Source organism: Eptesicus fuscus, chromosome 16, assembly GCF_027574615.1.
Source record: "Eptesicus fuscus isolate TK198812 chromosome 16, DD_ASM_mEF_20220401, whole genome shotgun sequence".
In the NCBI taxonomy this organism is placed as follows: Eukaryota; Metazoa; Chordata; class Mammalia; order Chiroptera; family Vespertilionidae; genus Eptesicus; species Eptesicus fuscus.
The window spans coordinates 55,088,202-55,232,380 of NC_072488.1; the positions used below are offsets into that span (position 1 = coordinate 55,088,202).

Sequence of the window (144,179 nt, forward strand, 5' to 3'; positions counted from 1 at the left end):
CTCTTTCGCCAGAGCGATCCCTGCGGAAAGTGGCTTTCAGCCGAGCTAAAAGGGACGCACCCTGGGGCAGCTCTGCTTCGAACGCTGCTGTCCATATAATAAACAGCCCTTCTCTTCTGACCAGCGCCTTGGCCTTCCAACACCAGGAACAGCAAGCAGTAGGACTGAGTATAAACACTTTGAAGGCAAAGGTAAATAAGGGTGGAGTGATCAAATAAGTCACCTTTCCTCTTAGAGTAAACGGTCCCCTCCCCTGTCATGGGCAGCGGTGGTGACACGTGGTCTGACCATAGAACAGCAGGGCTGGCCGCGTAATTTCCCTGCCCAGTGCAAAATGAAGATACACTTCCCTTGTTTAAAAAGCAGGAAAACAATGTACTGTGAAAGGTACTATATGAAGCTTTTCCTCTCTTTCCTAGTTGCTCTCTTGACCTGCCTTGGTGTTTTTGAATTTGCTGTTTAATGTAACTCCCCTGGGGAGGGGATACTCGCAGGGTAAGTGCAGGTCCTGTCGGGCAGCTGCACCCCCCTCCCTCCAGCTGCTGACCCTGCAGCAGTCTCAGCGCCTGAATACTCGGTACCTGGACTGGGGCGTGGGCGGGTGGGCGAGAGGCGTTTCCCTGGCGAGTTTCCCCGCCTTTACTCCCCCAAACAGTCGTGGTGCCCTGGCAGAAACAACTGCTGTCACCCACACCTTGCGGAAAAGCATTCCCAGGGTGTGGGTGACACACCCCAACCTTCCTGGGCCTCAACCCAGGGCTCCATTCGGGGCAGAGCGTCACAGCAGAACACGGGCCTCAGAACACGGGGCAGAGCCTCACAGCAGAATACAAACTGGTTGTCACCGGGTGGAGAGTGGCAGTGGTCACAGTGGGGAGGGCAGACGTGGAGAGGGTGAGGCCTGGCAAGGCCCCAGGCGCCAGGTGATGGAACGCCGGCTGCCAAAAGGCGGGGAGCTGACAGCAGGCAAACCGCATGGCAGCTGAAGACTCCACGGCACATGCTTCCAATGTTCATCAGACTTCATTTACGAAACAGAGATTTAAAGAAAAATTACTTAGAATTTCAAGGTGGCAACTGCATAGCATTAAACACCAAGTGCAGGGTCTGTCTGAATGTGGGGTCCCATGCCACTGCTCTGTTCGCACGCTTTGAAGCCTGCCATGTGGGGTAAAAATATTGAAATCAGTGAAGGTCCAAAAAGGTCTTTGCTTTTTATCACATTTATGGCATTTTTCATCTGGCCTCATACACAGTTTCATTTCTCTACCTTCTTCCCTGCCTAGATGCCATCTGCAAGGCTTGGCTCCTGCTCTTACCAACTATTCTCTGGCATTTTACAGCCCCTCTCTAAACGTTATCCATGAAATAGAAATAATGCAATGATCTCATAAGATTGTTGTAAGCCCTGGCTGGTGTGGCTCAGTAGAGCATCAGCCTGCGGACTGAAGGGTCCTGGATTCGATTCCAGGCCAGGGCACATGCCAGGGTTGCAGGCTCAATCCCCAGTGGGGGGCATTCAGGAAGCAGCTGATCCATGATTCTCGCTCATCATTGATGTTTCTAGCTTTCTCTCCCTCTCCCTTCTTCTCTGAAATGAATAAAAATATATTTAAAACAAAAAAGATTGTTGGGAGGACTTAATGAAGTAAAGCTTATAGGGCACCAAGTCTAGTGACTGGCATATGTTTTGTACAAATGGACATACACATACATAGTATTTACCCACATACATGATACCCATACCTCTCTGCTAGGACACAGAGGGACAGTACCAGAGTACTTACAGGGTACATAATAAGTAATTTTGGGCAAAAGAATACAGTTAGTAAGAACCTGTTTTTACATGTCAATCTAGCTAATGGATGCTTTCGGCAAAATGCAATGCAAATATAACTTTACAATTTAAAAGAGAAACCAGAAAAGCATTTTTCAAAATTTCAAACCTGTTATGGTAGACTAATTCAGAACATAAACTTGACTGAATTGAAAACATGGAGAAAATGAAAAAATTCTGAAAAAATACGATTTCAGAGTGAAAATAAGGCCTTGTCAAGAAAGAAGAAAAAATTAGTTAGCATGGAGAAGGGTAAGAGAGAACTTTAATAGCAATATTGCCTTCAGTTAAAAGTGTATATTTTGTTACAATAGTAGTACTAGTTTATTATAGAAAACTTAAAAAATACATATTAGCAAAAAAAACCCAAAATATGCACACTCCCATTATTCTCACACAATGAGAAAGTTTGTACCAATTGATATCCTACTGTAAATATAGGTTTGATACCCTTGATAATACTGAGGCATTTTTATTTTTAACATGTATTTGCTAATTTTACAGATGAAATGGCATCTCATTGATATTTTTATTTTTAAAAATTTTATTTATTGATTTTAGAGAGGGGGAAGGACAGAGAGAGAGAGAGAGAGAGAGAGAGAGAGAGAGAGAGATTTGTTGTTCCGCTTATTTATGCATTGATTGGTTGACTCTTGTACATCCCCATAGTGGGGATTGAACCCAAAACTTTGGTGTATCAGGATCACGCTCTAACCAACTGAGCTACCTGGCCAGGGCAAAATATTAGAAATGTTTTAAAGTACATATAAAAAGTACAGAAAATAATAGAGCAGATGCAGCATTTCTATGTGTTTTTCAGAAAGAAGGCCTGCTAGGGTGAGTTAGAGGCTGTAGTAATACAATTTGCCATGTTGCTAGAAAAAGAAGTAAAATGTTTATCTTTTTTCCTTACTGTTGTGCAAGAGTTTTTTGTACAATAAGGATGTTATCCTTCTTCTATGCCACAGAGCTTTTGCTATAATATTTGTGACCAATCCATCAAAGTGACTGATGAGAGCCCTGGCCTAGTGGCAAGGTTGGTTGGAGCGTCATCCAGTACACCAAAAGGTTGCGGGTTCCAACCCCGGTGATGGAACATACCTAAGTTGAGGGTATGATCCCCCATTAGAGCATGTACTGGAGGCAACATATCAATGTTTCTCTCTCACATTTATGTTGCTCTCTCTCTAAAATCAGTAAGAACATATCCTTGGGTGAGGATTAAAAAAACATTTTTCACAAAGTGACTGATAAGATCAGAACAAACATAAATTAGTTTAAATTAAAAAAAATTTAGTTGGACATGAGAAACAATTTCTTGACCATAAAGAGAATAAACTTAGGAAACAATTTGCCATTATAAAGTCTCTGACCCTCCATCTGTCTTCTGTGATTTACATTAAATCTAATTATGTAGGAGACAGGAACTAGATCAAATGGTTGTTCCTGTTTTCTCCTAGTTCTGTTTATTTTCTTAGATTATAAGAAGCACTAATTTCAGAATTAGTAGGGAGAGGCCTGGCTTACTTGGACTATTTGATTTAATTCACATTCCTCTATTCCAAGCAAAACAACTGAACCTTTGCAGGACTTTTGAGTGAGGGCTGCTAAGTCTACTATTGTTTGTTGGTTCTGCAAGTAAATGTGGATTCCATTACATAACAACTAGGACAAGTGTTCTATTTATAAAAAAACAAAACAGCATGCTTACTGCTGAGTCATTGGGACTCATTGGGACTGTACACAAACACAGATATTCAACGCTGGGCAGGCCTGTGGTAAGAATGCACTTCTCTAGCCCCTTGCAAAGAGGTGTGAACATTTAATGACTTTCACTGGCCAATGAAACATGACATGAAGGAACATTTTCACTTCTGGGACCAAGTTTTAAAACAAAAGGTTTATATGTAGTTTATTGTATGTCACTGACACCTCAATAAAGAGGTATAATTTTATACACAAAGTTTATATGCATATACATTTTACTGAAGTTTATATATAGTTTATAATAAACTGCACGTGTTTAAAGTGTACAATTTTATATGAGTATACACCCATGAAATCATCACTACAGTCAAGATAGTGAACATATCCATCACCTCCAAAAGTTTTCACTTGTACTTTTGTAATTCCTCCCTCTCCCACCTCCCTGTCCCCTATTTCCAAGCAACCACCAATCTCCTTTCTATCACTATAGATTAGTTTTGAATTCTCTACAGTTTAGTCATACAGTATGTATTCTTTTTTGGCTGGCTAGTTTCACTTAGCATGATAATTTTAAGATTCATCCATGTTGTTATATGTAGTGATAGTTCATCCAGTTTTTACTGCTGAGTGGTATTTCATTTGATGAATATGCCAGTTTGTTTATCCATTCACCTGTTGATGGGCAGTTGAGCTGTTTCCAGCTTGGGTTCTACTACAAATAAAACTTCTGTAAACATTTGTATACAAGTCTTTGTATGGTCAATAATTATTTTTCTTTTGAGCAAATACTTAGGAGTGGACTGAGGGGATCATACTATGTTCCTTGTATGTTCAACTTAAGTAACTGCCAAATTGTTTTCCAAAGTGGTTGTAATATTGACAATGTCACCAGAAGTCGACAAGGGTTTCAGTTCTTCCCATCCTCATCAATACTTGCTATGGCCTTGGCTGGTATTTCTCAGTGGTTGGAGCGTTGTCCCATACACCAAAAGGTTGCAGGTTCGATTCCTGGTGAGGGCACATACCTAGCCTTCAGGTTTGATCCCTGGCCCCAACACATATGGGAGGCAACTGATCAATGTTTCTCTCACATCAATATTGCTCGCTCTCTCTCCCCCTTCCTCTCTCTCTCTAAAAAATAAAAAATCAATAAATACATATTCTTAGGCGAGGATTACAAAATAAAAAGAAAAAGCAATAAAGGAATCCATATTGGAAAGGAAGAAGTAAAACTGTCTTTATTTGAGATGACATGATAGTCTATGTAGGACATCCAATGGAATCTCCCAATTCTATTGTAGGTTTAGAGTAAGCACGTTTAGCTAGGTTGTAAAATACAACAAGATCAACTGACAAACATCAGTTTTCTTATATACTAGCAACAAACAATTGGAAGTTGAAATAAAAATTATCATTTATAATACCATTAAAAATTGAATAGTTAGTGATAAATCTGACAAAAGATATAATATGTATGTAAGAGAAATTAAAGAAATTAATAAAAGAGAGATATACTATGTTCATGGGTCCAATGACTTAATACTATTAAGATGTCATTTCTCCCAAAATTGATCTATAGGTTTAATGCAATTTTAATCAAAATCACATCAGGAATTATTATGGTAGAAATTGACAAGCTGTTTCTAAAATTCATGGAAATGCAAAGGACCTAAAAAAAGTGAAAACATATTAAAAAAGCAGAACAAAGCTGGAGCACTAACACTAATTCTAAAATTTTTATAAAACTTCAGTAATGAAGACAATGTAGTATTGGCACAAAAATCAGAAAAATATATCAGTGAAATAAAATAGAGAGTCCAGCAATAAACCCATACATATATAGGCAACTGATTTTTTCAAAGTTATAAGGCAATTTAATGGAAAAAGAATAGTCTTGTCATTGCATGATGCTGGAACAACTGGATATACATATGCAAAAATCCACCACTAAACTATATTTCAATCCATACATATGCTATATATAAAATATACTCAAAATAGATCTTAGATCTAAAACGATAAACTTCTTAAAATAGAAGATAGCGATTAATCTTGGTGAATTGAGTTAAAGATTTCTTAAATATGTAACAAAAGTACAATCTGTTAAAAAAACAACACACAAATGAATAAAATAGACTTAATCAAAATTAAGCACATATGTTCTTCCAAGGACAATGTAAAAAGAATGAAAAGTGTAGCCACAGACTGAGAGGAAATATTTTCACATCATATTGTCTGCATCAGAGCGTCAAGCAGTGAAACCTGTAATTCCTGATGGTTCTGCAGTTGTTTGAGCAGAGATGGTCACAGTGTAAAGTGAGACGACCTGTTTTTGAAGTGACATGTCCTTTTGCCCGAGGGACCCACAGTGAAACATTCTTACTTACCTTACTTTGTTGACTTGAGGTATAGAAATCACTGGGAGAAGATGGTCACGGTTTATTAAACTAGGCAGGGCCATTAACTCTTCAAATAATTCTTCTAGCAATCAAAACATTGTGTACTGTTGTCATTTGATTGCATACTAGCAAGTAATTTTTCTTTAGAGAAAAATAGAAAAACATGAGCAAGCAAGATGAGAATATCATACTTATAGCCTCATAATCTCACCTATCTATAAATACCTTAGTGGAAACTTTTCCAGAACTCCTTCTATACATTTTTAAAAGAAACTAAAGTAGGATAATAGCACAATATCCATTTTTTAATAAATTGCTTTCTTCACTTGGCAATGTATTTTGATTTTTAAAAAAAATTTAGTTAAAAAAATTTAGTTGATGCATTTCTGCAACATCATTAATCTTCATATCCTACCTAATAAAACAGTAATATGCAAATTGACCGCACCATCGCCACACCCAACAACCAAGCCACACCCACCATCCAATCAGAGCGAGTATGCAAATAAACCCAACCAAGATGGCGGTTAATTTGCATACATAAGCACCCTGAGCTGACCCCCTGTGTCGGATTGCAGGGAGCTAGGGTCCACTCTGGCACCAGACCAAAAGCCTCCGCCGAAGGCTTTTGGCCTGGAGCTGGAGTGGACACCCAGCTCCCCACTTTAGATGGATGGTGGGCGTGGCGGACACCCATCTCCTCGCTCTGATTGGATGGTGGGCGTGGCAAGCGGACCCCCTTCCATCGAAAGCGGGGAGATAGGTATCCGCTCCGGCTCCAGGCCAAAAGCCTCCGCCGGACACAAGCGGACACCCAGCTCCCCTGCCATCGAAAGCGGGAGCCGGAGCGGACACCCAGCTGCCCTGCCATTGAAAGCGGGGAGCTGGGTATCCGCTCTGGCTCCAGGCCAAAAAAGCCTCCGGAGGCTTTTGGCCTGGTGCACGAACGGACCCCCTGCCATCAATTGCAGGGAGCTGGGTGTCCGCTCCTGCCCAAGAGGCTTTCGGTCTGGGCAGGCCTGGGCAGGGGCTGAGCCGGTGATCAGAGGGAGCTAGAGAGGCCTGCCCAGGCCTAAAGCTTCGGCCAGAGGCATTAGGCCTGGGCAGGGCCCAGCGCTCCATTGGTGTGAACTATAGAGGAAACACCTTTTCTGACTGCACATTGGCTAAGCTTCCTGTATGCCACTGATAATATTCTTAGTAACTTGGGTAATAAGAATCCAAAAAGGTGATCTAGGGTTTTTCCACCACACTTCTGGAGGAAAAAATGAAGGTCCGCTGCTGGAAGGCTAAGAAATGTCATATCCTGCCCTAGCCGGTTTGACTCAGTGGATAGAGCCTCAGCCTGCAGACAGCAGGGTCTGGGTTTGATTCTGATCAAAGGCATGTACCTAGGTTGCAGGGTCCTCCCTGGCCGGGGCCCAGATCAGGGCTCATTCAGGAGGCAACCAATCAAAGTGTTTCTCTCTGTCTTTCCTTTCTCTTCCACATTCTCTAAAAGTCAATGGAAACATACCCTCAGGTGAGGATAAAAAATAAAGAAAGAAATCCATATCCTATGAAAGACACATCTTGAAAATACCTAAAGAAAGTTGTCATTTTTTCTTGGTGAAGGGACTGGAGTCCGTGTTGATGAAAACACCTTGGTGGCTGCAGTGACTGACAGTGGCTGCAGCAGTGGGGTGATGGGGCTGGTGCCTTCCCCTGACCAGCCCAGTTGCCTCCCACAAAGGGAGGCTAGACTGTGGCTTAGGTATGCTCCCTGTGGGGCGTGGGCCTAAGCCATCAGTAGGAGATCCCCTGAGGGCTCCCAGTATGTGAGAGGGGGCAGATTGGGCTGAGGGACCCCCAACCCCCCAGTGCACGAATTTCGTGCACTGGGCCCCTAGTAGATATATAATCATCAATGTAATCAACCCTCTAATTTTGAGATTCCAAACAAGGCTTCGTTGACCATCTTTGATTCTACCACACAACTCTACATATTGTCATCACTGATAATTTCCTTAAGAGAAATTCTTTAAAAGAGAAATTGCCTTGTCAAAGGATGTGAACATGTAAAAGATGTTTTACATATTTTCCAAATTGCTCTTCAAAGAAGTTGTACTGACTCCCCCTGTCAGTGCACATACTGTTACTTTAAGGCAAGCTCCATAAAAGAAGATTGTAATAAACTCATGTATGTCCTTTTTATCTGTGAGTAGTCAAATACAATGCAAATAGAATTGCTTTATACATCTAAACTGGGATTAGGGTAGTCAACTCAGGGTAATCAGGACCAGCAGGTGGATTTCTCCAGAGGTGGGAGCTTGAAATGCATAAAAATAGAAGAAGAAACGAAAAGCCTACTCAAGGAAAGGTGAAGCAATTGGTAGTGTATTTTTGCTGACCTTGTAAAATTGCTTTTATTAATATATGTTTTACAAAAGAACAAAAGGGCTTCAGAGAGGTCCTTCCGAGGCTGGAGGGTAAAAGAACTAGGAAGGGGCTTGCCAGGCTCAGAAGCCATTGGAAGAGAAGACTTCAGGAAGTCCAGACTGAAAATCTAAAGATTAATTGTTAGCACTCATGCTTAACAGCACTTTATACTTTACAAAATACTTTTTTTTAAGAAAGAATCTTTTTTTAAATAAATAAATATATGTATATATATTTTATTGATTTCAGAGAGAAAGGGAGAGGGAGAGAGAGAGATAGAACCATCAATGATGAGAGAGAATCATTGACTGGCTGCCTCCTGCATGCCCCACACTGAGGATCAATCCCGAAACCTGGGCATGTGCCCTGACCAGGAACTGAACCGTGACCTACTGGTTCATAGGTTGACACTCAACCGCTGAGCTATGCTGGCCAGGCCTACAAAATACTTTTAATGAAACGTAGGAAAACAGCAGGATATCTGCTGTAGTAGGACCATGGCAGTGGATGGTGCTGGGGGGCTTCTACACTAGCACTGCACTGGCCACTCCTAACTTCTTGTGACTTGAGGTATAGAAACCACTTACTTTTTTTTCTCAACAGCAGTCGGCTGCTCTAGAGTGAAGGTTTGTGTTTCCCCGAAGCTCATTTGTTGAACCTGATCCCCAATGTGGTGGTATTTTGGGGGTGGGGCCTTTGGGAGGCGATTAGGTCATGAGGATGGAGCCCTCATGAATGGGATTAGTGCCCTTATATGTATAAGAGACCCCAGAGAGCTGCCTTGACCTTTCTGTTGTGACTGCCATCTATGAACCAGGAATCTTCCCAGACACCATATTTGCCTGCACCTTAATCTTCGACTTCTCAGCCTCCAGAACTGTGAGAAATAAATGTTGGGTTTTTTTGTTTGTTTAAGCTACCCAGTCAATGGTATTTTTGTTATAGCAGCCTGGACAGACTGACACTTGCTGTCTTTTACATGGTAAATGCGATCCTAACTCCTAGGTGCGGGGTTGGAGTGGGGGTTGGGGGGGGGGGCTGTTGCAAGATGTTATGTAACTATGACAAAGCAAATTCTGCCAGAAAAAGCATGGAGGCGCCTCTCTCTCTCTCTCTCTCTCTCTCTCTCTCTCTCTCTCTCTCTCTCCCCCCTCTCTCTCTCTCTCCTCCCCTCCCACCCCCCGGCTTTCCCTTAGGTGTTTCTCTTTGTTTCCTTTCTCCCAAGCTCCAAGATCCCTTCTCTTTGCCTCTGTAACTTGTTTTCTGAGCCCTTGGAGCCCAGCTTACTCACTTCTCCCATGGCTTGCTTCTTCTTTGCTTCTTCTGCCTCTGTGACTTTCTGAATAAACGTTTGCTTGTATTTGGAAAAAGAAAAAAAAAAGAAAAAAAAAGAAGCAGCATGGAACGTTAAAGAGTCCGGAGGCATAGGAAATGCTGGGTGGTATGCTGCAGTGGGTAATGTCTACTAGACTCAGGGAGAATGTGCATAGTGAAGAGAAGAGAGCTAAGGAAAGTCCAGAGGAGGCCAACATCTTAGGGTAGGGAAAGGGCCAGGGAAGAAGGGTGAGAGAAGGAGAAAAGGAAGGAATGGCCAGGCACCCAGGAGGAAACCAGCAGTTAAGTCAATGGCTGGAGAAAGGAAGAAACAGGAAGGACACATGCACTGTTAACCTATTAGAAGGATTTCTTGTGGGAAAGAGATTTAAGTTGTTTTCTATAACAAGTATGTGACAAGTATTTATATAACACAAGAGGTAAACCAAACCCAGTGGTGAAGGTGCAGCTAGGAGGATCTGTTTCGATTTAACATGGAGTAACATTAGTGCTCTTGTCTAGTCTGGATGCCTTCGCCTCCCCATCTTTGTCTGTTAATAACCTGGCCCTTGGTTATAAAGTGGGAAGTAATATTATTCTATCCCTCTGGCCACAGTGACTGGTCCAGTGATGGGCATATGATGCCAGGCAAGACCATCAGAATCCTTGTCCAAACATTTTATAATTGGACCGGTCTTCTTTTCTTCCCTTTTGGTGATTGTACTTTTTGGCTATGAGCTCAGAACTGGAGGGCATGCTGCCTGTTGAGCACTGAGACTTTGTCTGCAAGAGCAGAACTTCAGCACACATTTTCCTAACATTAATTAGTTATGAGTTGATTAATTAATAGAGAGCATGATTTGTGTGATGTATCAAGTGCTGTTGTTATATCCTCATCCAGAACTAGCAAGCAGAGCAGGAGAATCATAGGTGGAAGCAACACCAGCCTGCAATGTCTGAGTGACTACATGCTTTGCTTATCGAAGCAGTGGGTTGTAAAGTTGATAAGAATGTGTACAGGTTGTATTAGTGAAAAGGAAGGCAGAGATAGTAAAAGAAGGGTCATTACTCTTGAGTAAGAGCCATATGTAATGTGGAAATAAAAGGCATAGAAAGCCTTAGATTCATGCAAGGTTTATATTATTGATGGGAAGTGCAGGAATAAAAGAATATAGTCACTAAATGTTATGCTTCTTGGTAGGAAAAGAAAGAATCCTATAGAAAACTAACGAGGAGAGGGGGAAATCTGATTTAAATTTGAATCTATTAGATTACTCATGAAATGCCATTTTTAAGTCAAAACTGTTAAAGAACAGCAATTGTACATCGTTTCCCCTAATATATAGGTTGTCTTTTGTTATGGCAAATAAGAACCAAGATACTTTGAGGTATTAAATAACTAAGTACAGTTTAATTATAAAGTTCCTGTTTAATTTCCCAGGAACATAATTTTGAATGGCAACTAGTGGGATTTGGGAATGGTTCAAGGAGAGGTGTTTGCAATGGTGTTGAAGACTGCTTGACTTAGTAGTGGAGATAGAATAGAAAAAATATCCCAGGCCATGGGCAGTAGCATAAGTAAAAGAGTGGATAGGCCAGTGAGTACAGTATGCTACCTTTTGTGTAAGAAAGGAAAACAAAGTATATATTATTTGCTCGTGTAAATGTTTACATTTTCTGAATTCTTACAAGAAATTAATATCAGTGATCAACTTTTCTGAGTTGGGTATGGAATCTGGGTGGATGGGGGACAAGGTGTAGGGAAGACTTACTACTGGGACTAGAGTTTAAAGATCTAAGAGAGAATTTAGTGGACAGCAGGTGTTCCGTCATGAAAACCTTGAATGCTTTATTACAGGGTTTGTGCTTTAGTTTCTGGGTAATGGAGAATCACTACAGAATTTTAAGTAGAAATAACATTTTCATGGAAGGGGTAAGAATTTTCTCTGTAACACCTGAAGTGCAAGAAATGTTACATTCTTCTGTGTCCCAAAATTAAATCAACTTTGCTTCATCCCCCATTTACTACAATTGGCAAAAAGCCCCACCCAAACCAGTTTTTTTGAAATGGTTGTATTGGGAGGAGTTCTCCCCACCCTCCCAACTCCATTAGGATCATATAAGAGTTCTGGGAGCTTATGGGTGTCCTAAAAAAATTATCTCAGCCTATCGCCTCAACTTTGCTGTTTCTTTAGTTACATACTAGTAATTTGCAGGGCCCAGTGCAAAATGAAAATGCAGAGCCATTGTTCAAAAATTAAGAAATCCAAGATGGTGACAGCTGAGCATTAAGCCAAGTATGGGGTCCTTCTCTGTGGGGGGCTCTTTGTGACTGCACAGATCTTAGACTCAAAAGCTGGCCCTGCCTTGAGGGCTGGCAACCTTGCGTGGGACACACTTCTTTGCCAAACATGAGCTCCAGGAGTCTCCACTGTGTTTTCTCCAAAGCTGGGTGCTTGTTGCCTAGGCCCTTGGCTTTCTCCTCATCACCACCAGCTACGATTTTGCCACCTCCAGAGCACGGCTGCCCTGCTTGCTCAGCTCCTCCTCAATTTTCTTACCATCTGAGCCTGGGTTTTCCTGAAAGTAGAACCTGAAACAAGGACTTGGGTGCAGTAGTTATTTGGGAAGTTGACCTAGAAGCAGGAGTGAGAGGTACAGGGAGCCAAAGAGGCCAAGGCAATACACAGATGTATAAGTGAGCTGGCCACTGCTGACCACTCCTACCTACTGCTGGAATGGGAAGTGAGGCCAACCGGCCCTGGCCGGATGGCTCAGTTGGTTGGAGCATTGTACTGTACACCAAAAAGGTTGTGGGTTCGATTTTAGGTCAAGGCACATACACAGGTTTCAGGTTCAATCCCCTGTTAGGGCATGTATAGGAAGCAACTGATCAATGTTTCTCTCTCCATTCCTCTCTCTCGAAAGATCAATAAAAAACATATCTTTGGGTAAAAATTAAAAAAATAATCTCTCTATATAAAAGCCTAAGCGACTGTTCTACCAGTAGCTATGACATGCACTGACCACCAGCGGGCAGATGCTCAATGCACAGGCATGGAAACATGGAACAGACTGATGAATCTCAGAGGGAAGGGGGGTGGGGTGGGCAAGAAGAGATTAACCAAAGATCTTATATGTATACTAGAGGCCCGGTGCATGAATCCTGGCCTGTGGGGATCAGGCCGAAACCAGCAGCCTGACATCCCCCGAGGGGTCCTGGATTGCGAGAGGGCACAGGACAGGTCGAGGGACCCTAGTAGTCAAATAAAAGAAGTGAGACCAATAAGAGTAAAGTGGTACACAAGGGGTGTCCCTTAGAATGCTTCCCAAACTTTATTGTGTTCACAAGTCATTTGGGGATATTGCTAAAATGCCTATTGTGACTCGGTAGATCTGGGGTAGCACTTGAGATTCTGCATTTCTGCACACTCCCAGGTACTGCTGGTGCTGGTGGTCTACAGATCACATTTTGATCCACAAAGCATTGCATCTCAACCTCAACCCTCTGCCTCTCCTTCTGTCTCTCCAAGAGCTCAGACTTGGTGTCCAAGCTGTAAGCACACAAAGCACAAGGGCAGAGAAGGGGGTAGAGATCCTCTTTCCATCTATAAATTGTGTTTATTTCCTCATCAGGTTATCTGAATGATCTATTTTAAAAAGATAATTCAGATGTCAGCATGAGGCATAGAAAAGAATCATGAAGAAATGAGAAGCAGCTATATCAAGCAAGAGTTGACAAGGATCCTTAAATATTAGAGTGGAAGCAGCCACCCAACCGGAGTGACTCAGTTGAGTGTCATCCTGTTCACCAAAAGATTGCCGGTTTGATTCCTGGTCAGGGCACATACCCAGTTAGTTGGTTTAATCCCTGGCTGGGGGCAAACAGAAGGCAACCTGTGGATGCTTCTCTCCCCTCTCCTCCCCTCCCCTCTGCTACTCTCCTCTCTCTCTCTCTCCCTTCCTCCCTCCCTCTCCCTTCCTCTCTCTCTTAGCATGTTCTTAAGTGAGGATTTAAAAAATAAAAAAAGGAAACATTTGAGATCTTGCTCCCCAGCACATGTCGTCAGAGACTGGCTCAAATAAACTCATAACAATTTTCTCTAGAAAAGAAGAAAAAGAATGGAAGCAGCCAGAAGAGAGTTTTCAGAGGTCAACTCAGCTGGCTGAGGAGGCCAACCTGATGTTAGCAGGAGAGTGAGAAGGAAGGAATAAAGGTGACTCCTCAGAGTTTTGCGCCTGGATGTGCCTAGAATGATGAGTGTACCATTAGCTTGTGGGGGAATATGAATTCAGTGTTATTCCTTATATCTAGGAGAAATCCTAAATCAGAACAAAATGGTAAAATAAATACCGTAATGGGTATCAAGTGAGTATGGACGTGAAGTACAAAATGTTTAGAAATAAGAATGTTAGGGCACATGTTCATCGAGTGGAAGAAATCTAAAATAACGGCGGGGGACTGTTTTGGTAGTGTAGGGTAGTGCTACGAAGAAGTTTTAGATAAAATGAAAACCTTTGCTCATAAGCAGGCATGTAACATTTTCTTCTGTAACAAACTTGTAAATCTTTCAGAAAACCTTTGAAGCTTCCAGGAAAGGCAATCCAGTCCCTGCCATATCTGCTCCGATATTAGAATCTGAGTTGCTGGAGTTACTTGTCTGGTATCTTTTATGAGCACTGCTTGTACAGAAAATAGTCTTCTGTGTTCCCTTTTAATGAATGTATTTTGGAAAGTAAATTTCTTTTCTAATTGTTTAAAATTTACTAACAACTTTACAGAAAAAGATACATATAAAACAACTTGGTAGAGCTTTTGGATCTTCAGTTGTTATTAGTGTACTACATACCAGTATATGCTCCTTGTGGTAATGGCTGTGAATCATTGGTGTGTAAATTGTTTAATGACCACTCATCCCTTTGCAATGTGACCTAGATGTTCCCCTCATCAAAATATGAAGTCTGTTGCCTCTCTTCTTGAATCTCAGCTAGCCTTATGACTGGCTTTGTCCAAGGGATTACAGTATCTGCTCTTGCCCTCTTGCAATGTGCCACAAAGATGTGAAGAAACTTGACCTCGCCTGCTTCCTGTGAGAGACCATGTTCAGAGATCAATGCCCACCCTTCAGCCAGCACCAAGCTCCAGACATCTACAGATGAGTCTGCATGAGTGAGCAGGGACCAGATTTTGAAGGACTTTGTGAGACATGCTAAGGAAGCTGGACTCTGTGGCATGGACAGAGGGAAGTCACGGAGGCATTTGAAGCAAGGGAGGGAACTTATCAAACTCACATTTTAGAAAAATAAATCTCACAGTAGGGAGAAGAACAAATGGTTTGAGGAAAAACCTGGAGTTAGAAGATCTGTAGGCGGAAACACTATGGCAATAGCACAGGTGAGAGATGAGCTGGGACTGAACTAATATAGCAGCAACAGAATGGTTGAGATTTGAGGCATGAGGAAGTGGGAGGACTTACCTAAGGGTAACTAGGGTGGTGACAGATGTCCTGACTAAGGTAAGGAATGGGGATGGGGAGCAGGAGGAGATAGCACCACAGCAAAGAGAATGAGTTCATTTGGGGCATGTTGGATTTGAGACACTTAGGGCATGTCCAGATGGAGAGGACTGTTTGTCAATTGGATATGACGATGAAGGGTTCTGGAAGAGGTCCTGCTAGAAATGAGATTTGGGCGTTCATCAGGACAAAGGTGGAGGATCCTAGAAGGTAAATAAGGTTAGTTAGAATAACAACTGAGGTGGAAGGGGTGGGCATTGAGAAGGGAAGCCACAGAAGAAGCCTGAAGAAGAGAGGCCCAAAACAACTGTGAAAAATGTAGGTCTTAGAAGTCAGGCTGAACATTTCAAAAAGAGAGAACCTACAGAGAGGTAGGTGAGGTAAGAGCTGCAAAATAACTCTGGATCTGGAAATTAGATAATTGGCGAGCTTTCCATAGCAGTTTCAAACGAGTGATAGGAGTGGGAGCCAGATCGAAGAGGGTTGAAGAAATAGATGGAGGTAATTAGAGTTCCCTTTCAAAAAATTGAGCTGCAGATAAAAAGAAAGATGATGGTATCAAGGTTAAAGTCAGTTTTTGTTTGTTTGTTTCTTAAAATAACAAATATTTGAGTTTGTTTACAGGCTATGGAGAGCAAGAGATTGAACAAGCATTGGAGTGAAGCAATAATTGATGGAATGGGACCCTGGAGTTGGGAGTAGGAGATGGGCTTATGTGCAGTGATAGAGGGATTGGGTAGGAAGTGAGCCATTTTGTCCTTTGAGATTGGAAGGCTAGAACCCCAATGGAAAATGAAAATCGCCCTAGCCAGTTTGGCTCAGTGAATAGAGCATCGGCCTGCGAACTGAAAGGCCCCAGGTTCAATTCTGGTCAAGGGCACATGCCCAGGTTGTGGGCTCGATCCCCAGTGGGGGACTTGCAGAAGGCAGCCGATCCATGATTCTCTCTCATCATGGATGTTTCTATCTCTCTTTCCCTCTTCCTTCCTCTCTGAAATCAATAAAAAATATATTTTTTTTAAAAAAGAAAGAAAATGAAAGTCATTCATTTTGGAGGACACCACCCTGCTTTCTGGTGTGGTTTGCCCCAGAAGTTTTCAGCAACCTGGTGTAGGCAGAATGTTGGATTTGCTTACTGTTGATCATGGAGACGGTGTCTAGTTTTTCAGTATTTTAAATAATGGCAAAAGCCATTTTTTTATTAGTTCCTTTTATTCTTAAAAATGTATAACATTACTGATACATTTGAATGCCTGACATACTTTCTCTCCCTTTCTCCTTTGAGGTAACCACTGTCCTGAACTGGCAATATGTCATTCCCATACAGCTAACGTCGGATTGCACTAAGCATTTATTCATAATTTATATAAACATTGTTTTGTATGTTGAAAGACTTTTTTTTTCAAATTATAAAAGAAAGTTTATTTAGAAAGGTAGTGAGGTAGTAGAAATGAGCCTGCTGGGCTGCATAGTCTCAGGAAAGAAGTTACAGAGGCAGAAGAAGGGCCCTTGGAGCTTTTGAGAGGGAAGGGAAAGGTAATGCACCCGGGGGGAAGAAGAGGAGAAAGGGAAAGGTGCGGGCGTGCTCCCCAGAGGGAGACCGCCTAAATAATTCTAATAAATTGGTATTTTACTTTTCATTCTGAAATTTGCTGCTGCTTCTTTTTATTTTTTTAATCCTCATCTGAGGATATGTTTTTATTGATTTTCAGAGAGAGAGAGAGAGAGAGAGAGAGAGAGAGAGAGAGAGAGAGAGAAAAGAGAGAGAGAAACATTGATGTGAGAGAGAAATGTTTGTTGTTTGCCTCTCATAGGCACCCTGCCCAGGGATGGAACCTGTAACCTGGGCATGTGCCCTAACTGGAATGGTACTAGAGACATTTTGGTGCATGGGATGATGCTCAACCAACTAACCAACTGAGCCACACCGGTCAGGGCCAGATTGTTGGAGTTTAAATCACAGCTAGTTAACTTAAAGTCTATGTAATCTTGATGAAATTACCTAAACTCTTTTTACTTTCCTCAATTCTCCTTCCTTTTTCTCTTCCTTCCTTCCTTCCTTCCTTCCTTCCTTCCTTCCTTCCTTCCTTCCTTCCTTCCTTCCTTCCTTCTTTCCTTTCCTTTCCTTTCTTTTTGCTTCGGTTTCTTCATCTGTAAAGTGGGGTGATTAGTAGTACCTACCTGTTGGATTTTATGGGAATAATATGTATTAATACATATAGAGTGCTCAGAGCTAGAGTTCCAGTCAAGATGGCGAAGCAGGTAAACAATGCACTACCTCCTCTAGTGACTGTTAAATTAGACAACCAATCAGCCTGAGGGAATCCCTCCCATTTGTGACAACAGCAATCAAGGCTCAACTACAACGGAAGGGCAGACACTATCCACAGGGAAACCCCAGAGCACTCAGCTCAGTTGATCAGGGAGACTAGGCCTCACAGGACACCTACTACATAAGGCCACTCTACCAAGACTGGGAGCTGTAGCAGCTCTACTTAATACATAGAAACAAAGATGGGGAAGCAGCCCAAATGAGAAGACAAAGAAACAAGTCTCAAATGAAAGAACAGAACAAAACTCCAGGAAAAAACCTAAATGAAATGGAGAGACGCAATCTACCAGATTCAGAGTTCAAAACGTGGGTTATAAATATGCTCAATGAACTTAGGGGAAGAGTAGATAAATTCAGTGAAAATTTAAACAAAAAGATAGGAAACATAAAAATGGAATTTGTGTTACAAATTTGAAGGGGTTTGTTCCCCTATTTGCATCAAAGCCCAAACAAATGCAAACCAAAGTAAAAGTTTATTTAAGGAAATTGTGCCATTCCCGGAGGCACAGGTGAACTAGTGGTCTAATTCCTAAAACTTGGTTCCCTTGATCAACAGACTTGAGGCTTAAGTCAGTTTGACACTGACCAGAACCTGATGTTCTAAGGTAGAAGGGAAAAAAAGAAAGAGAGTCATGGTGCCATTAGACTGAATCAAGAAGACAGAAAGGAGAAAGGGTCATGTTAAAGAAATAGAGTTTCTGTGTAGTTAAATTAGAAAACATAAAAACAAGAACCAGCCAGAAATGAAGAATACAATAATTGAAATGAAGAATGCATTAGAGGGAATCAACAGTAGATTAGATGAATTAGAGGATCTAATTAGTGATTTGGAATACAAGTAGCAGAAAACACCTAATCAGAACAGCAAAAAGAATAAAGAATTCAGTCAGGACACATACAAGATGCAACCAATGAATGCATAAATCTCAATCAATCTCTCTCTCTCTCTCTCTCTCTCTCCCCTCCCCCTCAAATCAGTAAAAAAATAAAAATAAGAATAAAGAATTCAAAACAATAAGGATAGTTTAAGGGGCTTCTGGGACAACATCAAGCATAACAACATTCTTATCATAGGGGCACCAGAGGAGAAGAGGGAAAGAAATTGAAAACCTATTTGAAGAAATAATGACTGAAAACTTCCCTAACCTGGTAAAGGAAATAGACATACAAGCCCAGGAAGCTCATAGGGTTCCAAACAAGATGCAAAGTACAGCATAGGGAATATGGTCAATAATATTGCAAGAACTCTGTATGGTACTAGACTTATTGGGGTGATCACTTTGTGAGTTACATAAATATCTAATCACTGTGTTGTACATCTGAAACTAATATAATATTGTATGCCAATTGTAATTGAAAAATTAAAAGAATTTTTAAGTAGAAACCATGAGGAAAGAAATCCATATGGAGCATAGAATACTACAGACATACACATATATGAACACTCATATGTACATACTTACTATAGTAAAATGCTATAAAGATATATCAGCTTTAGGTGACTGTTCATGTTTCAGTGTATTTTTGTACTGTTATTTAGAAATCTAAGTTTGATAAAAGATCATGCAGAAACCCACCATTTAATTCAGCAAAGACACATTCTTCTGCTCCTGCACCCTTCAATCTCAAGAATTTGCAGTACTGTTTACCACCACTTGGTAGCATTGTACAGCATATGTAGGACTAACTCAAACTTCATATTAATCTCCGAAGGTCTAAAATTGCAAAACAAATATCATAAGGTGACAGCTTTGTGATGGACACTCACTCATGAAAAGGTTATATGATAAGTAAAACTAGAGTATTTGGTTAAGAAACACATTAAATACTGACAGTTTTATCTAAGAGAAATCCACAAAAGGGAGAGATCCAGGAGGGCTCTCATGAAGTGTGGAGGATTCGAGGGATAATGAGGTGAGCTGGCCTGTGAGGCATAGGGTTAGACTTCAGGGGATTGAGAGAAGAACATTGGATTCACAGAGGAATGGGACAGAAGCAAGAACAGTATGAGCAGAGAAAATGAGACCGATTGAGATCAGAACTGAAGGTTCATGCTGGGAAGTAGTTCTGAGGCCAAATGGGTGAGTAGTGAGCAGGACAAGGGAGGTTATTGGATTTAATAAGGGGGCAGTACACGGAGATCCCTAGAAGTGCTATTTCAGGAAACTGGTGGTCAATGGACAGAACTACTCATTATTTATAATATACTGTTTGATTTTTGTGTGAAAAATATTCTATATAGTTTTTCATGAAAAATAATGCTAATATCCTAAAGATCCCTATTTATATGCTTTTTTTGGGGGTGGGGGTGGGGTAAATCAGAACAAGATACAGGAGCTTTAGCCCTGATAGATGAAATAGCTTGAATACATGCATTTATTTTTTTATTTTTATTTCAATAATTTAAACCTAAAAACTTAAGTTTGTTTTTAAAATATAATGTTTTAAAGGAGAGGAAAAATATTTTCTGGCTGACTTGTTTGGGAACAAGAACAATAGATTTTAATTATTGTGCCATTAAAACATACACTTTGAAAATACCATGCTGTTAAACAATGATTGGGTTACCAAAGAGATCAAAGAAGAAATAAAAAAACATCATAGCAACAAACGACAATGAAAACACAACAATCCAAAATCTATGGGACACAGTAAAAGCAGTCTTGAGAGGGAAGTTCATAGCTCTACAGGCCTACCTCAAAAAACAAGAAAAAATGGTAATAAATTATCTAACCCTACAACTCAGAGAATTAGAAAGAGAGCAACAAGAAAAGCCCAGCATAAGCAGAAGGAAGGAAATAATAAATATCAGAGAGGAAATAAATGACATAGAGACCAAAAAAACAATACTTAAGATCAACAAAACCAAGAGCTGGTTCTTTGAAAGGATAAACAAGATTGATGAACCTCTAGCCAGGCTCACCAAGAAGCAAAGAGAGAGGACTCAAATAAAATCAGAAATGAAAGAGGTAAAGTAACAACCCAGCCCATAGAAATACAAACAATTATGAAAAATACTATGAACAACTCTATTCCAACAAAACGGACAACCTAGACAAAATGGACATATTCTTAGAAAAATACAAGCTCCCAAAGCTCAATCAGGAAGAATAAAAAAAACCTGAATAGGCCCATAACTACCGATGAAATTGAAGCAGTGATCAAAAATCTTCCAGCAAACAAAAGCCCTGGTCTGGACGGCTTTACAGGGGAGTTCTACCAAGCATTGAAGGAAGAATTAAAACCTATTGTCCTCAGACTATTCCAAAAAATTCAAGAGGAAGCAACACTTTCAAGCTCTTTCTATGAAGCCAGCATTACCCTAATTCTAAAACCAGATAAAGACACCACAAAAAAAAGAGAACTACAGGCCAATATCCTTGATGAACATAGATGCTAAAATCCTCAACAAAATTTTAGCAAATTGGATTCAGCATTACATTAGAAAGATCATACACCATGACCAAGTGGGATTTATTCTGGGGATGCAAGGATGGTACAATATCCGCAAATCAATAAATGTGATACATCACATAAACAAATTGAGAGACAAAAATCACATAATCATATCAATTGATGCAGAAAAAGCATTTGACAAAATCCAACATCCTTTCTTAATAAAAACTCTCAGCAAAGTGGGAATAGAGGGATCATACCTCAACATAATAAAAGCCATATATGATAAACCTACAGCCAACATCATACTCAATGGGCAAAAACTAAACTCATTTCCCCTAAGAACAGGAACAAGACAGGGATGCCCACTTTCACCACTCCTGTTCGATATAGTACTGGAAATGCTAGCCATAGTGATCAGACAAGAAGAAGAAACCCAAGTTGGAAAAGAAGAAGTAAAACTGTCATTATTCACAGATGACCTGATATTTACACATAGAAAACCCCAAAGACTCCATCAAAAAACTATTAGACTTAATAAATGAATTCGGCAATGTAGCAGGATACAAGATTAACACAGAGAAAACTGTGGCTTTTTTATACACCAATAATAAACTCACAGAAAGAGAAACCAAAAAAAACAAAACAAAAAAAAAAGCAACCCCATTTACTATTGCACCAAAAAACTTAAGATACCTAGGAATAAACTTAACTAGGGAGATAAAAGACCTGTACTAGGAGAACTACAGGACATTGAAAAAAGAGATAGAGGAAGACATAAACAAATGGAAGAATATACCGTGTTCATGGATTGGCAGAATCAACATCATTAAAATGCCCTTACCACCCAAAGCAATCTATAGATTTAATGCAACCCCCATTAAGATACCAAGTGCATATTTCATAGACCTATAATGAACTCTCCAAAAATTCATATGGAATAAAATAAGGCCCCAAATAGGCTCCCACCACCGCCGCTATGCTAAGGAGCAGCAAGCCCGGCTTCTAGCTGAGCGGTGCTCCCCCTGTGGGAGCGCACTGACCTCCAGAGGGCAGCCCCTGTGTTGAGCGTCTGCCCCCTGGTAGTCAGTGTGTGTCATAGCAACCAGTTGTTCCGCTGTTCGGTTGATTTGCATATTAGTGTTTTATTATATAGGATTTTTAAATTTTTGGTAAAATATACATAACATGAAATTTACCATTTTAACCTTTTTAAAAAATATATATTTTTATTGACTTCAGAGAGAAAGGAAGAGGGAGAGAGAAAGCTGGAAACACCAATGATGAGAGAATCATTGATTGGCTGCCTCCTGCATGCCCCATACTGGGATCAAGCCACAACCCAGGCATGTGCCCTGATCGGGAATCGAACTGTGACCTCCTGGTTCATAGATTGACGCTCAACCACTGAGCCATGCCAACTGGGCTTTAACCGTTTAATCACTGGGATTAAATACATTAGCAATATTGTGCAACCATTTCCACTATCCATTTCCAGAACTTTTTCATCGTCCCAAACATAAAACCTGTACCTCTTGAACAGTAACTCACCATTTCCCCCTTATCTATAGTATTTCCAAATTTTACCCTTGTATAGTTTTTTTTAGTGGTTGCTCTAGGTATTACATTATGTATACTTGTCGCAATCAACTCATGTCACCATTTTACGAGTTCAAGTTAAGTATAGAAGTCTTACCTTCATTTACATCTTTGTTATCTCTGTTTGTAATACAATATAAAAGAGGCTCTATGGAAAGTAACCTCACAGGGTGATTTGATCATAAATTCCTAACTGGGCAGGTCATGGTGGGTAGTCATGCCCCAGGTATACTAGTGTAACTTCTCTAGTAAAAGGCTTATCTTTGCCCTAAGCAGCCCTGTCCATTGTTTCTGCACATCTAGGTTAACACACCTTTGAAATGCTTCTTTTCAGAGCCCTCTTACTAAAGCCTGACCACCTTCAAGAGAGAACATAATCTTAAACTTTCTGAAATCAGATCCCTGCCTTGATTTCTCCCACTTTCCTGTAATCTTCCTTATACTCCCTCCTTAATTTCAAATGCACAAAAGAAGCTGACAACTGTCATATTCTTGGTAGTACTTATCTCAGTCTGTTGAGATCTTGCTTCCATGTGTATCCTCTGTTAGATTCAAGTAATTTTTAAAAAATATATTTTATTGATTTTTTACAGAGTGGAAGGGAGAGGGATAGAGAGTTAGAAACATCGATGAGAGAGAAACATCGATCAGCTGCCTCCTGCACACCCCCTACTGGGGATGTGCCCGCAACCAAGGTACATGCCCTGACCGGAATCGAACCTGGGACCTTTCAGTCCGAAGGCCAACGCTCTATCCACTTAGCCAAACCGGCTTCGGCCAAATAAAGTTTTATAAAAATTCTCTACAGGTATGGACATGCTTAATGTCAACATACTCTACATACAACATTGTTATAGTTCTTGCTTTCACTGTTAATTTAGAAAATTCAAGAGGAAAAGGAAACTGTATTATATACACTAATATTTTTTTGTTATTATGTTATTTCTTTCTTCTTGATGTTACAAGTTTCCTTCTTTTATTTTTTTTTCTTTCTGTTAGAAAACATTGTCTCTGGTAGGTCTGCTTGTGAGAAATTCTCTTAGTTTTCCTTCATCTGGGGATATCTTGACTTCATTTTCATTATTAAAGGATATTTTCCCTTTTCCTATGGGAGCCACCAGCTTGGGAGAAGTGTGGCCACAGATATCAGTGTGCTCTGAACAGAGGGAATCATCTGGCAAAAAACATCCCTTTCACACCAGCTTGTGCAAAAACAATAGACAGCCCTATGCTGGACGTGAATTGGCAGGTCATCAAACCAGTGTTGAGTCTTGGGGTACTGGCAGAGCTGTGGCTCCAATTCCTAGAGTTTGAGGTGGGGGGAATCATCATTCTGGCCAGGATGCTTTTGGACATATGCGTGTGGGGGCTGCACATTTGCACGACCAAAACCTGGCGCCATTGGCAATGCAGAGTGAACACAACACAGCAGCGATAGGCCATCTGCTCTGCCCTGGCTGCCTCGGCCTTACCGGCGCTGGTCATGTCTAAAGGTCATCATATTGAGGAAGTTCCTGAACTTCTCTTGGTAGTTGAAGATAAAGTTGAAGGCTACGAGAAGACCAAAAGGCTGTTTTGTTTCTTAAGAAACTTAAGGCCTGGAATGGTATCAAAAAGGTCTATGCCTCTCAGCGAATGAGAGCTGGCAAAGCAAAATGAGAAGCCGTCCCGTGCAGAGACCTTGCATTATCTACAACACGGACAATGGTCTCATCAAAACCTGAGAAACATCCCTCGGGGAGCATTTGAGATTTTGCTCCCATGCGTATTTCATCAGTTTGGCTAAAATTAGCTTTTTAATTTTAAAATAAATAACAAAAGTGTTTTCAAATAAACATGAAAATTATCAACAGGTTTTTATGTTTCTTATATTGATGAGGTTTTTATAGAAAATAGGAAGCCGAGAAAGGAGAAAATAATGCTGAGATTTAGTGATGGAATTACTCTGCTTAATGTAAGCAAATAGAACATTTTGAACCTTGCTCCCAGGGGCATGTGAGCCATTTCTGTGTTTGGACTGAAAGGGCTTTTCTGCCAGTTAGGTGATCTGTTTGGCACCTGGTGGAAAGCTGCCTCCCTCAAGAGTAACTACAGCCTTCCCATGCACAAGATGCTCAGTATAGACCTGAGCAGAATCTTGAAAACCCTAGAGATCCAAAGAGAAGAAGATTCACCGCAGAGTCCTGAAGAAGAAACCACTGAAAAACCGGAGTCACGTTGCAGCTGAACCCGTATGCAAAGACCATGAGCCAAACATCATTCTCCATAGGCCAAGAACCACAAGCTCCAGATGGATAAAGCAGCAGTTCTAGATGCCAAATCAGAAGAGAAGGGGGTTCCAGGCAAGAAGCCTGTGGTAGGGAAGAAAGGAAAGAAGGCTGTTGGTGTTACAAAGCAAAAGAAACCTTTGGTGGGAAAAAAAGGCTACAGCTACCAAGAAGTGAACCCACAGAAAAGAAACCCCCCACAGAAGAAAAGAAGCCTGTAACATAAAGTTAAATTTGGTCAAATCACTTCGGATAGTCCTAGCCGGTTTGGCTCAGTGGATAGAACATCGGACTGGGGACGGAAGGGTCCCAGGTTTGATTCCGGACAAGGGCACATGCCTGGATTTCGGGCCCCATCCCCAGTAGGGGGTGTGCAGAAGGCAGCCAATCGATTATTCTGTCTCGTCATTGATGTTTCTATCTTTCTCTCCCTCTCCCTTCCTCTCTGAAATCAATAAAAATATATATTTTAAAAAATCACTTTGGACAACTAATTTTGAATAAAAACCTAATCAAAGACAGTGAAAAAATTATTTTCACTGGACATAGGATACTTGGTTGACAATTCTTTCCTTTTAGTACTTGAAAAATGTTGTGCCACTTCCTTCTGACCCTCGTGGTTCAGATGAGAAATCTGCTGTAATTCATATTGGTGTTCTGCTTTAAGGTATCATTTCTCTTTGGCTGCTTCCAGGTATTTTCTTTATCATTAGTTTTCAGAAGTCTAATTGTTATATGTCTTGGAGTGGATTTCTTTGAGTTTATTTTATTTGAGATTTGCTTAACTTCTTGAATTTGTAGGTTTATTATTATTATTTTTTTTTACCAAGTTAGGGAAGTTTTCAGCTATTTTTCTTTGAATACATTTTCATACTTTTTTTCATTCTGTGACTGAAGTGATATGATTATTATCTTTAAAAAATCCTATCGTCCTTAGGACTCTGTTCCTTTTATTTCAGACTATTTTTTCTCTGTTATTCAGGTTGGATAAATTCTACTGATCTGTTCCACAAGTTCATTGACTTTATCTCTGTTATTTTTACTCTATTATTGAGCTCATACAGCAAGATTGTATCTTACTTGTGTATTTTTCAGTTCTTTAATTTCCATTTAGTTCTTTTTGATAATTTCTATTTCTTTGCTGAATTATTTACCTTCAATTTGTTTCAAGAGAATTTGTAAATGATTGTTGAAGTGTTTTGTTTTTTATGATAATTGTTTTAACATAATTATCAGATAATTCCAACATTTGCTTCATCTCATTGTTGGCATCCATCGAGTGTCTTTCCTCATTCATGCTGTGATTTTCCTGGTTCTTGAATGAGTGATTTTTTTTTTATTATATCCTGGACATTTTGTATAGTATATTATAAGGCTCTGGATACTATTTAATCTTTATTTTCTTTTAGCAGACAGTCCCCTGTTGAGATTTAACACATGGGCTGTTGGGTGTGTATTTTAGATTTTCTCTGGTCCATTCCAAAACCACTTTGGCAAAAGTGGAGCACTGCATCACACTGCCTTGTTGCAAATGGGCGAGGGGGACGTTCAGCTCTCCCCTTGTTCCACTGACACCCTCCCAGGAAAAGTGGAGCATCATCAGCTCCCATTGTCTTGTTGCCTCTGAGTGGGGGTGTGAACTCAGCTCCATGCTCAATCTGCTGATCCCACCTGCTGGGGGAATGGGAGCACCACCTGCTTTTGTCAAGCAGAAGATGGAAGGTCAGTTCCCCATCCCTCCAGCTCTTCCCAAACCATTCTGCAGAAGAACTGGAGTGCCGCCTCTCCCATCCGGGGATTAGAGGGATCCAGTGGAAAAATCACTCCCTTGCAGTTCTGCTGAAATCATGCTAGGGAGAGGATGTAGGTTTTTTTTTTTTCTTCTTCTGTGTTTGGCTGGAGTAAGACAGATATTACTAATAAGGTTTTCTATTATAAGGTCACCCTTGTTCCCCATGGTTTAGCCAGGGAATAGGCTTTTCTTGGGGCTTTTATTTTCTTGGGCTTGAGGCTTTTCCAGTCTGAGCTATGACAGAAAATAAAGAAACCCAGGAACTTACCACTGCGTCATTGCTCAAGTGCCAAGATCCCTATGTAGCCCAACCTCTTTCTAGCTTTGAAAATAGTCCCATGCTTAAGGAGACATATGATGAGACAAGTGTCTATTACTGGTAAGTTAAAAGAAATACAAACAATAGAAGCAGACCCACAAATGACTCAGAGGTTATATTTAGCAGATAAAAAAAATTCCCATGCTATGTCCAGGGTTTTTAGGAATGAGCTGGAGAAATGGAATTACTTCATGTTAGTGGAACTGGAAGTCTCCTCAGAAAGCCATTTTTTAAGCACTTGCTTAATTTAATACCCTGAGTCTCCCCCAGGTTGTCAAAAGTCATGAATTTTGTATTTTAGCAATTTACAACCTAGACTCTGCCCTGAACAGATGCATAGTAAATTATGTAAACAGACAAATCAAATGCATACCTAATAAAAAGAAATAACATGCTAAATTTATATAGGGATTCATGATTTACAGAGCACTTTCTTTTTTTGTAATATATTGTATTGATTTTTTACAGAGAGGAAGGGAGAGGGATAGTGAGTTAGAAACATCGATGAGGATGAGAGAGAAACATCAATAAGCTGCCTCCTGCACCCCCCACTGGGTATGTGCCCACAACCAAGGTACATGCCCTTGACCGGAATCGAACCTGGGACCCTTCAGTCCGCAGGCCGATGCTCTATACACTGAGCCAAACCGGTCAGGGCCAGAGCACTTTCTACATACATTTTCTCTATACATTTACTAACTAAGTGTATGCATTTACTACTCTACCTAATAATAGACAAATATGCAAATTGACCGTACCGCTATGCCCGCGATTGGCCAGGAGGCGCGGGGGGGCGGGACTCGGGGTGGCCGGGTGGCCGATTGGGCCGGCGGGACGCTGAGCTTGTGTCGCCAGCGGCGGCTCGAGCTCAGCATCTGTGCCATGGCTGTGCTGCGGCACAGAAGGGGCCTCTGGGGCAGCGAGCTCACGTCCCACCGCAGACCATCAAAAGCAGGGGAGCTGGGTGCCTGTCTGCTCAGGCACCAGGCCTTTCAGAAGCCTTCGCCGTGCCAGAGGCTTCTGAAAGGCCTGGTGCACCAGCGATCAAAAGCAAAAGCGTGGGAGCTGGGTGCCTGTCCACTCAGGCACCAGGCCTTTCAGAAGCCTCCGCCGCGCTGGAGGCTTCTGAAAGGCCTGGTGCACCAGCGGACAGGCACCCAGCTCCTCCCCTACACGTGCATGATTCAATCATGCACTGGGCCTCTAGTTATATATATTTCTCTCAACAATGTTGCAAGGTAGGTGGAGTAGGTATTGGTTTTTTGTTTGTTTGTTTGTTTGTTTGTTTGTTTGTTTTAAGGGAGCTGTTTGGTTAAGGTTCTTGCCTAAGGTTGAAAAGCTGGTAAGTAGAAGTGTTATGATTTTGTGAATTTTAGCCCTGGGCTCCTGTTACCAAACCACACTACCTAGGGTAAATGATCATTTGTTCTATTAGCAACCCCATGCTTGACAAATAATCATGGAGCATGATTTTGTCTTTTTGAGGTACAGTATCTTATGGGTTTTGACATCAGATAGATTCAAATTCAAGTTCCAACTCCACCATGTCTAAGTTATGTAATCTTGGAAAAATTACTTAACCCTTCTGTGCCTCAATTTCTTCATCTGTAAAATGAGGATAACAATATTTACTTTAAAAGATTCTTTCAGATAATCACACATTTAAAGCAAAGTGCCTGGCTTAATAAATGGTAGCTGTTGTTATTATTATTATTAAATAAAAACAAAGCAAAAAAAAAATCCCCATTGCATTTCCATAATGAGGAAGTAATGATTCAGACTCAAAGCTTTCAGAAACAGGGGGTGTGCATTCCTGTTTGGTTGTGCAGCACCTCACATGTTGCTTATTAAACACTGGCATCTCTGTAATTTTAACTGGAAGGGACTTAAAGGCCCTCTGTTTCAAGCCTCTCATTTTATAGATAAGGAAACTGAGGCTGGGCGAGGTTGAACAAATTACTTTAGGGTTACAGTGCTAGTGGCCTTCCTGCTATACCTGGTAAAGCACACCAAGGAGTAAGCAGAAAACAAAGTATACAGAGACACCCAGACTCCAGAAATAGTTTCAGACCAATAAAACTGGAGGGAACAGGTCCAAAGGTATAAATACCCCCTGCAAGCTGGAAACCATCGATGAGGGCAATGCTTTACTGGTAGGCAGCCAATTGGAAGCGCCTGGCCTTCAGATGTGGTGAAGGCTACACTGGCAGGGCTTTGCTGGTGAGAGGGGCTGTCTTCTACAGACGTTAGTGCAGCTGTAGGAAGGGGGCGGTAGATATAGAAGAAAAGGCATTATTGTCAACACTGCCTATCCAATTCCTATTAGTAGGTCTTAATGGGGGCAAGTGTCATTCAGCTAGTCATCAAACAGTCATTTAAGTGGCCATTTGCCCCAAACCACACAGGAGCTATAAAAGAAGTAGAAAACATTCACTTTAATATTTTTTGGTAGTAGTTGTGTTTTCACCCATTTCTTAAACTGATCTTAGTAGCAATTTCAAGAAACATCTCATGTGGAGATTTTATTTTATTGGCTTGAAAATAAAGAAAGTTTAATTTAAAAGATAAGAAGGAATGATATTTTTTATAATTCAATATTTCATAATAACACATTTTGTCAGTTGATCCTTGCTTTTATATTGGCTGTCAGCTAGAGTAGTTAGTAAATTAGCAAGGTCTTTTCCACATGGTCTTTTCTTTCTTTTTTTTTTTAATCCTCATCCAAGGATATTTTCTCATTGATTTAAAAATATATATATATTTTATTGATTTTTTTTACAGAGAGGAAGGGAGAGGGATAGAGAGTTAGAAACATTGATGAGAGAGAAACATTGGTCAGCTGCCTTCTGCACGCCCCCTACTGGGGATGTGCCCACAACCAAGGTGCATGCCTTTGACCGGAATCGAACCTGGGACTTTCAGTCCGCAGGCCGACACTCTATCCACTGAGCCAAACTGGTTAGGCTCCCATTGATTTTAAAGAGAGTGTAAGTGAGAGGGAAAGACAGAAACATCGATGAGAGAAACACATTGATAGGTTGTCTCCTGCACGCAACCTGACCAGGGCTCAGGTTGGGGAGGAGCCTGCAACTTAGGTACGTGCCCTTCACCAGAATCAAACCTGGGACTCTTCCACTGAGCCAAACAAGCTAGGGCTCCCATGGTCCTTTTTTACAATTGTAATTATAAATATAGTCTTTCTTCCCCTTATCTGAGAGTGTATTTAGCGTAAAAGTACATTTCTAAAGCAATATTTTATAAATTCTCAGATCTAAAAAGATGAAATTTTGACATTTTCTATCTTGCCTCTGTCTAGTTTCAGGGTTCTAAAAATAAATCAAAATGAGCCCTGGCTGGTGTGCTTAGTGGTTAGAGCACCAGGCTGCCCACAGGAGGTTCTTGGGTTTGATTTCCGGTCAAGGGTGTATACTTGGGTTGCAGGTCTGATCCCTGGCCCTAGTTGGGCACATGTGGGAGACAACCAATTGATGTGTCTCTCTCACATCAATATTTCTTTCTCAGTCTCTCTTTTCACCCCTGCCCCTCCTTCCACTCTCTCTAAAAATCAACAGAAAAAAATCCTCACTCCTTGGGTAAGGATGAAAAGATAAGTAACTAAGTAATCCTATATAATAAAAGCCTAATATGCTTAGTGTCTGACCATTTGTTCAACCATTCAACCAGTCACTATGATGCATACTGACCACCAGGGGGCAGACACTCCAACTGGTAGGTTAGCTTGCTGCTGGGGTGTGGCCAATTGGGATTGGGTGAGATGGGCCGGACATGCCCTGGAGCCCTCCCTCGGCCTCTCCCTGGCCCCGATCATGCACCAGTGGGGCCCCTTGGCCTGGCCTGTGCCCTCTAGCAATCCAGGACCCCTCAGGGGATGTCAGAAAGCCAGTTTCAGCCTGATTCCCAGAGGCCAGGCCGAGGGAGCCCCCTGTTGCACGAATCCATGCACCAGGCCTCTAGTAAACAAACAAACAAACAAATAAGTAAGAAAAGAATACATAAGATATATTGAATAAGGGTGTGCTAAGATATAGTTATGTGCAATGGCTATTAAACATTTCAAAAAGATGTCAAAAGCAGTTCTATGATTTTTTTTGTTAATTTTGTTTGGACATCAAAAACAGTTTACAAAATAGTTATATGTAATGAGAGCTATCTTTTATAAAAATGCATATATGCATATATGGATATATATGTGCATACACAGGAAAAACTCGGGAAATTTACCCTAAATGTTAAAACTGGGTTTCTTCCTGGGTTTTGGGATTTCATGGGATTATGATTTTTTAAATATTTTTCATTTTCTAAGTTTTTTTTTTTTTTACTGTGAATATGTATTTTGGCCTCCCTTTTTAAAATGTTTACTTAAATGTTACAGAGGATTGAATCTGGAGTGCAGGGAAGACCAGAGCAAGGTCCAGAATGATTGCAAATGAAAGGTTCTCCAGATTGAACAGAATGTAGGCAGGAGTCCATTTGATACTGGAGTGGTGTTTGTCTGTGTTGTGCGTGCAAATTCTTTTTCGTTGTGTACTGAAAGACGATCATAACAATATAATTTATAGTTGTTCTGAAAACTAAATTTCCCCCTTCTTGTTTCAAGAGACCTTCTCTGACAAATCAAGGTTTAGGCTTGAAGCAATTATGCTCTGGGTGAAAAAGGCCAGTACAAATGAAGGAGGGAGCACAAAGATCCCTGCCCATACGGGTACTATTTTTTCTCCCCTCAGTTAAATTTGAGGCCCCTTCGCTTACTTGTCTATTCTCTTTCCTTTAACACTTTTTCTATGCTAATTAAATCATGGGGGTAAAAAAGAAAAGTCAGCCCTCACCTAGGAGCTAACAATCAAATTGAGCTAAGGCAAATATTTAAAAAGTTAACAAAAAATAGAGGGGCAGTGTTCACCTAGGCATTAAATGACTTAACATAGAGAAGTCCTAGAAGCAGTTCAAGGAGTGGCTGCTAACTTTATTGTGTGGTCATGATTTAGGTCTGCACTGTGTAATAGAACTTTCTATCGTGATGGAAATGTTCCTTCTGTGCTAATTGGCACAGTAGCCACTAGCCACATGTGGTTCCTGAGTACTTGAAATATGGTTAGTATGACTGAGGTATTGAACTTTTGATTTAATTTAAATAGCTATATATAATTAGTAATTACCATACTGAAAAGAGCAGGCCAACCTCTAGGAGGTATAAAAGTTAAGGTAGGACTTTTCCTGTTACTTTAAGAAATGGGAGGATTTGAATAGCTAATAAAGAAAAGCATTCCAGGAGAAGATAAAGCATAAATGAGTTATGCTCAATTCACACTGAAAGTATGAAAGTGTTTGGACACGGGTGTGTGCAAGTGCCCAGTGTTTGGATGAGGAATTGTGATGGGTTGTTACACTTGTACAGATCATACATCTGAGAGCTAGGATGGGAAGTCATTGGTTACTTCTTTTTCTTAAAAAACTGAGGTATAATTGACATATAACATTAGTTTCATATATACAACATAACAATGGTATTTGTATAATTATTTCTTTTTTAAAAAATATATTTCTTTATTGATTTCAGAGAGGAAGGAAGAGGGAGAGAGAGATAGAAACATCGATGATGAGAGAGACTCATTGATCAGCTGCTTCCTGCATGCCCCCGACCGGGGATGGAGCCCGCAACCCAGGCATGTGCCCTTAGCCAGAATCGAACCTGGGATCCTTCAGTCTGCAGGCTGACACTCTATCCACTGAGCCAAACTGGCCAGGGCTGAATAACTATTTCTGATCAGTGGATAATAGATCTCACCATGTGCCAGACATTATTGAGTGGATTACATTTATTATCTCATGTAATTATTATTTTAAATTGATTTTAGAGAGGGAAGATGGCAGAGAGAGAAAGAAAAAGAGGCGGCGGGGGAGAGAGAAAGAGACAGAGAGAGACAGAGAGAGACAGAGAAGAGAGAGGTGAGAAACATCACTCAGTTGCCTCCGGTACATGCCCCAACCCTCTCAACCTAGGTGTGTGCTCTGACTGTAAATCAAACACATGACCTTCCAGTGGTGGGATGAGGCTGCAACCAACTGAGACACACTGGCCAGGACTCTAATTATTATAACAACCTTTTCAGGGAAATGAAGATGCATTTGGTGGCCCTGTAAGGGTAAGAGATCAAAGGCAGATAAGTGAAGCAATTATAATCTTGGAGACATGTCAAAGGTACTATAAAGGTGAGGAGGTAGAAATTAAAGAGCCCCACTTAAGACATTAGGAAGTTACACTCAATAGAACTTGATGACTGACTACAGAGGAAGGGTGAATGAAAAAGGGAGTGAGACAATCGTTATCTCTAGGGATACTCATGAGGACAGAATCCAGGGGAACACCAATGATTCTGGGGGGAATGAAAGCAACTGACTTAGCAAAGAGATATTGAAAAGGATGTAGAAGGGTGGCAATGAAAATAGTTTAGTGGAGTTGAGCAATCTGATAGAGAAAAGGTTTTCAAGAATCCTACAGGTGGCTCAGTGGATAGAGCGTCGGCCTGTGGACTGAAGGGTCCCTGGTTCGATTTCGGTCAAGGGCATGTACCTTGGTTGTGGGCACATCCCCAGTTGGGGGTGTGCAGGAGGCAGCTGATCGATGTTTCTCTCATCGATGTTTCTGACTCTCTATCCCTCTCCCTTCTTCTCTGTAAAAAATCAATAAGATATATATATTTTTAAAAAAAGAGAGAATCCTACAGGTAAGTTAAAGATGAGGATGAAGAAGTGGCAGAGAAACGTGGAAGAGTTAAGGCAATGCTGACAAAAACAGGCGTCAAGTAGAGGAAAGTTGGTTTTGGAGGGGAAATACAAATTCTGCTTTTGGCATGTTGATTGGAGGTAACCAGTTCTCTGGATGATGATGTCTTGCTGGTTGGAGGGAATGTGAAGTTGGAGTTTATGAAGCAGATCAGGGCTGGAGAGGGTCAATTGTAATTTTTTCTCCCAGGACAGTAGGTAAAGGGAAAAGAGAAGGTTGAGGATATAACCTGGGGATAAAACCATCTATCTAAGAAGGCTAAATGGGGACTTACAATCATTAACAACCACCACCACCACAATTTATCCTGTGACTATCATGTGCTTATTATGGGCACCCTATATAATAAAAGCCTAATATGCTAAGTGTCTGGTTGACCAGTTGGCCTTTCAACCAATCAAAGCGTAATATGCTAATGATATGCTGAGGCCGCTCAACTGCTCGCTATGACGTGAACTGACCACCAGGGGTCAGATGCTCTGACTGGTAGTTTAGCTTGCTGCTGGGATCCGGCTGATTGGGACTGAGTGAGATGGCCAGACATGCCCTGGAGCCCTCCAACAGTCCCTCCCTGGACTGGCCAACCTCCCATGTCCCTCCCCAGCCTGATCATGCACTGGTGGGGTCCCTCAGCCTGGCCTGGGCCCTCTTGCAATCCAGGACCCCTCGAGGGATGTTGGAGAACCTGTTTTGGCCCGATCCTGCAGGCCAGGCAAGGGACCCCACTGGTGCATGAATTCCTGCACCAGGCCTCTAGTTTATATATATTATTTCACTTAATTTTCCTAAGAATCTAGTGAAGTATTATTAATTCCAATTATAAAAATGGAAATTGGAGCTCAAAAAGGTTTTGTTGTAATTAAATAAAAAAGATTGCCTATTATGCTGCCAAACTCTGTTCTGGGCACAGAATAAGACAGTTAGGGGCCTGCTTTCATGGAGCTTTGATGGATGAGGCACAGACAGGGAAAAAAAAAAGCAAGCGAATAAATGAATCAGATCACTTCGGATTTAGTAAGTGGTGAGAAAATAAAATTAGTGATATAATTTATGTACAATAATAAAAGCATAATATGCTAATTAGACGGGATGCAGCCGTGGGATGGAGGCAGCTGCTGGGGCAGCTGCTGGGGCTGCGAAGGCCTACTCTTGGGCGAGTTTCATGCATTGGGCCACTAGTATTAAGATAAATATGATACAGCAATGGAGGAGGGTGTGCGAGAGGGTAGAAGCTATATTAGTGTGGTCAGGGGAGGACCCTCTGAGGGGGGTCAAATGAGCTGAGAACTTTAGGAGGGGAAAGGTGGAAGTTTTCCAGGCCAAGGAAAAGGGTAAGAGCGCAGAGGCCCTGAGGCAGTACTAGTTGGCCTATTGAGTCCACGTTAAGATTGGTGCAACTGCATGAAGCTTAGTGAGCAACGGGAGGTTGGAGACGACACCAAATCAGGGGAAGGAGTTACACAAAGGGGGAAGTCGATCCGATTCAATGGACTAAGGCACCTAAGAGGCAGAGGCCAGGCTGTCCGGCTTTTCCACGAGTTTCCATTCCGCGAAGTGCGGGTGCATGGCAAGGGGGTGAGGCAACCCATCAGGAAAGGTTTCAGGACCTGGGCCAAAGGGTAGAGGCCCGAGGGGGGTTGGGGGTGCAGAATGGGACCTAGAGGTGTCGCAGGCGTCAAGGCAGCACCGCCCGCCGCGCCTAGTCTTTCCTGGCAGGGATCCCGCAGGGCCGGCACGTAGCTCCTGCCACGGCGCCCCCAATCACCCCGCCTTTAATTCTTGTAGGCGCCCCCTGCCCGGGCCTGGCTTGGTGGTTCGACCGCGGCGGTGAGTTCGTCTTCCAAAACTTCGGAAATGACCGTACCCCCGAGTGACAGGGAGATGGACTAATGGATGGCTAGGAAGAACTCCCATGGAAAAGAGACCTTTTCATGTCTGTCTTGGTTCATCTCATGGCTTTGCAGAAACCACTTGCTTTCCGGTTTGCTCTCCAAGTCACCCCCTCCAACAGCAAGACTATTGGTTTGGCCTCTAGACCCGGATTGGCTGGAGGTTTACGCCTCGGCTCGGGATTGGAGGACGTTGGTTCCTTCCGTATTCCTCGCTCCCATAGGTTCGTTCGCCCGGTTTCTGGGCGGAGTGGTTGGGAACGGTTTCCACCCTCTTGTTTACGGAGCGCGTAGTTGTAGCGCTGTCAGAGCGCAGGGGCTGTCCCCAAAGTTCCCTATTTAGCTCCTTGGACCAATGGGGTCCTGGCTCCACCCTCGACCTCTCCCGCACACACTTCCCGCGTGGTACGGCCCTCACCTGTAGAGCGGCGGCGCGAGCGGACGCCCGCCTTCCTCCGCCCTCGCTCGCCGGGCTGCTCCCCCTCGCGGGTGCTCTTGGTACGGCCCGCGCCGCCTCCTTCCCTCGCTGGGGTGGCTTCTTCCCTCCACCCCCCCCCCGCATCTCGGGTCGGCGGCTTTTGGTGCCGCCCAGGAGAACCAGGTCATCGGCCGGTTCCCGTGAAAACAAAAACAATCGGCGGGTAGCCGAACGCCGCGAGCGGGGACCGAGACGCGGGGCCGGGTGGGGCAGCAAGCCGGCGCGATTGCGACGCGCCAGAGGCCGTGCGCCATGGGGCCACCGGGCACGGGCTTCGCGGGGCTTCCCCGGCGCCGGGGCTAGCGTGCCCGTCGCCTCAGCCTCCCGCGCCGCCCGCCTGGGGGACAAGGAGGAGGACGCGGCCTCGGCCGGGCCCGGGTCGAACGGCTGTGGACGCCCGGGCGCCGGGGAGCCGAGCGCCGCCGCCGCCGCCGCCTCCGAGATGGATCAGTGCGTGACTGTGGAGCGCGAGCTGGAGAAGGTGCTGCACAAGTTCTCGGGCTACGGGCAGCTGTGCGAGCGCGGCCTGGAGGAGCTCATCGACTACACGGGCGGCCTCAAGCACGAGATCCTGCAGAGCCACGGTAGGGCGGCCCGGGTGGGCGCGCGGGGCCCGGCCCGCCGCCCGCGCCCCCCCAGGCCCCGGCGGGTCGGGAGGGGTGCCCTCGGAGTTGGTTCCCCGCCTCCCCGAGGTGCGAGACCCTCAGTCCCCTGTGACTTTTCCTCCTCATCTCGCCCGCTTTGCCTCGACCCTGCCCGACCTCGTTGTTAATTAAGAGTGAGCGCGAATCCGTGCAGAAGCCTTTCCCGGAGCCTCGTGCTTCAGCCATGTTAAACGCGCGTGGGGTCGGCCGCCGGCGGCACCTGCAAACCGCTGTCCTCCCGGGTGGGTGCCCCTCGCCCCGCCCCGCCCCGAGGGGGCGAATTGCGTTGGACCCTTTTTCTTCCCCTGCTCCACATCCTTGGCTGGGGACTCACTTTCTTCTTCTTTCTTTATTTTTTAAATTAGAAAGTCGAGTGTTAGTCTTAGCTGTGGGTTAAACAGTGGCTCCTGCAACTTCCTAATTTGAGTGTTAAGTGGAAGCAGCCCTTCGCGCTGACAGGATTCCTGTAGAATTAGCTGAATTAAGCTGGTCAGCCCTCCTAGGGTAGCCAGTGCTGAGACTGGGGAAGAGCAGGCAAATAATTCTTCCTGAAGCAAATGGTGGAAGAAGTTTTTAGTTATTGGCCTTCATCGAGTTTTTACTTGTTTTCTTTGATAGCAAACACATTTTCTATAGGAGGTATTTTATCTGGGTTATTTCATTGTTGCCCTACACCCTGGAGGCAGACACTTTGTCAAAGTTAACTTGTGGTAGCTGGTTGAGAAGGTGTGTGTGTGTGTGTGTGTGTGTGTGTGTGTGTGTGTGTTTTAAGTAACATTAAAGATCTGTTTATGCTTACATTAAAATAGTCACAGTGATGATTCCTTCTGATCAAGATGTCTAGGACCTTATTTAATAGGCTTATTCAGGATGCTGGGATGGGGGCCTTTTCAAATCGTAGGCTGGACAGAAGTTTATGTAAAGGAAGGTACGGTAGCCGGGGTGAAAGGCAGGTGCTTGTGGCCGCTGAGATGAGGGCAGTGGCGCTCCTGGAGCTCTGTCCTCCTCTCTTCCTTCGCTCCTTCATTATTCTACACCTTCCTTTCCCAGGTGGCTTTCAGGTGAGAGTAAGTGCTAGTCCCTGGGTAGGGAGTCTTAACAACATCTCATTCTGGACTCCGCATCACTTTTGAGCTCCTGGGAAGAAGCAACCTGCAACCATCGTGGGGGTAGGAGTTGAAATGTTAATACGGAACAGGGAGCAGACCTAGATGGTTGCCTGTGAAGGGGAATGGAGGTGGAGTAGGCTGGGAGTCCTGGGGCGGGTCTGCAGAGTTTGGTTTTGGTCCTGAGAGATAAAGCAAAAGCAAAGAAGGGCTAATGAAGATCGGGTCCAGGGCTTAATGTTTACTGGTGGCTGAAGATGTATATAGATGGTGTTGGTCTGGAAAAGAACTATCATTCTTTAGCTTAATTTGCCACAAGTTCAAGGATTGTACTGAGCCCTGATTCTTTCCCTTAATCATTTTAATTAAGTTTTAGGTTATCTTAACTTCCCCAACTCTGAGGGAAGAGGAGAGCACTGTTGCACTTTAGTTGTACCAGGCTTTTAATGAGAGTTTTCCTGTAAGTAAAGTTTGGTCCATTTTAAGATTCCGTAGGTGCTGTTTGATCTTTCTTACTGTGCTTTTGATCTAATTTGGATAATGCACTGGTGCTTCTCAAACTTCACTCACACATATGCACTCTTATTTTTCAGATGGATTCATGATTTAACACAAGTAGGTTTGTCCTCATTCTAGGTAGTGATGTTTGTGAAGTCATAGGTTTGGTGTGTTTGGTATAATAAAGTACATATTAAAAATAAATTCATAATTATTAAAATATTTTACATACAGGTAAAAGCACCATTCACATCAATGGTATGGGAACCACACTTTGGACAGTCATTGATTGACATAAATAGTATGGATAAATTTTGGTGATTTGATTTGTGATTATATGTTTTTTAGCACTTTTTTTCTATTGGCAAATATATATTTTCATTGTGGTGTAAGGGACAACAGAAAAGAATTCTATAGCTTGTATTGCTGATATTCTAAATTCACTTTTGGTTAAAGAAGAATAGACAAGCAGTTTTATGACATGTTTAAAGTGTATTTGGGAAAATTACAACCTTTGTAAGAGTAAAGTCTGTACAATATTTTAAAAAAATATTTTTATTGATTTCAGAGAGGAAGAGGGGGGAGAGAGAGAGAGAGAGAGAGAGAGACATCAGTGATGAGAGAGAATCATCAATTGGCTGCCTCCTGCACACCCCACACTGGGGATCGAGCCCACAACCTGGGTATGTGCTCTGACTAGGAATTGAACCGAGACCTCCTGGTTCATAGGTTGAGGCTCAACCACTGAGCCATGCCTGCTGGGCTGTACAGTATTTTTTATTATTAGTTTTAGGCTGTTACTAAAGGGAGTTCTAACGTGCTTTCTGAAAGTGATTCTCAAGGATTTTCTAAATTTAAATTTTATTTGTTTAGAGTAAATAGTACATTCAAATGATATGAACTCAAATGACAAAAAAGGATACCCAGTAAAACCTTCCCCCTTCTTATTCATTGACCACTTAATTGGCTACCTCACAAAGATGTTTATTTCCAGAAAAAATTTTAAGAGAATTCAGGTAAATAATAATTTGTCATTATTTTTACTTTGAGGCACTGGACATGTAATTCTCCTTACTGTGATTTGGGCTTAGTATTATTTCAATTTGCACGGTGGTAGAGACAGCTTTATTTGTGGGAACTTTCTAAAATTCCTTTTTGTGTGGTGTGTGGTCTGACTCCTGGTAGTAAAACTCTTTTAAACCATGATCCTCGATCTTTATTTATTTCTTTGGTGAATCAAAGAGCATTTAGTTACTATTTGCAGAAGAACTGTTTCTTTTTTCTTTTTCTTTGTTTAAAGTAATTTGAGGGTGGCAAATGAGTAGGCAATTAAGCATGAAAGAAAAAACAAGTTATGGTGGTCACATTTTTTTATTTCTGTGATTGGTATAAAGGATACTGTTATGAGAATAATGACCAAGTTTTGACTTGAGTAAATAAAATTCGATATCTAGTTTAATATCTAATCTGGAAAGTAGCAAATAAGTAGGCTAGCAGAGTTTGGGTGGATAACAGTAGCCATTGTTCAAATACTCTAAGAGGAGAATAGACTAGTAACCAAACTACTTGAGCTATTTTAGATGGTCAGAATAGGTCATTGTTGGTGTTTCGAGTGGGTTTAGAAGCAGATTTAACTTTGTCAGCCATTCCTTTCCAGGTTCATTTAGGAGGTAATTCTTTGTTATTAGGCACCTTACTCATTCACACTAGTATGTTACCCATGATTCTTTTGGTTGCAGAGGGCAGAATCGTTTAAATTAAAACAGAATTTGTTGCCTCATAACTAGGCTGAGGTTAAGTCAGGCTGGCTTCAGGGGCACAAAGGATGTCGTAAGGACAGGACTTCAGTTCTCTTCCTCGCAGCTGTGCTGTCCGTGGTTGGTTTTTTCTCAAAGGAGCTTTCTCCATATGGAGGTAAAGATGTGCAGTAGAGCTCATGTCGTCCTTACTGCTGGGGTCCCCAAAGACAGGAACATGTCTTTTGTCTGCATTTCCAACAAAATTACCAGGAAATACCCTTCTTGTCTTGTTTGGGTCATATAAGCCTCTCCCTGAATCAGTAACTGGGGCCAGGGCGTGGAGTCCATTGGCCTTCTTGGTCTGTGCTTACTTACCATGTGTCAGTAGATGTATGATCATGTGATCCATTGTTGATTAAGTAGAGGAGAGAGTTCTAGAAAGAACAACTTGCACCCAAAACAAAAGGGATAGAAGGAATAGGTGTCTGTTATAGATATATACAGGGGTGGGCAAAAGTAGGTTTACAGTTACTTGTATGGAAAATAATATAATAATAATAAACTTTCGAGTACTCACACCTGTAAACCTACTTTTGCCCATTCTTGTATTATCATTGTTACATCATATGAGTTACATCAATGGCAGTTACATCAAAACATCTTGGAGATGTTTTCTTGAGTAGCTCAACCTTTATTTCTCAGTTTTTGCCTTGTTTCCTCACTATGTTTGTATAATTCAAATACTGAATTGTTAGTATGACAATCTGTAGACTAGAGAAAACAACTTGATTCATGTTCTTTGGGAACTTATTTGACATCACTGTAATACTTGACATGATAAAATTATTTTTCTAAGGTTATTTTATCTTTTAAGTAGTTTATAATTTCAGATAATAACAGGGAGAAACTTGCCAGCACTGCTGTGATAGTATCACACTACAGCTAATAGACAAATTTCCATTGTTTTCATGTTTTTTCTGTTAGTTATTAGGATGGTGAAAATGGTGTTGTAGCAAACTATTCACTTGGGGTATTAACACTGACTTGTTTTTATTTGGTGTCCTGCTTATTCATCTGTAAAATATTTGAAAATCACCCCAAAAAGGCAGTTTAGGGGAGAGTTGTGGAGGGCCCTGACTCTGAGGTATGTACTTGGAGCCCTGTGGTACTCAATTGACTCCCAGAAGTTGGTAGATTCCAGGAGATGATCTCTAACTGGGCGTTTCTTAGAAAGCTCCAATAATTTGTAGCAGAGTGGTGGAAACTCTGGCCTTCCTCTTAGATTAGGTGCTAGCCTGATGCCTCAAGAATAGGGACTAGAGTCTCCAGCAGGACTTGAAGCTTTTAGAAATATGCTTTCACCTTATTTGGGCTTAGTGATTGCTCAGCTGAGCTCACAACGATTCTTTGGGAACATTGTTTGGAGCCTTTCTTCACTTAAAATTAAGGCCTGAATAGTAATTTCTTTTTATAGTAGAGCACCGTGTATTACTTTGATAAGTTTGCAATATTTGTGGAATTCATATAGATTTACTGTCTTACTGATATATAAAGACATTTGGGTGGAGATAAGGAGAGACTTATTATTATTATTTTTTCTATTTGGGAGAGACTTATTTTTTTAAGGAAAAAAAGGCCTCAGTTCTCCAGGAGCTTGGAGGCCAATTAAGGAGATAAGATGAGCCTGCACTTGGTGGAGTAAAACACACTTTTGTCCTTGAGCTCAGGAGATATGAGTTTGAGTCCTTGCTCTGCCATTTACCGGTTCTGTAATCTTTTTGTTGTTGTTAATCCTCACCCGAGGATATTTTGTCTATCGCTTTTCAGAGAAAGTGGAAGGGAGGGAGAGGGAGAGAGAAACATTGATGTGAGAGAGACACATGGACTGGTTGCCTTCTGAACATACCCCAATGGTGCGGAGAATGAACCCGCAACCCAGGTATATGCCCTTGACTGGGAATCAAACCCGAGACCCTTTGGTGATGGGTGGACACTCTTAACTACTGAGCAACACTGGCCAAGGCTGGTTGTACAATCTTGCCTAGCCTGTTTCCTCAGTAAACTGATAATTTATATCACAGAGTTATGGGAATAAAATAGATAATAGTTGTGAACTGGCTTTGAAATCTGTAAGACAAAGTATATTTGTTATTTTGAAGGTCTGTGCCTTTAATCAGTGTTAAGCACTGTTTTAATTGAGATGCTTTGACTCTTTAGATGTATTTATTACTGGTGTATATTAAATACCATTCTGTGACCAGGGATCTGTCTGCTTAATATTATAAGGGTACTCAAAGTGTATAAGAAACAGAGTCTTCAAGAAACTTTAGTGGCATAACAAGATCAGACTTTTACATTTGAGAGGGGCAAAAACCAAGGCCATGGCTCAATATATAACATGGCTTCTTGTTGGTACAAATATTAGCAGTTCAGAGAAATGGGAAGAAAAGAAACCCTTGGAAAGAACTGCTTGGGGAGGAGGGGTATTTAAGAGAACTTGAGAGCATCTGGTCAAATAGTAGTTAATCACCAATTACATATGGAACTAGGCTGTCTTTTAAGAGTTACAGAGGACAAGCAATCATTCTCAGGCTCTAGTTAGGGATGAGACTGGCATGGTTTTTACAAACACAAACAATCCTTGTAATGCAAGACCATATACAGACAGTTCCCAACTTACAGTGGTTTGACTTATGATTTTCTGACTTTATGATGGTGTAAAAATGATGTGCATTCAATAGAAACCATACTTTAAGTTTTAAATTTTTATCTTCTCTGGGCTGGTGATACATGGTACGATACATGCGTGATACTGGACAACGGCAGCAAGCCCCAGCTCCGCTCAGCCATGCCAGCACTAGGGTAAACACTTGATGTAAGTCTTCAGAGCATGTTTAAGGTAGGCTAGGCTAAAGCTATGATGCTTAGTAGGGTAGATGTATTAAATGCGTTTTCGACTTACAATATTTTCAACTTAATAACCCCAACGTAAGTCAAGGAGCTTCTGTATATAGGCCAAGTGCTGATTGAGTGGTACAGACAAGCAGGGGTAAGATTTGAGACGAGACTCTTCTAACGTGTGGGAAGTTTCAGTAGAGAGGCTGAATGTGGGTAGTAGGAAGATAAGAGGGGGTGCCAGGAAAAGTAGTTGGTAAGAACAAAGGTGCAGAGGAGTGAGAGGACAAGAGGCATTCTGGGAACAGTAGAGGACCAGGGTGAGGAGAAATGAGGTAAAAGAATGAAGATTAAGCCGAAACCGGTTTGGCTCAGTGGATAGAGCGTCGGCCTGCGGACTGAAGGGTCGCAGGTTCGATTCCGGTCAAGGGCATGTACCTTGGTTGCGGGCACATCCCCAGTAGGGGGTGTGCAAGAGGCAGCTGATCGATGTTTCTCTCTCATCGATGTTTCTGGCTCTCCCTCTCTCTTCCTCTCTGTAAAAAATCTTACTTTATAATAGAGTAACATGCAAATTGACCGCACCTCCGCTATGCCCATGATTGGGCCTGCCAGAGGCAGGGGGCGGGACTCCGGGTGCCTATCTGGCCGTTGAGAAAACCAAGATGGCGGCCGCCAAATCCTATTAGTTACCGGGGTCCTGGGGAGCGATGACAACCCTAGAGGGGCGTGGTCGGGAAAAGCCAGAAGCCTCCCGGGCTCCCCAGCGTGGCCGGGCACGGCCAGCAGCCTCCCAGGGGTCCCGGGACCCATCGCGACCCGGGGGGGCGTGGCCGGGAACGGCCAGCAGCCTCCCCGGGGTCCAGGGCTGCATCGCGACCCGGGGGGGCGTGGCCGGGAACGGCCAGCAGCCTCCGGGGGTCCCGGGACCCATCGCGACCCGGGGGGCGTGGCCGGGCACGGCCAGCAGCCTCCCCGGGGTCCAGGGCTGCATCGCGACCCGGGGGGGCGTGGCCGGGCACGGCCAGCAGCCTCCCCGGGGTCCAGGGCTGCATCACGACCCGGGGGGGCGTGGCCGGGCACGGCCAGCAGCCTCCCGGGGCGGGGTCCCCGGCGATCGCCACCCTCGCCTAAATGGCTGGTGCTGAGAGGGATCAATGGGGCCAATGGAAGGAGCAGGTGGTAGTTGACCACGGAGGCCATCTGCAGCAGCCGGATGCAGAGTTGGGGTCCACGTTCTCCAGGTTGGCCTCCATGGGGCCCGTGTCGCACCCATTGTAGCCGAGTGGGCATGCTGGCATAGTAGCCCCAGCATGAGGCCAGCTTCCCAAGCCAGGCTGCGGAGGGAGGGAGGGCCTCTGGGCTGGGAGCACTCCCCGACCCCAGTGGACAGGGCACAGAGCAAGCAGCAGAGAGCTACTAGGGGTGGTGGGTGTGGTGGCCTGGCTTCCAAGAGGCTGGCTTCAGCTGCTGTGGCCTGCGCTGAGGTGGCTGGTGGTGGGGGCAACTGCGTGGGCACATCCGAGGCTGGGGCACTGGGAGACGTGGGACTGCAGCCCAGAAAGCGAGGCTCAGGAGGACCTGGTCACCGACCCCGGGCATTGAAGTCGCCTCCTACAAGATGGATCCTAGCCTAGGTGTGTGGGAAGCAGGTTCAGGAACCTCTCCCTTTGCGGCGCCAGAGCCCAGGCCTGCCAGCGCCCCAGAGGAAACCCCCACCAGGATCGGGGGCTTGACCAGTCTCTAAACCAGGGTGGCCATTAGCCCAGGCCTGCCAGCACCCCAGAGGAGACCCCCAACAGGATTGTGGGCGTGACCGGCCTCCAAACCGCCAGTGACCCTAACCCAGGCCTGCCAGCGCCCCAGAGGAGATCCCCACCAGGATCGGGGGCGTAACCAGCCTCTAAACCGCCCTCAGCCCTAGACCAGGCCTGCCAGCACCCCAGAGGAGACCCCTGCCAGGATTGGGGTCATGGCCAGCCTTCAAACTGTGGCGGCCCCTAGCCCAAGGGGGCCTCCTGGCCGAGGACGCCTGAGTCTGTTCTTGACCTAGGGCCGGGCTCTCCCCGCAAGGGACTCAGAAGCCACCAGAGTCTAACTGCCAGTCTCTGGGAGTGCATCCACTGTCCACCAAAAAGTAGGGCCATCAAAGCATTCAGTCTCAGTGCAGGCACAGGTCCGTGGCTGACGGGGTGGAGGCCAGACCAAAACAAAACAGCAGAAACACCCTGCCCACCTGGGCAGGTACTGCTGTAGTCCACGTGGCCTGGGCAGTGTAGAAAGCGCTACCTTCTCCCAGGTCCTGTGCTGGCACTGCCGCCTCGCTCACCCTCAAGCCCCCCTGAGTCCTGACAGCAAAGTGTGTGGGGCATTCTGCAGGAGTTGTACCGTTCTGAGTGCTTTTGCCCAAAGACACACTTTGGGATGAATTCAGAGCCACATCTCATTTCCCATGAGACTGGAAGAACAATGTAAAAGGATTTTGACAAAAGCTTTCCACATCTCTGTTTATTCTTTTGAATCCATAAAATGACCTTAAAAAAAGCATCCGGGCCACCTAAGAAAGAATGCACTTTCTGGCCAGAGCACGCAGGATTCTTTTGCCCAACAGGTTAAAGGGAGCAGAGCTGGCCCAGTGGGAATGGCCCTGGTGCCCTATGAGGAGACCGGGGGAATGAGGTTGCCGAAATTCCATAAGCCTCTTGCCACCTTCTCCTTTGCAAACCACACCATCCAGATCCACCAGGACTGGAGGCAACTGGGAATCACAGCCGTGATTTGGGACATGGTGAGCAAATCTTGAGGGGCCTCTGAAAACATCTGCAACTGATTATAAGACTGGTCTTTATTTAAAAAGAAGTAAAAGAACAGCTTTGTTGAGATATAACCCATATACTGTACATGTCACCTAAAGTGTACAATGAACTGGTTTTTTAAAGTAAATTCAGAGTGGTACAACCATCACCATGCTCAATTTTTAAATATCTTCATGACCCATCCCCTCCAAAAAAAAACTTCTACCCATTGGAATCACTTTCCTGATCATCTTCCCCAAAATAGATTGCACTTTAAAGGTGGGTAAAGGAAAGTTGAGGGAAGTTAAAACACTGCACAAAGGATATTGTAAGATGATAAAGCCCAAAGTGAAGATGATGTGTTTTCTTTAAAAATATATATATTTTTAAAATTTCAGAAAGGGAGAGGGAGAGAGAGATAGAAACATCAATGATAAGAATCACTGATCAGCCGAAACCGGTTTGGCTCAGTGGATAGAGCGTCGGTCTGCGGACTGGAAGGTCCCAGGTTCGATTCCGGTTAAGGGCATGTACATTGGTTGCTGGCACATATCCCGGTGGGGGTTGTGCAGGAAGCAGCTGGTCGATGTTTCTCTCTCATCGATGTTTCTAGCTCTCTATCCCTCTCCCTTCCTCTCTGTGAAAAATCAATAAAATATATTTAAAAAAAAAAAAGAATCACTGATCAGCTGCCGCCCCAGGCCCCCTACTGGGGATTGAGCCCGAAACCCAGGCATGTGTGCCCCTGATCAGAATCAAACCTGGACTCTTCAGTCCACAGGCCGATGCTCTCTCCATTAAGCCAAACTGACCAGGGCCATGTGTTTTCTTCAAGTTCTGCGTGGTTGTAATGGTCCCCAAATCTATACTAATAAAAGGGTAATATGCTAATTAGAGTGGTTGTCTTCCGGACATCTTTCCAGACAAAGCCGCAGTGGCTACAAAGGCCAAGGCTCAGGCAGCCATAACCAGCTGCAGTGGCAGCAGCATTGGGGTTATGGGGGTGGTGCCTCCAGAGGGAGGCCAGACGGGGGGCCAAGGCACAGGCAGTTTGGGGTGATCAGGCTGATAGGGGAGTGCAAGGTAGGGGCAATCAGGCTGGCAGGAGATCAAGGTAGGGGTGAGCAGGCAGGCAGGCAGTGGGGTTAGGGACAATTAGGCAGGCAGGCAGGTGAGTGGTTAGGAGCCAGTGGTTCCGGATTGTGAGAGGGATGTCCAACTGCTGGAAGTTGGACATCCCCTGAGGGGTCCCAGATTGAAGAGGGTGCAGATTGGGCTGAGGGGCACACCCCCTCACCCCCCCAGTGCACGAATTTCGTGCACCGGGCCTCTAGTAAAATCAATAATAAAGAATGAAGATTAAGTTGGAATAGGTTTTATATTGTCATGGATACCAGGGAAAGTAGTAGACTAGGGGAAAGTATTGAATGACATGGGTTGGGAGGGGCTTTTTGAACAGTTAAAGGCATTACCGGAGACCATTGTCAGCAGCATTGAAGTTGGTTGCAGTGGGGAGTGAGGGTTTGGCAAGACTAGTTAAGATTAAGATCTGATGAAATAGGGACCTGTATATGAGTGGTAGAGATATGAAGGGAGCTCATGCATAGAATTCTTGAAGAAAGAAATTTCCAGGACTTAGTACATGGAATGGATGGAGTCTGGCAGAGTGTGATAGAGGGGCTGGAAAAATCAAAGGTTAATCTGAGGTATGTGTATTTTTTTAATGTGATTTTTTATTGATTTTTAGAGAGAAAGGGAGAGAGTGATAGAAACATCAGTAATAGAGAGAATCATTGATCTGCTACCTCCTGCAGGCCCCATACTGGGAATTGAGTTGAAATCTGTGCATATGCCCTGACCAGGAATCAACCATGACCTCCTGATTCATGGGTTGAAGCTCAACCACTGAGCAACACTGGCCAGGCTAATCTAAGGTTTTGAGCCTGAGTGGCAGGTGGAACCAGGAAGAAAAAAGGAAGTTTAGGAGAGGGGAGGGTAGAAATTTGAGTTTGGTTTTTAAATATGAAAGCCCCATTTAAGTGCTAAAGTAAACCTTATGGGGTTCAGCCATTTATTTCAAAGATAAAAAGAGATGCCTAGAAATAATTCTCTACATTTTGAAATTGAAGGGAATGAGTAGGCGCTTTAAAGTCGGACTATCTAGCATTAAAAAATTTGCACGTACATCCTCTTTTCCGTCTTTCTCTTTCCAGTTCTTGTCTCCTAGTCTTTTTTTCCCCCCAAATATATTTTTATTGATTTCAGAAGGAAGGGAGAGGGAGAGAGAGATAGAAACATCAGTGATGAGAGAGAATCATTGATCAGTTGCCTCCTGCACACCCCCTTCTGGGGATCCAGTCTGTAACCCAGGCATGTGCCCTTGACCGGAATTGAACCCGGGACCCTTACCAGCTAGGGCCTAGTCTCCTTTTTGAAGCCTCCTTTTCTTTTTTTAGTACTCTCATCTTTTATTTTTTTAAAATTTCTTTATTGATTAAGGTATTACATATGTGTCCTTATCCCCCCATTGGCCCCCCACCATTCACCCCCCTGTTGTCTGTGTCCATTAGTTAGGCTTATATGCATGCATACAAGTCCTTTGGTTGATCTCTTCCCCTTACCCCCACCCTCCCCTGCCTTCCTTCTCAGGTTTGATGGTCTGATTGATGCTTCTCTGTCTCTGGATCTGTTTTTGTTCATCAGTTTATGTTGTTCATTACTTTTTTTCTCTTATGCCAGTCATTCTGGTCTAGCTCTCTGCTTCAGGAGCACTATTAGTCTGTACCATGTAATTTAGCTCTTAAATATAAACTCTTTCCCCACCCCCCTCCATGCTTGGTTTTGCAGCACACTAGTCTGTGATTTGGTGCAGTGGATCACAATACCTATTAAAATCCACTGTTCTGTTCTGTCAGGAGTTGACCGACAGATTTGATTCGCTAGCTATTAATATACTGAAAAAAGTTTGTTTTGTTTTCAGTGTGTACTGCCTGTAGAAGAAAAAGGAGCATGTTCTATTTATGCCTTTTCCTTCCCCCTCTAAGTCTCTTTTGAGCAGCTACTGGCTCCTAGGTGCTGAGATAGCTCATGAGAAGCATAAAACTTTAATAGGCCACAGTTTAGTTTGCTACTCACTGTATGAAATGGTCTTGTATTATTTTTTAATACCAACCTTACCTTTTCAAGTTTTTGTATTTTATTACTTTGCAAGCATATCCATGCTCACCTTATCAACAGTTTTTTTAGACTCTCTTAGACTCTTATCTTGGTCTCCTTGTACTCCCATCCTGAATTTCTTCATCTGTCTAGAATCCAGTCTGTACCCTGAACACTGTTGACACATGCATTCACTGCTCAGTAAATGTTCATTCCATCTAAATGTCATGGTTCTCCCTTTCTTTTGACGTTAGTGTTTTTTTTTCTTCCTTTGTTGACTTTGGTTTCATTTTGTTTATTTTAAGGTATAAAAATTTTTTTCATAAGAATGTGATAAGGTAGAAAAATTTTTCCCTTGTTGCCTTCTTAGTGATGCCTAATCCTTTGTCTTTTTCTATTTAAAAATTTTTTTTAAGGAACTAACGTAGAATGTTCTCTGGAGTGTATTCTTTCCTCTGTGAGATCTAAGTTTTCTTTTAGGTACAGTTAGGATTATGTTTACTAAATGGGGTTCTTTGTATTTATCTACATCAAGAGTGTGTACCATTTTGCTTTTCACTTAATTCCAGATGTAAGCTCTCTGTTCCATTTTATGAGAATGGAGTTAACTTTTTTTTTTATTTGGGGGGTTAACTTTTAATAACTCGAAAGAGCTGAAATGTAATATATGTAATATTTATAAACCTGTATATTAAAATTGTTTCCTGCGTCCAGGATATTCTTAACAATGATAAGTCAGGTATTAGTGATTTCTGGGATATCCTGCTAACTATTTATACCAAAATATTCTAGTCCTAGGTAGTAAGGTTTTCAGCCTTTTTGGAAACCTGAATAATTATCATTATAGCAATACCTTTCTGTGTCGTGCCTCACCATTTTTTATAGAGGGCTCTCAATTATAGTTGGTCTCATCTCATGTGCTTGACTTTTAGGCCGCATGTACTTCTTGGTGTAATTGACACTTGTAAATTGCCTTTTATCGACCAAATTAAAATGTATGATTATCTGCCAATGTGCAGACATATCAAGCTACAGCATTGTAGTGCTGCCTATCAACCAGCTGTTTTGTTTTAGCAACACTGTCTTTAACAGTGTGTGTACAGTTATTTGAGGTCCCCCACCCATATCATAAAAACAAGTATCAAACAAATTGAAAATGCAAATAGTAAAGATGAGAAACATAGTTTTCAGTTGTAATGATATATTTTTCCTGATTGTATTAGATGGCCTAAAATGATGAATAAATCTTGTTACATGGTTGGACATATGATTATCTTAAACTATCTGATCAGTAGTGTAGGAAAGTAATTGAACTCCCAGATATATATATATATATATATATGTGTGTGTGTATGTATGTAATACATACAAAATGCTAAACTGTATTGAATATTATTTACAAAACTACCATAACTAAACTAGATCTGAAGGGAAACACGAATCCAGGTTGGCCGCTGTGGTGGTTACTTTTTTATTTTTTATTTTTTTTATCAAATTTTTTTTTTAAACTACAAATTTAACTTTTTTTTTTATTGATTGTTTTACAGAGAGGAAGAGAGAGGGATAGAGAGTCAGAAACATCGATGAGAGAGAGACATTGATCAGCTGCCTCCTGCACAACCCCCACCGGGGATGTGCCCGCAACCAACGTACATGCCCTTGACCGGAATTGAACCTGGGACCTTTCAGTCCGCAGGCCGACGCTCTACCCACTAAGCCAAACCGACCTCGGTTGGTGGACACTTTTTACCCAGATGAAGTCCTGTTTTTTCCAATGTAATAAACCTCCCTGGACTCTGGCCCCTACACAACAATGAAAGAAATAGTTCTGAGACAATGCTCATCACTTCCAGTCACCACAATATTTTATATACAGCAGTTTTAGGTTTACAACAAAATTGAGAGGGAGGTACAGAGATTTCCCATATACTTTGCCCCCACACATGCATAAATATATATAGACATGCACACACATACAAAATGCTAAACTGTATTGAATATTATTTACAATAAATAGGCAGGGCACAGGATTTTTCGAGCCGTGAAAATGCTCTGTATGATATTATAATGAAGGATATACCTATGTTTGTACATTTGTCAAAACCCATAGAATGTGCAACACCAAGAGTGAGCCCTAAGGTAAACTGTCGATGTTGGGTGAGTATGATGTGTCAGTGTAAGTTTGTTCTTTGCAAAAAAGAAAGTGTTGATAATTGGAGAGGCTATGCATGTGTGGGGGCAAAGTATATGGGAAATCTCTGTACCTCCCTCTCAATTTTGTTGTAAACCTAAAACTGCTGTATATAAAATATTGTGGTGACTGGAAGTGAAGAGCACTGTCTCAGAACTATTTCTTTCATTGTTGTGTAGGGGCCAGAGTCCAGGAAAAAACAGGACTTCATCCTGGGTAAAAAGTGACCACCACAGCGGCCAACCTGGATTCCAGTGTCTCCCTTCAGATCTAGTTTAGTTATGGTAAAGACGGCTGTCACAGTAACACCCCCCTCCCCCAGCTTTACTTCCAGGAACTGAATCCAGGTAGATTTCTTTCACAGAAAGGTTCTCCTAGAAGCAGGTTTTATTTTCAGACGGAGAAGTCAGCAGACCATTGGAACGCTCTCTTTAGGACTGAAGTTTGGTCTCACTCAGTTTGGTTACTACACTGATGTTCAAACCACTTTCTACCTTTGGCTGCTTTCCCACTGGAAACGCATCAGTGGACTCTCTCTGAACAAGATTTCCCAGGGTTCTCTGTGTCAGATTATTATACTTTTCTTGTGCTTCCAGATACTTTGTAGAAATTATTTTTTCTTGGGGGCATACCAAGAACTCTCAGTGTTAATTATATTACTAGTATCATTTATAAACTTGAAAACCAAAAACTATAGGGACTTGTAGATGGTAAAGGAAGAAGAGATAATAGTGACATCAAAACCCAGATATGTAAGTTGTTAAGATTTGAAAATATCTATGGATGTCAGGGTTGGGGCATGGAATTACAGTGGGTAAATTCCAAGTAACCCTTCTTTTGTAGTTTGGTCTCTGCTTTTATGTTCTTTAATCTGTTGTTTACTTTGTTGTCTATTGACTGTAGAAACAAACATGTCTGGATGGGTAGGAGTTACGGCTTGCTTTTTAAAGTTTTTTTTTTTTAAATTGAGCTATAGTTCACATATCATAAATTACACCCTTTTAAAGTATACAATTAACTAGCTTTTAGTATATTCAGAGTTGTACAGCCATAACCAGAACATTTTCATTAACAGCCACTCTCCATTCCCCCTCTTCCTTAGCCCCTTGGCAACCACAAATCTACTCTGTCTGTAGATTTGCCTATTCTGGACAAGTCATATATAGAATCACATAATATGTAGCCTTTTGTATGTGGCTTACTTCACTTAATATCATGTTTTCAGGGTTCATCCATGTTGTAGCATGTATCAGTGCTTTGTTTCTTTTTACGGTTGAATAATATTCCATTGTATGGATATGCCACATTTTGTTTATTCATTAATCATTTGGATGGTTTCCACTTTTGGCTGTTTTGAATAATGCTTCATGTACAACTTTGTGTGTGGACATATGTGTTCAGTTATCTTGGGTATATACCTAGGGGTGGAATTCCTGGGTTGTATGGTAACTAGGTTTAACTTTCTGAGGAACTGTGAAAGTGTTTCTATAGCAGCTGCATCGTTTTACAATCTACTAGCAATGTATGAGGTTTCTTAAATTCTCTACTTCCTTGCCAACGCTTCTTGTTGTCGTCCATCTTTTTCAGTGTAGCTATTCCAGTGGGTCTGAAGTAGTTTCTCATAGTTTTTTTTTTTTTTTTTTTTTTTTTAAGGAGCTCATTCTTTTTTATTTTTAAAGGAGCTCATTTTTTAAAAAATATATTTTTATTGATTTCAGAGAGGAGGGGAGAGAGATAGAAACATCAATGATGAGAATCATTGATCGGCTGCCTCCTGCATGCCCCCAACTGGGGATCGAGCCCACAACTCGGGCATGTGCCCTTAACCGGAATTGAACCTGGGACCCTTCAGTCCGCAGTCTGATGCTCTATCCACTGAGCCAAACCGGCCAGGGCTTTCTCATAGTTTAAAAAATACATATTTTTTAATTGATTTCAGAGAGGAAGGGAGAGGGAGAGATAGATAGAAACATCAATGATAGGAGAGAATTATTGATCATCTGCTTTCTGCATGCCCCCCATTGGGGATGGAGCCCCCAATCCAGGCATGTGCCCTAACCAGGTATCAAACCATGATCTCCTGGTTCATAGGATGATGCTCAGTCACTGAGCCACACTTGCAGGGCTCTCATTATAGTTTTGATTTGCTTTTCCCTACGGACTAATGATGTGGAGCATCTTTCCCTGTGCTTATTGGTTATTTGTGTAACTTCTTTGGAAAAAATGTCTATTCAAATTCTTTGCTCATTTTTGAATTTGTCTTGTTATTTTTGAGTTGTAAGAGTTATTTATATATTCCGGATGTTAACTCTTGTCTGATATATGATTTGCAAATATTTTCTCCCATTCTGTGGGTTGTCTTTTCACTTGGTAGTGTTTGAAACTCAGAAGTTTTTAGTTTGATTGAAGTCCAATTTAATTATTTTTTGACTGAATTACCACATCTCCTCTTAGCATAAATTACATTGTTAGAAGTAGGAAGCACCTAATACATCCTTTGTGCAATTGTTCTTAGAGATAAGGGCAATTTCTATTTTGGCTACCCCATATTGGATTGGGCACCTTATCTATATATATAAAACCTAAAATGCAAATAGACCAAACGGCAGAACAACGGCAGCAGGAGGCAAAGCGCAAAAATGGCAGGTGTCGGCCACAGCGGGATGATGGAGCAAATGAGCAGGGGTGCCAGACCAAGGCAGGGCACCGGTCACTGTCATCGGGGCGAGCCTTTGGTGTTTAATGAAAATTCTTTACTCTCGCGGTCCTGCCCAGCGGTCGCACCTGCTGCCAGCGCTGGAGCCACTGCTCATACCTGCTGCTGGCGCCCAGTGCCGGGCCTGATCGCTTGGCGCAGTCAGCAGGTGCGAGAAGCGGCTGCTGGCCTCAATTGCCCCTCAGAGCTTCTCCACCTCCCCCTGCTCCTGAGGGGCGATTGGAGCAGCAGTCGTCACTCACACCCACTGACAGCGCCAGCCCCACTTGCACCCACTGCTGGCGCCAGCCGCAATTGCTCTGCGCCGTCAGCAGGTGTGTGTGGGGCCGGTGCCATCAGCGCGTGGGAGCGGTGGCGGGAGAGGGCTGCCAGCAGACAGGGGTGGGGGCTGTGGCGGGAGGGTCCAGGTGGGGGTGCAGAGGATGGGCCGAGACCCATCCCTGTGCCCACTGTAGCCTCGCGGCCCACAGTTCCTTTCAAGGTGCATGAATTCGTGCACTGGGCCCCTAGTAGGCACTATATTCTTTTTACTTCTTCTGTGGTTGTCATTGAGTCCGATTTTCTATATTCCGACTTCACAGTCCCTGCAGCCTTCTAGGATTTCTTTTCTTGAAATCTAGAAACTCTAGAGAAACTGTTCTTGTTATGTTAACTGATAACATCCACGTTGTAAATCCAGTGATCAGTTCTCAGTCCACCATTTACCTGACATAGCAGTGCGTTTAACACAGTTGGTTACTCCCTCTTCCTTGATATGTTCTCTTCACTTGGCTTTCCCAACACCATGCTTTCTTGATTTTCCTCTTATGTCACAGTTAGTGTTTCAATAGTCTTTGTTGTTGTTCTTTTAAAAAAATATTTTTATTGATTTCAGGGAGGAATGGAGAGGGAGAAAGAGAAACACCAATGATGAGAGAAAATCATCGACCAGGTGCCTCTGTACACCCCTCTCTCCTCCCCGCTGGGGATTGAGCTTGCAACCTGGGCATGTGCCCTGACCAGGAATCAAACCGTGACCTCCTGGTTCATAGGTTGACGCTCACCCACTGAGCCACACCGGCCGGGCTTGTTCTTTTTCAATCCCACTTCATCCTGGTCTCATAAACTTGGAGTTAGTTCCTTGGACTTATTCCTTTTACTACTTCTTTCTGCACTGACTCTTTAGGGAATTTCATTTAGTCACATGCCAGTAACTCACAAATTTGTATATCCAGCCCCCTACCAGGGATAAAGCCCACAACCTGGGCATGTGCCCTGACCAAGAATTGAACTGGCAACTTTTCAGTACACCAGATGATGCCCAACAAACTGAACCACACCAGCGAGGGCTATAAAAGTTTGTTTTCTTTAAGTAATTTTTTTCCAATTACAGTTGACATGCAATGTTATATTATTTTCAGGAGTACAGCATAGTGATTAGACATTTATATAACCTACGAAGTGATCACCTTGATAAATCTAGTACCCATCTGACACAATACATAGTTATTACAAGACTAGAGGCCTGGTGCACGAAATTCGTGCACAGCGCGGGGGCGGGGGTTTGTCCCTCAGCCCAGCCTGCACCCGCTCCAATCTGGGACCCCCTCAAGGGATGTCTGACTGCCCGTTTAGGCCTGATTCCAGTTGGACATCCTTCTCACAATCTGGGACTGCTGGCTCCCAAACGCTCGCCTGCCTGCCTGCCTGATTGCCCCTAACCGCTTCTGCCGCCAACCTGATTACCCCCTAACCACACCCCTACCAGCCTGATTGATGCCTAACTACTCCCCTGTCAGCCCAATTGCCCCCAACTGCCCTCCCCTGCCGGCCTGATTGCCCCCACTACTCTTTCCTGCTGGCCCGGTCGCCCCTAACTGCCCTCCCCTGCTGGCCTGGTCGCCCCTAACTGACCTTCCCTGACAGCCTGGTCACCCCTAACTGTCCTCCCCTGCAGGCCTGGTCCTCCCCGCAACTGCCCTCCCTCCCCTGCAGGCCTGGTCGCCCCCAACTGCCCTCCCCTGCAGGCCTGGTTCCCCCCAACTGCCTTCCCCTGCCGGCCTGGTTGCCCCTAACTTCCCTCCCCTGCAGGCCTGATCCCCCCAACTGCCCTCCCTCCCTTTCAGGCCCGGTTGCCCCCAACTGCCCTTCCCTGCTGGCCTGGTTGCCCCAACTGCACTCCCCTGCAGGCCTGGTCCCCTCCAACTGCTCTCCCCTGCAGGCCTGGTCTCCCACAACTGCCCTCCCCTGCCAGCCATTATGTGGCAGCCATCTTGTGACCACATGGGGCGGCCATCTTGTTCAAGGGCTTGATGGTCAATTTGCATATTACCTCTTTATTATATAGGATTACTAACTATATTCCTTGTGTTATATTTTACATCTCCATGACTATTTTGTAACTACTAATTTGTATTCCTAAATCCCCATAATCTTTTGTCATACTATATAATTGACTTGTGTATTGTTTATCTTGTTCACCAGAAGGTAAGTTTAGGGTGGGGATTTTTGGTGGTTTTGTTTTACTGCCATATCACATAATGAGTGTTCAACAAAAAATAGTTGAATGAATGCACATACTAGGGCTACTGTACTTTTGAGCTTGTTCTTGTTCAAATTTTTGGGCCCCAGACTTGTTGAATTAGAAACTCTGGAAATGAGGTCCAACTACTTTGTTTTAACTAGGTCTCCAGGTGATTCTGATGCAAATAAATTAAAGTTTAAGAACCACTGATTTGTAATATTGAGTAGGATTTCAGAAGCCAGGCCTTTTGCATGCAGGTGGCGATATGTAGATAATTGAGGTAATTGACAAATATAACCTAGTTTGTCTTCCCTCCCTCTAAAGGCTCCCTTCTCCCCTTTTCCTGAGGAGGTAGCACAGGCAAAGAGGATATAAACCATAGTAAATTTCAATTCACTTATCGTGTGAGTCTAAAGTCCCCTTGATGGCATCTTTAGTGTTCATTGACCACTAGGAGGACAAACAGGACTCAACATGTAGTTACACTCATGGCCAAGATTTATTCCAGCAGAAGGGTATAAAGCAAAATCTGCTCAGGGAAGGATGCATGGGGCACAGCCTAGAGCAGTGATGGGCAACCTTTTGAGCTTGGTGTGTCAAACTTCGCCAAAAAACTGAGCATAACTCGGGTAGTGAGTCACTTTGAGGAAAAAACATTATTTCGCAAATGTTTCATCCTCAGGAGCGGCAAATGTTTCATCCTCGGCATGCGGCCGCCGCGTGTCATCAGAAATGGCTACGCGTGTCAGTCCTGACACGCGTGTCATAGGTTCGCCATCACTGGCCTAGAGGAACCCAGGAGCAATCTTGCAATGGGGTCACACAGGACACATTTAATTCCTCCAGCATCAAATTAAGTGTGAAGTGTTTTCTACCAGGGAAGCTCATTAGAGACATTGTACTGAGTGAGGGTGTTTTGTTGGGAACTGGTCATCTGGGCTTCATCTGCTTACCATTTACCAAAATTCCGAACTCTGGAGGAAAGTAGGAGTTTAGAGTAAACCACATTGTACATCAGTTTAGGCACAGTGAACCATTGTTTTCCGTTAGAGTGGTGGGAACCTTCCTGAAGTTCAAGTTCCCAGATGCCAGCCAAGGGTCAACCTTGCAAGCATGCCTTTCTAAGGAGAGCAGACTCAGCCCTGTCACGTTCACTTATTTCTGCACATCATGATATCCAAAGGAGTTTACTTTTTCTTCTATTTCTTTATATAGAATATAAAACATTTAGACTAAATAATCTCTCTTCAGGAAATTTAGTAACAATCAAAATGTTTTGAGAATGAGTCGAATAGTTTAAGCAGATTGAATAAATGAGCTTATTTATTGAGACATTTTCTGAAAAATGCCTTGGAAATATTATTCCCAGTTTATGCTGACTTCAGTAACTACAAAAGCGGTTTATTTCATGGCAAATTTTTCTTATATATTCCATAAAATAAAAAATATTAAGGTAACGTTCTTAGTTTTCACTTGAAAAATATTATCACGGATGTGGCCCTCTGCTTCAAAGCAGACATTGAGTTTTCACTTCTATTTTCAGTCCGAAGGCCTGTTTGAAACCTGCCATCTTTGGGTTTGTTCTCGTAACCAACCTTTTCCCCCTCTTTTTTTTTATAGGCCAAGATGCTGAGTTGTCAGGGACACTTTCACTTGTATTGACACAGTGCTGTAAAAGGATAAAGGATACTGTTCAAAAATTGGCCTCAGACCACAAAGACATCCACAGCAGTGTTTCTCGGGTTGGAAAAGCCATTGATAAGGTATGGTGTTGAAGGGAGTGTTTGGTATTGTTAAGCATCATCCTTCATCTCCTGTCACTGCTTTGATAACATTAATTTTCTCAAATTATTCTATGGTGTTCCTTTCATTCCTGCTTTTAATAACTTTGCAGATAGTTGTTTTTTTTTTTTACTATGTTATTCTTAATTCCCTGTTGCTATTATTTAAAAATAAAAACAAACCAAAAAACACTTCTATTTACAGCCTTGTTATTTATCCATTTGCTTATATGAATACAGCAAATACGTTTTAAGAAATGTTTAACCTACTATGAAGGAGTTTGTTCACAGAAGTAACTTTTCCTACTTCCTGAGTGATTTCCTGGCTATGACTCCATCTGTGTTATGGGATGATTAAGAAAACACCCTGTGGCCTGGCTCAGTGGTTGATCATTGACCCATGAACCAAGAGGTCACCGGTTTGGTTCCGGGTTGGGGCACGTGCCCAGGTTGTGGGCTCCATACCCAGTGGGGGGTGTGCAGGAGGCAGCCAGTTGATGTTTCTAACTCTCTATCCCTTCCTCTCTCTCTCTCTCTCTCTCTCAAATCAATAAAACATTTTAAAAAAGAGAAAACAACCCTTGTATTCATCTCCCCTGTACCATCCTAACTCTTGTTGTCTTTCTGTGTGCATGCTAATTGCTTTTCTTCAGGTTGCTTTTATGTGTGAATGAGTTGTTTTCTAGCCAGCAAGGCCCATCACTTGGGTTGGGTGATTTTTCTTATAGAATCTCTTGAATCTTTGACTTAGTGGCTTACTTCTAAGCAATTATCATTTCTAGCACTGGGCCAGTGCTGAGGTTCATAGGGCCTAAGAGAAGTGGCCCAAGGTGTGATACTTCTGACCACTTCAGCCACTGGGAAGTTTGTGATTGGTTATGGACATTTTTGTTCACACATTGCAAAATTCTGGGACAGTAGGAAGAACTTTTGGGGAGAACTCTTTGTAGCAAAGTCATTTTGTAACCAGTCCTGTGCGTTTCTTAGTCTGTACACAAGAGCAATATCTGTAATGTAGATAGAAACTCATGGAATCCAGAGAATGGTTCTAACTCGTGGATAAACCTGTTTCTAACTCTCTATCCCTTCCTCCCTCCCTCTCCCTCTCTCTCTCTCTCTCTCTCTCTCTCTCTCTCTCTTTCTCTCTCTCTCAAATCAATAAAACATTTTAAAAAAGAGAAAACAACCCTATGGAACAGTAGTATTGAAGGCTAAACTTGAGGCAGCCTAAGTCAGAACTGTATGCTTCTAAGGAGATATCATTAACTGGTAGGTGCAGTATGTCGGGACCATGAGCGGCAGGGCTCTGGGAACTCTTTGGGTAGCTGTGACTTAGAGAAGAGTTAGTGACTTTTCATAGTGCCGAGGGCTTTGACTCAGCAAAAGAAGTCAGAGAAGTGGTGGTGGTGGTGGCAGCAGCCCCATTTCTGCATCAGTGATGGCTGTTGCCAGCAAAGGATGGGAAAGCAGTGCCTGTTCTCTGACACAGCTTTGAGGCTGTAATGCCTGTTTGGTAACTCCGAGGGAGTGAACCCAGCTTGGGAGCAGGCTTTGGCACCAGACCTTCTGGGGCGATGGCACTGGAAGTCTTCATTTGTTACCTGAAGTGATTATTGCTGTGTATTAGACCCAGGACTTACTTGAATGGTGGTGAGGCATCCTAGAGATAACCCTGTTTCTCCGTGAAGTAACCTGGTGGTGTTTATTAGGAAGCCTCGGATTTCAGTGGCTGCCAGTGGCCAAGGCATTCTAGTGACTTTGATGGTTCAACCCCCGTGAGGTGGTCAAGATTTGCTTGACCACATGTTGCCTGCAGTTATGATGGAGGGTGGGACAGAAGGACCAGAAGATGCCATGAGAGTGAGAAGAGCTGAGGCTCCCAAAGCAGCCAGTCAGAAAAAGTATCTGAGAAGAGATCACAGATTGTGGGAATAGGCGGGACAGCCTCAGCCACCACCTCCAGCGTGTGGACTACTGGCTCCAGGCTCAGGAGCATTTGGGCAGAGTCACCAGCCCAGCATTCTGTCACTGGTTTCTCCATTTCCTAGTGTGTGTCTGTTGTCTGGTCATAATTGTCATCTGGACCCTCTTTTACTCTTGTCCCCCCTACTGGCAATTTGCTGAGCATGCCTGCCACCTGATCTAGCAAATCTTTACACATATTCATAAAAATCAGTAAAATTTTTGTCAGATATTTTGGCTAATCTTTGAGACAAAGCATTTAAATGTATTTGGTGCTAGAAATGGCAGTACCTCTTTGAGAATGATACCAAGGGAACACATAGTGCATAATCTAAATTCTGGCTTTTGTGTGGAGATGGGTTTGAGGTGAATGTTCCTAATTATATACTTTAATTTGCTCATTTCTCTTTTGAGGACATTTTTTTTCATGTACTTGGAAGTTGCAAGGACCTTTTCAAGTAATTTTTCATTTTGGTAGTTTTATGTTCTTGTGAAAGTAGTTTAATTTCTAGGTGACCTAGATTCTTCTGATCCATTAGTATATGAAACTATGTTGCTAAGTTGGTACTGATCAGTATTTAGTGAATTATAGTCTTAGAGCGCGCGCGCACACACACACACACAAAACCCTGGATATCTTAGCCCAGGTATCTAACATCTTTTAGTGCATTCTTTCTCAATTTTTTTTTTTTTTGGCATCTACTTGGCCTCAGCTGTGGAGGAAGCTGTTACCCCCTAGAACAGCCTAGACATTGTGCACGAGCTTCTCACATAGACGAGGAATTCTGTGTAGGCTGTTGTCATATAGAACACCATTGACTTGTAAAGTCTTTTTTTTTTTTCTTTAGTTTTGACCTAGTCAATTTGTAAGCTTTCAGGGCCACCTGTTATAAAGACTTGGTAGACTTATGTGGATGGGTGGTGAAAACAGGGTGAAGCTGAAGCCATTGTGACACAAGCCTTTACAAACCACAACAAACAGACTTGAGCAGTAAGCTGGAATGCTGTTCAGCAGCCTGCGAGCACCATGGACACTTGTTCCCACCCTCCCAAGAGGAGGACAAGCAAAGAAACTATGACTCCTTTGTGAGCTGGCTGGTTCTGAGTGAGGAACTTCAGTAAATTTGCTAAATGATGTTTTTTCCTTTAGTGTTTAAATGCTTCTTGTGTTTTAAAATTCTCTAGTTATCACTTCTCTGAAAATGTAAGCAGAAAAGAAGTTTGTGGTATTAACCAAGGTGTTTCATGGCTTTTTATTATTAATAAAACATTGAAGATTTCTTCTTTAATGTGTTGACTATTTTCAGATGTGCACAGTATTACAATCACTGTTTAAAACACATAATATCAGCTATTGGGTTCTGTGGCAAGTTTGTTTTTAATCCTCACCCGAGGATAGTTTCCCATTGATTTTTAGAGGGAGTGGAGAGGAGGGGGGTGGGGGGGAGAGACAGACAGACAGACAGACAGACAGACACATTGATTGGTTATCTCCAGCATGTGCCCAACCCGGGCCAGGGAATCAAGCCTGCAACCCAGGTACATGACCTTGACCAGAAATCGAACCCATGACCCTTCGGTCTGTGGGCTGATTCTCTAACTACAGAGCATACTGGCCAGGGCCCGTGGCAGTTTTTTTTGGTAAAAGCAAATCATCTGTTAGTCTCCTTTTAATTTTCTCCCCCATTTTAAGAAAATGTAGAACTCTCTCCTGTTTAGGGCATTTTATTTTTATTGTTTTAATCCTCAACTGAGGATATTTTTTCCATTGATCTTTTTTTAGAGAGTGGAAACAAGAGAGGGAGAGGAGGGGGAAGAGAGAGAAACATTGATGTGAGAGACACATCAATTGCTTGTTTCCTGCACGCACCTCTTGCCTTCGGTATGTGCCACAACCCAGGTCAGGGATTGAACCTGCAACCAAGGTTAGGAAATTAGGAATTCAGGATTGGTAATGTTTTAAGGGGGAAAATAATGGTTAAAAATATTTTTAAAACCACATTGCCCTAACTCAGTGGTCGGCAAACTCATTAGTCAACAGAGCCAAATATCAACAGTACAACGATTGAAATTTCTTTTGAGAGCCAAATTTTTTAAACTTAAACTTCTTCTAACGCCACTTGTTCAAAATAGACTCGCCCAGGCCGTGGTATTTTGTGGAAGAGCCACACTCAAGGGGCCAAAGAGCCGCATGTGGCTCGCGAGCCGCAGTTTGCCGACCACTGCCCTAACTGATCTTCTGCCACTAGATGGAGCATCTACATTGGTAAGGCAAATGCTGACTCTTTTTTTTTTTTTTTAATTGATTTTAGAGAGGAAGGGAGAGGGATAGAGAGATAGAAACATCAATGATGAGAGAGAATCATTGATCAGCTGCCTCCTGCATACCCCCCACTGGGGATCGAGCCTGCAACCCAGGCATGTGTCCCTGGTCGGAATCGAACCCGGGACCCTTCAGACCGCAGGCAGACGTTCTATCCACTGAGCCAAACCGACTAGGTCCAAATGCTGACTCTTAAAAAGCAAATGGAGTAATGCTATAAAAAGTGAAATATAGAATATTTTAAGGTAGTTCTGGTGAGCAGTTTATATATAGCCTTTTATGTAGGTATGGTTGGGGTATGGGAGGAGAAAAAGGATACCAGTGGGAGATAATGTCTTGAGTTTAGCCTTAAATAGTAGTTTAGGTAGACTATGTGGATGGGGTCAGATGTGTACTAGCTCTAAAGTTCTGTTATTAATGTAATGGATAAATCCTTATGTAGTAGAGAGATGTTACTATTAATAAAGGGAAAAAGGAAATAAAAATGATAGAAAAATCACTCTGCCTAAGAAGAAAAATTGCTGATTTCTGAAATCTAGACAGATACTTTGATATATATTTTGGGTGGAATTTTTAGAATTATTGAAAAGGTATAATTAACAAAGTTATAAAGAGACAACAGTGATAAAAAAGCCAAGAACATAACATGTTTCCAAAAATAAAATAAAACATCAAACTAAATCCGCTCCCCTCAGAATTAGTAGCTAGTAATCCAAGAAAATGTAGTAGACAATGTGTCTAAATTTTTGCAAGGCCACACTTGTTGCTTGACCACATTTATTTGTTGTAGAATGGGTGTCTCAAGGTCTTTCCCTGGTATCTTTCTTAGTAGAGCTCTAAGACAAAGAAGGTCTGGAATGTGTGAGCCTAGGAGTGATCAATAGCCTTTGCGAGAATCTGAGACCCTAGTTATCAGAGCCTTTCTTTAAACCCGGCTTGTTTGGGCTAAAGAGATTTCCTTTTGTAGCAACCAAGAGTCCTGACTCCTACACGCAGCTGGGTTCTCTCTGGGCCTCTCCACTTGTATTGGGCTTCGGTGTCTGAGAAACAATATTGGTCTTGCCTTTTTCAGGAAGCATTCTCAAAAGAGAAGATGAGTTTTGCTTTCTCTGCTGTCTATCACATTACATCATTAGCTCTAAGCTATAGGCCTGTATTGTTCTTATTACTATTGCTCTGAGCAGAATGAAACTATATTATTTAGTTGATAATGGTAATTATTTGTTGAATTATATAGTTCAGTCCTCAGAGGAAAGCCTGGACCTTTGCACTCAGATCTTATGTTAGGATGCAGGATCCGAGAATCCTGCTAGACCTGGAGGTGGTACAGACCCATTTTTGCCTGAGTCTATAAAATGAAATGGCTGGTGTGGTTTAGCATCCAAGTCAGGTTGGGTTGAGAAGGGAAAAGGACCTCCCACCTATTAAGCTGTGTCAACTAATCCAGTCTGTAATTGTATTCAAGCAATTTTAATAAATTAATGAATTTGTTATTAATGCCTTTGTTAACATGCTTTTGTATTTTTGTTTTTATTTATATTTTTTAAAATGAAGGTTCTTTTAAATGTAGAATAGAAGATTTGGTGGCAAGACTTGCCTCTCAGATTCAGCTACTGTATATTGGAGGCTTACAGTGGCATAGGTCCTGGTAGAGTTTCATGTTCCTTATTTAATTTAGTCTTTACCAAGGCTTTGTAAGGTAGGGATTATTGTCTGCAGATATAGATGTGAAAACTAAGACTGATTCAGTAGCCTGCCTGAGATCACAGAACTAAAAGCAAATGGAAGAACTGGGATAAAAACCCAGATTTTAAGATTGTGAGTTTCTCTCAAATTGAATTCCTTGAGGGAATTAATTCCAGGAGAGCTGAATTTCTCTCCTATGCATCTAAATGGTAAGAGGTATGTGCCATATTTGGGAGAATTAGTAAAATAGTCATGCAGATTTCTGTAGTTTGCTCAGATAGAAGCAGCTCACCAGAACGGAAAGGTATCCTATCTAATAAAGAGGGAATATGCAAATTGACAGTCACTCCGCCACAAAGATGGTGGTGCCCAGTCCCCTCAGCCCCGCTGGAGTCTCCCAGTCCTCTTAGCCCTTGCTGTGGCGAGGGGAAAGCAGGCCCCCGCAGAGAGCAGACAGCAGGGCCCCCACAGAGAGCAGACACTAGGGCCTGCGGTGGCATTGAGCAGGCAGATCCGCAGAGAGCAGAGAACCGTGGGGAGCAGGCCTAAGCCGTCAGTAGGACATCCCCTGAGGGCTCACAGATTGGAGAGGGTGCAGGTCGGGCTGAGGGCCGCCCCTCCACCCCCCTCCACGAATTTCATGCACCAGGCCTCTAGTCCTATAAAATAAAAACATAATATGCAAATCAGCCGAATGGTGTAACGACTGGTCACATGCACTGACCACCAGGGGGCAGTCACTCAACACAGGAGCTGCCCCCTGGTGGTCAGTGCACTCCCACAGGGGGAGCACTGCTCAGCCAGAAGCCAGGCTCACGGCTGGTGAGTGCAGTGGCGGTGATGGGAGCCTCTCCAGCCTCCGAGGCCGCGCTAAGGATATTCAACTGTTGTTAGTCAAACATCCCCCAAGTGCTCCTGGATTGCGAGAGGACGCAGGTTGGGCTAAGGGACCTCCCACCCCCAAGTGCACGAATTTCGTGCACTGGGCCCTTAGTGTAAAATAATTGTGAGAAGATAGGATGCAAGTGTGATAGATGGTTACATTATGAAGGATTTTAAAGATCTTAAAGCCCAGCAGAGTAGTTTGTTATATCTGACCATGCCATATTACTCCTCTTTATTTACAAAGTAAAAGCTTAGCAGTTTGGCTTTATCTCCCCTCCCCACCTCCTTTTCTTGATCTGGAAAAACCTGCTTTTAACTTTGAAAACCAAAGTAGAGCTATGAATATAATACAATGGAGAGAATGGAATGTCTGAAAAGGTAGCATCTACATCTAAAATGTATCTATAAATGCTGATTATGATACACTACTAAATATATTTTCTAGTCCATAGTTTGCAAAGCACTGCTGTTTGGTCTATGCCTGCTAGTAAATATGGATTATTTCATCATAAGGCATGTGCCTCATCATCAGCTTTACTGGGCTTGCTAACTTTTCCCCTAAAGGGTTGAATCAATTTGCAGTTTCGCCCTTATGTATGAGTTCCTGTTTCTTAGATTCTCATGTACACTTTGTCAGCTTTTTAAAAATTTTAAATTAATCACATGGATATTAAATGGTATCTAGTTGTATTTGTGTTTCCTTCATCATCTTTTTTTTTCTTTTTCAAAAAAATATACTTTTATTGATTTTAGAGAGAGAGGAAGGGAGAGGGATAAAGAGATAGAAACATTGATGAGAGAGAAACACATCAATCATGCCTCTTTCATGCCCCATACTGGGGATCAAGCCCATAACCCAGTTGTGTGCCCTGACCGGGAATTGAACTGGTAACCTCTTGGTTCATGGGTTGATACTCAACCAATGAGTCAAGCTGCTGAACTCCTTCATCATCTTTGAATTTGAGCATTTTTTTCTATATTTGATTGTTAGAATTTATTCCTTTGGTGAGTTTCTTGCTTATTTTCTGCCCATTTTTTTCATATTAGGTTGTTGGTCTTTATTTCTTATTGGTAGGAATCCTATCTAATATAAGAGTAAGATGCAAATTGACCATCACTCCAACACACAAGATGGCCGCCCCCATTTGGTCAAAGATGGCAGCCCCCATGTGGACACAAGATGGCCGCCATAAGATGGCTGGCAGTGGAGGGCAGTTGTGGGTGATCAGGCCAACAGGAAGGCAGTTAGGGGTGACTGGACCAGCAAAGGAGGGCAGTTGGGGGCAACTGGGGCTGCAGGGGAGGACAGTTGGGATGGACCAGGCCTGCAGAGAAGGGCAGTTGGGGGAGATCAGGCCTGCAGGGGAAGGCAGTTAGGGGTGACTGGACCAGCAAAGGAGGGCAGTTGGGGGCAACTGGGGCTGCAGGGGAGGACAGTTGGGGGGACCAGGCCTGCAGGGGAGGGCAGTGGGGGGCAACCAAGCCAGCAGGGGAGGGCAGTTAGGGGCAAACAGGCCTGCAGGGGAGGGTAGTTGGGGGTGACGAGGCCTGCAGGGGAGAGCAGTTGGGGAGGACCAGGCCATCAGGGGAGGGCAGTCAGGCTGGCAGGGGAGGGCAGTTGGGGGTGACCAGGCCATCAGGGGAGGGCAGTTGGGGGCAACCAAACTGGCTGGGGAGCAGTTAGGCATCAATCAGGCTGGCAGGGGAGTGGTTAGGGGGTGATCAGGCTGGCAGGCAGAAGCAGTTAGGGGCAATCAGGAAAGCAGGCAGGTGAGCAGTTGGGAGCCAGCAGTCCTGGATTGTGAGAGGGATGTCCGACTGCCCGTTTAGGCCCAATCCTACTGGGATTGGGCAGTTGGACATTCCTAGAGGGGTCCCAGATTGGAGAGGGTGCACACTGAGCTGAGGGACACACACCCCCATGCACGAATTTCGTGCACCAGGCCTCTAGTTTATAATAAAAAAACAACTTTTGGAGACTTATCTTTTGTGGGTTATATGTGAAGTAGATGTTATTTCAAACTGAGTAGAACTAGAATACAGATCTTTTTATTCTGTTAATTATTCTGTGCGATATTACCTCTCTCTCCTAAACCAGAATAACTGGATGCCTAGAAGGGAAATTGATTCCTGGTAGGTGCAACAGTAGCCCAACAAGTTTTCTTCAAAAGTAGATGGGGCAGTTTAAAAAATTACAGTATTAAAGAATTGGCACTTATGATTAAAGCAAATACTGGCCTGGCCGTTGGATCTATGAACCAGGAGATCGCGGTTCAATTCCTGGTCAGGACACATGCCCAGGTTGCAGACTCGATCCCCAGTGTAGAGTGTGCGGGAGGCCGATCAATGATTCCCATCATTGATGTTTCTATCTCTTTCCCTTCCTCTCTGAAATTAATAAAAATATATGTATTTTAAAAAACAAACAAAAACCCCCGAAATACTGGATTTTGTCACGTACTGTTATCATTGTGCTCAATGATTATAATTTCATACAGTGTATTTCAGAAATGGATTAGTTTGGGATAGTGAACAAAAAAGCCAGTCATTAAAGTCTAACCAGTTTGTAAACATGCTCATGTTATAGCTAAAGCAACAGGATGGTCTGTTTAGACAGTTTCATAAATTTACCCCTCCTCTGCTTAAGCTTCCAGATTTTAAAACTTTTAATTCATCAAAAATGTGAATGACTTGCCCTTGCTGGATGGCTAGTTGGTTGGAGCATTGTCTTGTGCACCAAAAGGTTGTGGGTTCAATTCCTGATTGGGATACATACCTAGGTTGCAGGTTGGGATGTGTGCAGGAGGCAACTGATGGATATTACTCTCCTATGAATCTCTCTTTCTCTCTCTCTCGCTCTCGCTCTCTCCCGCTCCCTCTCCCTTCCTTTCACCCCCTCCTTCCTTCCTCTCTAAAAAAAAAATCAATAAAAATACATCCTTGGTGAGGATTAAAAAAGAAGTGAGTGATGCTCGAAGTACATGGGATGCCTTATGAACTAGTGTGTCTTGGATTTCTCTTTCCAAGCCATAACATCTCCAGGCAGACACACCCTTGAATGTGTGTTTTGCTTTTGATTCTTCTTTGAATCTTGACTTCAGATTTAAGAACATCTTTCCAAATTTTCTTTTTTTGAAAGGAAAAACTATAGTAAAACGGAAGTGCTAATAATCGATATTTCTCTTCATTAGCCACTTCTTGGCTGGTTTGCAGTGCTGCTGATTTTCTGGGCAGCCTTGCAAACCAGTTTGGTTGCCTAGCAACAGAACCTGGAACTGATCCTAGCTCTGATGCAATAGTAAGAACGTGCAGTTATAACAAAAGCAATTCTGACACTGTATTGCATTTCTTCAACCTTCTTTTTATAATTTTAACTTTAAATTTTACTACAGGTGAACAGAAAATAATCTATAAAAAAATTTACTTATCTACTTAAGTGGTTTTAATATCAGAATGATAGAAGGAAGTTCAGTAATTTTCATCAAATGCATTGCTTATATACATCTTAGTTGTATTTCCCAAGACTAGGAGGTAAGTTATATTATTTTAAGGTAGTGGGGATATCCTGTACGATTTTTCTTACCTGTATAGTAGTGACAATGGTACATAAAGTTACCATTGGAAATAAAGGTACATGAAAAGCATCATTGTGGGGACATCTGTAATACTCTCAACAATAAATATTTTTAAAAAAGATTTAAAACATCATTGTAAAACTGTTTCAATTTGTTGAAATATTAGACTCTTATATTTTAGAGCTTCCTAGATAATCAAAATATCCTTGTGGTATGTAAAGGAAAGATTTGAAGGAATTCTTCTGTTTGATCTGAGCAATTTGATCTGGTGATAGTTATTAAAATTCTAACTTTTAATTCATACTGCCAAATAAAACATTCATCGGTTGCCTCCCATAAGCGCCCTGACCAGAGATTGAACTCAAAACCTTTTGGTGTACAGGATGATGCTCCAGCTAACTGAGCCACCTGGCCAGGGCAAAGTTGTTTTCTTTCTTTCCTGCAGAACAGACACTTAATAAATTGGTTGGGAGTTGATGGGATTGGAGAATAATCATTAAATGAACAAGTATAAATCTCAACGTTGTATTTGTATTGAATGAGGTTGCTAGATCTATAAGGACTCTTGTAATTAGTCTCAATGATTCTTGCTCATAGGGTGCACTTAGACCTTTAGGGAGTTATTGGCAGATTCTTGAGTTCATAATACATTCTGTCATCTTCAGATCCCCATTCAAATGACTTGATCTTCAAAGTCATTCAAATGACTAAACCATTCAAATGACTAAAGGACTTCTGACCTATAGAGCTGTGAGGTAATAAAATTGTGTTGTTGCTTGGCTGGTGTGGCTCAGTGGATTGAGCATCATTATTCTTGGTCAGGGCACATGCCCAGGTTGCGGGCTCAGTCCTCAGTAGGGGGTGTGCAGGAGGCAGCTGATTGATGTGTCTCATTGATGTTTCTATCCCTCTCCCCCTCTCCCTTCCTCTCTATCTAAAATTTAATAAAAACATTAAAAAAAATAAAGTTGTGTGGTTTTAAGTTGCAATAGAAAACTAATATACCTGCAGACTGCCTTGAGCTGGAGGTGAAAGAAAATGGAGGGAGGGGGGAAAAGCATGTGATTCCCCCTATTCTCTGAATGGTAGGAAAGCCCGTTCCTGTTCCTTATGGCAGAACTAAAGGGCTTCTCATTCCAGGTGCCCATTTCTGGGTTTTGGCTGCATTGCATCCAGGCTGAGAGATACTGGGGAGAGAAAAGTAAACTCATCCCACTGTGACCTTCTTCCTCAATCTACTTACTCCTCCTCACTTTTTAGTGTCCCCAAATAGCTGCTCCATTTATTGTGTCCTGATTTTATAACTGCATTCAGTGGTAGAGACAAGGTAGAGTTTACTTGATCTTACCCAGAACTAGGTTAATTTGTTTATTATGAAAAGAATTTTGTTCTTTGTGTGGAACATGGTAGTTTTCATTGGCAATCTACTAATACTTTTGTGCACATGTTTTTAGATATTTTCCCCCTAAATATTTGAAGGTACAGTATTCTTTATTTTATTTTATTTTTGCTAATTCTCACCTGAGGTTATTTTTTCCCATTGATTTTTAGAGAGAGTGGAAAGGAGGGAGGAAGGGGGAAAGAGAGAGAGAGGTGAGAGACACATCCATCATTTGCCTCCTGCACATGCACCGACCAAGGCTTGGGGATCAAACCTGCAACCTGAGATTGGACCTGCAACCCTTCAGTTCATGGGCCGATGCACTAACCACTATGCACACTGGCCAGGGCAGGTATTCTTTTTTTTTTTTTTTTTTAAACCATGGGGTCGCCCAGCTAGTGTGGTTCAATGGCTGAGCATCAACCTATGAACCAAAAGATCACGGTTCAATTCCTGGTCAGGGCACATGCCCAGGTAGTGGGCTCAGTTCTCAGTAGGGGGTGTGCAGGAGGCAGTGATTCTCTCATCGTTGTTGTTTCTTTCCCTTTCCCTTCCTCTCTGAAATCAATTAAAAAAAATTTTTTTAAATGGGGTCATAATTTTGTAGAAGTTTTTAATTTTTTTTGCCTAAGGTATTAGGGACATTTTTCCATGTTAGTAGATACACAGTAATGAGCCTCACCTTTTAATTGTGAATGGTAATACTAGAATATTAGCAACTACCATTTTATTTAACCAGTAAGGGAGTGTTTTAATTTGCTAGGGCTGCTGTACAGACTAGGTGGCATAAATATGTTTATTTTCCCACAATTCTGGAGAGTGGAAGTTCAAGATCAAGGTGGTAGCAGGGTTGCTTTTCTGAGGCCTCTCTCCTTGGCTTATAGATAGCCATCTTCTTGCTGCATCTTCACATGGTTCTTAGTCAGCTTGTGTTCCCATTATACAATACCACAGACTGGGAGGTTTAAACAACAAAAATTTATCTCCTCACAATTCTGGAGACTGGGAAGTCCAAGATCAAGGTCCTAGCCAATTCATGTCCTATTGAGGATGGACAACCTCCTTTCTGACATGCTGATGACTGCCTTCTCCCTGTATCATATGATGGGGAGGGGTGGGGAGAAGGAGGCAGGGAAGGAAGGAGAAAGGGAGGGAGGTGGAGAGAGAGAGAGAGAGAACATAAACACTGTACTCTGGTGTTTCTTATCTTCTAAGAGTAAGTCCCTACCCTTAGGACTTCATTTAACCTCTATCACCACCTCACAGATAAATAGTCATGCAGTTAGGCCTTCGGTGCGGGAATTTGTGGGGGAGGGGCGCAGACATTCAGTCCATTGCACATGGTCTTTCCTCTGTACCTGCCTGTGTCCTAATTTCCTCTTTTTATAAGGATACCAATCTTAATGGATTAGGACCAATCCTAAAACCTCATTTTAACTTATGATCTATACTGGGATTTAGGGTTTCATTAACATAGGAATTTTGAGAGGATGCAATTCAGCCCAAATGGGGAGGTAGTGTTAATTTTTTCTACGTAAGGTAAGGAAGCTGAGGCTCAAAGGCCTTATAATTTGGTCAAGATCACACAGCTAGTAGGAGATAGAACCAGGATTCAAACCCAGGTAGATTGGCCCCAGAGCCTACTCTCTTAACCACCTGGCCATGCTCCCACCTCCATCCCCCACCTTGGCACTGCAGTTGTTGGGATGTGTCATGAATTATTTAACTGATTCTATGTTGAGCATATGGATTTTTGCTTTTTTTTCCTATTCGACAATGTTGTGTTGAAAATGCTTTTACAGGCACAACTCTGAAAATAATTGCTGTTGTGTAGTGTAAAAAAATCAATTTATTCACATAAATCATTAAATTTATGTATTTTTGCAGGATGCTCTCTAAAATATCACCTGTTTAGTCTTCCAACAATAATCAGTGAGAGTGACAAGTTTTAAAAGGAGCAATGGAAAAACTACTTCCTGTCATAGGCTACAGATGAATTTGAATTGGGTGCTTATTAGGGGTATCTCAGAGTGAAATGAAGGCCATTCTTTCTTTTAGATGGGTTGAAAATCATATACAGTAATGCATCCTAATTAATTAATGAATTGTTTATTTATTTATCTCCCTCCCAGAATTTTGACTCTGACATTAGCAGCGTGGGAATCGATGGCTGCTGGCAGGCAGACAGCCAACGGCTTCTCAATGAGGTGATGGTGGAGCACTTCTTTCGACAAGGAATGCTGGATGTAGCTGAGGAGCTCTGCCAGGTAACGGTGTGCCAACTGCGAGAAGATGAAAAAGAACCGCCTTCAAGCTTCGGAGTCTTCTAGCTATACTTAGATTTTTAATATTTTAATTATCAGGGCTGACCTCATTTTACTAGGAAATCTTTTTTCAATTGGTGAAAATGATAACCCTAGAACTTCTTAATTGAAGTATTTCCTTATTCCTGCCCCAAAACATTGGTCCCAGGTCCTCAATGAAGGGGTCAGAAGTGATACTACTTCCTTCATTTCCTCTTTTGATAGGGATGGTGAGTATAGAAAAGGACAGAGATTTATGGTTGCTCTTCTCTTCCGGCCCAGCTGGTAGAATTTTGCTTATCAAATGAATTTCAAACTAAAATTTATTTCAGATGAGTATTATTTGTTTGTTCTTTCTATTAGACATAAGTGTAAGGATTTCAGAACAGTTTACCAAATACCACCTAATCATAATGGTAGCAGCTGCTACGTATGAGTCTTTACTACAAGTCAAGCCCTGCCTTTAATTCTCCTTGCAATCCTGGGAGATGGAAATTATTTCTCCCGGAATCTGAGGTCTCGAACAGTAAATTTCCCAAGGCCATACGGGTTCTTAGAAACGGAACTGGGTAGCATTCAGTACCAGATTTATGTGTATTCAAATTCTACCCTTGGCTACCTTGTGCTATTTTTTGTTTAAGGACTATAAGAAATAAATAATTTAAAGCTAGTCTGTAAACAAAACCATTAAGCTTTTTTTTTTTTTTGCATGGCAATCCAAATTTATTGAACTGATGCTAAGTTATACAAAATTGCACCACTTTTTTTTAATTTCTTTTTTTTTAATTTAATCTTTATTCAGATTATTACAATTGTTTCTCCTTTTCCCCCCCCATATCTCCCCTCCACCCGGTTCCCACCCCCCCTCTTCCCTTACCTCCCCCCCGCTGTCCTTACCTCCCCCCCGCTGTCCTGTATGATTTTTATCCAGTCTCTTCCCATACCCCGCACACAGACACCCCTTTACCCCTGAGAATTATCAATCCACTCCCATTCTATGCCTCTGATTCTATTATGTTCACCAGTTTATTCTGTTCGTTCCTCAGATTTTTAATTCACTTGACATTTAGATTCACTTGTTGATAGATATGTATTTGTTGTTCATAATTTTTATCTTTACTTTTTTCTTCTTTTTCCTCTTCTTAAAGAATACCTTTCAGCATTTCATATAGTACTGGTTTGGTGGTGATGAACTGGCTTTTCTTATCTGTGAAGCTCTTTATCTGCCCTTCAATTCTGAATGATAACTTTGCTGGGTAGAGTAGTCTTGATTGTAGGTTCTTGCTATTCATCACTTTGAATATTTCTTGCCATTCCCGTCTGGCCTGCATAGTTTCTGTTGAGAAATCAGCTTATAATCGTATGGGTGCTCCCTTGTAGGTAACTAACTGTTTTTCTCTTGCTGCTTGTAAGATTCTCTCTTTGTCTTTTGCCCTTGGCATTTTAATTATGTTGTGTCTTGGTGTGGTCCTTTTTGGATTCCTTTTGTTTGGGGTTCTGTGTGCTTCCTGGACTTGAAAATCTATTTCTTTCATCAGGTGGGGGAAGTTTTTATTCATTATTTCTTCAAATAGGTTTTCAGCATCTTGCTCTCTCTCTTCTTCTGGTACCCCCATAATTCTGATGTTAGTTCGCTTGAAGTTGTCCCAGAGGCTTCTTACACTATCTTCAACTTTCTGAATTCTCTTCTCTTCTTGCTTCTCTGGAGGAGTTTCCTTTGCCTCTTTGTATTCCAAATCTTTGAGTTGATTCTTGCATTCCTCTAGTTTGCTGTTGGGTCTCTGTATAATATTTTTTATTTCAGTCAGTGTATGTTTAATTTCTAGTTGGTCCTTTTTCATATCCTCGAGGGTTTCATTAAATTTATCTGCCTTTTCCATGAAATTCTTGAAAAACCGTATAACCGTGGTTTTGAACTCTATGTCCATTCATTTGTTCTCCTCCATTTATTTTGTTTGGAATCTGTTTCCTTGCCTCCTCATTTTCACTGCTTCCCTGAGTTGGTTGGGTAGCTTTGTGTACTAAGTGTCCTATTGGTTCAATGGGTCAGCCTCCCAGTTATCTGAGGTGGACACTCTTGGTGTACCCCTTTGTGGACTGTGTGTACAGCCTTGTTGTAGTTAAGTCTTGATTGTTGTTGGTGTCACTGGGAGGAATTGACCTCCATGCCAATTGGCTGTGAGGACCCGCTGTGTCTATAACGGAAGAATTGCTGTGCTAGAGACACGTTTATGGGGCAGGACTTGTTCCAGTAGGGCTTTGGTGCTCACTGAGTCTGCCTCTTGAATGTGTCCCTTATGAGAGTGGTTGAAATCTGGTGTCGTCTCACACTGACCACAAGATGCCCTCGTTTCTGGGTCTCCAATGGGGTGCAGGTCAGCTACTGTCTGAGGCTCCCCAGCAGGAGCTTCAGCAAGAACTATAGTTTTCTCCTCTTTGCTTGGGCAGTTTTGGAGCAGTCTGACTGGAGCTGTAGTTTATTTGGTTAAGCTGCCACAGAACAGGCCATTTATATGCAAAAGCCACTGTGTGGAGCCTGGGCGGGTTTGTAGAATGTGCGGGGCGGGGTCTCAGGGCGGGGTGGGGTCTCAGGGCATCACTAAGCTAGGGCATGGCAAACGGCGATGGCTGCCGTCAGCCGTCTCTGCCTTTCTGCGTTTCCAAGTCCCTGTGTCCCACGCTCCAGCGCAGTAAACAGTGATTGCTGGGCGCACCTCTGCAAAAAAGTCACTCTCACTTTCCGACCCGATGGCTGAGAGTCCAGCTTCTCCCCGAAGGCGTTTGGATCCCCCACGTGTCCCCAGAAACTGGATTTCAGAGTGATCGGGAGCTTGTCTCCCTTCGGGTTGAAAAAAAGCCGCGCGCCCAGTCGCCTGCCACCAGCCCGATTCGCGCGCCTCCGTACCTCAGCTTTTCAGCGTTTGTGCTCCTTTCTCTTCTTAGTTGTAAATCTTCCACTCAGCCAGCTTTCCCGTGGTTCTGGGTGGTAGACGTTTTGTCTTTTAGTTGTAGTTTTGAAATTGTTGTGTGAGGCGGCAGTTTAGTTGTTTAACTTTGCTGCCATCTTGGTTTCTCTCCCTATCAGCGCAAAATTGCACCACTTTAATTAAAGCTTTTAGTTTACATTTGGCCACCTCTAAGTAGTTGTAACATTAGGTTGGTCAATAAGCCTTTTCTGTTTTAACAGATAAACCATAACTTGGGTCTTTCTCTGTACCTTATGGGAATTGTGTATGTGTCCATATAAAGTTTCTAAATTGTGTTATTTAGTGTTAAGTTCATCTATACTAATAAAAGTGTAATATGCTAATTAGACTGGATGTCCTTCTCGACGACTTTCTAAATGGAGCTGGGGCTGCGAGGGAAGCCTGGGAACCGGGTGCCTGCCAGCAGTCAGAGGGAAGCCTGGGTCCCGGGTGCCAGAGGGAAGCTGGTGCCGGCAGCAGAGGGAAGGAAGGCCTACTCTTGCATGAATTTCGTGCATCGGGCCTCTAGTTTATAAATAACAAAGACCCAAAATACTAATGGTTTAAATAAAAATGAAGTTTCTTTTTTTCCTTTCACAGAAATAGGAGGTAGTAAGCCATCCACAGCATATACAGTGTAGCTGTGCCCATGAGACTCTTAGGGACCTAGGCTCTTTGTAGCTCTCCTGTTTCTAGGGCGTCCCCTGTCCTCATGGTCCAGGACACCAGTGAAAACTCTATAATAACTTTTGGATTCCAGGAAGGGGCAAAGAATTCATGCTTATGTTTCATTGGCCAGAACTTACATCTTGTAGTCATACTCAGCTTTATTCCATATGGTTATATGCCCAGCTTAAACTTACTACTTTGGAAAAGGAGAAAGAATGATGCTAGGGCTCAACCATCAGTCTCTGCCATAGAAATACATGTTAAAAAGAAATATCTGTAAGGTTTGTTCCATATTAAATTTAGAATATGCTTTTACTATATCTCTTTATCCTGATTAGTGTTAATAATAGTTCTTTTTGTTTTCACAGGAATCTGGTCTTTCTGTAGACCCCAGTCAGAAAGAACCATTTGTGGAGTTAAATCGAATATTGGAAGCATTAAAAGTCAGAGTTCTGAGACCTGCTCTGGAGTAAGTTACTGAGTTTTATTTTGAATACTTGGAGAGAACTCTGTAAGAAAATGTAATTAGAAAACACATTAAAGATTTTGAGATATATATCTCACCTGGGATAGACTTCAGAGAAACCAAGGAGGATTATTTCTTTTAGCTAAGTGAATATGGGGAATGTGTAATACGAGAAATAGTTAGAGCTTACTTCACTTATCAGTTGATCTGAACTACCATGAGAGAAGGGTTTCTTGTATCCAGGCTATACCACCACTTTAGACTAGCTTTATAACTGAAGTACTATTGTTCAGGCAGGCAGAGCTTGATATTTGAACTTCTATAATGTGCTGAGTTCTGTGCTAGTATTCTAAAAAACAACATAATTGAAACTAAGTGGTATGTATGATGGAGTTCTAATTACCACTGTAAAATTTAACTATTTACTATGCACTTGTCATTGCTGTGAATTATCTGAATTACTGAGTAAACTGTGATAAATATCATCCCAGAGCAGAGCCAGCAAATATTTTTGTGAAAGTCCAGATAGTAAATATTTTAGACTTCGCAAGCCACATAAGGCCTATCGCACATATTCTTCTTTGTTTTATTTTATAACCTTTTAAAAATGTAAAAAGCCATCTTGGTCATTTGCCATACAAAACGAGCAGCAAGTCATATTTGTCCCTTGCCCATAGTTTGCGGACCCGTGTTCTAGAATTTTTTAAATGTGAGGATTACTGGGTTATTTATTAGGAAGGAAGGAAGGAAGAAGAGATGCAGATAGGAGAGAGAGAAGGAAGAGAGAGAAAAACTCATTAAAAGAAGAGTCTGGATGATAGAAACAGTGATATTGTTATGAGATCATAGCCGTAGGATCCTGGTATTTTAAAGTTGGCAGTATTTGAGATCACTGTTACCAGAAAAATAATTGGAAGATCCTTACTGATTTTATAAAATGCACATTTTTTTCCTTCTACTGACCTACTTAATTCTTATACCATAATTTCCTGTTTCTGATCATTTGTCAGTTCTCAGAAATTTTTATAGAGTTCTAAAACCAGCCCAGATGGATAGGTAGAGATAGATAGGTTTCTGTGTAAATTTATAAATTCTAAATTCCTCTATAAATTAGAAATATGAGGTAGGTATGCACTATATTTTACAAGATAGGTATCACCTAGACAGTACCATTGTGTGTGATGGTTATAGTACCTTTATAATTTTTTTGATTTTTTTTTAAAGCAGATTTTAGATTGTGACACACCTGGAAGATTAAATTCAGTGAAATACCTCTAAAACATCTTTTTTTTTTTAATATATGTTCTTTTTTTATTTTTAGAGAGAGGGGAAGGGAGAGAGATAGAAACATCAATGAGAGAGGACTGCATTCATCAGCTACCTCCGGCATGTCCCTACTGGGGATCGAGCCTGAAATGCTGGCATGTGCCCTGATCAGGAATCGAACCAGTGACCTCCTGGTTCCTGGGCTGATGCTCAACCGTTGCGCCACACTGGCCAGACCCTCTAATACCTCTTAAACAAAGTATAGCTACCACTCTTCTGTTTTCATATTCCATATAGATTAAACATCTGTGAAGGAGAGTGAGGGAACCTAATAAAATAAAATAGATTTCCCAGTTGTTTTATAGTGATTTGGAAATAATATTTGAGTTATTCAAGGGTAGTATTCATTCATCCATTAATTTCTTAGGTTTTTCATCAAACTTTTATTGAATGCTTACTATGTAACAGAGACTGCTGATTATTTGGACTGCCTCAGCACTCAAAGTACTCAAGGCTTTTTCCTTTTGGAATGAAGAATATTTTTAAGGCCCTTTTGACTTTCTTCTTTTTCTGTGAGCTCTTAAATTTCTTACTGATAACTACGTGATACATATCAATTATTTCTGTAAATATTTTCTGTTACTTGTAGCCTCAAGCAGTGCCTTTCAGGCAAAGGGACAATGTGTTCCATCCAATTGGTAGTAACAGTGGAAATTACTACACAGTAAAGGTTTTCTCATTTCACTTTTCTGGGAATGTTGCCATGCTACATATCAGCATAAGGGAATGTAGTGATAATTATAGTATTGAGTACTTATTATGTGCCTAGCATTGTTCTAAGCATTTTACATGTATCAATATGTATTTTAACATACCTTATTTTAACATGCCGTTTACATGTATTAACTTATAATCCTCATAATAATCCTATGAAGTAAGTATTCATTTTACAGAGGAGGAATTGAGGCCTGGAACATACTCTGAAAAACAACAACAACGATATGGAGTTAAAGGTTGTTATATAATAAATGCTTTTCATATTTCCTAAATACTCTCCTGTAAGAGATTTACTTTAGCATATTAGAGGCTCCATCAGCAATCCTAAAGAAACTCACTTAACTTTGTAAAACACAATGTTTCCCATGCATGTTTGACCAAAGAATCCTTGCTCACCTAACACCCATCCATAACACCACAAAATTGGAGTTCTATGGAACATAAGTTTGGAAAATGGTAGTTTAATAGAAATCTATTACAACAACTCAAACTCCAAGTCTCACCTATTACTGGTGAATGTAAGCAGATACTAATCAGCATCATTTATGGGCAAGGTACAGAAAATTCATTCTGCTTGTAGCAAAAGTTGAAAAACGTAGGACATCAGTTTGGGGATCTCTGGTTCAGATACAAGGGGAAAATACCTTTCGGTTGTGTGGCATCTTCTGTTTGTACATTCTGGGAGGAAGCATGTGGAACCACCCATGAGGGGGAAGAGGAAGGTGAGAGGCTACAGTTCACCTCCAGGCAACCTAGGCAGTTGAGACAGGAAAACCCCTTATCCCTTCTCCCCCCCCTAGAAAAATTTAATACGGATAGAGGCCATGGAAGGACTAGATGAGAAGGAAGTCTGGAGAGTGTTAGCTAGTAATTGCAAATAATATGAGACGATGGAAAAAAGGCAGAAAAGAATATGATATGGGGGAGAGAAGTGGCATAACAGCTTATTGCATTGCACTTACAGATCTATTCAGGACCCTGCCTACTTTTTGTTCTTGTCCTTATATTTCTGAGTTGGTACAGATTTTTATCTTTATCCAGATTACTGTATCTTTTTTAAAAAGTTCTCTTGGCGCCTAGCATAGTACTTATTTTCATAGAAGGCATTCAAATAAGTGATGGAATAGTTTGAAAGAGAACTTGGAACAAACAGGACCTCCTCCTTCATATGGTAGAGAAAAGCAAAGCCAAAAGTAACTACACGTGCTCTTCGACTTTCACTGGGGTTACGTCCCAGTAAACCGATCATAAGTTGAAAAGATTGTAAGTTGAGAATGCATTTAATACACCTAATCTAACAAATATCATAGCTTAGCCTAACGTACCTTAAATGTGCTCAGAACACTTATAGTACATTAGCCTATAGTTGGGTGAAATCATCTTGTTGCCACTGCCCAGCATCACGAGAGAGTATCACATGTCGTTAATCTGGAAAAGATCAAAATTCAAAAATCTAAGTACAGTTTCTACTGAATGCATATTGCTTTTATACCATCGTCAAGTTAAAGAAAATCAGTAGTCAGTCCATTATAAGTCAGAGACCATCTGTGGTGTCAATAAGAAGATAACAGTAATTTAATACAAAGAGATGGAGAAATGACAGAAAAACAGAAACTGTCCTTGTAGCTGTGTCAGCATTTTGAGAGAAAGTGCTTGTCTTTAGGGGAAGTCAGTTGGCTGCCTGTCTAAAGGTTTCAGAGTAATATTACATAGGTGGACTTGCCACAGTCTAGGATCTGACTTTCAGCCTTGCAGATTTGGAAACCTGTGTTTTTTTTTCCCCAATATCCATAGCATGCCCAGGGGCCTCCTAGCCCTTTAGAATTTGCAGTTCTTTTTGTAATGCCTCTGTAGAATGACATGAGGGAACAGAAAATAACTGAATGGTTATGAAAGAGGAGGGGGAAGGGTGAGAAGTTCCAGGATTTTCACAGAAGAAGGGAGAAAAGGTATTTTATTAGTTATACCACAGAAAGGTTTTATATTAGGCCATGAACAATATGAGGGAGGCTGTTGAAATATGAGATGACTCCATCTCCAAACCTAAGGATTAGGTGGTGCTAGACATAAAAAATGCAAAGGGATTTGAAGTGAGCTTGCCATTGTAGTTTCTTGGTGTTGTGTGTGAACAGTAGTTCTAAGGACAAGGAAGTGCTCTCTTTAGTGTCTTGTACTGTCTGTTAATAAGATATAGTTTATAAGCAGAGAAAGGTTTTAGAAAATGAAGACGAAGGAGTGAGCCAAAGTGCCTGATCATAGAGCCTTGACTATCTTGGGAAAGAGAGTGACAATGATGAAGCAGTTTCTGGTGTCTTGTTTTCTGTTTTAGTTTTGTTTCCCCTAGGTGGGCAGTCTTGCTGACTCAGGCTTTTTAAATAGCCACACAGAAGAACCATAGAAGACTCTGCATAGATACACCATTGGAGAAAAGGAATGAAGATTTGAATAAGTGGGATTTCCCCCCAGAGTTTGAATTTTTGTTTTTGTTGTTGTTTTTTTGGGGTTCTTAATTCTGAAAAGGCAGAAGAGATGAGTAGAGGGATACATGTTTAACTCACTGTGCCCATACACTAAGTCTGGTGGAGAAAGAGCCGCTCTGTAAAAGAAGCTGGTTGAAATGGAAAGAGATGCCCAATGGCAAGGACACAGAAGAGAACACAATGGAATACAAAGCCAAGAGGGGAAAATATTTGGGATGATAATATCATTTCCTATTGCCTGTTTTATGTTAGTTGCTGGCAAGGTTTACATGAAGTCCCAAGACAGTAGGTAGTCCTCAGGCGGAAGAGTAGACATGGCCATCACTTATCTGAATACATTCTCACCAAGGAACTGAGTGGGCAAGCCATGACTATAGAGAAATTGAGAGTCTTCATAAGAAGAAAGAGAGTCCTGGCCAGTGTGGCTTGGTTTGCTGGGCGTCCTCCCATGCACTGGAAGGTTGCTGTGCACTGAAAGATTGCTCTTCGATTCCCTGTCAGGGCACATACCCAGATTGCGGGCTTGATCCCCAGTAGGGGGCACGCAGGAGGCAGCCGATCGATGTTTCTCTCTCATCAATGTTTCTTTCTCTCCCTCTGCCGTCCCCCGCCCCCTCAAATCACTAAAAACATTTTTTGAAGGAGTTCAACTAGGCCAGGAGGGGGAAACTAAGAGGAAAGATTCTGGAGTTTGTTCTTGTAAAATGCAGATCTATTATTAGGTTTATAAAATCTCTTGGTTTTGTGGTAGGAAACTAGCAATAATAAGGCAGTGTTATATTATGTATTTCATTAAAAACCACCAGTCTGTATAGAACTGTGCTGTTCAGTATGGTGGCCCCTGCCACATTTCACTACTGGGCACACATACTAAATTTCTGAGAAAATTATGCAAAGTTGGAAGTGTGTGTATTGTGTTTTTAAGTTGATTCAAATGTGTAATTCTATAGGCTGTATGGTTTCTTAAATACCATGTTAAGAAGGGCAAAGATTCACACCAGTTCTGAGACGAGTAAAACGTTAGTAGTAGTTCCAACAATGAACTCAACCCATATCTGAGAAATTATCATTTGAAAATGTCTCAGAAATAACATGTTAACTATTCAGTTCAGTCTCTATTGCAAAGTTTATATGGTTCTTAACTTTTGGCTGAACTTTGATTTTTGTCATTTTTGCCACTCTGAATTTTTAAGCACTTGATTCAGTCACCAATAATGTTGGAGCCAAGTCCACACCTACGGAGTAAATAAATGTCAGCCACTTCCCTGAACTTCAGCTTTTACCCCCACATATAGCCCTAAAGGAGACTAGAAAAGGAAGATATTCATAAGCCTTGAAAAACACTATGATGGTTGTAGTGGAGTGTGCTGTGGGAATTGGCAAGAGGCATTTTTATTTTAATATTACCAGAAATAGACATCAGTGCAGATTGGCAAAATTGTGAGAGGAGTGAGATAAACAGACTAATTTTATTGGTTAGTTTCCTGGGGGAGAACGTTAACTATGAAGGTAGAATCTTGTTTTAATTATTTTTGGAATAATATGGAAATTCTAAAAATGGAGCTAACAATGTGCCAAGTCTTTTCAGATGCCTGATAAGTAGGGTAATTAATGCTCAGTGTTTATGTGGGATAATTGTGTAGATGTGGGCTGATAAGTAAGTGTTACTGTTTTGGGGTCTTTTTGTGGAAGAGGCCTGAAAGGTCTGCAGGATGCAGGGCGATGAACAGAGATGATGTGACCTTGCGATGTGACTAGATGTCATCTTTTGTCTGCAGTATTTCTGGAAACAATCTGGTTCCAAAGCTGACAGTGCTCCCCTCGCCTACACTGGAGATTTGAGAGCAGAATGTCTTTTTTAAAATCACAGGAAAGTTGTCATTTAACCGAACGTTTATTAGCTTGCTGGTTGTGGTATAGTAGTGGTTGATTTTTAAAAATTAAAAATCAAAAGTTTCTGCTAGAAATGACATCCAGAGTAAGTACAGCACCCCATGTTCTAATGCCTCTAACTAGGCTTTCTCTTTCTGGTCTTATGTCTTCTAGTGCTTTGTAGACACTGGGCTAAGTTTTTAGTGCTGATTATAGTCTTGTGCTTTTGTAGTTTCATGTGCTTTGTAGGTTTTAGAATTGGTTGCTATCAAGTTAATTAAGGCCACGACTCTCTTCTACCCCTATTCCTGCTCCTTGAATCAAATGCCTAAGTATTCAGTGTGAATTGCTAGCTAAGAAAACGTAAAACATTTTTGAAGGAGATTAATGGATACATGATATTGTCACAAAATTCTACCCAGTTACTTGTATAAAAATCAAAGTGGCACTAGGTGTTACATGGCAATGCTCAAGTAACTCTTTTGAATATAATTTTAAATACAATTTTCTTACTTTGAAGAATGGTAACGTTTCATCCATTCAGTAAACACATACGAAGTAGCTTTTTTATTGAATGCCTATTTGTGTCAGTCTCTGTGCACAGTACTTTAGTCCCCTCCTTAATGCCCACAGCCCTTTGAAATGCCCCATTTTATAATAAGGAAACAGGTTTTTAGAGAATTAAGTAACAGATTGCATAAATTCACACAGCAGAACCAGATTTAAGTCCACACATAGTTGACTCTACCAACCTGTGCTCATTCAAAGTAGGGGTGTGTGTGTGTGTGTGTGTGTGTGTGTGTGTGTGTGCGCCAAAATGAGCAAGACACAGCCCCAGCTTAGAGACCAGAAACTATTCTACCAAATAGATTGTGGAATGAGCCATGTGAGAGGTTCAGATAAAGAACATCTAAGTCAGCGAGTGGAGAAATTACAGTAAATCCTCAATTTTGCGGACCTTGATTTAACAGACTTCAGATTTAATGGACAAAATTATGTCATATGTGAAAATTAACACACTGTTAATTCTAAAATGCTTTTAACTAAGATTTGCTTATAATTAAATTAACAGGTTTTTGTTGTTATTAGTCCACTGTTTTTAAGAAATTTTAGCGAATAGGCCATATGTTGGAAAAAACATTGTAGTAGTTTTACTGACCTAAATAAATATTGCATATCTATAATTATAGTCTACATATTTAAATCCAAGAGTCACCACTTGTAAACAATGTTTGGCGGATGATTAGCACTTGATCACACGCATCTCGCTTGCTAATTGGTTCTGTTGAATTCTGGTGTGACTGCAGCAGTTTGAATGGCTAGCCAGTGTTTCCACGTGCACTAAGCCACACCCGTTTGTTTCCTCAAGGTGACGGTGAATGCACACATTTACTAGACCTATTCAGTATAAGTTTAAAATTACAGTAATACATATAGAAAACTTTTCTGTGAAATTAAACATTTCATACATACTTAATTTTAATTACTGAAATAAGTCTATGTAAGTAAAAACAGGCAACCTCACTAATTTGTCAATTTTTTAACATATGCATTCAGAAAACCTACTTTATTGTATAACAGACTTTGAGCTTTGACAGACACCCCCCTCGCCCAAATTAGTCTATTGTATCGGGGTTTTACTGTATTAGGAAAATTGTAGACAATATGGTAATTGAGCCTGGGCCTTGAATTTTTCATCTCTATTCTCAACTCTTCAATTTGTGTTTGTATTTTTGCAAAAAATTAACTAGCACTTATGTTGGGAGAAAGGCTTCCAGTTAGAGGAAACAAGTCTTCTATCTGGACTAGCTTTAATTCACCTGGACACATCACTATTGATGGTAATGTGAATTGCTAAATCAGATTATCTGAATATGTTTGCATGTTTTTCTTGGCCTGCACCTCTCTATCTTAATTCTATTCTCATAGGCCTATTTTCCTTCTTTCTTTTTTTTTCAGAGAGGAAGGGAGAGTGAGAGAGAGATAGAAACATGAATGACGAGACAGAATCATTGATTTGCTACCTCCTGCACAGCCCCCACTGGGGATTGAGCCCAAAACCCAGGCATATACCCTGACTGGGAATTGCTAGAAGTGAAATTGAATGTGATTAGAAAGATTTGAAAATGACAACAGCTATGCCAAGACCTACTAGGCCTTACATAAAATTATGGTACAAAGTACATGAAAAAATTCCATGAACATAAGAATCAAGGTAAAGTTGCTACAACATCTTGTAACTTAAATTGCACTGAGAGCCCTAGCTGGTTTGGCTCAGTGGATAGAATGTCGGCCTATGGACTGAAGGGACCCAGGTTTGGTTCTTGAGAGTATACTGATGTTTCTTTTTAATTCCAAAGTGAGTAGCACAAAATCTTGCTCCTAACAAAAGTTTAAAGATAGATGGTTCTCTTTCTGAATCTTGTGATTCGTTTATAAACATGTCAGTTTAACAGGAAAAGAGTAGTGGATCTAGGCAATGGGATAGTGAGTCTCATGGCTGACACCTGCTTCAAAGTATGACCTTGCACGATTACAAATCTGTTATGTCACTTATCAGAGTTGATATTGCCTTAGTGTAAAACTATACTAAGTATGTAATTGTTACCTAACATTTTTTCTTTTTTTCAGTGGTTGAAAAGCCTCTTTGTTGTCATTGTTATATTTTACTTTTTTTTTTTTATAAGTCTCTGGGCCTAGGGATTGATGTTACCAGCAACTTCCACAAGATGGCAGACCAAACACTTTTTCCCCCCATGTTATTAGGTTTCAAACAATTTTAAACACACTTTTCCTAGGCTCTTAATTATTGTTAAAATCTTTTTTGCTTTTTCTTTAGGTGGGCGGTATCAAATCGAGAAATGCTTATAGCCCAAAACAGCTCCTTGGAATTTAAGCTACATAGACTGTATTTTATTAGCTTGTTAATGGGTGGAACTACAAATCAGCGAGAGGCATTGCAATATGCTAAAAATTTTCAGCCATTTGCCCTAAATCATCAAAAAGGTGAGTCTGGAGTCACGTGTTACCAATGTTTGCAACAGGCCTAAAGTCACCACTGGAATTGAAGCTTATCTTAACTAGATCAATACATACTTGGTAATAAATGAAAACAATTATAGGTGATAATCACAGAAAAAGCTGTGACGGGATCTAGAACAAAAGTAAAATATTGAATACTCATAAATGAAAAGTCAGAGACCTTGCATTTTTGGTGATTTCATATTAAACTAAAAGGAGACATGAGAAAGCACTTGCTCCCCCCTTCCCCGGCCCCCATGCTACTGTTAGTGCCACAACAAAGTGTTTCAGGGTGCACCAGGTGGCAGCAGTTAACCCCAAGTGTCAGTGTTGGAGAACTGGGTAGTTCTGGGTAGTCAAATATACGTGATGGCTCCTTTTATAGCACAAGTAGAGGCCCGGTGCACAAAAGTCATGCATTGAGCGGGGAGGGGGAGGGTTCCCGGGGGGGGGGTGGTACCCCAGCCTGGCCTGTGCCCTCTTGCAGTGCGGAAGCCCTGCAATAGATCTCCCCAAAGAGGTAGGCCCCGCCTACCCATCCAGGGCTCCTCGATGGATTATCCCAAAGAGGTAGGTCAGAGCCGTGGGTCCCGCCTCTGCGCCGTGCACGCAGCGTCAAGTCCCTGCCCACCCGCACGCGCCCGCTGCGCAGGCAGCCTCCTGGTGATGGATTGCTACAGCGTGAGGGCATGACGACCACATGGGCTTTCATTAGTATAGATTATCACTCCTCAAGATAATGGTAATTATACTGTGCTAATTATAATAGTAAAATAACTGCAAGTTCAACATTTAGTGCTTTCTTTTTTTTCTCCCTCTTCTCTATGCTATTTCTTTAAGGTGAAGGGAGAAACCCAGCTTAAAGACAAGAATTTTAAAAGACATTGTGAATGAAGTATTTTAGGCTGTGTCAGTTGGGGGGTGGGGTTCTTGCCTTTCTCAGCCTATCACCTGCATGCCAGCTCTATTTCGGATGTAATCATTCACCTCTAAATAGCTGCTGCTTTTGTTTAGACATTCAGGTTTTGATGGGAAGCCTCGTGTACCTGAGACAAGGGATTGAGAACTCACCTTATGTTCACCTGCTTGATGCGAATCAGTGGGCTGACATCTGTGACATCTTTACTCGGGATGCCTGTGCCCTCCTGGGGCTCTCCGTGGAGTCCCCTCTCAGTGTCAGGTAGGGAATTGGTCCTGTTACTAAAATGTGCATCACATTGGTTAGTTCTTAGTTGCCTAGTTCTTGATGTTTAAAGCCTAGAGATTGTCTGTCTTCCTGAAAAAGAGTGCAGTTGGTATTTCAAGAGATTGTCACAATTGACAGTGATAGTTTTAGGGCAGCAATGGTCTCTGAGAGCCGTTTGCACTGGGTTGACATTTTCGCTGATGGTGCAGGAACATGGTGAGTTAAACTGCTGGAGCCTTAGCACAGGTCAGAGCAGTGGCCTCAAAACCCACTGTATTCCTCACTCCACACACTTGCAGTTGAGACATGCTAGTTTTACTTAAGAATGTTCTCGATAAAACATTAAAAATGATTAGTTTAATTAAATCTTGACCTTTGAGGACACATCTTTTTAATGTTCTGGGTGACAGAATAAGAAGTTCACATAAAACACTTCAGCTTCATGCCAAATGTGATGACTGTCCCCAGAAAAAGCACCTGTATGTGGTTTGAGTTTTTCATGGAACACAGTTTTTACTTGAAAGACAAACTACAGGATGAACAGAGGGAGCCTGAAACATCAAGGAGAGCAACTGACAGTATCTTTTGCCATAATGATAAAATTCAAGATTTTGAGCTAAAATACCTATTTTTAAAAATTTTTATTATACTGAGCATGACAGCTTTCTGGTACTTAAGGTTTTTTTGATGAGATTGGTGGTGATATTAGTGATTTTGATTTTTTTTTATATTATATAATTAGATGAGTTAATACTTTGAAGATCTTAATTCAGTATGATCTTACAAAGTCATACATTGAATAAAAGATTCATTCTAAGTACCAGACATACCATTGGATTTGAATGTAGCTCATTATAAAAAATTCAATGATAAGGATTCAGATTCCACAGTACAGTTGACCTTTAAGAAACTACTGCTTGTTGAGTTTTGGTGTGGCATTAAAGAAGAATATCCACAATTATCTGAAAAGCCAATTAAATCACTACATGTCTGTTGAGGCTGGATTATTTACTTCAACCAGAAGAACCCTTTGCCACAGATTGAGTGCAGAGGAAGATTTAAGAATTCAGTTGCTTTCTATTAAACCAGTCAATAAAGAGATTTATAAAAGTGTAAAGCAATGCCACTCTTCTCACAGATTGACTTTTAGCTTGGAAATACGCGTTTGGGGTAAGGATGTTATTTATAGCAGAATAAGTTTATTATTTTTAAATGAATTAATATTTTAAATTTTTCTTTATTTTAATTTCTGATATTCTAAGTGATGATAGATACAATCCACAAAAACAAATGTTCTTTCATATCCTTTATATTTAAGCATGTAGGGGACCTGAAACCAAAAAGTTTAAGAGCCTGTTTTAAAAAAATAACTTTTTTAGTTCTTCTTTTCATTTAATTCCTCAAGTGATTAATATATATATGTGTATATATATATATGTATGTATGTTTTTATTGATTTCAGAGAGGAAGGGAGAGGGAGAGAGAGATAGGAACATCAGTGATGAGAGAGAATCATTGATCAGCTGTCTCCTACATGACCCATACTGGGGATTGAGCCCGAAACTTGGGCATGTGCCCTGACTGGGAATTGAACCATGACCTCCTGGTTCATAGGTTGGCGCTCAACCAATGAGCCACACCGGCCAGGCTCCTCAAGTGTTTTTAATCCTGTTATGTGGCAGGCAATGTGTGGGACACAAATATAAATAAAAAAGGTACAATCTGCACTCCATAGGGTGTACCATCGGAGTGTAGGAGACACTCATGCAATTAACTCTAATGCATGGCTGTGCTACAGGTCAGGTTGTCTGGGGAATAGACTCTGCAATGGGTGGAGATTGACATGAAGAAGTTTATTGGGACCAGCCCTGTAGGGGGATGAAAGCAGCACAGGATTAGGAAAGATTAGGAAGAAGAAAAGTTGGGATGTATGTAATGCAGGCTAACCAATGGCCTCAGCCCATCCTTGAGAAGCTCTGGAGCTCTGGTGGGCCTGTGGAGTTGGCCCAAATTGGGACAGCAGGGCTGGGCATTTGTATCCATGCAGAGCATTCATCAGATATGACCCTCATCAGGTGGCTTTCTTCAGCTTAGGGCAGTCCTGAAGAAGGACAGATGAGAACTGACTGCCAACACTTGTGCCCTAAACAGGGGTGATCTGGGTCTAGAAGGAACAATGTAAGAAAATGTCCTAAAATGTCATTAATGTTAGGAGTGTCATTAATGACTAATAGGTAGGGCCCATTATATCGGGTGGTTCTGTAAAATTTAAAACCTATTTATGTGTGTATGTGCACACACACACCAATTTAGCAGAGCAGAGGGCTCTGCGCCCTGCCCAACGCCAGGCCCTCTGCACACAGAGTCTGGAGGAATTGACGTTTCTGGGACCAAGCTGTCTGGCACTGGCCTGGCATTGACATTTCCTCTTCTGTCTCCCAGTTTCTCAGCAGGTTGTGTGGCGCTGCCAGCTTTAATTAACATCAAAGCTGTGATTGAGCAGAGGCAGTGCACTGGAGTTTGGAACCAGAAAGATGAATTGCCCGTGAGTTCCATTTTCTCTTGATTATTAACCTTTCCTGCCACTAGAAGAATGTGAATGTTAAGGGTTTAGAATGCCAGTCTTGCCTTTTAACTGGGGAACATTATTGTAGCGATTTTATGCATATGGTGACATGATTAAACAATAGAAATGGGAGCACGTACGTTTTGGAGGCACTGGAGGAGTTTTCTTAAAATGTTCCTTTGGCAGTGAAAGCTGATGAAGGCCCTGGCCGGCGTGGCTCGGTTGGTTGGGCGTTGTCCCATGCACCTAAAGGTCGCTACTTCAGTTCCCGGTCAGGGCACATACCCGGGTTTCGAGCTCGATCCCTGGTGGGGGGTCGTGCAGGAGGCAGTGGATTGATGTTATGCTCTCATATCAATGTTTTCTTTCTTCTCCCTTCCCCTCTCTAAAAATCAATAAGTGATTCTTTAAAAAAGAAAGCTAATGAAGGAGACTTCAGAAGTCAGGAGGGTGGGATATACTGTAGCATGCAGTGTGCTCTGCACAGGGCAAACCACTGGTGCTACAGTTTTTTAAAATATAAAAGCAGTGAGTTCTTTTGATTGGGTTTAGTGGTTATATTTTTCTACTACCATTTAAATAAATACATAGCTATTAAATTAAAGGTCGGCCTTGTGACAGCTGCAGTCCTCAGTGGCCCTCCAGTGCCATGTGTCCTCTGCTGTCTGGAGCAGGCCGTGGTTTTAAGCCTCAGTTTTAGTCCCTTGCCAGCTTTCCACCTTCCCCAAGTAGTTTCTCCATCTCTAAAATGGGGACTGTCCTTCTCTCTTGGGACTATTAAAGGCTAGATATACTTAGAATAACATGGTACACATAGTAGGTACTCAAGTTTTGCCTACAGGGAGTGACAAAGGTCACAGTAGTGGTATTTCCACCAGGCCTCTGACAGATACTACAACTCTGGGATTATCCCTGCATGGTTCTGTCACAGACCCTGAAGGGCAAAAACGTGCTTTGGCTTTTGTCTGTTTTCTGCCGCACCTGTGCGCAGGTTTATCTGCAGTTACCCTGTTCTTCCAGCTGGTAACTGTTGGTTGGTTGCCCAGCTTCTCTTCGGAGATCTGGTTTGACTTGAAGCACAGGTGCATCCCCAGCCCTGCATGTGGTCAGGACCAGCAGCACCCCTGTTTGACTGCTGCATGTTTGAGCAAGTGAAGAGAACTGAGCTTTCGCTTGTTTTGCTGAGGCAAGTGCTGCAGGACTCTGGCAGTTTCCCAGTTACCTGTAAGCACCTCTGATGCTTGTGCACTAGGAAAGAGCCTGTCGAGGTCTGAGTTCACCTAACACCTGGACATCAGGGTAGTATAGCACTTGGAAGTGATGATCTGGCCATTTTTTCTCCAGATTCTTTTGCTACACTTGTCAACTTTCTTGAAAGAGTGGGTAATAGACTTCTATATTGATAGCCATTGTCAATTTAGAAGGAAAGAAAACAGGATTACCATTTGTAGAGCCCCTGCCATATACCAACCACTATTAGGTAATTTCATAGCTTTTGTTTGTTTTGTTCACTGCAAAGAGCAATAATTGGGCTGTGATTGTGAAAAGTCCTGCTGAACTTTAGCTTCAAGCCCTTGTTGCAGGTGGTTTCTCTGGGCCATTCTACACAAAACGGGAAACTTCGATCTGAAGCTCACACAGAAGCAAACCATGTTTAGTTTGCTTTTAAAGAAACGAATACACTGAATTTTATCATCTAGCTAAATGTGCTGCAAAACAGTCAGGCTTTCTGATGGGTTTTACTGTTAGGTGTACCTAATGAATTTTCAAGAGTGTTTAATTTATAGAACATTGATTTGCCTTTAACTCTTAACTCTCAGACATCAGAGATTAGTTTAAAAGTAGTGTTAGCCCTAACCGGTTTGGCTCAGTGGATGGAGCATCGGCCTGCGGACTGAAAGGTCCCAGATTCGATTCCAGTCAAGGGCATGTACCTTGGTCCCAGTAGAAGGTGTGCAGGAGGCAGCTGATGTTTCTCTCTCATCGATGTTTCTAACTCTCTATCCCTCTCTCTTCCTCTGTGTAAAAAAATCACTAAAATATATTTTTAAAAAAGTAGTGTTGTATATAATTTACTAGTAAAAGGGAAGCATTTTCTCAGTCCATTGAGATTTTGCTTCCCTACCGTTGTCATCAGTTTGGCTCAAATAAACTCATAAAAATTCTATGAAAAAAAGGTAATTTTGAAGGTTAATATAGAATCGTGAAAACTGCTAGAACCCCTCAGACTGTCCCTCTCGAGTTAGAGGAGTGTTGTGAAAGGTAGGATCCGAGGAGTAGGTGTTCTCGGAGCTCCTGGCTGCACAGTGCATACTCACGTGAAGATGTTCTGAGCGGTGACGAGCCTTTCACTTTCCTTGAACAGATTGAAGTGGACCTCGGTAAGAAGTGCTGGTATCACTCCATATTCGCCTGTCCCATTCTTCGTCAGCAAACAACAGATAGCAACCCACCCATGAAATTGGTCTGTGGTCATATCATATCAAGAGATGCCCTGAATAAAATGTTTAATGGTAGCAAGTAAGTGTCTGACTTTTTAAACGTTAGTGAAAATTTTTCTCTTTATTAACTTAGTGGGAAGTGAAGTAATGAGGATAAATAAATGTTGCTAGAATTTAAAAGTAAATAAATTTTGTAAGTACTCATTTGGCATAGTGGGTGGCATCTGATTTTTTTTTTGTCAGTCTTTTTAATTTGTTGATGAATTTGGTGACCAGATTTATAAGCGTGGTCTTGAACGCCTTTTGGGTAGGAGATACAACTCCTCTTCCCCCTTTTACACAAATGGCAACATGTAGCATAGTTTGTACTGTTCTGTCAGTGCTGTGTCCTGGAGATCTTATATATGCTACAGAAAGAGTCCTCATTCTCTCTTTTAAATTGCAGATTAATCTACCATGTGGAAATAATGATCATGAAACCAATTCCTTATTGATGAGCTTTAACTTTTGTTACAATAAAGTGAATTACCTTCTCTATATGCTGTATATAAAGTCATAGAATTGAAATTGCTGATTCAAAGGGTATATATGATTATACTTTGTATACATTAACATTTCAAAAGCTTATTTCTAGCGTAGGCAGCTGGAAAATTGCTCACTGGAGTTTATTTCAGACCCATTGTAGTTAAGTCTTTCTTTAAGAGGAGGCCCTGGCATGCAACACAAGCACTTGTGCCCTTCCCAGACCATGCAGCCATGCTGGCTGTGTGCCCACTGCAGGGCATGTCAGCTGCTCTTGGTAGCTACATACTTTGTAGGCTCAGCAGCTGGCATTAGAATTGCTGCTCTTGAGTGGGTTGTGTGGCCAATAGATTTGAAACTCATTTGGAGACAGGTGCAGCCTAAATCTTGGAGAAGAAAAAATGGATTTACTTCTGAAAATTCCCAGAACAATTTTCAGAACAGTTGTCTTTTCTTTGTTTACAAAACAGTTTTTACTGATTTCCACTTAAGAAGAGCCTTTCAGTTTAGGGTCTGGCTTAGGTGGAATTTATTTGTGACCCTCCAGAGCTTGGCTGTTATATTAAGGGAAAGCACAGCTCACCCTCAAAATACAGACACGTTTGTGTGTTTGTGTGTCAGTCTGGGTGTATGTAATTGTTAGAAAGACTTTATAACTAATTGAATGCTCAGTACTGATCCTGTTCCCTCATTCAGTGTTTTTTCCCCCTCTTCTCTTTAGGTTAAAGTGTCCATATTGTCCGATGGAACAAAGTCCAGGAGATGCCAAACAGATATTTTTCTGAAGAAATAATTTTAATTTGCAGTTTGTAAGTGAAACTGAATTGTGGGTGCATTTCAGAAGAGAATGTTCCATTTAATGCAGCTAACCAAGGACTCCCGTGTTTATATAAGCTACTGCTCCAAAAACTTTGCCAACATTTTAGTGCACACACACTGAGGGAGTGTTCCAGACGAATATTATCATAGGGCTTTATTATATTCTTGGTCTTTATTTCTGATCAAGTAAATACACCAGCAGTTGTCATTCAATGCAGGTTTTTGTACTTAATTATATGGTGATTTTTTTACTTTTTAAGAGCAGAACCAGAAATTGACCTCCCTGCCATGTGATTAGTATTTTTCCTGCTTTTACTTTTGTCATTTTCTTGATAATTGTAAGCTTTGGGAATGTTTGTGAAGAAGTTTTATTTCCTGTTATGTGTACATAATTAAATGGAAATGCTTCAGAAAAAGTTTGAAAAACTGAATTGTGACTATAAAACTAATTCGTGCTTTTTTTTTTTTTTTTTTTTTTTTTTTTGCTTAAGGAAGAAAGCTGTGATAGATTTCAAGTTTGCTTTTTGATCTTTTTCTCTGCTCCTGTTCTCACTGAAAAGTCAGCAGACCTGCATTTGAGTTCTGCTGGTAGCCTGGCTGCCTGTTTTTAAAATCCCAACATGAATTTAACAGGTTGGTGTGAGAAGTCTTCCGCTAGAATGAAGTGGAAGGAGCACTATTGTTTCTATGCTTTTATTGCCAAGAGGTGCTTGTTTTAAAAGTGTGTTCAATAAAATGAAATTCTGAAGTTAGAAGTGTTAAGTTGGTATTTGCTCTCTTGGTCTTAGTAGCCCTGTGCTCTGAAATTTGCCTTCAGGACTTGGCCGTCCATTGCATTTGTGTACCATGCAGACACAGTATTGTGTGTGTGTAGATGTGCACCAGCATCAAACATTGTGCATCTGGAAGGGGAGAAGCATGTTCCAGTCCTCAAATGCAGCCACCAGAGTCATTACTTTAAATCCTTAAAGTTAGAATCTAGCGAATTTTCTGTAGTGCAGAATATGTTTGTTGCTGTTTTTGTATTTGAATAGTATACTGTTCAAGGCCTCTCCTGCAGTGTGTATCATCTCATTGACTGTGAACCTGTATATTATTCTAATGGATACACAATGACCTTTTCTCTTGTGAGGTATCTTCATTTAATGCACTACCCAGAAATAGCCATGTGTAAGAGTCTTTCTCTGTATGGTGAACTACATGGAAAAGACTTCTGAGGACATAATTCTGACAAACCTGTTATGTTACTTCATTATAAGAAGAATGTTATATGGATATCACCAAATATTTTGCAACTTTATTTCATCTGACATGGAACTGAACATCAGTATAGGAAAACTTTCATGAGAAAACGAAAAAAGAAGAAAACAAGCAAAGAGAACCATGACACTTCACTTTTTAAACTACAGATTGACTTAGCTCGGGGGGAAGGAGGGACGGATTTGGTTCTACGCTAATTGGAAGGTGGCAGCACTTGCAGTAATACACCAGCCTGGCTGGATTGTCCTGAAGTGCGTACCTTGGAGAGTTGGGTTTGTTTATAAAGTCGGCGTACTACAGAGAGCCCTTGCCTGACTGCCATGTGGCCAGGCAGGCGGAGGGCTACTGTGTGCTGTGCAGGTGAGCCAGGAATCGTGCTTAGCCTGCTCAGAGTTCTTGCTTTGTTCAACCCGAATCTTAGCCCCACAGCAACTCTTTTGCGCCGTGTTTCTGCTTTCCTGTTACAGCCCTCTCTAACGTTCCCTTCTCTCCACTAATGCAGTGAAGGAGGAGAGCGGGAGAAGCTCCTAGGACTCCAGAAGAAGGTAGAAAATTCAAGGCAGTACTCTGGTTGAGGATGTAAAACTGGTTTATCTTTCCTTTTGACTTAAAACCCAGAGTGTCTTTTTTTGTTTGTTTGTTTAGCTTTTCTAGGCCAGACTTAGCTTTATTCTCACCTACCATCTCAGACACCTCTGCGGCATTTAGGCTTCACACACGGTTTGAACAGCACAGACACATTGCTCTAGAGGCTGGTGGTAGACATTTTTGGCAGCCAGAGACTCAGTTGTCTCAGGCCACTTTCAGGGACAAAAGCCAGAGCTCTGCTTTGTCCCTCTCCCAGTGTTGGGAATCTTGTTGACAGTTTCCGTGCAAGGTCCTTGTAAGGGTTAGGGCCAAAAATGTGAAACTCTTGATCTGATTATTTAACATGAAAATTATGTGTTGTGATCCTTAACTAAATGCATGGACTTAAAATTTACTGGTGACTAAATGTGAAGGAGAGGTGGCCTTGAAGAGGCCAGATCTTAACCAAAGATACTGAAATACAGTATGCTGTCCTTCCTATGCCAGTAACACCTTCACCAGAGCTGGCAGCTCCATGTCACCGGGGCTGCGGAGGCCAGCGGTGCTGGAGGACGCCCTTCGCCACGCTCTGCCTTCCACTTGCAAAAGGTCACGATAGAACCAAGGTTTCTTACAGACAGACTCTTTAAAATAATGTACATGGCAAACCATTTCAGAGTGGTGGTTTAAATTCCTGTAGGAGCCATTTCCATTCATCAGTCATGGACTATGCTTAACCAATAAAACCTTACTAGGTCCTTAGAGTCTGCTTTAGCCAGAGCATCTGTGCTTCCCAGTAAGTCTGAAGCGCAGTGGCTGAAGTTGTCTTTCAATCTCCTTTCTCGGTGGTGTGATCATCACAGATGCCATTTCTGTTGTTTTAATGGTGATAATGTGAGACTTCTAATACATAAATGAACGGGTATTGGTGCCTCTTGATTTTAAAATTTTGAAGAAAAGAGCCACCTCACATTCATAGGATGTGTGAGTATTTTATGAGTGTATGAGCATTTAATTGAAAATAAGAAAATTATGAAGTCAATCTTTTGTTTTGATTTTTCTGAAGCAGCTGTGTATACAGAGACACTAGGACCCACACCAGGTTTGTGGGAAACGAGGATCCTTTTTTGTCTCCAGGGAGTCCCACAGGTTATGCCGTTGACGTTCAGTGTTCTTTATGCTGTGAGTTATTTCCACCTCAGTGACTGCAGCTTGGGGATGGTAGAGACGACGGAAACCAAGAACTCTTGGTTACCTGTACAAGGCAAGCTGCTGGTAGGCATTAGCCCTCTGGCTTTCCAACTCAACCTCCGACTGAGTGGACTGCCAGCCAAGCTGGTCAGTGTTCTTAGTCAGAAGACTCAGGTTATTTTCAGGGAAGACGTGGAGGCATGATTTGGTTAAATTCATCACTAGGATGTGTAAGGTAAAGACACAAACCAAATATCTTTCACTACTTAACTACATTCTTCGGTAACACTAGAATGCTACGGCCGTGAGGGAGTGTTAGCAAGGATACTCACCTCGGTACTTCATAAGCCTGGCCAGCTGTGGGGGGTTTTATGTGGTACAATAGTGTTTGCCATAAGCAGGTACAAACTTCATGGACTGTGTATTGAACTATAATTGAGTAGATACCAAAAATAGAATGACAAATGTATTTTAATAGCAGATGAGGCAACTAGTTGTAGGGCGAGTTTTCCACTGTGGATTTTACTTCTACACACAGGGAGAGAAAACAAAGTTTTGTTTTCAGGACATTTCCCTCTACAGTTTCAACCGTAGTGAGCATATGCTTCATTTACTTCCAAAGAGGCAAACGCAGCTGGAATCGACGTAATAGCACATGCTTTGTTTCCTGTTATGGGTGAGGACCTACTCTCTTTTAGCAGTCACGTAACATTCTCCAACGAGGCAGATGTGGGGTTCACTAGGATTTAGTGCCTGATCTTTTCTTTTGGGGAGGGGTGGGAGTGAATGTATTGGGGATGGGAGGGAAGCAGGAGAAAAAAACGGGAGTGTGAGTGAGTGTGCATGTCTCTGAAATTCACCATGACCCCCACCTGTGTCTAGCAAGGAACAGGTGTTTAATGTATTTTGCTCACGACTGCAGTGTGCATGTTCCCCCTCTGTGTTCTCTAACTTACACTAAAGGACTCATCAAATCATCTTGTTCAGATGGCTCAGGATTGTATTTCTTTTGCTTACCCTGTGCTCTTGGGTTCTATAGTATTTCTATAATTATGTAACAAGAATAGTGTTGCACTGTAATCTATTATATAGAGCTATATGTATGGAAAATTTTGATCAGTTTTTTAAGCAATGTATCCTGTTTGCAAAGGCACAATAAAGTTGCATATTATAGACAATAGGCAATAAAGCTAATAATAAACCTTATTTAACACAAACCATATTCATATTCTCGGTTCATTTGATTTTGGAAAAAGTCAAGCATTCCCATATCCAGTAGTTGCAGGGATTTCATTTTAACTTAAAAAGTTCTAATATATTTAATTTATAAATTTCAAACAAGAGTTTTGGGAACTATAAGAAATACGTTGTTAATGTGTGTATTTTTATATCAAACACATGACTTCTCCTGTGTGTATTTTTAAAAATTAAAGAAATAGACATTTAAAAAGTCTTACGGAACCAGTTTGTATAAATATGACAGAGGTATGAGGGAGGGAGTGTACAGATGCCATGGTGAGAAGAGAGCATTGCTGAATGCCTTTGCTAGGGGGCTGCATATAAATAATTTAAAATGTCTTTTGTCACCATCTCATCCTGTTTCTGTCCCACTGGCAGTGTGAGGAGAGGGTGTTGCTGGACACAGTCCCCGGTTTCTAAGTAGGTGGTTATCTTAGTGTTTCCACAAATGCGCGTGCTGTGGAGGGCCAGGGCCCTGCCCCGCCCTCTGACCAGAGTGGTAAGGCCCGAACTGCTCTGTCCAGGCTGTGGAGGAGCGGGGCTAACCCTCGGCGTTGCCAGGGAGGGACAGAGGCTGAGTTGTCCCTCCTACTCAGTGACAAGCTAAGGGTAAGAAACAGAATACTTGTGGTGCTTTGGTACATATTTTTTAAAAAAGGAAAGGTACATTCTTACCTGAGATTTTAGGTTTCCTACCTATGGGAACCCCTGTGGGTCCCACCCAGTCACATTTGGAGGTAGTGGCCCAAGTAGTCTAGACAAGGCCTGGCAGGACAGGCCAAAGATCCCACTACCTGCCCCTGCAGCATGTGGGCTCCCTGGGACTCAAGGCGTGCTCCTTCGCAGCACTGCCATCACCTGGGCGCTCAGCCCATTTGCAGATGCAGATGCTGAATCAGACTCCGCATGTTTGTGAGCAAACTGGCTTGCCCTCAAGGAGCCTCCTGGTGCTCCCTGTTGTATGAAGTATCCTCCCTCTTAAATGTGGAAGTAAGGATCACATGTCCTGCCCATGAGGAGTACATGTTTTCCCTTTTCTTGATGACCAAGTCCTGCGTCATCAAGAAAAGTTAGTGTACTTTGAGAAAACTTTCAGTGCACAGTTATTTTTAAAATCAGTGTATTTCTTTGAGCATCTAGGTAATTGACGTGTTATATTTGCAGTATGACAAAATGTATTTTCCACTCCCCCCCCCCCCACCTCTAAAATGGGGAAGGATGAGCACCAGAGGTGTAAAGTAATAGAATTTTGTAATGGCAAAATAAAGACTGAAAATGCACCTATGATAAATGTGTGGTGCACTCTGCTATTTTCCAACTCTCCTACTTAATGCTCATCAAGACTGAATTGATTTTCATGACTCACTAATGGGTCAAGGTCCACAGTTTTAAAAACCTTGCATTAGGGGACAATGATGAAACGATCCATTCACAAAGCTGCTTTGAATCTCTGTCAACATATGTGTGAAAGTATTTTTTTCTTAGGCTCCTGTGAGTCTTTACTATGCTAGTAAATATAATATATTGAAACATCGGAAGTATTGTCTATGCAAGAGCTCCTGTATGTCAAGAATTCTTGAGCTTTCTTAGCTATGCTTCCTCCTAGCTTAGAAAAGTGTGAAGTGCTTCATGCTAAATATTGGTTTAGGGCCAGTGCTCGGCAAACTCCTTAGTCAACAGAGCCAAATATCAACAGTACAACGATTGAAATTTCTTTTGAGAGCCAAATTTTTTAAACTTCTAATGCCACTTCTTCAAAATAGACTCGCCCAGGCCATGGTATTTTGTGGAAGAGCCACACTCAAGGGGCCAAAGAGCCGCATGTGACTCGCGAGCCGCAGTTTGCCGACCACGGGTTTAGGCAATAGAATCCCTTAGTTAAATAACTTGAATGTGTGTATGTTGAGTGCAGAACATACGGCACCTTCAGTGATGTGAACGGATTGTTTTTTAAGTGCCTCCTGATCATAACGGTTCCAGGCAGGAAGAAGGGAGTGGGAATAGAATCAGCTTCCAATAGAGGTAGCCCCTTTGAAGAGTCTTTCCTGGAGGCTCCACCCAGTGATTTAATAGCCACACTTGGCTGCAAAGAAGTCTGGGAAATGTAGTCTTTTAACTGGGCACATTGCCACCTGTAATGAGTGTTCTGTTAGGAAGAAGGGAAGAATGATTCTTAGCAAAGCGACTTGCAGTCTTTGCCACATTTAAATATGCAGCTCAGCCACGAAACATGACATTTCATTCATATAAGTCGATGCAGCTTTCCACCTGCCCTCAGATAAACAAATGATGTTAGCTCGCTGACATGTCTCCAGCTGCATTTCTTAGACCCAAGTGGTATTTGTGTTAGAAGTAGGTGCCTTGGCCTAACTTCCGACAGGACCCCTACTCTACTCTTGCTCCAGAATATATTTCTTTCTCTTTGATTTCACTGCCGTTACTGACCTTTGTTTTCTATCTGGGTTGCATAGGTTAAAAGTATCTTTGTTTTTGAGGTGCTTATATATTTTTAGAGAATTTTAAAATGTTTTATTTGCCTAATTTTAAAAATTAAAAACAGACTATAAAATACTCAGTATAGCAGAGCTACAGTGAAAACAGTATAGAATTTGGTCTATGGGACTGTGGATGAAAAAGGGACCACTTACTAAACCTGACAAGCTCAGGAGAGGCCTGCATGGTAAGCCTTATAAATCCAGAGACTGAAAGTAACCACACGGGTGGTCTGAACATGAAATTCCTGACTAACAGCAGATCGTGGGGGCAAGTCACACCCTCGGCCTGTAGCTTTCTTGACAAAGGTCAGTCTTTACCTTTGAAATTGTCTTTGTGCATCTAAGATGGCATAACTTTGAAAGGTCAGAGTAATCTTTCCCAGACCTCCCAGGCACAACCACCAGCACCAGAGCACGCGACCGCATGGTTATCTCGTTGCCCACATGCCATCTCTATGTGCTGTACATGCTAACTATCCTTAGTGTAAAGGACGTGTGTGTTCTCTCTGTTTTACTCTTTGTCCAATCTCAGAGATTTCCCCACTTTGCTTTCTTCCACCTCCTTAATCTGCCATCAATGACTTTCATGAAATTCTCTGTACATCTCCTCCTTTGATTCTAATGTATAAAATAAGCTGTATAACTGCCATTTTGGGGAGCATTTTCTCAATCCATTGAGATTTTGCTTCCCAGCAATTGTCCAGTTTGGCTCAAATAAACTCTTCAAGGACTTCTTAAGCTGGATTGTTTAAAATCAACATTTACTTGGATAGTCGGCAGGATCCCAGTGAAGCTCACCCAGGATCCCCCTGAGGACCCAGACCCCCTGCTAGGTACCTGCCAGGGCCCAGCTCCTGGCTTCACATCGGGTGAACTTGGGTGAGTTATCTGTTGGAATCCAGGACCTCCTCTTTGCTTGTGGTAGAGGGTCTGACTTCATTTGAGCTGTTCTTAGAAAACCCTTCAGGTGGCACTAAAGTTTAGGAGTTGAAATAGGCAGCTGCTTTTAATTTCTGCTTTTCAATTCTAACTGCTTTCCGGGAGTCTTGAATAAATCCTTTTGCTGGATAAATAAGAACATACGGCACCTTCAGTGATGTGACCGGATTGTTTTTTAAGTGCCTTCTGATCTTAACGGTTAAGATCCAAACGTGTTCAACTCTGAAGATAAGGGGCATTTACTCCCTCCAGCTTGAATTTTGGGTTTTCTTAGGTGATTAAAAATGTAAGGCTACCCTGCAAGAAAGGGTACCTGTAGGCAGTTCCAACACAACTATAAGGAAATGATGGGCTTGTCCAGGGATATATACAGGCTGGCTACCTGCACTCAGAGTCCTCACAGTTGTATTAGGCAGCTGGGAGAGAAACTGAGACACATTAGAGGATTGGATTGAAGTGATTTGGGAGATGACAGACCCTTGGAGCTCGGCCTGTAAGCAGCACACTTTAACCCACCCCCTAATTTCTCTAGAAATTTGTTCAGACTCCCCAGATCTCCAAAGAAAACAAATTAACATAGGAAATCGTGCCTGTAAAGTCAAACCTCAAGAATCCCAGTACCTTGTTACTACCCCCACAGGCTATACGTTATAATTCCTATGGAACCTCAATTTGCAAGTATCTACAGAGATGGGAAAATTTAACTAAAAATGCTATCAGCTTGAGATGGCTAAAGTGGGGAAGTTTTGACACCTCCAAACTGATCTTTCTGTTGGCTCCATTGGAAACTCACTGTTCTAAAATTAAACTGAACAATGGGAAGCTTATCATGATTGGAAGTTAGACGCTCCTAACCAAGCCTGGGGTGGAGTGCTTGACACACACTCCACCAATGAAGGAGTCAGGCCAGACCTCCCCAAAGGTCATTTAGACAAGGGAAGGAGTAGTGCAGTGATGGCGAACCTATGACACGCGTGTCAGCACTGACACGCGTAGCCATTTCTAATGACACGCGGCCACTGAGGCGGCCGCATACCGAGGATGAAACATTTGCTGCTCCTGAGGATGAAACATTTGTGAATAATGTTTTTTCCTCAAAGTGACACACTATCCGAGTTATGCTCAGTTTTTTGGCGAAGTTTGACACACCAAGCTCAAAAGGTTGCCCATCACTGGAGTAGTGTGTTTTTATTGTAGAAAATCAGGTCACCCTAAGAAGGGTTGTAGAAAACGGACATGGGATTTAGGAAAAAACAGAAGCAAGCATAGGGATGCTCTGAGGACTGGGAGAGGGCATTTCCCCTTCTCCTTACTAATACTTTAGGAGAAATTGAAATTATCCTAAAAGGGGAAGTTACTGAGACTACTTGATCTTTTCTTAACCTTACCCAGTTCAGTTCCTTCTCCCTCAGAGTAAAGTTCTGTACAAATGGTAGGGATATCTAGTCAACCAATGTCTTTTAAAGTCAACCTGTTTCCTTCTACTGGGCAACATATTTTTACTAGTCAAATCTGCCCCAATTCACCTGGTAGGGAGATATTTTTTTTTAATATAGTTGTTATTGTTGATAGTATTACAGATGTCTCCCATTTCCTCCCCTGTGCCCCTCTCCTCCCATTCCCTACCCCCAACCCCCAAGTCTTCACTACCCTATTGCCGGGTTCCATGGGCTATGCATATCCTATATAATAAAAGGCTAATCTGCAAATTGACCAAACAGCGGAACAACCGGTCACTATGACATGCACTGACCACCAGGAGGCAGACACTCAATGCAGGAGCTTCCCCCTGGTGGTCAGTGCACTCCCTCAGGGAGGGGGAGTGCTGCTTAGCCAGAAGCTGGGCTCACAGCTGGTGAGCGGAAGCCTCTCCTGCCTCTGTGGCAGCGCTAAGGATCCTTCTGGGGATGTCTGACTGCCGACTTAGGCCTGCTCCCCACAGAGGAGGGGTCCCAGACTGTGAGAGGGCGCAGGCTGGGCTGAGGGACCCCCCCACTAGGTGCACGAATGTTGTGCACCGGGCCTCTAGTAAGTATATAAGTTCTTTGGTTTATCTCTTCTTGTCACCCCAACCCCACATCAAGGTATGTCAGTCTGTTCCATGCCTCCATGCTTTGAGTTTTATTTTGTTGATCAATTCATTTTGTTCATTAGATTCTACAAATAAGGAGATAATGTGATATTTGTCTTTTAGGGGGGATTTTATTGAAACCCATGATTCCAAGATATCCTTTTCCCAGACGGTGAAATACATTTAGAAGTAAATGAATGAGATACTAAACCAACTTTGGGCCTTTTCCAGTACAGATATTGACAAGACTAAGTTAGCCACTCCTATTAAAATAACTGGACGATACTTTGCCTCCACCTAATATTCGCCGATATCCTTTAAGATCTGATGCACTAGCTGGAATTAAGCCCATTACACAAGATTACTTTAAAACTGTCTTGTAATTCCATGTATGAGCCCCTGTAATTCTCCTTCCAGGAAAGAAACCTAATGGAAACCGATGGCGGTTTATACAGGATCTCATAGCTACATATAAATAGTTATTTCCAGACATCCTTCGGTTCCAAATCCACACACCCTATTACGAGCCATTCCCGTGGACTGCCAACATTTTTCAGTAATAAATTTATGACATGGCTTTTCAGCATTCCTTTAGAAAAAGACAGTTAATATATCATCGCCTTTACCTGGGCAGATGGCTGATTTACTTGGACTGTAGTGCCTCAGGGATATAGAGAGAGTCCCAACTGTTTCTCTCATATACTAAAAGCTGACTTAATGCTGTTAGTTTCCCTGAGATTCCACTGCAATCCAATACGTGGATGGTTCACTGGTAGGCTCTAGGACATTACCAGACTCCTGAAAGGACACAACAGCTAGCTATAAAAGAACATCAGGCCTCAAGGACAAGTTTCAATTGTGTTTGCCCCAAGTAAGATACCTTGGCCATCTCATATCAAAAGATGGGCTACTGATTAACTGAAAGAGCCAGAGGGATCCTATCCTTTCCTCCTCCCAAAACAAAACAGCTTGGAGGATTCCTGGGTCTGACTGGATACTGTCGCCATGGGGTTCCAAGCTTTTTTTCTTTTTTTTCTCATACATTAGCTCATTTAATTTTCATAACAACTCTATGAGAAATAATAGTATCTATAGGTAAAGAAATTGATGTACAACACCATTAAGTTACTTGTCCAAGGTCACAGCTGGTAGGTGACAGAACTGAGAGTCTACTGCAGGAAAGCTAAGTCCAGTCACTTAACTTTTTTTTTAATTTCTTTATTGATTAAGGTATCACATATCTGTCCTCATCCCCCCATTCCCATACCAAACCCCTCCCCACGTATGCCTCCACCCCCCTGTTGTCCATGACCACTGGTTAGGCTTATATGCATGCATACTGTTAGGTCGAGGCAGGGGGGAAAGTCCACAGCCATGCAAGCATCCGAAAGTAGATGGTGGCAAAGATAACTGGCGCCTTCCCAGACCCTTGCCAGTCTTCCCAGACCCCTGCCTGAGGCAGGAATTCCACACCGCTCATGTCCTCCACCCTCCCCTCACTAAACAGCTGTATAAAGGAAGTACCTAAGCCCCCGTTTTGGCGTGAACTTCCCTGGCCCACTCTCAGACCCGGTGAGTTTCGCCTGGGAGCGCAAGATTAAAACCTCCCCCCTTTTCATCGCCTGGACTCTGTGTCTTGTTTCCTGCGCCGCAAACCTTTCACACACAAGTCCTTTGGTTGACCTCTCCCCTTTTCCCCTCCCCTCCCCTACCTTCCCTCTGAGGTTTGACAGTCTGATCGATGCTTCCCTGTCTCCGGGTCTGTTTTTGTTCATCATTTTATGTTGTTCATTATTTCCCCTAGATCAGTGAGATCCCAAGGTTTTTATTAACGACCCAACCTCTATAGGTCTTATTAAAATCAGATCAGCCTGATCCAATTCAATGGAAACCCTGGAGGGAAACAAGTTGTGAAAGCTCTAAAGAAAGAATTACCGAAAGCTACCACTTTGGGACACACTAATTATAAACTTCCTTTCTGTTTATACATGAAAATAAAGGAAATGTTGTAGAAGTTCTAACTCAGAAACATCGAGATCATCATAGACCTATAGGATGTTATAATCAGCAATTAGACTCAGTAGCATAAGGACCATCTCTGCTACAGCCCTGCTGTGCCAACCAACAGATGGGCTACTGATTAACTCTGAAAGACTCAGAGTTATGGGCGCTCCTTTAACTATTTATGTTCCTCATTCTGTTGACTCTTGAGTGGTTACCATGTATCTCTTTTTGAGAATAAAAATGGAAAGAATCAGACCCAGGTGGCTGCATTCAGTGTACATGGTACAACACTGGTTGTGAAAAATTCAGTACAAGTTCATTTATTCAGTATCATTTGTTACCACGTTCCAGGCGCTGTGCTAAGCCCTTAGGAAAATACATATAAGGCATATATATTCTTTACATCAACCCTTAGAGGTAGGGACTATTATTACCCCCATTTTACAGGTGGGGACACTGAGGAATCAAGACTAACATTAGGTCACTTGCCAGAAGACACAGTTAATACAGAGTCTGGAAGCTGGTTTCAGGGCCTCTACATTGAAACCTAATCTAAGGCAATCTGGGCCTCCGTTAGTTCCCTTTGGTGGAGAAACCATTCTTTTACGAGTGGGTTTAGTGGCATCTAAACATCATATGCAGGGAAGGATTAGCACATGGGTGGGGGCAGGAGGGCGGGGCAGCTTCTTGCTGGTAGAAAGGGGAGGCCCATTTCTGACCCTGTGGTTGAAGAGTTGCAGGGAATTCCCACGTATAGGGTGGGCTCTCTTAAGCACAGTTTAACAGCCAGAGAAAGAAATGACAAATTTAACTGTTTTAGTTCTTCCATCAATAGGATATGTTTTTTTTAAATGAATGAATGTTTGTTAAATGAACCTACCACACTGAGGCTGGATTTCAGCTAACTGATAACAAGCTGATGGCAGAATAGAGAAGTCATTTCTCTACTTCCTGTTTTTCAGGGTCCAAAACAAGTGTTGTGGGCATCTCCCACGTAGAAGCATTTATGGAAAAGATTGTTGAGGCTAGATACTGGCAAGTGGAATGTTACTGTTGGACCCGAGGCTTCTGGCTTTGCACTGTGGGGTGCTCCATCTGCACGTATCTGTGGTCACCGGCAAGCCCCAAGCCAAAGTTCACAGCCCACCGTTAGCGTGCGTTAGCCTCAGGGCCTGCAGATCCCTTTTCTAGATTCTCCCTGGTCCTCAAAGCCAATCTAATGAATACGTTTTCCTTTGTTGATATTTTAAATCTCCAAGTTATTGTTTACCATTTTATTTATGGTAAGCGAAACCCTTTTTTAGGGGATGGATATGAAAAAATCAGTAAGTACTTAACTCTCTCTGTAGCCTCCGCAGTGCGGCTCCCCAGCTGCTCACGCCTGAGCTGCAGGTTGAGGAGGAAAATGCTGCATGAGATGGAATGGCCCTTTCCTGTCTTCACCTGGCCCAGGTTCACGTCCACAGCCCTCCTCATCCGTTTCCCCCATGAGGAGGGGAGTGCCTGTTGCAGGATGTTCCTCCTCACCTGGTCAAGGGAACCCGGAGAGCTGCCCCGAGCCCAGGCCTTGCTTCCACTCGAGGCCTCAGAGCCCGCTCCGAGCTGAGCCGCAGTGCCTGGTTCTGGCCTGCTGGATAGACTCAGGGAGGAGGGGGTAAGACCAAGACTTTGTCTCATAGGAAATGCTAAACTTGCACAGCCAAAAGCTTTTCTGGAAGAAAAGGTTTCTTGAGCCACACACTAGCCAGACAAAGGACCAGGCCGTGGGACACGCAGTCGGAACCACCGGCAGCAGGAGAAGACACGCCGCTGTCCTAGAGCGGAGGGCTTTTTTATATATTATGTTTTGGGGTAGAGATATGGAAGTCCTTTTGAAAGACTTGACACTGGCTATGGATGAGGGAAAAGGTGAAGCGGGGAAGTTCTAGGATGGTGCACCGTTCCTAAGGAAGAAACATTTACTGCGGATTGGTGTGGGCACGGCAGCCGGCGGTCTGCTCCTTCTGGGCGCTGCCTTGTGGGCTCGGGTGGATACCCACAGTCCCAGGCTGAGGCAGGGCTCCCACATCACTCAGGACCCGGAGCGGTCCTTGGTTCGCTGGCCCACAGCGATCAGCTGGGGAATCACTCTCGCCTTTCTCTCGTCTCTGGCCGCCTGTAACTTAATTGAGGACATCGTAGACGTTTTTCTTGTCAGAAGTTTTTCAGCTTTCACTTCTGCTTTCGGACACTGGGGAACGTTTTCTCCTTGCTTTCTGTTCTGTAAACGTTTTGGGTTTTACAAATTAAGGTTGTGGGAGGCAGTTCTGGGGAGCAGGCAGGCTCTGTCTTTGACCTGGTACTGGCTGAGCGTGTAGGATCGGCACGTTTTTGCGTATGTGTATTTTACCCCAACGACAACAATGAGTATCTTGTGATTATTATGAGAGGCGTAGCAGCTCATCTGTTACTGAGAAAGAATAAAAGAAAAGAAGGCGATGGAAGAAGAGGCTAATTTTTTGAAATCCTCACCCGAGGATATGTTTTTATTGATTTTAGAGAAAGAGGAAGAGAGAGAGAGAGACAGCTATTGCCTCCCGTATGCACCCCAACCAGGGATTGAACCCACAACCTTGGCTCAGATGCTCCAACCAACTGAGCCACCCCGGCCAAGCCTAATTTGTCTAAATTGATGTGAAAGTGGGGTGTCCAAGGTGAAAGTGTGGACTGACTCAATAATTTTACGTTTGGCATTTATCTTAAAGAAACAAAGATGTGTACAAAGTTTTAGCAGTATCATAGGAGTGAAAAATTGGAAGCAATTAAATGGTGAGTAGGAGTTAAATAAATGATGGCACAACCAAAAATGGAATATTATTTTGCCACTAAAAAGTATGCCATAAATGTTTTTTATTAAAGCATAGTGCAATCCCATTTTTTAATAAAAAGCAAAGTATATATTTTACATATATGCATAGACAATAATCAGAAGAAGTACAGCCTAATATTAACATGGATTATACTGGAGGCACAGAATTATGGGTGATTCTTATTTCCTTGTCTAAGTTTTTTCTTCCAGTGAGCGCACTTTTCTGGGCAACACCATGAGAGAGGAAATGGGTGTGTAGGCAACAGTTTAGCCATTTAGCTTCCTCACTCCTCACCAGGGCAGAGTCTGCTCTGCCACATCCTCACCTGATCCAGGGGAGACCAGCTCTCTAACGATCCTGCCTTTACAGACCGAGAAGTCAGCAGGGACCCCAGGAGCATGTTCAAACACGGCATCTGAAGTTCAGAGATCCAAGGGATCTCCATTCAGCTTTCCTGATGCTCAAAACATAGTGGTAAAGGGGTGTCCTCTCCTCTTTCATGGGTTCCTCTGCAATGAAGATCTGGGAGAACAATTTTGCCTCCACTTAGGGATTTCACGGAGATTTTCTTCTTAAATCTTTCACAGAGATTTTCTTTAGAGATTGAGTGAATTCATTTTCCAGGACTCGGTTCACCTCTCCCAGTTCATCTGAGGAGTCCCTACTGGCTACACAACTTGATTGTAAAAACCTGCATCCTTTCCAGCCACATTGCAGAACTCTGTGAGAGGCAGACGTTCCCTTATTTCATGATCTTCTCAGGGTCCTGCGTGCAGTGGTGGGTCTCTCAAGAAATGACTTGCTCCCTTGCGGTTTGAGACACAGAACCGCATGCTGAGCCAGAGGCCTCCAGAAGGATGATCTGAAGGGTGTGGAGAAGGGGCCCAGCCGTGACTCTGATCAAGCCTCCCCCCCACCCCCTGCACTTGAGCCTCCTCTGCAGAATGGCCAAGGAGGAGGTTTGGACCAAGTGATGGGGAGGCCCTCCCAGCTCTAACCGCCGTGCTGAGAGCACAGCCAGCCCTTTCCCCCAATACGTGCGCGCGGCAGCATTGCAACCCCACGGCAGGTATTGTTTTGTGTCAATTAAAGACAAAGTAACCCTCCACCCCTCCACCCAACGAAAGTGATAAGAACAAGAATGAATACATAAAGAAGGTGAAAAACCCAAGGGAAGGGCTGTTGCTGCCCTTGTAAGGAGAGTTCTGTTTGAAGTCTTGTAGTGGCTGTTGCCCGGGGCCCCTCACCATCTTAGACGTATCTCTCTGAAGGGCTGGGCTTGCCTCCGGGCCTGACCAGGGGCCTGAAAGAGAGACAACCATCATTGCAGCGAGGGCAGTGCAGCAGCATCCATGTCCACCCACCCTCCCCGGGCTCCCAGCCTTGTAAGGGTCTGAGGACCTGTCGCTGGGACACCGCACAAGCCTGGCGGAGCGACCCCAGCACCCTACCAAGTGCCTGACATGTGCCACCTTGTTTGTTTAACCCTCAGCAAACTGAGGGGCAGACACTGGTCATGAGGGCTGGAGAGCGTGCAGGTGGTGGAGCCAGGTATCTGGACACAGGGCCTCTGTCAAGGTCCCCATGGAGGTGAGAGAAGGAAGCTGATAATCAAATCATCAGTTGACCTGATTCTCAGTCCCCAGGAGGGTCACAGGGGAGGACGTGAGCAAACCACCACCAACAACTGAATAGAGTTACTTTATTTACAAATCCTCTTGACCCCCAACAGTCTTCATGGGGACCCCCTCTCAGGTCCCTCCCTGTGCCATCACCTGAAGACCCCCACGTGGACAACACCCCGTGTCACCTGCCGCTGTCCCAGCCATTGCACAGCGGACGTGTTTGCCTTAACTCAACCCCTCTGACATGCTGTCTCCTGGGCTGTGTCTCTAACCTTCAGCGCTGGCAATCCCACTAAAGTTTTCAAATGCATTTTAAAAAAATTTTTAAAAAGACCCCTTGATAACCACACTAGGAATGTGTGCGAATTCAGTACTGGGCCAGCGCCCCCCAAATGGGCTAATTCGCCATGAGTGTCCTGTCTGCACAGGCCATGCTCCAAAACCCCTGCCGAGGCCGAGCTGCCCGCAGTCTCACCGCGTGTGTTCGCTCAGGTGTGTGGGCCCTCGGCTGCGTCTCACCTGCATAGCTTTGTATTTCAGGGCCGAGCTTTACTCTCACTACTCATTTCAACATGGGCATTTTCAGAAAGAGAAAAGGGAGGATTCGCCTCCAAAAGCTCCCAGCTGAACCCCGAGTATTGAACTTGCTAAAATCCCTTCTCTGTTTTTAAAGCCTTTATCCTCTTAGTCTATCACCTACAATATATGCATTGAAAATTCATTACATTTCCGTTGTTAAAAATAAGGATGTGTAAGATCTTGAACTTTGGATCCCTGCAGGGAAATATCAAGGAGTGTGAAGTGCACGCCCCCGGGTATAAAGTCTGGAATGCTTTATTCTACTGAAAGGAACCGGTGAATGTGGTTGGCTTCCCTCAGCCCCCTGCTCTCGTAGCCCCCCAGCACAGGAAGGAGCCCGAGCTTTGGACAGAAGCGCGGCTCTGCTACCTGCTGGCATGATGGCCTTGAACAAGCCTCTGCATGTGCTAAGCCCCAGCTTCCCCATCCGTAAAACAGTGGTCACAGGAACTGCTTTAAAAGTTGTTATGAAACTTGAAATTTAAGTACAGGATGTCCCCCAAAATGTATACACACTTTGAATAATTACTAATTCCCATGGGTTAAATCTGAGGAGAAACGTTGGAGTTAATAATTATTCCAAGTGTGTGCACATTTCTGGGAGGGCACCCAATATACTTCTATGGCAAGTCCTGGGGACACTGGAGGCTTTCATCAAATGGTGGCTATTGTTATTGACAATCTGAGTGTGTATGCCTCTGCCCCCTTGGGTAGGTTTCCTGGCCTCTGAGCAGTGATCTGTGAGATGGGACCACGGTGTCCATCTATCACTTGGGGTTGCCGTGAGGACCAGAGAGATCCTGAGTGTAACCCCCATCGCAGTGCCGGGCCAGCGTAGATGCTCATTAGATGTTAGCACGGGGCTGCCTCGGCCTCAGCGGGAAGGAGAGAGGAGGTGGAGGCCTTGTTCTCTTCCTGATCATTTCAGAATGACCCAGGGCTGAACCTGGGATGGGCAGTCACTTGAGCTGCCTCTTTCTTTCACTCCCGTTCTTGGCAGCCAGTCCAGGCCCTGCACGGGCACAGGGAAATTAGGAACCAAAGCCATGCTTTACTTGGTTTGGGTGATGGAAGATGGACTCTCAAGAAACTAGCTAGAGCAAGTAGAAAAAAATAAATACAGCTTTCTTACGAAAACACCAAACCGCAGCTGTAATCATCCAGATAAAAAGACCTCAGGTTTTTTGAGGAGCTGGAGTAAATTGGGAGACCCTTCCGATTTTTAATTTTCTGGCGCTAGGCCAAATAAGATGCAGATTTCCTGAAGTCACATTGCTCCCCCGTCAGCCCTGCCTGGGCCTCCGTTTCCTCCATTTGCCAGCCTGTAGCCTCTCTGCTCAGGCCCCAGGCCTAGTCCCCAGGACTCCACCGCTGAGGCCTCTCAGACGGCTTCCCATCCCAGCATCTGCTGCCCGGGAGCTGGAACCTGAGCCCAGGGCTGCCCAGCGGGTTAGCAGGCCCAACAGTCATGAGACTCACCTGGGACATTTGCAAACGCGCCTTCGGTTCCCTGGATAAGGAAAGAGAAGAGGTGGAGTGACTGCCGCCCAACAGTCCCCAAGGATGGTTTCTTCTTCCCTTTTCCTGTTCCTTTAGGTTTCTAACTCTTGGGAGCCCAGGAGAGGGCTTCTTTTCCATCCTTCTTCGCATCAATTAAAAAAAAAAAAAAAAAAAGCAAACTACAACCCCCACCCCCACCCCTCCTCGCCTCCCCGCAAAAACAACAACATCGCAAATACAGATGTGGTTTACCTGCGTGGGAACCAAAGCCGGGTAGAGGGCCGATGGGGAAGAGGGTCAAGGATGAACCTCAACCCGTGGTGGTTTTGACCCAGCCTCAAGGGCACGGGTCCCAGGGCCCAGAGGCGACCTCCCCCGCGGGCGTTTGTGATAAACCCGGTCCCGTGCACCCACCACGGGCTGCGTGGAGGGAACACCCCCGCTGCGGCCGCTAGGAGGTTGGTAGGGATCTGTCTTCCGTTAAAAACCTTCCTGGGGAATGGAGGGCGGGAGGGAAGGCGCTTTCCCGCGTCCTATCTCCAGGGAGAAACGGGCTGTGCCTGGCCCTGCGGTGCAGCTCAGAGTCCCAGAAATCCCCACCCCAGCCCCCAGCCAGGGCTGCCCCCCCCCCCCAGCCAGGGCTGCCCCCCCGCCCCCCCTCCCAAACCCCCCCCCCCCCCAACCAGGGCTGCCTCCCAGCCAGGGTTACCCCTCAGCCAGGGCTGCCCCCCCGGCCAGGGTAGCCTGGAGCGGGCGGTAGCGCAGCGGTCGCCTCCCCGCCGGACTCCCCGACTCACTGTAGCTGCAGACGACGGTGGCGATCAGAGCCAGGAGGAGGACCGCGCAGGCCCCAGCCAGCGGCGCCCAGATGTAGATGACGCAGGCGAAGGGCAGTTCCCTGGTGTCCGCTGGCCACACGGAAGACGCCCGCATTTAGGAGCGGGCCCGGGGCCCTCGCCCCACCCCTGCCGCCCGGGCCCGTCTCCGCTTTCCCTCGGCCCCCCCTCCAGGAGCAGGGCTGGCCCTGGCGGGGCTCTCCGCGCGGTCAGGCCCGTCGCTGGCCCGCCGCGCCTCGGGGTCCCGCGCCAGCCTCACCTGCGGGGCCAGCGGCCGGCCGGCAGGCCTCCGAGCGCGGGGACGCCGGCCGCGACGCGTTGGTGGCCGGCGGCAGCGTGGGCGGTCGCGGCGCCGGCGTGGTGGTGGGATTGGCTGCGGGAGCGACAGAGCGTGGTTGGGGGCCGGACTGGGGACCTGGACGGGAGCCCCCCCGCCCCCCCTCGGCCCCCCGCTCCGCGCGCCTCTGCCCTAGGGGACGCCTCCTCCCGGTCCGCGTTCACGGTGCAGGCTCCGCGCTGGCCCCTTCGCGCGCGCGCGGGTGCCCGCTGTGTCCCGGGCTCCGCGACGGTGCCCCCCGGCGCCTCCCGCTGGGACGCAGGAGCTCGCTCCCCTCCATCAGCCTCTCCCCGGGGCGCAGCCTTGCCGGGCGCGCTGCCGTGTGGGCTGGGGTGGAGACCCACGCTCCGCTGACGGGTGAACGGAGGCTCAGAGGAGTGAGTGCCGGGCCCGGGACCACACGAGCACCGGGACTCGAACCCAGATCGGCTGCACCTAGAAAGCTAGCTTCAGCCCCTACCCAGCCGCACGTCAGCCTCCGTTTCCTCGTCTGTGAAATGGGAACAGGATCTAAAGAGCCCCCAGGGGCGCTAAGAGGCTCGGAAGCGGAGGGAGGGGGGGTGTCCATGTGAATAAACGGGTTCAGAGGGGAGTGCCCACCCCCACCCCGAGCGGCGCGGTGCGCCGGCGCCCGGACCTGGCAGGAAGACGGGCACGAAGGGGCTGAAGTACAGGACCCAGTTGCTCATGAACGAGCAGAAATAGTAGCCTTCGTCCTCCTTGCGCAAGCTGTCCAGGGTGAGGCTGTAGACGTCGTTGCTGATCTTCCTGCCCGAGAAGCCGCTGCGGTCCGGCGCCTGGACGGTCTTGTCGCGGGTCTTGGAGATGAACATGAGGAAGGCGGGGCTGCTGGCGGCGCCCGGCTTCTGGAACAGCCAGGAGCAGCCCGAGCCCGACGTGGGCAGCAGCACCTCGCAGCGCAGCTCCACCCGGTGGCCCTGGCTCCCCTTCACCTCCCGCGGCGTCATCCGGAACGCGCTGGACCCGAGGGCCGGGGCAGCGTCTGCGGGGATGCGGGCGGAGAGGCTGAGCCCGGAGCCCCGCGCCCCCCTCCTCTTCCTGCCCCCCATTTCCCCCTCCCCCATCCCCGAGGGTCGCAAACTCACGGAGCAGCAGGCCCAGTGGCAGGAGCAGCCGGGTCACTGGCGAGGCCATGGCGCGCTCCCGCGGCGCGGCTCCGCTCCCGGCTCAGAGGCGAGCGAAGAGGCGCTGGAGACGACGGGGTGGGACGCCGAGGGGAGAAGTTGCTCCCTTCGGACGGCCGCCGAGCCCGATTGCACCTTCGGAGGATGTGATGTCACCCGTCGCCCCGCTTTTTGCGGTTGTCACCTTCCAGCCCGGCGAGGGGGCTGGGGCCCTTGAGTAGGAGCCGGCGGGGCGGCTCGGGCGGGGGGCAGCTGAGAACTGCAGGTCTGAGGCTGAAGGAAAGAGCTTGGAAACGGCCCTCGGAAATGGCACGCTTGTGGGGGTGGGAGAATGATGCGAGATTAGAGGCTTCAAAAACAGAGGGGGGGAGCGAGCCGCAACCAGAGAGAGAGAGTCCACTGCGTTTGCCCTCACTCAGTGTTTCTAGCGCCGTTACCTTGGGGGCTTTGTCTGCGCAAAGGGCATCGAGGGCTGAGCAGGAAGCGGGCTCAATGGCTTGCCCGCTTCTCGGGCACCGGGTCAGGGGAGTCTGGTGTTCACCCAGGCGGGACCGTGGGGTTCCCGGCGGACCACACCCTGGCTCTCTCCTGGCCAGTCCTCCAGTTGTACAAGCACATTAGTCTCATGACTCTGAGAGCAGGATCTGATAGTGTCACTCCTGCCACCTCCCAGGACCTGCAGGACTGGATGAAAGCTTAACCCTGGCTGGGCCCAGCGGCTTTGAGTGCTGGGTTCTCCCAGCCTCTGCCCAGCCCCCCACCACAGGCCTTGAGATCCTCTGAACTCCTCTTGCCTTGGCTGCTCCCTTTTGCTTGGAAGACTTTCTGCTTCGGCCGTGGGGCCAGCTCCCAGGCGGTGAGGCTTGGACCTCATTTCTCTGTATCCGTGGTTCTGGGATATGGGAGGGATATGGCTGTAGGTGAATGAATGCCTGGGTGAATGCAGGCAGTTTTCCCTCCCTGCCCTGGCACACGTGGCCTCTTCCCCTTTGTCTATTGCTGTCCTGAAACCTTCCAGACCCAGGGGTGCCCTCCTCCCCGTTCTTCGGGGCTTCCAGACCTGCCCACTTTGAATCCTGTATCGGGTGCACTTCAGACTGTTGCTTAATTCTGGAGCCAAGCCACCTGGCATTATCTGTCTGTTCTCTGTGTCCACCCCACCTGTGAGTTCTGTCTGGTGGGGACCATGTCCCAGACACCCCCTGGATGTCACATCTCAGCTTGGGCTCAGCTGTGTTTACGAACTGTACTCCCTTTGTGGAATCCTAACGAGTGTCGAATGGGCTTTAAAAAAGAAAAAAGCCGTTGATTTCCATGCTCTCCTCCCCCTTCTCAAAGCATCAAGATGCTTACTAAAACATGGAGCACTTAACACTGTCTATTTGAAACTGTTTTTAAAGTGTCTTTGACTTACAAGAATCACATATTCTTGAAAAACTTCAGACAATACAAAAAAGAACAGAGGGAAAGTGCTCTGTCTCAGCTTTTCTCATAGCCCTCCATTCTCCAGAGAAAACCACTGTTACCTTTGAGTGTGTCCCTCAGATATTATCTGTTCACAAGACAGATGTTTTAGATACATGCAGTTGTACTATAAATATAAGTCTAAATAAATGAGTACATGTATGTTTGCAACTTACCTTTTTTATCTAACAGTAGAAGGAAAGGTTTTCATGTAAGCTTATGTAGAGTTACCCCATTCTTCTAAATGGGTGCATTTTCATTTAAGCAGTTTCTCCATTTTAATGACTAGCAAGGCTGTAGTAGATATAATGTATCTGAATCCTTGAGGACTTGCACCGGTACATGTAACATTTCCACATTAAAGATAAGAGAGGTTTGGGAAGGAAGCCCTTTATAATTATGGTTATGAATAGGGTACCCCGAAAAGGATCCCCTGGCATACAGATGTGTGCGTGTATGTGTGTGTGTCCCTGGGTGTATAGACACAGGGCTGGGCCTTACCTCACATAAGTGAAAGTAACAGCCAAGTCCAGATAGGCCAGTGACGTGCCAATCCTCATTTTAGATAGCAGCATGCCATTTTTATTTGTTTATCTAATTTTTTGTTAATCCTCACCAGAGGATATCTTTTTTTCCATTGATTTTTAGAGAGAGTGGAAAGGAGGGGGAGAGACACAGAGAGAGAAACATTGATGTGAGAGAGACACATCAGTTGGTTGCCTCCCACACACAACCATGCCGGGCCAGGGATTAAGCCTGCAACCGAGGTAGGTGCCCTTGACCGGAATCAAACCCGCCAACCGAGGGCTGATGCTCTAACCACTGAGCAACCGGGTAGGGTGCAGCTTGCCATTTTGCCTCTTCTCTGTTCCCACTGCAAGGGTGTCAGATGGCCCTGCTGGCCAAAGGATGCAATCAGGGGGGTGCTGAACAGGACGGACAGCTATGAAAGTATTCCTCACCCAGTGGAGGAAGCATGGAGGGGAGCCAGGGTCAACCTGCAGATATTTGGACCTTGGAAACTATGCCCCTGGGTACGATGATGGTCAGATTTTGGGGTGCAATGCATGGAAATGGAGTAGTCCCCTCTCAGTCTCCAGGAAATGAGACTTGGAGGCCTTCCAGCCTGTGGCTAAGAGAAGTGTGAGCCCGGGGAGAGGCAGCCCCTTTGTGCAGAGCACGAAGAAGGGTGGGGGGATGCCAAGGCAGCATGTCAAACCCACCAAGGAGGCTGTGTGACCCCAATGATATTTTTCACAGAACGTGGTGGATTTTCAATGTAACCACAACGACATCCGCTGTGTATCAGGCAGAAGAGCAGATGCAATTGCAAAAGTTTTGGGGATGCTCGCTTGCTCTGGGGCCAGGTGTGCAGAGGGCTGGATTTGGCTCCAGGTGAGCTCCCACCCCCACACTGCAGCACTCACCCGGGATGGCACGAAGAGATGAGAACAGCTGCACTCGCCAAGCAAGCCCCTTATTTATTAAAAGCAGAGAGAGAGAGAGAGAGAGAGAGAGAGAGAGAGAGAGAGAGAGTAAGAGAGTAATCAGTTTCTATGCTGAATTGAAACAGGCCTTTTTTTTTTTCTCTAGGCGTTTGTTCTTAAAACGTGGAAATAAAATAACTTTAATTTACACAACTTAAAGACATTCAGAATGCATAACTGGGTGGAGCAGTGGTAGGAAATTAATCAGGACTCAGTGTCACAATCCCTAAGATGCTGACGGACAACCTGGGACGATGGCGGAATTGCCTGCTGTCTCCCCTCGCCTAAGGAGATGCTTGCTTGGGCCTACCAAAGCTTTAAAAGGCCTTGCTTTATCTCGGCCATAAATATGTACCTGTCAACTCTGTCTCACTTTTGCCACTACCACTTCCCTCCACCCTGGGAACCTCCAAGCTCATGTAGGCCGCTGCCATCTCTTGCCTGGACTTCTGCAATGGTCTCCTAACTGGCCACCCCACTTTTACTCTGGGCCCTTCCATTGCTTCTGGTCCTTTCCCGTGAAAACCTTGTCCTGCCAGTCCCCTGCTTCAATCTGCAAGGGCTTCACAGGGCCCCCCAGGGGAACATTGGGTGGTCCCCAAAGTTGCCTGAGGCCTTGCATGCTCAGCTCTCCAGCCCTAACGCCATCCTTTCCTGCTTGCCTTCTTCACATGTAGTCTTGATGTTTTTGAAAGGGTCCTTTTTCCTTTCCACCTCAGTGCCTTTGAGCATGCTATTCTCTAAGCCAGGAACGCCATCAGCTCTGCTCAGTACGACCCAGCTCAAGCCTCTGCTCCCTATGGGGCTCAGCTCCTTGCCCCTCCCCCTCCTGTGCTGTATAGGCCACCTGGACCTTGGGCGTCCCTGGACTGCAGCACTTATGCTGCATAGCAACGGTTTGTTTGTTCACCCATCTTGATGACCAGACCCTTGGTTCCTTGAGGAAGAGACCTTGCCTTGTTCATATTTATACCGTGGTGCCTAACAGAGGGCGTGGCACCCTCTTGGTCTTGGAGAAACCCTTGTTTGGTAAATGCTAAATGAAAGCAAAAGCAGGTGCAGCAAGCCAGAGGAGGTAGAGATAGTTGATTTCAGGTAAGTGGGGTCAGGGGAGGCTTTACAAAGTGTCTGGTTTGGAATTAGGAGAGAGGTTGGTTAGAATTAGGAGAGAGGTTGGTTAGAATGAGGCATTGGAATTGGTCAAGATGGTGCCAATACGATGCTTTATTACATAATCATGGCATGGTTGAAAGAAAAAGAAGGAGGAAGAGGAGAAGGGAGATGCATTAATAGCATTTTTATAAAAGGATATGTAACTCAAATTCAGATGTGAATTCACTCCAGAAGAGATGCAAATTATGTAACAGTCTGAACAGAGTTTAAAATAAAGAGAATAGCTTGTAGAAATGAAACAGGAACAATTGAATGATGATAAATACTGAGCATACTGGAAATGAAAACTTTAGCTATAAACATACACTCCACATTGGACATAGCTGAAGGGGTAATTAGTATAACGTAAGCTAGCATTGAAGAATTCACAGAGAATATAAAGCAGGGAGGTAAATGCAGAAGCAGTAAAGACAGAAGTAGTTTGAGAAGCTGTTGAAATGTGGATCAGCATTGTGAAATGTTTAGTAGGGTTTCAGAAAAAGGAGAATAAAAGGAATGTAGAGAAGGAATATTGGAAGAGATCATGGGTGAAGATTCTCCACAATTAAAGACACAAGTGTTCTCAGAGTGCCAAATAGAATAAGTAAAAATATATCCGTTTCTAGAACATTCCAAAGTGAACCACAAGACAACAAAAGCAAAGAGAGAAAGCCATCCTAGAATGTCAGAGAAAGCTGGGATAATATTATGCTATGGATTCATTAACTAATTGGATCTACCCAACTCCCTTTTTAATCTGCTCTGTTAACTTTAATCAGATTTTCAACCTGCCGCCAAGGATGCAGCTTTGACAGTAAGCCACAAACTTACATGAGCAAGCACTGTCACTTTTCTGCAACACTGACATACGTGAGAGAGTTGGGCGTTTTCCTTCTTGTGCTTTTCTTTACTGAGGAGCAATGAAAAATATTTGAAAGGCTTATCCGTACCTCAAATCCATTTGCCATAAATCTCTTGAAATTATTGCATTTAGTTTTGCTTTGTTTATAGCAAATAAAAAGTCACCTTAGTTCCTCAATTAGACTGTTGAATGTAGATTTTAAAACATTTTTAATTGATTTCAGAGAGGAAGGGAGAGGGAGAGAGAGAGATAGAAACATCAACGATGAGAGAGAATCATTGATCGGCTGCCTCCTGCACGCCCCCTACTGGGGATCGAGCCGGCAACCCGGGCATGTGCTCTTGACCAAAATTGAACCCGTGACCCTTCAGTCTGCAGGCTGACGTGCTATGCACTGAGCCAAACCAGCTAGAGCAAGGTTTAAGTTGTCTTGCATTGTTTCTCTACATTAGGGAAGAGCATGTTCATTTGTTTCATGGATTATATTCTTCAAATTTTCAAAAACTCACATTTCGAGAAGACCATGTTTTTCTTCAAATTCTTTCACAAAATAATGGGTTACACCTTGAATAGCTTACCTGTGATCTAACAGCCTTGAATGAATTTCTCCAAGATCCTTGAGAATGGTCCCCAGCGAGTCCCTCTTCTTGTCCCCGGTGACTGTGGCATCCACACTGCCCAAAGTGGTCTCCGTCCCTCCACCACTCATCCCAACCCAGACCTAGCCAACCCAGACCTATCCAACTCTTTAAGAGCTGAATTTCTCCTCAGTTACTTTTTAACTGAAATTCCTTATTTTGAGGTAATTGTAGGTTGACCTTGCAGTTATAAGCATTGTACAGAGAGATCCTGAAATTTCCCCCAATGGTAACATCTTGCCTACCTATAGTACAATATCACCAAAGGTTACTTTTAATGTTTAATAATTAATTTTTGAGATTCTTAATTTATGCTATTTTTAAACAGTTGTGCACTACTAATAGTGGCAATGATGATGTAATCTAAATAACTTCTTAAGACTTACAAATTTATGGTTACAGGAAATTAATATGTCAACTTATATACATTTTTGGCAGGGAAGAATGATCAATAAAAGATCTTCAGCTGCGGGTGGCTCAGTGGATGAGCATCGAACTTTGAACCAAGAGGTCACAGTTCGATTCCCTGTCAGGGCACATGCCTGGGTTTCATCGGGCTCGATCCCCAGAAGGGGGTGTGCAGGAGGCAGCCAATAGATTTTTCTCTCTCATTGATGTTTCTATCTCTATCTTTCTCCCTTCCCGTCTCTCTAAAATAAATAAAAACATTAAAAAAGGAACCTATTTCATGAGAATAAAATTCTATGGAGGAAACGGGATAGAATTCATAAGTTTAAGGAGAAAAAAGAATGATGCATAACGGATCCATATGGTTTTCTTCAAACCTGTAGCTATTGAGATTCCTAGGTAGCGAAGCTGCGGAGAGGCAGGGACCCGGCAGCCGCGAAGCCAGGCGCGCTACCGGGACTAGGCCGGGCTGCGGGGGACCTGGCGGGCGGAGCGGCCGGCTGGCCCGGCGGCGGGCGTGCACTTGGGGCTGCTGAGCGGCGCGGCGGCCTTGGAGGAGGCGCTGCTCGGTGCGTTGGGGGCCCTCCCGCTGCTGGCGCGGGCCACGCGAAGCGCGACTCCGAAGTGTCGCTACAGCAGATGCCCGGCTGCGGGGCCCTGCTCACCGGTGCTCTAGGCGCCCTCAGACGCCCGGGCCAGCCTCTCCCAGCCCCGCGCCGCTACCTGCAGTCCCGGGGCCGAGATCCCGGACCGGATCCTGGACGTGGGCTCCGTTGGCCGCTGGTGGGTGAGTTCCTCCACCTGCCCGACGTGCCCTCGGCTGCACGCGGAGGCCTGTGAGCGCTCTTGGAGGAGAAGGATCAGCCCGTGGCGCTCACGGACGATCTGGTGCTATGGAAGGAGCAGGTCTTGCAGAAGGAGAAGGACAAGCTGGCCCTGAGCCAGGCCATTGGCGGGGGCAGTCAGTCCGCAGGGCCCCAGATGAAACCCAGTGAGGCCTAGCTCCGACCCAGCCCCCAGCCCGGGAAGGCGCCTGGCAGATCTCGCCTGGGAGTGTGTAATTGGTGTGAGCGAGCCTCACGTGCAGAGCAACTGAAATAAATCATATGCAGAGTGTTCTCGCTGGGTTTCCACGAAATTAGGGGGCCGTTCTCCCTCTCACATTGTTCCTTGGTAGCTGGAGCGAATCCAGAGCCTTCTTGGTCTGGGAGTGCGGAGAGCAGAAGCGCAGGACCGTGTAAGGGTGTCCCTGCCAGAGTTAGTGACGATCGCTAGCCATAAACAAGCCTTTTCATTGGGCCTCACGGTCCCCTCACTGAGGCACCGTGTCTGCGAGGTGATTCCCAAGCTCTCCTACAGCCAGTCAGGTTTTCTTTTTAAATTCTGAGCTGCAGTTTATATTCTCATTTTCGTGAGTAACATTTTTTGTTTGTTTTTATTTTATATTATTTTGAAACAATTATAGTCTCAGAGTAAACTGGGAAAATAATACAGGACAGCCTTTGTAGTTTTTGCCCAGCTTCCCCACAGGGTAACATTTTATATGAGCAGAACCGAACCAGAGATCGACCTTGGTATAGCGGTTTGGATTTTACAGGGAAACTTGTTGCCAAACAACCTGCGTTTACTATTTGTGTATTGATAATGATGTTGGAAGGAGAATACCTTTTCTGATCTGGAAATTATTGTGGAATCACAGATTCTGGTTACAGTATACTTCAGTAATGTTTAAAACACAGACGCCTGTGGGAAGGGATATGTTCCTGTACGTACGTAGCTGGTACTTGGCGAGGCTATCGTAATCATACTTTTTAAAAACTACACTTACAGGAATAGACTCACTTTCTCACCTAGATGGTCTGTGCTTAATTAATAAAACAAAGATGAAACCACCACCAACCAACCACACCTGCAGCTACTGAGTTACTATTTACCCACACAGCTTATCACTCTTGGTTTTGTCAGTCTTTTCAGGTCTGCCAGTGTGACAGGTGTTAGTGGTATCTCACTGATGCTTACACTTGCATCTCCCCAGTGAAGGTTGAGCGTGAGCGTCTTGGCACATGTCGGCCACTCAGCTCGCCTCTCTGCAAAGTGCCTGTGTGCACTCTTTGCCCTCTGCTTCATGTTGGGCATCAGCAATGTAACTTCCACACAACTGGTACCGTCCCTGCTTCCAGATCGCACATCATGGAAAATACAAATTTTATTGGTGCTTAGAGAACCTGATTTCTTTCCAACAACTGCATGACCAATTTTTTTTCTCTCGCCTGGCAAGAAATGTTTTAATTTTTGTTTCATTTCTGTGATGACAAATAATCTTCAAGTTTATTTCCTTTTTTTTTAAGATACAAAGCTAAACCACAAACAGGTACAATCAAGACATTTTATCTCACATTGACATGCTCCATGGGATCCTCTTCCAATTTGATGATCCCTGACCAGGGAAGGGTGGGGTGCGGGGGAGACTTCCTTAGGTAGCTTGCCCTGACCTGGGGTGGGTGGGCTGGGGGCTGGGGAGCATCAAGGTTGAGGACAGGCTCACACACCTATATCCATTCACACTTACCTGGGACCACGGGGGTCCAGAGACCCCAGGTCACGGCAGGTTAACAGAGAGTGAGAATCCGTCCCACTACCTACTCCTCCTACCTTCATAGCTGAGATGAAAACTTTGCTTTTAGCCTAGATCCCTGGGGTGGGGCCTGCACTTCAGGGCTTGCAGACTCACCCTCAGCTCACAGCTGCACAGAATGCATTTTGCAGGAAGGCACCAGGTGGTCTGACAAGCAGAAAGCCTGACGGCAGGTCGGGAGCTTCCAACCGAGTAGATCAGGTTGGGATGGGGCAGGGGTTGGGATGATCTGATTATAATTTGTTGTTGTTGTTAATCCTCACCTGAGAATATTTTTTTCCATTGATTTTTTTTTTTTTTTTAAGAGAGTGGAAGGGAGGGAGAAAGACACACAGGGAGAAACATTGATGTGAGAGAGACACATAGGTTGGCTGTCTCCTGCACACGCCCCGAATGAGACTGGGGATCAGGCCTGCAACCCAAGAATCAAACCCGAGACCCTTCAGTCGGGTAGGGGATGAAGATCTAACCACTGAGAAACACCGTCCGGGGCCAAAAGATTATTTTTGATTAGAATAGAGTACCATCTCAAATCTCTTCTATAAAAAAGAAAAAGCAAATCAAAAGAAGAAGAAAAATATGCAGCCACTTCACTCACTCTAAGATTGATATACATGTAAGTTTTCTTCCTGTTTTTTTTAATTAAAATTTTTATCATTAAAAATATAAATTCAGGGCTCACATTTCTATAAAGAATTACCCTGGTTTTGGGAAGTCCTGCCCCAGGGGGCTAGCTGAGCGATTCGTTTCCCTGCCCACATCTACTGTGCAAGAGGAAGCCCGGGTTTGGCCCATACTCACCAGCCACCAGCTCTATCAGTTTTCCAGAAAGCCGAGGGGGAAGGCTAACTTACTATGAAACCTTTAAATAAATGTTCGCACACATTCATGTGCTCCTGGGTGTGCACTACTAATCTCAACAACCAAATGAGCCTCCGCTCTTTCTGTTCATGAGCCCTCCTGAGTCCTGTTATATTTACAGTTAAGGCTCTGGCAAAAGTATCCAGAGACAAAATAAAATAAACCTGTCAAAAGGCTCATTTCTTTCATCTTCTTTGTGTGTGTGTGTGTGTGTGTGTGTGTGTGAGAGAGAGACAGAGAGAGAGAGAGAGAGAGAGAGAGAGATATTCAGAATTTGTCTTGAAACAGTTTACCCCAAATAGAAAAGTCAGTGGAAATTTTTTTTTTTTTTTTTGCACAAAATATTTCATTCTGTAGTGGGTGCTGGCTGAGGAGCCATGAAGTAATTTCAAGTCAACCATAAAGCTTTTAAGGTTTTTACCCTCACATTTTATAAACTGTGGCCTTGCAGGTGGGAAGCCCTCCCTCCCCTCTCCCTCTCTCTCCCCTCAGCCACCCCCTAACTCCCTTCCACCCCCCCCATCCCCCTCCACACAACTTTCTGAGGGGATCTGAGCAATTCTCTTCTGGAGCCTGCGGGGTGAGCGTGGAAGCTGGAGGGCGCAGCAATGGAAACATTGCAAGAGGGGAGAGCAATTGTTTCCACCAGCTAACCGCCAGGGCCCGAGGGCGGCGGAAGGGCTCCCACTCTCCCCAAGCACAGTGACCCACTTAGGAGAGTTTCACCTCTGGGAAGAGGAGGAGGGGCCGTGTGGCCCTGGAGAAAAAGAAGGCAGAAAAGGAGGAACTTGGGAAGGAAAGAAGGGAAGGTGGAGAAGCCAAGCCCTTGGCCCTCCCTCCCCTCTCAGCTAGTCCTCCAGCTCCTCCCTCTCTCTCTTTGGGCGGGGTGGGATGAGGGGGTTGGAGACTTTCTCAGGATGATAATCCAATTTTTTTTTCCAGTTAGCAAAGGAGAGAAACGAGCTGCTTCCTCCATACCCCAGACACCCAGGTACACTGCCCATCTGGAATGTTCCTACATGTGTCCAGAGGCAGAGCCACGAACTAGGACCTCCTCTATCCCCACAGCTCCCTACTCGGAGGGCGCGGAATAGTTCCCACGCTCCCCACCCCACACCCCGCGGATGTGAGGTGGAGAGGAGCCACGCGGAGCTGGGGTGCCGGGTGGGGTTTGCAGTTGGTGTCCCACTTTATGGCCAGCCGGTTCCATTCTGCAGGTGCCAGTGCGGAAGGACAGCCCGGCAGCGGGGGCAGACAAGGGCACACGTGATACCACCCACACAGGGGTGCCAGGATGTGGTGGGTGCAGCTAGGACAGGCACAGAAGGAGCCCAGCCCAGGCTGACGCCCTCACGGGAGAAGCGGGGTGGGCGGCCTTGGTGAGGGTGAGCCGGGCGAGGAGAGCCGCTGCTGGGCCTGAACTCCTCTGAAAGGAGGCCTGGAGGAGGAACGGTGGGGGGCCGGGCTGCAGCCGGGCCTTGTTGCAAAGGCGCTAGGGCCAGAAGCCACGCAGTGTGTTTGGGGGAACAGCACCGATTAGGCTGGTTGATGCTGGAGGGGCGGTGGGGGCCGGTTCCCGGCAGCCCACGTAAGGGGCACACACTCCCTCCCCTGCTCAGTCGCTCCTTCTGCACAACCCTGTGGGCCAGCCTTGCCCAGGTCTACAATACCCACCCTGGTGGGCCCAAGGCTTGCGTCCCTCCCGCCCGCTCTCACTGGAAGCTGGTTTTCTGTGCAGGGCAAGCCCCCGACCAGCGGCCAGCGGCAGCCAGAGCATTGCCTCTCTCACCCCAGGAAACTGGTGGCGGCGGGTCCTGGCCTTTGCCCAGCTGCACCCGCAGGGCACAGAGCTCCGCGTGCAGCACCGAAGCAGAAACTGGGGTCCCAGCGTGGGGTGGGCAGGGCCACGGGGTGCGGGGAAAGAGGAAGAAGCGCCTGAGGGCCCCTGGCAGGGGGGAGGGGAAGGAGGGATCTAGAATCGGGACTTGGAAGTGAGTTTAGAGAAGCTCAGCCCGACACATTCATGTTACAGAGGAAGGAAAACGGGGGCCCAGGCAGGAGGAGCATTTTGCAAGCGTCTCAGGAGGCCCTGCCCGGGTCGTGCCGTCCACACCCTGTGCCCGCGCGGAGTCAAAGGAAAGCGCGGCCCGGTCCAGCAGGTGGCGCTGCTGCTCCAGTTTGGGCCCCGCGAGGTCCGGAGGAATCGGAATGCAGTGGGCGCCGGACCCCAGGCCACACTGAAGCGCGTGCAGGTCCTTTCCACCCCCCCGCCCCGCTGTCTCCTCTCCTTCCCTCCCCCCACCCCACCCCCCCGCCTCGGCACCTGCCCCGTTCACTCCCCACCCGGCGGGGCTCGGGGCCTGAGGTCTCAGGATTCCCCGCTCCTGTCCCATTACGCCCCGGGGAGTCCTACTTTGCTTTGGCGGCCGAGCTGACTGTTGGTGGGGTGGGGGCTGGGATAGAGCGGGATTTGCATTTTCACGGGATCCAATGACTTTAATAAAAAAAACAAAACACACACACACACACACAAAACACACTGGGATTTCTGGCCCAAGAGAGGGCGGGAGGTATTTCGGGCAGACTCCCAGCCTCCCCCCAGCCCTCCGTCTCCACCAATCAGTCCCAAAGCGCCTGGGAACGCCCCCTCCGTGGAAATGGGAGGAAGGTCAGCGCTTTCCGGGTGGACGGCGTCCCCGGCTTCGGAACTCTTCCCCCGGCCAGGCTGGGAGCTCTCCCAACGCTCCCACCTCACTTCCCAGAAAAACCCACAGGGACCCACTGCTGATGCGGGGCTACCGGACTCCAGACGCGTCCCCGGGCGCCTGGAGCCCCGCGCGGGCTGACCCGGTCGCGGTCTGCGGGTCCCCCGGCGGGGGCGCGCCATCATTGGGACCTGCAGCCCCGACGGGGGGACCCTGGGCCAGGGGCCTGGGGAGCAGGAGGGGAGCATCGGGCAGGAAGCGGACGGGGTCGGGGTGCTGGGGGGGGTGTGTGTCCTGGGGGCAGGTGGAGTGTCCGGCCCTGATCTCCCGCGAAGAGCGAGGTCCCAGGCGGGTCCAGCCTCGCGCGCTGCGGGCCGGCGGGCCTGGCTGAGGGGCCGCTCGGTCACACAGGAGCCAGGCCCCTCTGAGGTCCCTTTGGTCTCGCACGGCTGTCACCCGCTCTTGTGCTGACCCTGGTGGTGCTTGGGATGAAAGCTCCTTGGTCAAAACGTGTCCTGCTGTCAGCCACTAACGAGCCATGGAGCCCAGCCTTGTCCTCCTGGTGATATGAAGCACGGGTGTCGGTGGTTCATAGAAGTCCTGAGCTCCTTAGACACAGCAATGGAGGTGGGGTGGGGGTCGGGGGGGGGTGGGGGTCGGGGGGGGGTGGGGGGGGGGCAGTGGGTGCCTGGGACCTGCACTGAATTTGTGATTTTAGCAAATCCCTAAATCCCTCTCTGCCTCAGGTTGTGTACAATCAGTATCAGTATTTAACCTAAAAACGTTCTCTTTCTTTTTAGGTTAAAAATATTTTGGAAAATAGAAAAGAAAAAAATAATTGCAATATGGGACTATAATTGCTTTAAAAGAATCTCACCAGAGGATATGTTTGTTTGTTTGTTTGTTTACTTAGAGAAACAAACATCGATGCGATACCTCCGTTAGGGGCGGACTGGGGATGGAACCCACAACCTAGGTGTGTGTGCTGACCGTGTCGGAAATGGAACCTACAACCTTTTTGGTGCAGGAGAGGACTCCCCCACCAACTGAGCCACACAACCGGGGCTATAATCACTCTTAATTAACATTTGGGTGCATTTACTTTGTATTATTTTTTGTTTAAATCCTAAACTTACATATTTTTCATCACTGTTATATTTCCTATTCATGTTTGCAGCCTGCTTTTTAAAATCCTTACATCATATACATTTCTCTTATATGTAACATATTCTTCAGGAGTCTCACCTGGTATCTGCATAACATTCTGTTCATATTTTGCCCATTTAATCTCCAATTAGTTAGACATTTAGGTCATATTTACTTTTTCATTATGACACGGTGATTTCTAAATAGAATGTAATTTTAATTTTTTATTTCTTACTAGAGGCCCGGTGCATGAAATTTGTGCATGGGTAGGGCCCCTAGGCCTGGCCGGCAATCAGGGCCGATCTGTGGGACGACTGGTGGGGTGATGGGGAGGCCCCTGCTGGCACCCACCTTGGTTGGCCTGGGGCCTGTGGGCTGGGGCAGCTCCTGTGTTGAGCATCTGACCCCTGGTGGTCAGTGCGTGTCATAGTGACCGGTTGTTCCACTGGTCGTTCCGCAGTTTGGTCAATTTGCATATTGGGCTTTTACTATAGAGGCTCTACCCTAAGAGTTCTTAAAAGGTGTTCAGTTTTTCAGGTGAATAGATTTTCCCCATTTGCTTTTAATTGTATTGCCCTGTGGTCTGAGAATGTGGACTGTATTTATGTTTTTTTGATAACGTGCTGAGCTTTTGATTAATGCTTGAATTTGTATATAACTTTAAGCATAGTTTTGAATGCACAATTGAGTATAAAATTCTATACATTAGATCAAGCTTGGTAAAATATGTTATCCAAACCTGCTATGTTCTTTATTTTTATCTACTTGACCTGTTAATTTCTGAAAGAATTATAATTTTTCAGAATATGTTTGTAGATTTACCATTTTCTTTATTATTTCATTAACTGTTATATTTTTTAACAGTTTGTGTTTTACATTATTTATTAATTAAAATGTTTCAAGTTTATTGAGATGTAATTGATATGTAACATTGAATAAATTTAAGGAGTATACAACCCGATTATTTAATATACATATATATTGCAAAATGATTACCACAATAAGGATAGTTAATGTATTCACCACCTTACATAGTTACATTTCTGTGTGTGTATGCGAGTTGAGGACATTTAAGATCTTCTCTCTTAGCAACTTTCAAACATACAATACAGTATTGCTGGCTATAGTTGCCCATGCTGACATTATATCTTATAACGGGAAGTGTGTACCCTTTTACCATTTATTTCCATATTTTAAAATGATATTGTAAAGTGTAAAAACTGTTAAGGTGAGAAAAAAATAAACATATTGGAATATGTATATTTTTATGCACGTTGAATTATTTTTTTGAACTGGATTTTCAGACGGAAATAGCTTTGAAAGTTAAATTGGCCTCTTAAGAATGACCACTGTTTGTTGCCACCTGAGACTGCTTGCTTCACGGAACCCTGGTCATCATCAGTATAAAATAAAAAAACAGAAGCAAGACAGTGTTATTTTGAGATGTAGGAAATGGGGATACTTTTAAAAAATTTTTCTTTGATGTTTATTGAAGTTGACTCTCCTCCTCCCCCCGCACCCCCCCCCCCCCCCCAACACACACACTCCGGAGGTCTGATAATCAGTTGAATTTTCTTTTTTAGGTATGGATTGTCTGTTCTTGTACTTTTGTGCTTCTGTTTTCTAACTTTTAACATGAGGAGGTTAATCTCTCCCAGTTCTTACATTCTAGGAATTATGTTTATGTTTATTCTACCATAAAACACATTATTAAAAAAGAAAAAAATTAGCCTGTCAAACTAGGTACTTCAAATGCACCCTGACTGCATTTCTCTCTGCTGCCCCTGGACCTGAGCAGACCTTTCGGTGTGACCCCAAAGAAAGAAGGGACTGGTGGGGTATAAAGCTTATAATATCGGGGCTGCCTTAACTCTGCTTTTAGAGTGGGGAGAATTTAGGGTGATTGGGTTGAAGTATGGGGGAAAGTGATGCCCAAGGAGATCACATGATTTTTTTGTTAGATAAAGAGAGTGTGGTGGGAAGAAGGAGAGGAAACCGTGTGGGATGCTGAAGTCCTTGCTATTTTCAGGACTAAGAGAGGGGAGAAATGCCCCACCTTTTCACACACGAGTGGCCCCATTCCTTTATTTTTTATTTATTTATTTATTTATTTATTTTTTTTGTGTGTGTTTTAGAGAATTATTTTTATTTTTATTTTCTATTTTTTTTTTTCATATTTGTCCTCATCCCCCCATTCCCATCCCACCCCTCTCCCCACGCATGCCCCAATCCCCTGTTGAACTTAACCGTTGGATAGGCTTATATGCATGCATACAGGTCCTTTGGTTGAACTCTCCCCCTCCCCCCACCCTCCCCCTACCCTCCCCTATCCTCCCTCTGAGGCCCGATAGTCCGATCGATGCCTCCTTGCTTCTGGTTCTGTTCTTGTTCCTCAGTCTATGTTGTTCCTCATTTCCTCTAGATGAACGAGATCAAATGCCACTAGATATATACTAATAAGAACTGAATGTGAGACGAGCAATAATAGTTATGCTGACAGGCAAATGAATCAATCTGTAGCGAGCTTCCCCCTGGACCAACAGTTCTTTTGAGACCCAATTTCGATGTCCAGTAGTTCCTTATGTGTACATGTCAGCACTGACCCCTCAGCTCTGGATGGTGGACAAATGGTGGTAATGGAGGTCTGACTCCCTCTGGTTTGGTCTCGGCCGATCCCAGGGGCACGGCGTCACCTGGACTAAGGGGCACGTGGCCTCACCCATACCCAAGGGGCGCGTGGTCTCACCCGGGCCTGGGACCCAGCCTCACCCGGATGGATCCAGGGGCGCACGGCCTCACCCGGACCCAGGATCTGGCTTCACCCGTACCCAAGGACGCTTGGCCTCTCCCAGACCCAGGGGCACGTGGCCTCACCCGGGCTTAGTTGCACAAGGCCTCACCTGGATCCAGGGACACATGGTCTCTCCCGGACCCAGGGACGCTTGGCCTCTCCCAGACCCAGGGCCACTTGGGCTCACCCGGGCCTAGGTGCACGAGGCCTCATCCGGATCCAGGGACGCATGGTCTCACCTGGACCCAGGGACGCTTGGCCTCTCCCAGACCCAGGGGCACGTGGCCTCACCCGGGTCTGGGTTCACGAGGCCTCACTCGGATCCAGGGACACATGGTCTCACCCAGACCCAGGAACGTTTGGCCACTCCCAGACCCAGGGCCACTTGGGCTCACCCGGGCCTAGGTGCACGAGGCCTCAGCCGGATCCAGGGACGCATGGTCTCACCCGGACCCAGGGACGCTTGGCCTCTCCCAGACCCAGGGCCACTTGGGCTCACCCGGGCCTAGGTGCACGAGGCCTCACCCGGATCCTGGGACACATGGTCTCACCCGGACCCAGGGATGCTTGGCCTCTTCCAGACCCAGGGCCACTTGGGCTCACCCGGGCCTAGGTGCACGAGGCCTCACCCGGATCCAGGGACACATGGTCTCACCCGGACCCAGGGACGCTTGGCCTCTCCCAGACCCAGGGCCACTTGGGCTCACCCGGGCCTAGGTGCACGAGGCCTCACCCGGATCCAGGGACACATGGTCTCACCCGGACCCAGGGACGCTTGGCCTCTCCCAGACCCAGGGCCACTTGGGCTCACCCGGGCCTAGGTGCACGAGGCCTCACCCGGATCCAGGGACACATGGTCTCACCCAGACCCAGGAACGTTTGGCCACTCCCAGTCCCAGGGCCACTTGGGCTCACCCGGGCCTAGGTGCACGAGGCCTCACCCAGATCCAGGGACGCATGGTCTCACCCGGACCCAGGGACGCTTGGCCTCTCCCAGACCCAGGGCCACTTGGGCTCACCCGGGCCTAGGTGCACGAGGCCTCACCCGGATCCAGGGACACATGGTCTCACCCGGACCCAGGGACGCTTGGCCTCTCCCAGACCCAGGGCCACTTGGGCTCACCCGGGCCTAAGTGCACGAGGCCTCACCCGGCTCCAGGGACACATGGTCTCACCCAGACCCAGGAACGTTTGGCCACTCCCAGACCCAGGGCCACTTGGGCTCACCCGGGCCTAGGTGCACGAGGCCTCACCCGGATCCTGGGACACATGGTCTCACCCGGACCCAGGGATGCTTGGCCTCTCCCAGACCCAGGGCCACTTGGGCTCACCCGGGCCTAGGTGAACGAGGCCTCACCCGGATCCAGGGACGCATGGTCTCACCCGGACCCAGGGACGCTTGGCCTCTCCCAGACCCAGGGCCACTTGGGCTCACCCGGGCCTAGGTGCACGATGCCTCACCCGGATCCAGGGACACATGGTCTCACCCGGACCCAGGGACGCTTGGCCTCTCCCAGACCCAGGGCCACTTGGGCTCACCCGGGCCTAGGTGCACGAGGCCTCAGCCGGATCCTGGGACACATGGTCTCACCCGGACCCAGGGATGCTTGGCCTCTTCCAGACCCAGGGCCACTTGGGCTCACCCGGGCCTAGGTGCACGAGGCCTCACCCGGATCCAGGGACACATGGTCTCACCCGGACCCAGGGACGCTTGGCCTCTCCCAGACCCAGGGCCACTTGGGCTCACCCGGGCCTAGGTGCACAAGGCATCACCCGGATCCAGGGACACATGGTCTCACCCGGACCCAGGGACGCTTGGCCTCTCCCAGACCCAGGGCCACTTGGGCTCACCCGGGCCTATGTGCACGCAGCCTCACCCGGATCCAGGGACACATGGTCTCGCCTGGACCCAGGGGTGTGTGGGCTCTCCCAGACCCAGGGGCGCTTGGCCTCGCCCGGGCACGGGATCCAGCGTCATCCGGATCCAGGGGCACTTGGCCTCACCCGGACCCGGAGTCCGGCCTCACCTGGACCCAGGGGCATGTGGCCTCACCTAGACCCAGGGACGTGAGGCCTCACTTATACCCAGAGGCGTGTGACCACACCCGAGTCCAGAGGCGCGCAACCCCGCCCGCACCCGGGTCTCAGCGGGGCCCCGTCTTCCCGATCCCAATTCCTGCCGGTCAATCCCCCCTCAGCAATTCCCCTGGCCATCCTTCCAGAGCTCCAGTATGGCTGCTGCAGAACTCGTCGGGCGGCGGCTCGGCGAAGCTCCGGTGCACCCGGTGCATGGCGGTGGGCCAGTCTGTCGTCGCTGCGTCGGCCCTTGGGTCTGCATCGGTGGCCGGTCGCCGAGCATGCGCACCTGGCCGCTTCCGGGGCGTTGAGATTCTTGACGGACTCAGAGGTCAGCAAGCGCGGAGTCTCCCACCCCATGTCTCATAGGGGCTCGTCTGTCCGTGCTTGGCTGCCAGTGGAGCCGTCCCCTCAGCCGGAGACCGCCGGGGGAACTGCGCCGAGCACGTTCCAGGCCGCTGTTGTATCGCCTGAGCCATAGTTCTTTTGTGTCGCCTGAGCCGTAGTTCTTAAAGTGTGGTCTTTGGGTTGCCGGCATCAGCATCATCCCACATACCCCTCTTTTATTCTAGTTGTAGAGCATCTACTCAGCCAGCCCTATGGTGGTCTTGGATGGTGTCTGCTCTGCTCTCTTGTCGTAGTCTCAAAGTTGTTGTGGTAGGCAACAATCAGGCTTCCGCCCTATGCCTCCATCTTGGTCCTCCTTTGTATAGTTAAGTCTTGATTGTTGTTGGTGTCATTGGGGGGGCTCTCTTTGTCTATAAAGGAAGAGTTGCTGTGCAGGAGACACGTTTATGGGCCGGGTCTTGGTGCAGCAAAGCTTTGGCGCTCACTGAATATTCCCGTTGAATGTGTCCCTTATGCACGTGGTTGAAATCTGGTGTCATCTCCCACAGACCACTAGATGCCCTCGTTTCTGTGTCTCCAATGGGGTGTAGATCAGCTACTGCCTTAGGCACTCAGCAAGGATTACAGCAAAAACTGTAGTTTCTTCCTCCTGTCTGAGTGGCCCTGGAGCAGTCCGACTAGAACAGCAGATCATCTGGTCCGCTGCCAGAGGGCAGGCCACCCACATGCATAAGCCGTTGCTTGGGGCGCAGGTGTGCCTGCAAGACTTGCGGGGCAGGTCTTCAAAACATGCGGGGCGGGTCCCAGGGCGGGGCGGGGTCTCAGGGCGCCAACAGGCCATGGTGCGGTGAGCCTCGATGGCTGTGAGTCTGGTCCTTCTGCCTTCCATGTATCTAAGTCCCCTCGTTCCGCACTCCAGCGCAGCAAACACTGATTGCTGGGCGCACCTCTGCAAGAGTCCCGCCTCTCCCCGCAGGCATCTGGGTCTCCCGGGGTTCGCCAGAAGATGGGTTTCAGGGTGATGGAGAGCTAATCTCCCTTAGGTTTGGAACAAAAGCCCCTTTCCCCGCCACCAGCCAGACCCACGCACCTCCACACCTCATCCCCTCCGATTTCGCTGGGTGCGGGGCAACAGAACAGCCTTTAACCTCCGCCGCCATCTTTTTCAAACTTCTCAATTTGTACTTCTTAATCCCTTCATTTCAGTCAACTCTACTGAAGTCTAGCGCCGCCGGGAGGTGCACGGAAAGGGCGCCCGGGCCTCCGTCCGGTGCACGGTGCGCGCGTCCCGCGGAACCAGGCGCGCGAGGGCTGCGCGGCTGGGACGGGCGCTGGGCGGCCGCCGAGCTCCAGGCACCGCCATCACCGTGTTCCGGACGTCGCCGCCGCGGCGTCCCCCCAATTTATACTTTTTAATCCCTTGAATTCAGTCAACTCTACTGAAGTCTAGCGCCGCCGGGAGGTGCACGGAGAGGGCGCCCGGGCCTCCGTCCGGTGTGTGGGGCGCGCGGCCCGCGGGACCAGGCGCGCGGGGGCTGCGCGGCGGGGACGGGTGCTGGGAGGCCGCCGGGCTCAGGGCGCCGCCGCTGCGGCGGCGTCCCCAGCGTCCCGGGCCGGGCGGCCTGCGGGGGCGGCGGAGTTGCGAAAGTGAGTGAGTTTCCCAGGGTTTCGCCCGGAATGGGGTTCAGTGCAATCGGAGCCGGTGCTCAGCGCACTCCGGAGCCTTTATCTCCTTCCTGCCAGTGAACTCCGGCCAGGTCATCAGCCGCCCCCTCCTCTCCGGTTCCATCCTCCCCGCAGGCGCGTGTGCTCGTGTCTCCGCCCGTTTCTCCATACCTCAGGCTTTTACGGCTTCCCCGACTGTCCCCGTGGCCTTCTCCTTCCCCCCAGCTGTGGGCATTTCAGTCCACCAACTTTCCTGTGGTTCTGGACGATGTCCGTTCTGACCTCTAGTTGTATTTTTGAAATTGTTGTGCCCGGCTGCAGGTTAGGTGTTTAACCTATGCCGCCATCTTGGTTTCTCTCGGCCCCATTCTTTTAAATGTTTATGCGATCAGTGGAGATGGCCCTTCTTTCATTTCTGATATTAGTACTTCGTGTGGTCTCTCCTTTTTCTTGGTTACTCTGGCTAGAAATTTATCAATTGTATTGCTATTTTCTAAGAACCAGCTTTTAGTTTCATTGATTTCCTCTGTTGTTTCCCTGTTTTCGATTTCATTGATTTCTGTTCTAATTTTTATTTCTTTTTCTTTTTCTGCTTGCTTTGGGCTCAAGCTGCTCTTCTTTCTCTTGTTTCCTAAGGTGGAAGCTTAGATGATTGATTTTATATCATCTTTCCTTTTCAACATATGCGTTTAATACTATAAATTGTCCTCTAAGCACTGCTTTTGTTGCATCTTACAAATTTTGGTAAGTTGTGTGTTCATTTTTATTTAGTTCAAAACATTTAAAAATCCTTCTTGAGATGTATTTTTTGACCCATGTGTTACTTAGAAGTATGTTGTTTAATCTCCAAATATGGGGTTTTCCCCGATATTTTTCTGTTATTGATTTCTAGCTTAATTCCACTTGGTGTAAGAACACTTTGTGTGACTTATATTCTCTTAAAGTTGTTAAAATGTGTGTTATGGCCCAGAATGTAATCTGTTTTGGTAAATGTTCCATGTGAGCTTGGGAAGAATGTGTGTATTGCTGTTGTTGAATGGCATATTCTAAAATGTCAATTAAATCCTCTGTTAAGGATTGTTCAGATTTGGCTGGTGTGGCTCAGTGATTGAGTGTTAACCTATGAACTAGAAGGTCATCGTTTGATTCTGGGTCAGGACACATGACTGGGTTGCAGGCTTAATCTCCAGTGTGGGGCATGCAGGAGGCAGCCAATCAGTGATTTTTCTCTCATCATTGATGTTTCTATCTTTCTCCCTCTCCCTTCCTCCCTGAAATCATTAAAAAATATAAATATTTTTAAAATCAATGGAAAAAATCCTTGGGTGAGGATTAATAAACAAACAAAAAAGGAAAAAAGAAATAGAATACTAGAAAAAAGTGATTATTGATGTAGTTGGATTAATTTCTATTGGGCTTGTAGCTGTTTTCTATTTGTTGCACTTGTAATTGAGTTATTTGTTTCTTTTTCCTTCCTGCTCCATCCATATAAATAATTGTTTATCAATATTTTTCCAGTACTTGCCTGAGCAACATCATGTGTAGCTCTGTGCTCTAAAATATGCATCTGTACACAATGTGCATGCAACACTGCCTATAAAGTGAATTTTGGGAGAAAAACTAGTGTTCATAAATGGGGCAGTGGGAATTTAAATTATGGTTCATTGACCTAAAGGAATAATATGCAGTAGTGAAAAGTAAGCCAATACATTCACATGTCCTGGAATAAGACAAACTCTAAGACTTGTTGTTAAGTGGAAAATAAGGTGCAGAGTAATATAGACATTATACTCCTTTTATATAAAAAGTACATGTCTGTGTGTAAATGCACAGAGAAAGCTCTGGTATACAAACAGATGTGGTGATGGTGGGTTTGGGAAGGCACAAAACTTCTACTTTTTTTCCCCTGACAATATGGCGATCGGGTTTTTATTAAATTCTTAAAAAATAAAAGCAGCTTAGAAGTGCTTTTCCTCTGAAGGAGGTGTCTGACATGAGCGACCTTTTTCTGACCTCAGTGTTGGGACTGCTCATCTGAAACGGGGGCACCACAGCCCTGGTGGTCCAGGCCAGAGATACAGGGAGCAGAGATGTTCCCAAGCTCTTGCCAATCCCGATGCTGCCCTTTCCCTCATTCTCTAGGACTTCGGGCAACCTGAGTCAAGGTGGACACCCTGTGGCTCACAAAGACAGGGCTCGCTAGGGCAGAGGGAGAGCCTCTGAGGATTTGGGGTGGTGGTGGCAGGAAAGGCTAGAGAATCCCTGATGGGAGAGGGAGGGAATCTGGTCCAAGTGTGGAAGCTCACCATGTGGGCCTGTGCTTCTTGCCCTGATTCTCAAGGGGACCAGGGGCCAAGCAGCTCTGGTGAGAGCTCAGCCTGGCTGGGCTTTCCAGGCAGGCAGCAAGGGACAGGAGCTATTGAAGTACCTTCCCTTCGAGGCCCTGCAAAGACCAGAGGGCTTCGGTACATGCATCGAGTCGGCCACCGTCTGTTGGTCACAGGATAGATGATCTTCTTGGTTATATAGTTGACTAGTCAGACGTTGTGTTGATTTACATATAGAAGGAGCCAGGATTATAGCATTTACTAGGCCCAGGGTTACAATGAGATCCAGCTCATTTAATCCGGGACCTTGCAGACAGCAAACTCTGTTTCTTTTGAATTATCCTCAGACAGAGGAAATTGCACACACAGAATCACTTCCTGTAATTATGCCCCCAAATTAAGCAAGTTAATCTCATTGGGGGAAGTGGGCTGAGGGTTCTACCCCTCCCTCTTGGGTATCACTCTGGATTTTGTTGCTGTGGTTAATCAAGGTGAATTTCAGTAGTTTGTGACCTACAAGTTAGGTTCCTGACATTTGGAATCAAGGGTGTGAGGGTCTATAGCTGCAGGATACATCCTCACGCTTTTAAAATTTCTCCCAGTGGAGTTGTCAGGAGGGTTGATATTGTCACCTCAGTTGGAGGATAGGCCCGTCTGTCCCAAATGTTCATGAGTTTGTTCCGATGGAAACTTGACAGGAGGGCTCAAACTTCAAGCTGTCAGTTTCCCCAGGTAATACACAGATTGAGTGCACTCTAAATGTCAACCACATATTCTTGACAAGCAGATTATCAAATGTATATGAAAGTAAAAGACCTAAAATAGCTAAGGTAATTTTGCTGAAGGGTAAGGGGGCAAATATCTTGGTTTATAAATTGCAGTAATTTAAACAGTAATAGACAATGGAAGAGAGTGGAGGGCTCAGAAGATACACATGAAAATGTTGGCAGTGGCTGTCCCCATCAGTGGGGGAAGGGCTTGGTCTTCGGTGCTGTAAACACTGGCTTTCCATGTGGGGAAAATGTAAGACTCAACCTCTATCTCCCCCATTCATGAGAGTATTCTGGGGAGAATAGAGACTGAGTGTGAAAAGCAAAGCTTTAAAACTTTGTGAAAAAAATATTTTTATGACACAAGGGCAGAATTTCTTGAAAAATTATAGAAAATATAAACCATAAAAGTCTGATAATATGTTACCATGTTAACATTTTTAGATATGTTTTTATTGGTTTAGAGAGAAAGAAAGGGAGAGGGAGAGAGAGAGAGAGAACATCAGTGTGAGAGAGAAACATTGACCGGTGGTCTAGCACACAAACCCCAACTGGGAACTGAACCTGCAACCTGGGTATGTGCCCTGATCGGGAATCGAACCGGTGACCTTTCAGTGCATGGGACGACGCTCAACCAACTGAGCCACACCAGTCAGGGCAAACATATTAAAAAAAAGAAAAAAAAGAATGTAGGACAAAAACCAGTAAGTACAAAGTTAAAGAACAAATCTCAAATTAGGAAAAGATATTTGCAATGCATAGAAACAACAAAAGACCGTTACCTATAATATATAAGACTATTACAAATTAATAAGATAAAAACAAATAACAATTAAAAATGAGCAAAGTACATGAACAAGCCAATATCCATATAATAGGACACTAAACGTTATTTAAATAAGGAAAACGAAAATGAAAACAACAGCTATCACTTCATACCCAGATTAGCAAAAATGAACAAGACTAATAATATAAAGCAGAGTGAGGAAGTGGTCAAAGAAGTTTTCTGTGCCGTTGATGGGAATGTTGGAGACAGTTTGGCAATATCTAGTGAAAATGAAGATGCTAAAAAAAAAAAAAGGAAATGAATATGCTCAATTTCTGCAGCACTTTCACTTGTAGGTTCGTCACTCAGAGGAAGTTTGAAGTATGGGAATGTTCACGGAAATGCAGAGAACAGAAACTGCAAATTTGTAATAACAAAAATTGGGAAAAGAACTTCAATAGTTAATAATAGATGGATGGATCAAAATAAGAAGGTAAAAACCTAAAAATGAAATGTAGAACATTACCTTAAAAAACAAAAAACAAAAGACAAAGCTATAGGAACTAGAAAAAAGTTATTTTTTTAAAAAAATTAGAGAGTCATGCCCGAGTGGGTTTAGCTTAGTGGATAGAGCATCAGCCCACTGACTGAAAGGTCCCGGGTTCCATTCTAGGCAAGGGCACGTACCTCGGTTGCAGGCTCCATCCCCGGCCCTGGTCGGGGCCTCGTGCAGGAGGCAACCAATGGATGTTTCTCTCTCTCTCTGTCTCTCCCTCTCCCTTCCACTCTCTCTAAAAATCAATGAAAGAAATATCTTCAAGTGAGGATTAACAACAACAAAAATTAGAGATTCAGTCCATGAAATCCAAAACTTCAATAAGAGGAGGAACAGGAAGATAACACAGATATAATGGTGGGGAGGAAAATATAAAAAAAAACTAATAGAAGAAAACATGTCAAAAAATAACATCTTTCTTTTAATTGAAAAGCTCAATTGAAAAATTATCTATACCAAGGCACATTATTGAGAAATTTTAGAACACCAAGGGTGAAAAGTAGTTTCTGACAGTTTCCAGAGAATGAAAAAAAGGCCATATACAAAAATTTGCAATCAGAATGCCATCACACTTCTCAGTAGCAACATGGAAGAAAGTGAGGTGAAGGCTTTAAAATTAGAAAGGAAAAATTTCAGTCTAAAATTCTATACCTAATCAATATATCGATCGCATGTGAAAGTAATAAAAGTTCAAGGTATCAGAAAAATTTACGTCAGAAAACTACTAGAAGATTTGCCTCACCTAACAAGAGAGTAGATTAGAAAAAGAAATAAGGAGTATCCAACACAAGAGGGGGTAGGAAAAGTGTTGATGTTTAAAAAAATGTACAGTACACTTAACAGTGAACAGTATATACAAAGCAATAACAATAAAAACATTGCACGAACACAACTAAAAATTGGAGATGATTATAATAAGAGAATGAGAAGAGGAAAAGGTTGTATAAATGTGCAAAAGAGTCCTCACTTCTCATAACAGAAAATCAATAGATAATGTCTAATATTTATAAATCAAGAAATAGCAATATACATTTATGATATAGAAAAACAGATGGATTTCAGGAAATAAAACGAATGAGTTGGAAAGCATTAGCTTTGGTCACCAGGTTTTCTTTTAGGGATAGAAGAGAGTGTGCAAGGCCAGGGACTCTTTTTGTAATTGCATGCCTTTTATTTATTTTTTATTTTTTTAAGATATATTTTATTGATTTTTTACAGAGAGGAAAGGAGAGGGACAGAGAGTCAGAAACATCGATGAGAGAGAAACATCGATCAGCCGCCTCCTGCACACCCCCCACTGGGGATGTGCCTGCAACCAAGGTACATGCCCTTGACTGGAATCGAACCTGGGACCTTTCAGTCCGAAGGCCGACGCTCTATCCACTGAGCCAAACCAGTTTTGGCTGCACGCCTTTTAGCATTATTTGAAATGTAAAGCCAGTTACATGAAAGTTTTTAAAGAGGGGGAGCATGAGTGCACAGTTGGAACAAGCCTGCTTTTGTCTAAGATACCTGGTTAAGAATCCTTCTTTGATAAGCAAAGGCTCAGAGCATGATTGGGCTGGGGCAAATTTAGAGATCATTCAGTTGAATCTTCCCGTTTTACAGATAGAGAAATTGAGGTTTCAGGAGGGGAAGAGGAACATAGTTAATGTGAGAGCTGGCACTAGAGTCCAGTCAGTGACTTTTTGTTCATTGCCCACATCTAAAAATAGGAGTAAACAGAAACATGAAGAATTAGAATAGAGCTTGGTGTCAGACTGAGTTAAAAACTTGACTTCATCACTTGTGACCTAGGACCAGCCACTTAGCCATTTTACGAAGTGGAGAATAATAACACCTCTGTGCATGCTTTGGGCTAGGAAAAGGGTAATAAATGAATGAATCTCAAAAAAATTAGTCATAAATGCGTCTAACACAAACTTAGTGTTTTGGGTATAACAAGCATAGGCTTATTACATTTAAAAATGTGCCTTATATTAAAGATTAGCGTAGCCCTGGACAGTGTGGCTCAGTTGGTTGAGTGTCATCCTGTGCACTGGAAGGTCAATGGTTCGATTTCAGGTCAAGACACATGCCTGGGTTGTGGATTTGGTCCCTGATTGGAGTGTGTACTGGAGGCAACTGATTGATGTTTCTCTCTCTCTCTCCTCTTTCTTCCTTTCTCTCTCTCAAATCAATAAAAACATATTAAAAAAATTAGCATAGCCCTAGCTGGTTTGGCTCAGTGGATAGAGTGTCAGCCTGCAGACTGAAGAATCCTGGGTTCAATTCCAGTCAAGGGCACATGCTCAGGTTGCACTCGGTCCCCAGTGGGGGTCATGCAGGAGGCAGCCCATCAATGATTCTCTCTCATCATTGATGTTTCTATCTCTTTCTCCCTCTCCCTGCCTCTCTGAAATCAATAAAAAATATTTTAAAGAATAGCATATACTCTTTATCAACATATATTCCCTTAGAATATGTTTATTAACATATATTTTCTTAGAGAAGAATCAACATATATGTTTGTCTAGAGCAGGGGTGGGAACCTTTTTTTCTGCCAAGGGCCATTTAGATATTTATAACATCATTCGAGGGCCTTAAAAATTAGCCTGCTGCATTTGGTCAAACACTTAATTAACTCACCCCTAATGCCTTGGCAGGGCCAGGCCACATGATTTCTCGGGCCTTATATAGCCTGTGGGTGGGACAGTCCCCATTCCTGGTCTGGTCTTGCTTTGTCGAGCAGTGGTTCTCAACCTTCCTAATGCCGCGACCCTTTAATACAGTTCCTCATGTTGTGGTGACCCCCAACCATAACATTATTTTCGTTGCTACTTCATAACTATAATTTTGCTACTGTTAATGAATCGTAATGTAAATATCTGTGTTTTCTGATGGTCTTAGGCGACCCTGCTAGCGGTTTTCAACCTGTGGGTTGAGACCCACAGGCTGAGAGCCGCTGCTGTACAGCCTAAGACCATCGGAAAACACAGATATTTATGATTCATTAACAGTAGCAAAATTACAGTGATGAAGTAGCAACGAAAATAATTTTATGGTTGGGGGTCACCACAACATGAGGAACTGTATTAAAGGGTCGCGGCATTAGGAAGGTTGAGAACCACTGGTCTAGAGGCTGCCAGTTTAAAGACATCATGAGAATGAGTGATGATTAATTTCATTTATTTATTATTACATATAGCAAGGATATGGAATGAAGTTTCTTGGCTGTTCAGTTTTATTTTGCTAACTTACATGATAGGAAAGTATTGTGTTTAGAACTTTTATGATGTACAGAGTAATTGAAGAAGAAACAAGGGAAAGGTTCTTAGTGTATAGTCCATGAATTGTGCAGCATATATCTGAATAGAAAATATTTAAATTAACTTTGGAATATGCATGACTTTGGCTAGTCAATAAGTTTACAACTTCAATTTTTATCTTTTATTAGAATTTGGCGTATTATACAGAGGAAGGGGTAGATATATCAAGAAACTCATTATTTGAGACCACAACTTTGAATTCTTCATGTCAGCCAGTAAAATACTTGTTTGTTAAATATTGATACTTGTTTGTTAAGTATTTTCTCCTAGCACATTAGCCTTCATTAGAGACTCATAGTTGATGCTCTGATATTCTTTCTGTAGCTGTCAAATCTATCTGGTGTGTATTACAGTAATAAACCTATCTATCCTATGTATATTATATTTCAAACTCTCTGGGTCAGATTCTCAAAATGTAATTAGAAATTAGATTTCATAAAATACTGTGGGTAGGAATGTTTTACAAAAAAAATAGACAGATGAATACATAAATGGTGACAAATTAAATAACACAGGGAATACACTAGATCCACAGGTATCAATGAATATACCATATTTTCCGGCGTATAAGATGACTGGGCATATAGAAGATTTCCTGGGTTAAAAAGTTGTCTTATATGCCGGAAAATATGGTATCTCAAAAGTGTGATGTTCAATGACAGAAGCAAAGTACTTAAGTGTACATGCAATCTAACAGCCTATCTAATCAAAGAGTAATATGCAAATTAACCATCACTCCACTACACCCATAAGCCACGCCTACCAGCCAATCAGGAGCAAGTATGAAAATTAACCCAATCAAGATGGCTACAGCTATGGAGAGAGCAGGAGGCTTGGGTTTCCCCAGGCAATGAAGGAAGCCAAGCTTTCTGCATACCCTGGCCAGCCCAGGCCTCTGCTTAAGGATACAAAGTTTCAATTATAGAAGATAAATAAATCCCAACAAAAATGGCGGCAGCCACAGAGCTGGAGAGAGCAGGAGGCTTGAGTTGCCCCTGGTGATGGAGGAAGCCAAGCTTTCTGTACACCCTGGCCTGCCTAGGCCTCCACTCAAGGCTACAAAGTTTTAATTATAGAAGATAAATAAGTCCCAGATACCAGGGCCTCCTCTTAGGTCACCGGGGGGCATGGCCAGCCTGCAAACCACCACAGGACCCTCGCCCAGACTGCTCCATGCCACAAAGGAACCCCCACCCTGATCTGGGACACCTTTCAGGGCAAACCAGCTGGCCGCCACCCATGCACCAGGCCTCTATCCTATCTAATAAAAGAGTAATATGCAAATTGAATATCATTCCAACACACAAGATGGCTGCCCCCATGAGGTCAAAGATGGCTGCCCCCATGTGGACACAAGATGGCTGCCACAAGATGACCAACAGGGGAGGGTAGTTGGGAGGGACCAGGCCTGCAAGGGAGGGCAGTTGGGGCGATCAAGCCTGTAGGGGAGGGCAGTTAGGGTTGACCACGCTGGCAGAGGAGGGAAGTTAGGGGTGACCGGGCCTGCAGGGAAGGGCAGTTGGGGGGGACCAGGCCTGCAGGGGAGGGCAGTTAGGAGTGACCAGGCCTGCAGGGGATGGCAGTTAGGGTCAATCAGGCTGGCAGGGGAGCAGTTATGCATCAATCAGGCTGGTAGGGGAGTAGTTAGGGGGTGATCAGGCTGGCAGGCAGAAGTGGTTAGAGGCAATCAGGAAGGCAGGCAGGCAAGCAGTTGGGAGTCAGCAGTTTTGGATTGTGAGAGGAATGTCCGACTGCCTGTTTAGGCCCAATGCTACCTGGATCGGGCCTAAAGAGGCAGTCGAACATCCTTTGAGGGGTCCCAGATTGGAGAGGGTGCAGGCTGGGCTGAGGGACACCTCTGCACCCCCCCTGCACGAATTTGGTGCACCGGGCCTCTAGTCACTTATAAAAAAGTAAAATGACATGCAAAATAATTCCATATATTATTTATTACTCTATCATTATTTATAAGTACATGGTTATTTAATAAAAGTATTACAGATATAAAAGCATAAAAACCTGAACAGGAAGAATATACAAACTTCAGGATAGGGATTCCCTTGGTGGTAAGTGGTAGTGCAGGATGGAATGAAGGTGAAGTAAGTACTAGCATTTTATTTTTTATGAAGTTAAAAACTGAAGACAATTTGAAAAAATGTTAAAATTTGTAAATCATACGGGATTATCTGGGTATCTACACTAATAAAAGAGAAACATGCAAATTGACTGCACCTCCACCACGCCCACTAGCCATGCCCACCAGCCAATCAGGAGCTAGTATGCAAATTAACCCAACCAAGATGGTTGCAGCCATGGAGT

At 44.2% G+C, this 144,179-nt stretch overlaps 2 protein-coding genes and 1 pseudogene across 4 annotated transcripts; 2 read left to right on the top strand and 1 right to left on the bottom strand.

Annotated features, from left to right (window-relative positions):
• Positions 1–23,625: 23,625 nt before the first annotated feature.
• LOC103299087 (60S ribosomal protein L4-like) lies at positions 23,626–25,011 on the top strand (annotated as a pseudogene).
• An 11,127-nt stretch (positions 25,012–36,138) lies between these two features.
• RMND5A (required for meiotic nuclear division 5 homolog A) lies at positions 36,139–97,498 on the top strand. 3 transcript variants are annotated; one of them, XM_028131806.2, is made up of 10 exons: positions 36,139–36,652; positions 57,932–58,074; positions 72,037–72,171; positions 76,211–76,311; positions 85,543–85,709; positions 86,739–86,904; positions 89,353–89,455; positions 91,842–91,996; positions 93,161–93,248; positions 93,750–97,498. In XM_028131806.2, exons 1-9 carry the CDS (start codon positions 36,511–36,513, stop codon positions 93,222–93,224), a joined length of 1,176 nt encoding a protein of 391 aa, XP_027987607.1. In that variant the 5' UTR covers positions 36,139–36,510; the 3' UTR covers positions 93,225–93,248; positions 93,750–97,498. The 3 variants fall into 3 exon arrangements, with proteins under 3 accessions (XP_027987607.1, XP_027987608.1, XP_054584561.1); XM_028131807.2 differs by having other exon boundaries at positions 93,754–97,498; XM_054728586.1 differs by lacking the exon at positions 36,139–36,652 and adding an exon at positions 55,090–55,144.
• A 10,343-nt stretch (positions 97,499–107,841) lies between these two features.
• CD8A (CD8 subunit alpha) lies at positions 107,842–113,959 on the bottom strand. The gene is made up of 6 exons (XM_054728086.1): positions 113,857–113,959; positions 113,388–113,753; positions 112,673–112,786; positions 112,375–112,485; positions 111,557–111,587; positions 107,842–109,176 (listed from the first exon to the last, which is right to left on the bottom strand). The coding sequence occupies exons 1-6, from the start codon at positions 113,903–113,905 to the stop codon at positions 109,125–109,127; spliced, it is 723 nt and encodes a 240-aa protein (XP_054584061.1). The 5' UTR covers positions 113,906–113,959; the 3' UTR covers positions 107,842–109,124.
• Positions 113,960–144,179: the final 30,220 nt, after the last annotated feature.

Excerpts from the sequence above, each read along its gene's own strand:
- RMND5A (XM_028131806.2), top strand. The coding sequence starts at position 36,511 with ATGGATCAGTGCGTGACTGTGGAGCGCGAGCTGGAGAAGGTGCTGCAC. Across the intron at positions 85,710-86,738 it reads TGCCCTAAATCATCAAAAAG|ACATTCAGGTTTTGATGGGA; the intron begins GTGAGTCTGGAG and ends GCTTTTGTTTAG. Across the intron at positions 91,997-93,160 it reads AAAATGTTTAATGGTAGCAA|GTTAAAGTGTCCATATTGTC; the intron begins GTAAGTGTCTGA and ends TCTTCTCTTTAG.
- CD8A (XM_054728086.1), bottom strand. The coding sequence starts at position 113,905 with ATGGCCTCGCCAGTGACCCGGCTGCTCCTGCCACTGGGCCTGCTGCTC. Across the intron at positions 112,787-113,387 it reads CGTGCCCGTCTTCCTGCCAG|CCAATCCCACCACCACGCCG; the intron begins GTCCGGGCGCCG and ends TCGCTCCCGCAG. Across the intron at positions 111,588-112,374 it reads CACCGTCGTCTGCAGCTACA|GGAACCGAAGGCGCGTTTGC; the intron begins GTGAGTCGGGGA and ends TTCCTTATCCAG.